Genomic DNA, 141,646 nt, shown 5'->3' with positions numbered 1-141,646 from the left:
ATCTTCAAGAGAGGGGTTAGAAGGAAAGGAGGAATCAGCTCAGCAAGAAGAATATTGAGGAGACATCAGCTATTGTCGTAGGCAGATACTTCACTGAAGTAGAGAAAATATGAATTCACAAATATTTGTGCTATGCACCCAGAAATTTGTAGATAAACCTAGATCTTACACTTTCTTTATATTTTTGCCCCTTTTTTTTCTCTTCTGTTTCTCTGAAGCAGATGTCTAGTAAGAACAGCACTGACAAAAAGCACTATCAGTAAATCAATAACTTTTTTTTTTCTTTCTCTTTTTTAAGGAGAACACACACAAGAAACCAATTCACCTCATTCTCTGAAGAAGGATGTGGAAAATATGGGGAAAGGTAAAATAAATAAGGGCCTCTTACATTATAAAACTGCTCTTTGTTTTAATAGAATATGAGGATAATAGGGGGCACTTTTGTTCTGCGCCATATTTTAAGCTTGTCAAGTAACATATGAATAATATATGGACCTTTGGGTGGATATAATTGAGATTAATGCATATATATCAATCAATACATGACACTGTAATATAATACTTTAAAATAATATATTACATTGATTTATATTCATGGCTTTCTGCACAAAATCTATAGTAGGTCTATGCAACACTTTTTTTTTTTTTTTAATAAGCGCTAAAATATTTTGTCTTGGAGTAATGAATTGCTCTGCAACTGTTCTTTCAAGAATTATTTATACAGATTATCAAAACCACTTTTTCTCTTTGTTAGAGGAACTCCAGAAGGTTCTGTTTGAGCAGATTGACCTACGGAGGAGGCTGGAACAGGAATTCCAGGTGTTGAAAGGAAACGCGTCTTTCCCAGTCTTCAGTAAGACACAAAATCTGTGGTTTTGGTGTTGTGTGGTGTTGTGGTTGGTTGCTGCCAGGCTGATAAAATGAGACAGGCTCTCAGTTGTGCTGCCACGATCTTGGCCTTAGTTCTGCTGAGTCCAGGTTGGGAAGGTCTTGGATCAAGCTGGAATGGTGGGAGGTGTCCCTGGAGTTGGAATGAGGTGATTTTTAAGGCCCCTTTCAACCCCTGCTGTGGCTTTGCAGCCACCCAAGCAGGTCTTTTGCAGAAAAAATATAAAGCTGGATGTTTGTTTTGGCGTGCACTCTACTAGTTTTGATAGCATGGATTACAGTGAGTAGACAGGAACACATCTGGATCCTCATGGGGTGCGGAGAGGTTGGTGTCTCAGCCAACACCTCGGGGCTTCTGAAGACAAGATACCTAACCCTTGTTTTTAGGACGTTCCTAATACTCATTTTCAGGAGATTCCAGCTGATGCTGGAGAACTGATCTGGCCTTTTTAGGGAGTAGAAATTCCTGCTTGGATTTTTCCCCTTGAGAGAGGCCATTTGAGGTGGTCCTTCCACCATGGCCGCTGAGCGGGGTGCTGCTGTGATGGAATGTGTGGGGCACATCTCAAATAAAACACAATGGGCACTGAGCAGGGCTTTTGTGAAGCTGCCAGAAGGCTGGGCTGATTGTACAGGGATGTGGAAAAAAACCCCTTGGCTGGGATCTCTTGAATGACACTGGAGCAACGGCAGAAAGATTGTTCTGGGAGAAATCCCACCTAGATCAGGATGATCCCGCCAGAAAAAGAGGGAACACAGACAGCATTTTCCTATTTTTCAAAGAAAATATGCCTGTCCCCTTTCTGTAGAATCAGATAGGTAAGTTTAGGGAAGGAAGGAAGTGTGAGGACTCTGGGAATGACTCCATCTTTAGCCCGAATATTAAAATATGTAGACAGCTCAATAAATAAAGAACAGTCACTTGACATGATAGAGATATTAATGAAAGGAGTATAACCTCATCCTTCAGAATAAATCCAGTCATTACTTGGGTTTGGGAGTGAGGTAATTTTCAAATAATTCGTGGGGATCAAAATGCTGCTGTGTGGTATTGGCGAAATGGCATCTTGGACTTTTGCCATTTGAGTCTCTTATTTATCCTTTTGTTCTTCTTCAGTAAAATTAATGCTCTGTCTTTGCCATGTAAATAAACACTGCAATTAAACCACATGAAATACTATTCAAATAAAAGAAAAGAACAAGTAGGGCCGACCAAGGAAGTGGTGACTGCTGTATGCTGGCTTGAAAAATATGTGGTTTCAATGTACCACAAAGTAGTGGTCAATTTTCTTCAGGATTAAAATAGAAAACAGATAATGTGCTATAAACCATACCTACAAGTGACCGTAAAGCCTATTTACAGATTTAGATTTACCAAAAAACCCACCCCTCCTCCACATGCAATAAAACAAGAAAAAAGGGTCTTTCTAAAAAAAAAAAAAAAAAAAAAAAATCAGTGTAAATCGGCGTTGAGGGTGTTTTGTCCTCTGTTATATTGCATGTTCTAGCACAAGAGAGGGGGGCTGTTCCAGGCTCTTGCTGTTGGACTGTTGCTTTAGGTCAGGTATTAGAATGGTATTGGTGTCTTGGTCAAGGAGGAGCCAGGCAGAGGAGTTCTTGGACATCCAGCTAAAGGAAAGTTGAGGCAAAATTTGAATTTTATTGAAAACTCATCTGTTTCAGCTGGGAGGCAGCATGCGAGATGTGGAAGGCAATACTGTTTCTCTCTGGAAGATGCTTCTGTCAGGTTGCCTGCAGTGAGCTCTAGATTCACCTCTTTTGGGTCCTCCACCTGGCACTGAGCACATTTGGGGTGTTCCACCTTCACAGCACCAAGCCACTGCTCACAACAGCACTGTGCAGTAAATGGTGTTTGGTTTCAGAGCTCTCATCTCCTTTAAATCACTGCTAAATGAGAACTGAGCTTATTTGCAAGCAGTGCTATGCTGCAGTTTTCTCTGTGGCTTCTTGAATCTGCTTGAAACACGGACTGTGACAATTTATAAAACAGCAAGACCTTGTATTTTTCACATTGCTGTTGCGCTTGAAAGCCGCAAGTGAAATTTTCTTTTTGCCTTTAAGATCTCTCAATGCAGAGATCCCTTGAATAAAAAAAAATAAAAATAAAAAAAAAATTAAAAAAAAATCAGGTTGAGTGTAGAAAGTCAAAGTATTTGCTGAACTGATAGAAATGCAAGCATCCCTGCATGGTGACAGTGTGTTCTCCTGGAGCCCTGCTCTGCTTTGTGCCGTCCGCGTCGGCTGCTCCGCGTTCTGTCCGTCTGCATTTTAAACAATGTGGCAATAAAATGGAGGAGACACAGCCTGGGTACTTAAAGTATTTAATTTTGTGTTAAGAAAGCTATTTAAATATTCATATCTTTTCTCCTGGGTGCTGCTTATGGCTTTGTCTGTGAGCGTTTGGACTCGGATAAATGCTGCCGGAAAAAAAAACGCTGTCCCTGCCATTAACACCCCATTTCCACTGTGAGCTTGGACATTTGCTGTGCAGGATTGAGCAAGATCCCCGAGCTGTTTCTTTGGAGAGGTGATGAGCCCATGAAGAGGCAGCTGGGAGGAAAGCATTGAGGGGAAAAAGGAAAATTTCTCCTTAAAGCCTACTCAGAGTGAAGCTGGAGGACCTCAGTTGCAATTATCAGCCTTTAGTGGTCAGGACAGGAGGCAGTTACCTTTTTTTTATGGTGCATGGTTTTTGGGGGGGGCTAGGAAAAGAGGAATTGAAAATTTGCTTTATTTTTGTTGGCTTATTTTTCTGATCGAGTCAGAGTAGAGGGAATAGGCTTAACAGTTATTTGGGAATTTAGTGGAAATCCGAAGAGCTTCATTGAGAAAATGCCACCATGTCCTTTTCAATGTGGTTGTGCTGGACTCCTGAAGGCTTCAGCTTGCCAAAATTTCTCACTCTTTCCCTGTTTCACTGCTCTTTCCCTGCCTCCTTTTCTTTCAAACAACTACTTCTGTTCATCATTGAGAGAAGACAAAGTTCTCTTTTGAGAGGGGGACACAGCTCTGCCCCCTTGTTTTTAATTCCAAGACAGGCTCCTTACTTGAATCAAAATGATAGTTTTTTGGGATGGGTTTTCTTTCCTCTTCCATTTAACAGCCCATCCTTGCACTCTGACATCCATCAGGCAGCTCTTGGAGTTCTCTGGTTCTTGTCAATAATTTTGTTTATATTCCTCTTTTTCCCAGTCACCAACAAGAGTGTTAAGGCACACAAAGCATCAGTTCATCTTCTAACAAATGAAGTTCTGTCTGAAATGGTTGTTTAGGAGGAAGGTCAGGGAAGGAGGATCTGCTGGAGCAGGAAGGCTGGCCTGTGCTGTCACCCAGCTGCCCAGGATCTCTCAAAGACTTTCTCCCGTCCGAATTCCACTCTTTATGGAGCTCCAGTTTTGTTCAAAGCCGTCAGCACAATGCTACAAACCACAAATCAAACCCTGCATCCTTGAACGCTTCCTCCTCTCACGTGCTGGACATCGCTGTTGATGTCAACAGATTTATGCCAAAGCAAAGAGGAGCTTTCTGCTCTGCTCTTCAGGGCCTGCAAAAGTTTGACTAATGACTGCAGAGCCCTGCCCGTGCAGGAAAATAGCTGGGAATAAATGCTAGCAACACAAACTTGGCATCCTACATTTGCTGATGGGGGAAGTAGTGAAACCTAACTTTTCCACATTTTTTCTGTTGTCAGTGGTGTCTCCTATTAGATACATATTTGTTAGGTGCATGTTTTAATTCAGTGAAGGACTTCTGTGATGCTTTGTGATTCCTCAGTAGTGACAGGGCTTGATTTAGCTTGATTGGTGTCAATACTGCCATGTATTTTCTGTCTATTAAAACAATACTCTGTTTTAATTGTTGCACCTACACTTCTTTCCCTCTCATACAGACAATTTTCAAGATCAGATGAAGCGGGAGCTGGCGTACAGAGAAGAAATGGTGCAGCAGCTACAAATCGTAAGTTTACTTTCTCTGATAAAAATGTCTTGATCTGCTGCTTTGTGTTTTTTAGTGCACACCTCAGATTTTTCCTTTATGAGCCATGCAGATGCCCCGCTGCCGAGCTCCTATTGCCTTATATTTAGCAAGAGGTAAACATGCAGTTCTCAGCTGGTTTGGAGCCTAATTACCGGGAGATTTACTTTCATACAGTAGCCAGATGTGTCTTCATCTTTCAACTAAACAAAATGTGTCGACTCAACACAGAGAGGTTCTTCTGCAGGGAGGAGCAGGGAGGAGTGAATCAGTAAACTTTGAGCAGTGAAACGTTTCTGCCTAGGGAATCTGCTCAATCCCTCCTTCCCACCAGAAAATAAACCTTAGGATGTGTCTTTTTCTCATTTCACACACTAGAAGAAGTGCTTAACTCAGCAGTAAAGGATCAAGTTGCCAAAACACAGTTCAGTGCAGGCACACGTTACTGTTGGGTCTCTTGCTTGTTATTTTAAAACCAAGAGGGATTTTGCCTGTGTGCTAGTGCAGCCCTGGATCATCACATCCAACTGTGTTGTTTTGAAAAGATGATGTTCTTAATCCGATGCAAGCAAAGGGTCTGGAGCATGGGAAGCTGCTCCACACTCAAATAAATGAATGCCTAGTGTGGTTTCAAGAGCAGGGCAAGGTGAGGGTGTCAGCTAATGCTTGCTTTGCTGGTGCTTTCTCTGTGATCAGTCTGACATTGCTCAACAGGGTTTTGTTTTTGAGGCAAGTTTGGCAAATATCCCCATTTCTCTGAATCAGCCCTGTGCTCCCCCATTGAAATTTTCCTCCTGCTTGTCACGGTGCAGAGAAGGCATTGCCCAGCCTCCTGGTTCTGTCATTTTCTAATGGATGGGTTAGGACATAAAAGTAAATTTGAAGGCCAGGATTGTCAGACTTGTGCTCCGATGTTTGGAGGCATTCAGGACTGGCCTTATTTTTAGAGCTTCCACGTGCCCCGTTCCTGCTGACTGCAGAGATTTCAATGAGAGGTGGAGGGTGTTTGGAAGAGGTTGTTTGTGGAGGAAACTCAAGTCCAGAATACCTCTGGCTGTTTTTTGCAGCTGGTCTTTTTGCACTCTTTTCCTGTAGTGTGCTCAGCTGTTACTGTGTCCCCCTTTGTGTCCCGATGACAGGCAGGGAGTTTGACTTGACCTGTGAATTTTGCTGTCACAGAAAATTCTGATTAGGATGCCCCTCCTGAAAAACATTTCCTCTGCTGCTTTGGACTTGAGGCAGGTGACAAGCTGAATTTTCTGCTGCAAAGAACTTCTAGGCACAAAGTTTATGTGCACCCCAGTCTTTATCTCTTGTGTCAGCTGGACTTGGAGCTAACTAACTCTGCCTCCCAGGGAGAGAATGGATCACCTCTGCCATCCACCTTGTGGCCCTGTGGTAAAGCTGTTTCTGGAACATCCCAGACCTCCAGCAAGCCAGCTGTGGTGGTTTTCCTGATTTTCTTGGGCAGAAAAAGAAATATGATCAAGTAATTCACACCCTTTTCATTTACTGATTTGTGCTATGGACAGACTAAGAGTATTTTAATCATTTAACAGAGCTATCTGAATGTACTTACAGAGAATAGTTTAAACATTTAATGTGCTGCACCAGCAGCTCAGAACCTCTTCACTCACTGCAGATGCCTAGTTTAATTATTACTAATAGAAATGTTGTTGAATCACCAGTAACTCTTCACGCTCATATTTGTGGGGCAGGCTGCGATCAGTGAAACTGATAAAAATATCTTTGTATGAAAAACCGAGAGACTGCTGCAAATAATGAGTGTGTTTGCCAAAATGGGGGCAGAAACCTTCAGAGACATCTTGGCCAATAACTGAAATGGAGTCAGCACTTTTGAGGTGATAGTCCCAGCAGTGGCTTTAATTCATTCATGGGAATATATCTTGTATGTTTATATCTAGAATTAAGATTAATGAACTGAATGTGGTAATGATAGAACTACTTTGGCCTTCCAGGGTTATTGCATGGATGAATTGGTGCAGAATACAAAAAAAGCGTGTCTGCTTTTGATTTTTTTGTTTAATTGCTGTTGTTTTTTGTTTTTAACTGGTGCCTTTAGGTGATTTTTTTGTACCTGAGATGCTGCACCACTACTTCAATGGGGCTTTAACCTAATTTTCTTGTTAACATAGCAGTACAAAGAGAAAAGCAGAAACATTTCATGTATACTGAAATTATAGTTTTACTTAGACCTTCATAGGTGTATGCTTTTGTAGTACTAAGATCAAAATTTACTGGTGTAACTAGCCACAGAACACGGCCTAATTGCTTTTAGAAATTATTTTACAAAAAATACAGATGCCTAGATTCAGGGGTTTTTTTGGCTCTTCTCACTGCTGAAGATATACAACTTAAATTAGTTCTTCCTGAATATCCCTGGAAAGATTTAAGAGCCTGTATGTGGCTGTAGCACTTAGGGACACGGATTAGTGTGGGATGGGCAGTGCGGGGGAAATGGTTGGGTTTTAATATCTTGGAGGGCTTTTCCACCCTAAACGATTCTGTGATTCCCTGATCCCCTGTAACTGTGGGAACCAGTAGGTTTATCCAGAACTATCGTTTCACTCGTCCCGAACTGAGTAATCAGACTTTAAAATAGATTAACCCAGCGTGTTTGCTGTTTCGGAAATATCTGTAATACAAGCTGGGAAAAAAAAAAAAAAAAATCAACCAATTATGATTCCATTTGAAAACTTCCCAGCGCCAACACCCACTGCAGCCTGACGTGAAGATCATGCCCTGCACTGGCCGTGACGCTTTTTTGTCCCGTTTTTTTTGGGGAGATTCTTCCCCGTTTTGGGGGCGGTCGGTCGCAGCGCGGCCCGCGGGTGCCCTCTGCCGGCCGCCGGCCGCCACTGCAGCGGCCGCGGCGCGGTAATCCCGCGCTCAAACTGAGCCCGGCTTAAATAAACCAGCGCTGATTCAGCGGGCCCCGCTGCTCCTGCCGCTCTGCCCGAGCCGCAATTCAGAAATAATAATAGTCCGTGGCTTCCTGGAAGCCAGGAGTAAGGCTCAGGTGGCTGGGAAAACGGGGTGGGTTCTGTTTTACGTGGTCGCTGGGGGATGTTGGGTTGATGCAGGCAGCCCGGCTCGGGGGGCTGCGGGGGCGGCAGGCTGGTGTGTGGCCATGGTTTTGATGGGAATCACAGATGGAGCAAGGCTGCAAGCGGCCACTGGAGGTCACCCAGTCCGAGCTCCCTGCTGGAGTCCCGCAGAGCGCCCTGCTCAGAACAATTCCCCAGGCAGGCTCGGAACATCTCCAGTGGGGAACGCTCCACAGCCTCGCCATGCAGACTGTTCCAGTAAGGAATTCCTTCCTGATGTCCAGGCGGAACTTCCCGTGTTTCAGTTTTCAGAGTTTTCAGTGTGTCTGAAGCAGCCACTGGGAAAGTTTGCAACCTGTTTGTGCCAGGCTCCCGGCCAAGTGCCAGGAAACAACCAATCATCATATTTTACGAGAAAATGGATCTTAGACACCTGAATGCATTTTTTCTCTCGCTCCTCTTGCAAAGTACTGTCTCCCAAATTGGCTGAGTACAGGGCATGTACGTGGAGATCATATATAAAATATGGATTTTGCATGCAGATCCTGTTGTGCCAGGGAAGGTTAAAACTGGATATTAGGAAAAATTTCTTCACTGTCAAGCACTGAGTTCAGTTGTTCAGGGCAGAGGTGAAGTCCTCATCCCTGGAGGGGTTTAAAGGCTGTGTGGATGTGGCACTTGAGGACATGGGTCAGTGGTGAGCTGGGCATTGGTGGCATGGTTGGGCTCAATTATCTTAGAGATCTTTTTGAACCTAGAAGATTCTGAGATTCTGAGGATCATCTGGCTTTTGTTCATGAGTTGTACAGAAAGGGCCAGATAGGAGGAACTGCTGCCCAGCAGGATGGGGGAAATTATGACATGACACGCATGGTACAGCCTTAGAAGAGCTCACCTGCCTGTAGAGTTTTTAGTTTTTGTCCAATGAGACCAGAACTCATCTGCTGGGACAGCCCAGCACCATAACCAAGTATCAAGTCACCTCCTGCCTGAAACTCTGGATCTGTCTGATACTGTCTCCTGAGCAACTGTGTTAGTGGAACAGACTTTAAAACCATGAACTTTCTTCCTAGCTACTTGGTGAGAGAAAAAGAAGCAGCACTGCCAGCATTATGATTTCCATCCTTTAATGTTTTCATGAACCTCTCTCAAACATGGCCACAGGGAAGCACAACGCCAAGCAGGAAATTTGAGCCTCCTGCAAACTGAGGAACTTTTCTTAATTTTCCCTCAGAGGTGCCTTACAAGTGGTTTGTGGGTTCTCAGGAGGCCTTGGCCTCAGTGGTGACCTGTCCATCAGGAAAAGCTCCAGTGGTGTTCATCACCCATCGTGGTTTAGATCAGGTGATGATCAATCCCACTAATTTTACACTGGGGGAAAAGGTGACACGTTTTTGAGGTGTGTTAGAAATGTGAAGCACTCAGGCAGGCCATTGTCTTTCCAGATGAGGTGAGAAATGATGGTCTGGTTTTGTTTGGGGTATTTTAATTAGGTTATGCTCCTGTGAACTGCCTTCCTCCTTGCCAGCCTCACTTCGGGCTGATAATAATGTTCAGAGCTCAGAACTGGATCCATCTGGAACTGCTCTGTGTTTTATGGCTTTCTGCTCTCAGTGCTCCTTTAAATCAACTCTGTTCTTCAGAGTCAGGCAATAAAATAAATCAGGAACTATCTCTCTGCAAAACTGATTTCCATCCCTGCATCATCTTTCAGCTTGATCCTTAAAGATGGACAAGGAATGTTTAAAAGAATGGGGAGGGGGAAAAAATCCACCATGTAGTTAATGTTGGTAAATCTTCAGAGGCATGACAGCCTGTTCCTCTGGGTCACAGTGTAATTCAGAAGAGCACCAGTAGCTCTAATTCCCAGTTTACACTGCTTATGGAAAGCTGATGCTTTTGTACAACTAATGTGTTTATTATCCAAACAAGAAGCACCCACATTTTTGTGTGGGGAGGTCTGGGTTCTCAAAAACAGGGAATGGGAAATGGCAGTGCTTCAGTGCCATTTGTGATCTCTGTGCTTGGCCTGAAGTGGTGCAGTTCAGATGATTGACCTTGGAGAGAATGCAAATAGTTCTTCAGCAGAATGGCTCTCGGATTTCTTGAGTGGCATCTTGTGCTGAAGTGCCTGCTCACAGGCACACACATAATGACTGGTAAAAGAACATTTCTGGAACGCTGTGCCCTGTGTCCTCAAAAGGCTCATCCCTGGTTGTGTACAGGAAAGTGAGCTGTTTTCACCAGAATTTTATTTTTTGCTGTCAGCTTGCTTCTTCTTTTTCTTTTTTTTTCTTCCAAGAGAGGCGAGCAAAACTTGCATCTTGACAACACATGTGGATATGCCTTGGGTTGATAGGATGGAGCTGTGCCTCTTTCTCCAGTAAATTCAAATGTTAAAGAAAAGGATTCCTTGTAAAAATTTAAAAGAAAGCTTCCTTTCCTTTAAAATCTGCAGAAATTCTGGTCAAAAATGGGTGTGGATGTACAGGGAGCCACGAGCCAGCCTCAGCTACTGCATGAGTGCAAAACATTTTTTCTAGGCAACACAATGTAAAATTGTGTACCTTGCCAGAGATGGGATGCAGAGGTGAAGCCTCTAAAAGAGGATGATGTGCTGAAGCTTCTTTGATATCTGGGTGTGTATAACATGGATCAGACAGGAACTTCAGAAAGGATTCCCCAATCCTATCCATTACCTGTGCTTTGGTTCAAGGCATGGGGCAGGCTCCAGACTTGCTGACTGGGCTCCTTCCAGGTGGAATAAATGGGGATGTGTTCCAGGAATGCACAGGACGCTGTGCTCCTGTTCCTAATGGGTTCCAGGACTAGACTGCAGTCAGCCTGTAGGAATTTTGTCCATATTATAAATATATTTACATATGTCCATAGTGTCCATATTGCACTTTTCTTGGAGTTTCTCTTCAGATCTGCTCTCATTGTGTTTCCCACTAACATGGACCTAGTTACAAAAGCAGGGTTTTTTGATGCTCAAAACCCAACTGCCTTCACTTTTGTTGTTTCTGTGCACCCTTTGAAAAGGTGTACAGAAATTCACCTTTTTGCCAGGACGAGCCCTAAATCCTATTCCACCACAACATCGCAGTTACCAGATGCTCTGACAACGACAGAAATAGAAGATGACATTGTAGGTGATTTAACTCATTGAGAAAGTAGTCATTTCCCTGCTGAACACCCACCTCTCCCACTGCCATCAATTACCAGGAGATCAGGTAAAACAACACACGTTAGAAAGACGCCAAATATAGCGGAGAAGTGGATTAAGAACAGTTAATTTCTGACAGAATGTACCCCGTTGTATTATCTAGGTCAGTACAGCCTGGGAGATGTCCTATATAATTTGTGGCCATGCAAACCCAAGTTGGCCTTCGTGAGTGGGAGAGAGGCAGGAATCAGCAGCTGAGGCACCACAGCTCCCAGCTGGAACGTGCTGATTTTCTTTGATTTTGTTTGTGGCTCCCTTTTGCATCCCATCCACGTCCAGGGGTGATCAGGGAAGCAGCTGCTCTGCACCCCCCTCTCTGCTGCAGCTTGGGAAGGAGCTTTGCAGCCTTTGCAGGCACCGTGTCCTGAAGGCAGCTGTGCCTGGGGACATGGTGGAGGGGACAGCTCTGTTTCCTAGGGAGCATCTGGCCATGACCTTCCTGATACCTGTTATCTTCTGCCAGGGGAAGGGATCATAAGAGTAGTCAGACACAACACCTGGAATCTTGGTCTTTTCTGGTCATCAGTGGTTCGTGCACACACATTTCCCCTTTTCCAGGGCTGTGTATGGGGGAAGCAGTGTGCCCCTGTGAAAGGCTTCTGCTTTCATTCAGACAGACACTGCTCCTTCCTGGGGCTGCTGCTTTCAGCCAGATTGACCTCCTTTCCCAATAAATGAAAGGGCTAGCTCTCGAGCTTCAAAAGACCCTCTCTTTCCTTTCATCCTGATCCTTCCCTCCTCTTTTTCCTTATTAAGTCTCTCAATGTCTTTGCAGACACGATGCTTTACCCCAGCCCAGAGGCATGCTGGGCACAATTCACACAAACATCCTCATAGTGGATGGGCATCATGTATTTAAAATAATTATGGGCGTAATGTATTTAAAATAATGATGGGCGTAATGTATTTAAAATCAAAACAGGGATGTGCAGGAACATGTGGGGTCAGTGGATACGGACGTAAATTCACTGTGTCTAGCTGTGTGGGGCAGGTTGCTTGAACTCTCTACATTTGCCCATCTGTTCCTTCTGCTGTTTGTGCAGGTTAAGGCCTTGATCCTGACTTCAGGTGACATAATTGTCAGCTTGCAGTGATATATTTGACATTATTTGTGAGCACATTCTGGAGTGCCTGGCAGCAGAAGAAGGTCAGCTCAGTGTGCAGCAGCACCTAGGAGTGCAGGGACACAGAATTTTTTGATCTCCCAGCCTGAATTCCTCCAGCAGTCCCTCCAAAAGTCGTCATCATCAAAGAATTTGTAGCCACTTGGATTCCCAGCTATGGGGAAATCTCAGAGCAATTTAGTTTTGTTGCATTCTAAAGGCCCAGCACTGCAGAAGAGCAGCCCTGTAATGTATTCCCTCTGGCCAATGAGCACATCATCCCACTTTGTTTCTAAATATAACTGTGTTCCCTAATATGCCCATGTTCTCTGTTTTTCTTTAATTATTTGTTCCACTTCAGTGGCTTCCCTTCAGATTGGTGCAAGTTGGAGATAACTATTATGAACTTCCTAATTAGGGGGATATAAATACACGAAGTCTCACGCTCCCAGCCTGCTGTATTGTGGCTGTGCAGGGATCAGTGTGCATTGCCTGATCTGCCACAGACTTCATGATCTCACAGGTCAGCCTCTGACATAAACAAGGCATCAGCATGCATCTTTTACCCTGAATTTTAAGATTCTGTCCGTTGTTTTAATTCTGGCCGTTTTTTACTTTATTTCTGCTTCAACCTCCCTGAGGTTTCATAAAGAGCTGAACCTTTGTATTTAAGGTGTTGTTTCCTACAATTCCTCCCCATTTTCAGGAAGGAAAACAAAACCTTTCATTTGCAGGGATTTCCAGCTTGGGTGTTTTGTTAGCCAGTCCTTGGCTTGAGCAGTGTCTCCGTTTCTGTGTCATTCCAGATTCCCTATGCAGCAAGCTTGATCAGGAAAGAAAAGCTCGGTGCACACCTCAGCAAAAGCTAAAGGTGAGCTTGTGAAAAAGAGAATTCATTCCACTTGACCTGGCTGCCTGTGCTCCTCTGCAGCCCCTGCAGGAATTGAGAGGATTGTTCTGTTGTTTGAGGTGGCTGGTTCTGGTCCCAAAGCCCTCTCTGTGCAGGTGCTGAGCTGCAGTCTAAAGCTGATAAATTACATCTGGCAGGAATTACGAGGCTTCACTGGGGAGGGATGTAGTGCTGGGAGCTGACCCGTGGGTCCTGCAGTGACAGGACAAAGGCTTCAATCTGGGAGCTTTAAATTAAATATTATGAAGAAATTCTTCCCTGTGAGGGTGGGCAGGCCCTGGCACAGGGTGCCCAGAGCAGTTGTGGCTGCCCCATCCCTGGAAGTGTCCAAGGCCAGGCTGGATGGGGCTTGAGCACCCTGGGATAGTGGAAGGTGTCCTGCTCATGGGAGGGGTAGGATGAGAGGATCTTTATGGTTCTTTTCAACCCAGACCATTCCATGGCTCTTAACTGCCTGAGCTTGTGCTTTTCCTGACACTGAAAAGTGTCACCAAGGTCAACGTACCTTCAGTGGAAGGAGGGAAACACCTTGGCATTCAGAGTGCAAAAAAAATGTTCACGCTCCAGGTAGGGAGGAGTTTTTCTGCCCTTAATGGAACTCCTTTAGCTCCAGGAAAAAGCAGTATATCAGCATATTTTTGGGAGCCTCACAGAACCCCACTGACTGTGTTTCCATAATTCAGTGTCCTACAGAAGGTAATTATCCTGCAGGGCCTTCCTAAACCAAACACTACATTTTTCAGTGTATTAGAAGGGTTCATAGTAGAAAAACCGCCTCCATCATCAGTGGCTTGGGAGATTCCAGTTTTGGGTGCTGAAGTATTAGCATTTAAATGACATTCTCTTGGTTTTTTTCCTGGTGAAACAAGAAGATTAGGGATTGGAGACAGATGCCAAAAGCTGGTAGCCCTGCTACTGTGTTATGCCACAAAATCTGGCTTGTGGATTCGCTAAAAAAATCCCCGAGGAGAAGTAGGGGGATTAGAAAAAGAAGAGCTACTCATACACGGAGATCTCAGTAATGCACAAAGTAGAGGTATTCAAGAGAGTCTGGGACATCTGTGAAGGGCTTGATAGTAGAGATGACAGAGGTTTGCCTGAGCTGTAGAAGAAGCAGATTCTTAAAAACAAAAGCAGTAGGAGTAAGTACAGAGTAACCAGATAACCACAATCTGTGGCCCGCTGAGATCAGGAGATTACTCTCAGCACCGAGCTGGTCTCTTTTGCCTCTTGTGCACACTCACACACTGACTGCCAGCGTTTTCCAATCGAGCCCGCAGCAATGTGAGCGCTGATTTAAAACAAACCCAGTGGCACAGCACAGCCTCCCCCGGCCAGGAGCAGCTCCTGCCCCGGCGCCTTGCCCGCCGCGCCAAAAAAACCTGCCTGAGGATGGCAGAACAGGAGGAGAGGAGCACTTTGCTCCCACCGCCGGGCTTCCCGCAGCTCCCAGTCGCTGCAAGGACGGTGCTGGCATCCCAGCATCCCGGCACGAGCATTCGCTGCGCCTTTGGCGAGGGCGGGAAGGATGGATGCGCTCCTCAGGCTGCTCCAGCTTCCAGCGGGGATGAAAACGGGGATGTCCCCTCGCAGCCCCGGTGCTTTTGAAAGATTAGCTGCTGCTTAAGTGCTAAGCTGGACCAGCCAGGCGGAGAAGCGCGGCTGTGTTGTGCAGAAGGAGTTTCGTGCCCTTGATGTGCCAAGAAGGAAAAGTCTCCTCGGGAGGAAAGGTGTTTGCGCATCCCTGCCCGCGCAGCGCTCCCGGGCGCTTCAGACTCTCTGTTTGGCAGAGAAACCCCTCAGTTCCTGCCCTCTGGTCCTTCCCACAGCAGATCTGGATGCGTTTGATCGCACTGCAGGCAGTTAAATTTCTCACTTCATCAATTATTGGTTATTGCCAATATTTCCATGTGACCCCGCAGGTGCTCACTGTCAGTCTCAGGGGATGCCGCTAGAGCAGGTGACCTACGTGTGTCCCTTTCCCAGGGCCTGTAAACAAATGTCATAATTCTGTCACTGTCTCAAACTTTGGCTTAATGTTGATAACACGCTGCTCCAGCTTCCAGCGGGGATGAAAACGGGGATGTCCCCTCGCAGCCCCGGTGCTTTTGAAAGATTAGCTGCTGCTTAAGTGCTAAGCTGGACCAGCCAGGCGGAGAAGCGCGGCTGTGTTGTGCAGAAGGAGTTTCGTGCCCTTGATGTGCCAAGAAGGAAAAGTCTCCTCGGGAGGAAAGGTGTTTGCGCATCCCTGCCCGCGCAGCGCTCCCGGGCGCTTCAGACTCTCTGTTTGGCAGAGAAACCCCTCAGTTCCTGCCCTCTGGTCCTTCCCACAGCAGATCTGGATGCGTTTGATCGCACTGCAGGCAGTTAAATTTCTCACTTCATCAATTATTGGTTATTGCCAATATTTCCATGTGACCCCGCAGGTGCTCACTGTCAGTCTCAGGGGATGCCGCTAGAGCAGGTGACCTACGTGTGTCCCTTTCCCAGGGCCTGTAAACAAATGTCATAATTCTGTTACTGTCTCAAACTTTGGCTTAATTTTGATAACACTTTCTGTCTCTCTCTCTCTCTTTTTTTTTTTTTTTTTTTTTTTTTTTTTTTTTTTTTTTTTTTTTTTGCCACTCCCAGAAGCACAGGAGCTTTTGCAGCTGTTACCTTATAAGTTATAACCCAGTCAGAAAACCTGACTTGTATATAGACTGTGAAATGGAAGTGTTTGGGGATCTAAATAAAAAAAAAAAATCAGGTTCCTCTGAACCTAAGGACAAGTGACCTCATAGTATCATGGACAACCATGTCAAATAGAATGTAGCAGCCATTTATTAGTAAACACAAAACAACAAAAAAATGCCTGTCCTTGATATTTTTCTTTTTTTTTCTTTTTTTTTTTTGGTGGTACCAAAGTTTAAGTCTTTGTGTTTTTAGAAGGACTATTGAGCTTGATAGGAAAAAAAAAATGCTTTTGAATCGTGCAGATAAGCTGTGAAAGGAACTGCTGGTCCTTTCAATGCCACAGACACTGACAACATCTGCCAGTTCACCTTTTGCTTTGGAATAGTGATTGTTTTATGAAAGGAAATGAACGTCTCACCAAATGGGCCAGAACCACGTTTGGATGGACAGGTGGACAGATGGATGGACAGATAGAGCAGCGTTAGCCATACACAGAGCTTTTTAAAAGCAGTCTGGAGATTCTCACACCCCTCTCCCTCGTCCCTTCACCCCTCTGGTATTTTGCCTGCTGTATGAATTACGATTGTACTCCTCTGGAAATATTTTACAATTTAATATTGAGTGTAATTAAGAATATAATCACTGTTATCAAAAAAGGTATTTAACTCTGTTGTAGTTTCTTTATCATTCATGTGGATAAAAAGTCTATAATAAAAAAAAAAAAAAAAAAGAAAAGTATGAGCTAATAGTTGAGCTTCCCTGTAATTTAATGCCATGCTTCGTCCACTGAAGAACACAGCTGGGAAATTTATCCCCAGTAATGTCTTTTTAGAAGTATTTTCATTCACAAATAATATGCTGAAGAGTTTCATGGCAGAAATTTCTGCCTCTGGTTATTTTGAAAACGCTCAGAAGAAGCACATTTAGTACAATTCCGGGACGTGCCTTGTGGATCCACAGAAATAAAGGCAGTTAGTCGATTTTGAAGACTGCAGCTGAATGGAAGGACCTTCCTTGCTGACCTGCAGCACCCTGGTTGTCAGAGCTTTCCTGAGTGGATCCACCTCCTTGCTGAAGGTCTTGGTCCCAAACCCAAAGGTTCTCCCACACCACGACAGCACCACCAGCATCCAAAAGTGTTTTTAGCTGTGCCCAGCAGAGCTGCTCTCTCAATATTCCCAGCAAACTCCCAGCAAATTCCTGTGAGATTAAATCACCTGGCTTTGCAGTTCCTTGGTGCAGCTGGCAGAGCTGGGAGGGAGGGAAGGAAGGGCACAGCCTTGTTTTCATGCCCTACCCTGCACAGTTTGCTCTGGTGTTAGGAGAGATGACAAGGCTGACGGAACCAAGAGAATCAAGGCTTTTGTGGTGTGGGAAAAAAAAACCAAGCCAGCAAAACCACCAGAAAAGCTGGGCCAGGGCAGTTCAAATTTTCACCTGTACCAGTAGCCTGTTCCCAGGAACAAAGGAAATCAGTTACTTTGTGAAAGCACACCAGCAATTAGAGATATGTGCCCAGAATATTGTTTTAGCTACTAATGATTTACTGCTCATGGGTTTTCTGACCTAGACATGATGTCTTGCTTTTAGTAACCCTCAATGGATTTTTTTTTTTCTTCCACAAACACAACCAGTGATTTTTTAAGACCTAGGCACACTTTTAGCAGATTACAGTATCTTGTGACAATAAACTCCACAGCTTAAATACAGCTTGCGGGGAAAATAGAGAAAACCAGCTTCTGATGATTTGAGCTGCCAAATTTAGCCTCATTTTATGCCCTGGGCTTCTTGTACTGGATGAGACAAATTGCCTGTTGACTACTGGCCATCCCTGTCCTCTTTCTCCTTGCCTGGCATGATTTCATAGGCACCTATCTAGCCTTTTTGGCTGTCATTTTTCCAGATTAAGCTGTAGTCATCCCTCCAACATGAGCAGCCCCATAGCTCTGTAGCCTTCATACACCTTTTCCCAATCAGGAGCATCCTTTATGAGGTGCAGAACTAGCTGCACAGAATACTTAGGGTACAGGATACTCTACAGATTAATGCACGGAGTGACACAGTGCTGCTTTGTGTGATGAATGAACCCCACTGCAGGGTGGTGGTAAAATCTCTTACCACTATAGATCAAAAGTTTTGCCCAGACATAAAGCAATCCTGTTGCTCAATAAGAAATTACCTCCCTAATGGCTGCTGAGTGCCAGAGCTCCTGGATGTGGTCAGGCGTGCAGAGCAGCCCTCGCTGTCCCTCACCATTTGAGAACCAGGCTCAGGAGACGACACAAAGCACCTACAGCAGATTTATTTGTTTTCTGCTCCCAGCCCAGCAGTGTTCAGGACGTTGTGTTCCCCAGGGATTTTCCAGAGCACAGCCAGTGCTGGTGCAGTTGTGGAGCCGTGCATTAAATGCATTAAATGCACAGCTCACACAAATTAATAGGCAAAAAAATGCACTTCAAACGGAACACGCAGACTCGAAATGTCCAATTTCCACTTGGTTATTTATGCCCACTCAGGAAATGGAAGCACCATTTGCCTGGTTGGCAGCTGATTCACAGACCACAATGGCAAAGGCTGTGATGGAACATATATCTCAGAACTAAGCATGAATGAGGTGTTTTGAACTAAAGAATAATTCCTCTTGCTGATAAAGATCAAGAACATGATTCTAGAAAACAAATAAAGGAAGGCCTCCACCTAAACAAATCACTTTGATAAATATCCATGGAAGCTCCTTATCACCAGTTGCTTTTTGTTTGCTTTCCTCTTGTGGCAAAGCTTGTACACATTAAAGTGAAAAGGATCCCATTAAACACTGCTGTGTTTCACCAACTCAACCTTTCCACCAGCTGGCATCACAAATAAAAGTTAAAAAAAAGGATACTGGAAGATTTTCCCAGTAGCTGCTGTGGTTGTACCCACAGCACACATACCCTGTGTCTACACAAATTGACTTGCACTCAGCTACCTCTCTGCAGTGGCCTTGGCAGGGTTGTGTTGGAGCCCACTAGGAAGCACATCCCAGCATGGCTGTGGAGCTGGGGAGTCCCCCCAGCCTGTCCTGGTGGCACTCTGGACGTGGCCCCCCTGAGCTGGAAGGTGGCAGTGCCGTGGTCCCCAGTGCCACCTGGGGACAGTCCCAGTCCCAGTTAATTTGCTCACCCAGAGCAGCACTGCTGCTGCCCTTAGCACAAAATGAATGACGTGTTGGTGTGGAAAATAAACACTCAGCTTTTCTAGCATGTGACGTGCAGCTTGTCAACACCTTGAAGAAACCTGCGTAAGTGACCAAACGTCGCTCTACAGCTGCAATCACAAGAGAGGCAAAGGGTAACAGCAGTCTCACAGGCCTCAGTTTTAGCCTTCTGGACACCAAAATCCCCTGAGTGTGGCAAAACCCACAGCACAGGCTGCACACCGAGCTGTGGTTTGGGTTTCCAAATGGAATGGGCGTATTGCTTTTTACCCTGCAGAGCTGTGTGTCCATGAACTGCCCACAGCACCTCCCAGGTGGGCTCTGTCCTCCAGATGTGCTGCTGCTGCTCCAGGACCTAGGGCATTGTTTCCTTCTGAGCTGCTTTAGCACAGCTATTTGTGTTGGTGAAGAAGTGCACCAAGCAAAAGGATGAAGATATGTGCTTTCCCTCATTCCAGGAAATGTAATTTGGTCCTTCTCTCAGGACCAAAATTTTACGTGCCTTCAAGCCATCTCCCTCAAAGACCCTTTCTACCTTTTGCTGACCTTGCTGTGGAATGGAAGCTGCAATCTGCACAGTTCTGGCATGGTTTGGGTTGGAGGGGGTCTTAAAGCTCATCCAGTGCCACCCCCTGCCATCAGCAAGGACATTTTCCACTAGTTCATGTTGCTCCAAGCCACATCCAACCTGGCCTTGTGAGTCATGAACAACTCTTTTGAAGCAGACAGCATATCTGAGCATTTACTGCTTTTGAGAATGATCACACTGATGAATAAATACCTTGGAATAAATACCTTGATGATTATGAAAAAAGGTATCTCTGACAGAATAGGTTTCTTCAAGGTGTTACAGAAAAGATGAAGTTTTGTCTGAACTGGGTATGGCAAGTAGGATAATTTTGCTTATTAATAGCAAAAAAAAAATCACTACACCTTTTCTTTTGTATTACTGATTAAGTAAATTCCTATGCCTTTCATAGGTCAGATTTCCTCAGGGTTATTTTTCCTATTTCACAATTTTTATGTAGTGGAAGACTTGAGGCAGCTGTGCCAAAGATTTGGTATAAATTTAGCAGTGCACAAAAGATAGCTCCTCCTCAGAAAACCTGTGTTTTTCAGATTTTATCACCCAGGAATTAACACAAAGTGAAGTGTTTTCCCTGACCTTCTGATAAAAACTTTCACCCTGCTGGCTTTTAAAGCAGAATCACTCTGCAAAGAAAAGCTCTTGGGAGAGCTCCTCTAGGACATACCCCTGTTTTCCTATCACCTCCTGCAGCTTTTCTTTCCTCCATGAGGTTTGTCCACGGAGTTTATGCCCAGTTGAGCATGGCAGGGGCCTGGAACTTTAAGATGGGCTTTAAGATCCCTTCCAACCCATATGATTCTGTGATTCTATAATTGAAAAGGCATTTGGACACTGTTTTACCCAACTGCCTTGGATAATTCAGTACAATTTTGAGAGGGCTTTTTTTCCATTATAATAATATTATCCTTGATGTGTACCCCCATATGTGAATTTTTTGACCTCCAAAGTGCTAGCCAAGTATTCACTAATAAGTCCCAGAGCAGGTTAAAGACCTGCAGTGGTGCTGAGGAGCTCTGTCCTTGCATACAGCTCACATCCTCACGACCTGTGGCGTGTGTCCCTCTGGCCTTGTGCACACTTGGCTGCCTGTCCTGGTCTCACTGGGGTTGTTGTTATCTGTGATGGCAGTTTTCAGTGGTGGAACTGCACCCAAGCCACGTGAGACAAGGTGTTTCTGCAGGAAAGGGCTGCCCCCTCCTCCTCCTCCTCCACAGCTCCCCATACTGTGATCTCAAGCTTCTCCACAAAAATGAGTTTGGGGGCAGGTGACACCAGGGTAAAAAAGAAAAAAGGAACATTTATTCACATATTAATTTTTTTTTTTTAAATAAGACTATTCACCTTCAGGAATATTGAGGGCATCAATTGATTTTTTTTTTCTTTTCTTATTGTCTCTGAAAGTTCAATAAAAGTGAATTTCCATTCCCAAGAGAAGAACACCCCAGTTGCTTCCACTACATCTTCAAACTGGGCATGCACAAGACATGTAGATTCACCAAGCAGATGGTCAGTGGCTTTCAAGAGTGAGGTCTGCTGTTTATTTAGCAGCTTTTTCTTTAGAAACATGGTCTGGATATCAGAGAAATCAGCAGAGATTCCCATTAACTTCAGTGACCTTTGGATCAGACTCAAAAATCACAAATGGGTTCCACAAAGCAATCTCAGCCTTGATTTGATCTTTCCCTTTGTTTGATAAAGAAGGAAAGTGCTGGCACCTGCCTGAATACAAAGTCCTCCCTGCTCAGGAACTCTTCTGTGGCTCGCTCAGGCTTCAAGCCAAACACAGGTCCAGTGATTCCCTGCAGGAGGGAGAGAAGGTTCATACAGACCAGGTGTCCTCTATGGATGACACAAAATGAAGAGTGGATGTGTGGCTTAAAGAGAAAAAACTCCTGTGTATGTCTGCAGGCCTGCTCTTTGCTGTTCATCTCTCTGCAAAATCTATTTAATGTAGTTAATTCCCTGTTTTCTTGAGCCACGGAGGAAAATTCACACTTGTGGTCAACTAGACTTCTAGTTGACTGTGAATTCTTTAGAATTCTCTAGACTGTGGATGCCTGAAACCCTTCCAAACAATCTCCCGGGGACTCTGAGAGGTGCTTGGGTCCTGTTTGCTACGGTGACGTAAGAGGAGCTGGAATTGTTGTGCACCTATTTGTCTAGGCACAGCAGGAAAACCAGTCTATCTCTGTTGTTTTGAAATACCTGCCAATATGGACTCCATTAATGTTTTCTTTGTGCCTGCATTAACGAAGAAAGGCTCTCCACCCTGGAGCACCACTCCTTCTCTGACCACAGAGCGCAGGAACCGCAGCCTCTCGTGAGATAACCCGGCGCAGCTGCCAGCTCAGCCCCAGCCTGGCAGAGGGAATGGGGGCTCCTGCAGGGCAGAACGAGGCCCAAGGCTGAGCAGAAGTGGCCTCTCTAACACAGGCATGGGAAGGGCTAGGTGCTTTGGAGATAAAGCCGTGTTCTCCTCCTGCCCGTGGTGCAGGGAAGCCAGGCTGCAAGAAACACCAAAATGAGGCACTTTTGAAGCCCTGAACTGGCCATCCCCATTTGACAGCTCAACAACAGCTCCTTGAGCTCCTGCCTGGCTCCTCTCAGTGCAGAGAGCCAGGTCAGACCGTGCAACAGGCAGGCAGCGAGGACACAGCTCGGATTTGTCACAGCTGGTGGGCTTCCCTTGCCTGGAGAGCAGCCACACCTGGCCTCCCCACCCAGCCTTCTGGAGAACACCCAAAGGCACCCTTCCTGGGACACAGCAAGTCCTGGGCACCAGCTACAGAGGTGGTTTTGCTGGAGGAGTTAATTTACATCAGAGGGGTTCCGTGCCCTGTGGGAGCCCTGTCCGGCTCCTGGGCGGAGCCCAGCTGTGCCTCCTGCTCCACCAGAAAGGCTGTGAAAATAACTGCTTATCCAAAGGATGGTGAGTAAAGCCTTGTTTGATCCACCTCCACACTTTATTGATTGTCTAAACACGGAAGAGATTACCCTGCCCTATAAAAACCACGGAGAGAAGGAAGCAATCAACAGAGGCAAATGAAGTGAGCAATTAGTCTGAAACCCTTCGGACCAGCTTTACTTTCAGCCAAGGTTTGAGCAGTGTGATGCTGACACCAGGATCTTCAGCAGTCACAAGGTAATCCACAAATGGGCAATCTAATTCTGCTTTATATTTTAATTTCCATGGTGTATTTTCTTGACTTCTTTTTAAGCACAAGTGTGACACTGAGGTTTTCCTTCGGACATCTTACAGATGGGACAAAAATATTTGGTGTTTTGGGGGCTTGGAGGAATCTCTAGTAAGCAAGTTGATTTTCCATTCTCAGTAACACTGAGTCCAGCTCTCCTTGGGGAAAGGGAGAATTTCTCCAGGGCAAATTTCACACAACATCCTGGAGCAGATTCTGGGCTGACATTTAATTTTATTCACATAAATAAAAATGTCGGTACTGACTGACAAGAGGCAAAACCTGGACAGATTACTTAGCTACCACTTCTGGAAGCAGTGAAAGGAAAGGCTCTGTGTCCGGGGGCAAATTGGCCAGGAATAGACAAAAGTATCAGCTAGATATGTCAGAGTGTGTTGTCGGTGCTGTAGGGTCGTTGTTCCATGCCAAAATTCCATCCCTGGAAGTGTCCAAGGTTGGATGGAGCTTGGGGTAACCTGGGACAGTGGAAGGTGTCCCTGCCCATGGCAGGGGTGGCACTGGATGGGCTTTAAGGTCCCTTCCAACACAAACCATTCTGGGATTCTGTGATTCTCTAAAGATTAGATGCCATGGAGAAAAATGAAGTCAAACTCAGGACAGTGGAAGCTCATTACCTTAACAGAAGCATTCAGGGTTTTTGAGTTGGATTAACTTCTGTCTTTTGGATCTATCCCTTAACACATCTTGCTTTAATCTCCAGTTAAAGATAATTCACATTGAAGACAGTGAAATACTCAGGTGTAATAAAAGAATCTGAACTAAATGTGATGGTTTTGAACATTAAGCTGGGATCTGATTGTCTCTTTGCCTGATTTTTCAGGATGGCCCAAGCTGGTGGCGAAGATTTGTACAACTCTGTGATTGTCCAGAAAGAAGGTGTTTTACTCTCCTGTTTGTTTCCATCAGCACTTAAAATCAGCTTTGCAGTGTTTATTTGTGTGGTGACACTGCTGAGCATGTAACCAAGTCTGTCAGGTTATGGATACAGGGTGTTGAGTGGGCTCAAAAGGAGTGGATGAGTCAGACATGTTAGACATGCTTCTGTCGGGGTTTAGGGTGGGAAGAATGGTGGAACTGAAAGGAGGGGTTGCAGCAGGAAAGAGTGGGAGCTTTGGAGGCAGGGATGTAAGCCACTGTTCATTTCTTTATGTTTGGAATTACATACAAGAGTAAAAAAAACAGATTGGAAAGGTGGAAGTGGATGGAAAGTGCCGGCTAGACAGGCAGGAAGGTTCAGGATCCTGCTTTACTATGAATAGAGGGATAACATGTGAAATGACTTTGTGGTCTAACAGTGCAGGGCAGACTTTCCCACCCTGAGATCCACGGGGCTGCATTTCAGTCTCAGTCCTGAAAAGCAGTTTTGCTTTGCTCTTTGGTAGATAAAGACATACAAGTTATTTACCTGAGCTGTGAGATTTTTGAATAAAAATTGGTTCCAGAATCACCCCTCTAATACAGAGCTGGTCACCCCCTTGCACTCATGGTTTGAGCAGGAGGACTGTCAGTATTTTCAGCCTGTAGCAACCTGTACCTTCACAAGAGGCTGAGTTCCCTGGAGCTGTTTGTTGGCAAAACTCACCTGTGATTTCTCTTCAAGGTTCACCACCCTCCACCTATGCCATAGTCATGGTGTCCCTCAGTGGAAGCCTCCTGCTGCTGGTTGCCCTCAGCATGGCAATAAGTGTTCTCCGGAGGTGAGGTCATGGGAGAAGAGAGAAACCAGGGTTGCCATGGGAATGTGTGCAGGGATGAATTCCTGCTCCAGCCAAGAGTGATCAGCCTGTGGGAACAGCCTGCCGAGCCCTAGTGGGGCTTCTTGGGGTCTTCCCAGGCTCCTCCCTCAGCCTAGAGCTGGATGGGATAGCAGGGGCTGGAGAATCACTAGGGTGGGTGCTTGGGTAACAGCAATTTAGGGCAATGACACTGGGTTTGTTTTCTATCTGGTCCAAATCCTCCCCACCTGCAGATTTTTTATATCTATCTACCTATATCTATATCTGTATCTACATCTATACTTTTATCTATATCCATACCTATATGTGTATCTGTATACCTGTATATATAGATATATAGAAATACTGATATATAGGGATAATTATATAGATATGTATTTAAGTTTTCAAGACAACCAAGCCCCTGATTCCTCAATAATGCCAATGTTTTCCTTGTTTTCAATCACCTGAAGTCACAAAAAGAGGCACTCTCCTTGTGGCTTCTATTTCTATAAAAAGAGGGTAAATGATAACTTTTGAGGAGTCTCTTCAAACAAAAAAAAAAAATTGTTCAGTTTTACTTTGAATGCATCTAGCCAAATGAAGCAGGGTGATGAGGTCAGAGAATGTGGTTTTATAAAAGGCAGAAGATTAAGGGAAAAAGGAATATGTCACCTCTGTAATCAATTAAATCAGCTCTACTCCAGCTATCAGTTCTGTGCTGCCATAAATGACATTCTGTCATTAGCTGACTTGGCTTCAAGATACCAACAGCTCCTCATGCTCATCAGACACCCAGTTATTTGGTTTTTCTCCATTTCTGTTGTGCCAGGCGTTGCACATCAAATTATTCCTCCAAAGACTTCAGAACTCCTGTGGTGGTGGAAAAAGTTGCAGTGGCAAGCTGCAGCTCTGACAAGATTTCGACGGTGGATTTGACTGGCCCGATGTGCATAAATTACATTTCTTACACGCAAAACCCGTGCCCAGCCAGAGTTTGCCATCTCTGAAGAGACAATTACCACTTTTGATGCTTCTCGTTTGACAACACCCCCCAATTCAGCACCAGAGCAATGACAGCCCACAGCTTCTTCCATTTGCAGCTTCCTTCTGGAGAGAAAAGGGGATAAAGGACTCAGGGGATGCGTGCTAGTTGAGAGGATGGACTGACATGTTGCACTTCATTTTCTCCACCAAAGTGCTGGACTGTGAACTCATACCACAAAAGTATTAGAAAATGCAGGAAAATTGAGGTTTTTAATGGAAGTGAAGAAAAAGCACAGATACATGTACCTTTTCTCTGTGACGTGTTGTGTTAAAAATTTACTGCAGAGATTTACGTCTTTCTCATATTGCCTCTCTTCTGCGGGGTGAGTCATGGGGAGAAAATACAGGAGGGGGAATTCTGGTTATTTTTACAAAGATTTCCCAATCCCTCTGACTCACTGAGAATCCCAGACCTTATGCTGAGAGCTAACCTTCTGCACATGGCTCCCTATTATCTGCATGACTCCAGCTTGCTAATGCTGGCATTATTGCACAGCATGCAGCCTCCAGAGCCACCAGGCCTGTGATTAGGTTTTTACCCACCCACTTTTACAGCCTGGAGAAAGAGACCATCTATTAATCTTTAAGCTGAGTGCTGTGACTTTTGGGGCACTGATGGCGTCTGGCGTGACACCAGCTCGCCCGGCTGTCCTTCTCATCCTGGTGGTGGCTCCAGGGATCAGGATGGGCTGGGATCTGGCTCCAAGAGGGATCAATGTGATCCCTGGGTCTGGCCAGCCTGTTCCAGCTTCATGCCATTTGCTAGCTGCTGTTGGGAACCCCCAGGCTGCAGCCTGTGAGCTTTCTCCATCTCCAGGCTTGGATGGGGCCACCGTCCCCTGGGGAAGCTGCTGGTGGGAGGCCTGGCCCCATTGTGACACACCAGGACACCAAAACCTTCGTGTCACCTCGTCTACATGGCACCTATGAAAAGAGAGACTTGGGGCAGGCACAGCAAGGTGAGGCTGCCTCACACAGATCCACACTTCACAGCCTTGAGGGAAAATCTGTGCCACAAAGGCGGTCGGACTTCGGTCGCCGCTGCAGCTCCTCGTGTTTGTCCCCAAAAGGGCTCCTTGGGTGACTTTTCTGTAAGCACAGAGCTGATTCCAAAGCTGTGGGCACATGCCAGCCATCCCTGGCCCTTTGATGTTAGCTGTAGTCCCACTCGGAATGTTTCTACTGGCACCATTTTCCCTGGTCCAGTGGAAACACATCTGTGCAAGTCTGTGGTGGCAAACACCAGCTCTGTCCCATGGGAGTTGGTGTCCCCTGGGTCTCCCTCCCTCTTTCCACACACGTGTGTAGTGAGCTGCTCCTGCCTGTCCTCTGCTGTAGCAGCAGCCTCAGACACCCTTCTCCTCGCACTCTTTAATCCCCCTGCCTTTTCCTCATGCTGCTCACTGCACAGAGACTAAATCCCCCACCTTTCAAAATTCATGGAGCTGTTTCCCCATCCTCTAAATCCCTCCCTAAGACTCCCAGCTGCCTCCATGCCTGAAAATCCTGCCCGTCTGTCAGCAGTGAGGCAGGGCTAAGCAGAGACTTGTAATTCCTTGCAAAAATCCATTTGTTTCCTTGCTGCCCCGCTCCCCACGTTGGCCTCCTTTAGATATCCACTGTCTTCCATCTCAGACATGGATTGGAAAATCCCTATGCCTGCCTCTGAAAAATATCTGCATGGCACTGAGCATGACAGGATTTGGGTCTGGGCTGGTGTATTCCAGTGCAAAAGCAATACAAACAGTGCCAATAATAATAGAAAATGTCATGTCACAGAGATGATCTTTAAGATCCCTTCCAGCTCAAACCATTCTATAACCATTCTGTACTCCTGGTGGCTGCAAGATGAGCAACAGCATGTGTGTGTTTGTTTCTGTGTCTGTGAGAGAGAGAGAACCAGGCAACAAATGACATTTAAAGGCTGTTATGGTTACAGAGTCAAGTAACTTAGGAAAACAGCATCGATAAATTTAGGTGTAAGTCCAGAATTGTGCATGGTTTTCCCTTTTGTTCCTCAATCCCCAGGCAGTTCTTTTGTGTATGAAGCCCTATTAATGTCCTCTCAAATCTCAGGAAGGCTGTCAGGCTGTGTTTTTGGAGGGATGGCTGTTCACTTCTCAAATAAGCAAGGGCAGAGGTGACCCATGAGTCACAGAAAAGGCAAGGATCTTTTCTGCACACAGCTGCTGACAGGTGAGGACCAGACACACATTGTCCCAAATGTACAAAATCTTACTGCATTCCCAGCTTTGGTGTTTTTTCTTTTTTTTTTAAAAAAAAAAAACCCATCTGGACATTAAACCAGTCACTCAATTTGTGCTTACCAGGGACGTGTTACATCAGTCGGATGCACCATTAACTTTACAGCTCTTCGACAGTGCTATAGGTGTGATGAGTGAGGGATGACAAAGGCTTTAGTCTAACTGTGAAATTTAGCTATTGGATTTATTTATAGCACCAGGCTGAGATGAAGAACCTAATTTTTTTCACCTACACAAAGTTTTTCAGTTAATGAAGTTACTGATGATAGGAGTGGGGAAAAAACCTGTCACCAAAAAAATACATTTCTTCACTGCTTGGGATCAATTTACAGACTTTGCTGGGCCCACAACATTTTCTCACTGATGTGTGTGTATCTGGGTATGTACAGTGCCTAAAGAAGGAAATGGTTAATGCTAGTTCAGAAAATAAAGTCAGAAGATGGTGGTGGCAAGTGAGGTGAAGGGTATAGGAGCTGAAGTCATAACAGAGCTTCCTTTGTCCTGGTATTTTCTCATCAGGATTAAACTCAGTTAACCCCAAAATCTCCCATGCAACAAGCTTGCTTCTCATTAAGTACAAGGGACAGTGAGACCCAGGGAGATGAGCTCTGCCTGAAAATATTGAACGAGAAACTGAGAGTGAAAAACACCAGTGCCTTCACAATACTTCACCAGCCTGAAGTTTAATCCTTTGACATCTGTAAGGTGGTTTAAAACTCTCCTTTATGGTGATTGACTGCACCCTGCAGATGACACCACGGGAATTTACTGTACTGAAACACGACACCTTAATGAAACAGAAAAAAAAATGCCCCTTTCCTTCTAATGCAAGCAACTTTATCTGGTTTTCCCTTCAACCACGTAACATGATTCAGAGATAAGACTCCTGTGGTTGCTAAGTTGCCATGATGGATTTCATTAAGGGGAAAATCATGTCAAGTTTATGTCAGCTTGATGGCAGCTGCTCTTTCAAAATACATCTTAATTATGGGTAAAAATACTAAGCCATAACTTGTGTACTTATTGCAAAAACCTCGGGGTTTTTTTTCAGGGCCATAACTCTAAGCATTAGCTCTTCACTGGGGTTGGCATTTATTTATTTATAGCTTGTATACCGTAAGGAAGGAGCTCAGGAAATGCTACTTGATCATGGTGATTACTAGATATCTATGTTAGTGAACCCCATATTCATCTGCATTTAATTACAGAATCACTGCCAGAATGCCCTAAGTTATGTCTGAGGACAAAAGACAGCTCTGTTTGTGAGACCATCACATGTCACCACTCAGAACTTCTTAAAAATTTGTAGTGACCTTCAGGATGAAGTTTTTCAGGCCAATATTGACTTTCTCTGCCTGTATGGAGTTTGGTAAACTCAAGATAAGCTTTGTTGTTGTTGTTGTTGTTATTTACAGATGGGAAAAGATTATTTGAATTATAAACCCTACAAATTTGGGGGGCAGGGAAGAAAGCAGGACCTGGGATACTAGAAATGGCTCAACTGTAAAATGTTAAAATGATGGGTTTTAGGAGTTTTTCAGTCACAGCAAATTTAAAAACCTAGATGAGAAATAGAGAAGCTGTGTTGGAACTGAGCCTGGAAGTGTGTGTTCACATGTGCCACTACACTCCAGTGCTCCCACTAAACGCTGGCTTATGAAGTTAATCACACACATGAGAGTTTTCAGAACCAAAGCCAGCATTTGGGAAAAACAATGAGTTTTCATGTAAGAAAACACTTCAGTACAGGCTTCAAAGATATTGAGCTCACTGCAACTGCAATAGATGTTTTAGTCACTACCCTGAATTGAGACTATGCTCCTTTTTGAGGCTGAAATGACAAATGCTTTTGACCAGATGACAGAACTCTGATGAATATCCTTGATTCTCTATCTCCCTTGTACAATAGCAGTAATTTTGGGGGTAAATTGTAAAGAAAATGTGCTGTGCTTCTGGTGGCGGAGTGCTTTACCTTTGTTCCAGTATTAAAATCTAATGTTATTTAATAGTAATGACTATTAAGATGCACAATATTGTGACACTGACTGTACCAAGGTGGGTGTTTTGGAAAGGAAAGATGAACACAAGAAGAAGCTGAGGTGTGGGTTTATTCACAGCTGATTCACGTGGTACCTGACCATCTATTGATTACATACTCATGACAATCAATTAATTGAAATATCAGATCATCACTTGCTGGAGAGGGGATCTTCACACAGAGCATGGGGACACAATATTGATAAATGGTGAGTAATTGGTCCAGATTGTGTCAGAAGTCTGTGGCAGGGCAGGGAACCGAGATGGGGTCTCTGCAGTCCACCACACTGAGCACAAAGTTGTCACCTCCACTGCAGCACTCGGATCTAATAACCACCACCACCAAGTGGTCATGCAAATCATTGTGCCCTGAGTGAGTAATAAAAGCACCAACCATCCAGAGTTAAGGGGCTTGTGCTCTGTGAAATTGCGGGGAAATAAAATCAGGGGGGTTGTGCAAATCACCCCCTTCAGCCAATGGGACTGAAAGAGGCGAAGGGGAAAAAAAGTCTATTTGTGCATCAATAACTACTCTGGGATAACTGTGTAACTACAGAACAGGGATAAGTGTGTAACTACAGCAGTTATAACAGTATATACAGCATCCCTGAGCTCCAGTTGTGGTTGTTTTGTGATTTGACTGCAGAACCGCCCAGATGCCGTGATCAATCCCCTATAAAAGGTAATAGTTTTCTTTTGGACTGTGCTTTGGACTCTGCAGCATTACATGCTGGACAAACAGCATCTGGGATCTGGGCTGACTTCCTGCTAGAAACCTCAGTCAGGATAGAAGGAAAGCCAATGTATTTGGAAAACACACGGGAAAACCCCGCTGTCCATAAGGCTAAATATAAGTATAAACTCATGTATTTTTGCATGTGCAGTGTTTATGGTTTTTTATTAATTGTACTTGTGTTGGGCTGCTGATGACGGATGGCCACGGGGGCTGCCCCACGCCGGCTGATGTCTCCTTGCCAGCTTCCACCGCCGGGAGACACCACGTTACCGACGGAGGAGGAGGATGAGGATGAGCCTTACTCCCGCTCCGAATCCAAAGGCCACTTGCTACACGGCGAGCGGAGCTTCCCATGTCACAGCCTGCGCTGTGAGGTCCACGGAGCTCCGAGAGATCCACGGACCTGAGAAATCCACGGGGCTCTGAAGGACCCGCGGACCTGAGAAAACCACGGGGCTCCGAGGGATCCATGGACCCGAGGCATCCATGGATCCGACGGACCCAAGGGGTTCCTAGGAACCCATGTGGATGCGAGGGATCCACGGCCCCGAGGGATCCACAGGGCTGCACGGGCTCCATGGACATGAGGGATCCATGGACCCAGTGAACCCAAGAGGCTCTGACAGATCAATGGACCCAAGGGATCCAAAGGTCTCTGAATGACCAATGGACCCAAGGGATCCACGGTGTTCCAAGGGATCCATGGACCGAAGCCATTCATGGAGCCAATGGACCCAAGGGGTTCTGATGGAACCACAGCACTCTGAGGCATCCATGAACCCGAGGGATCCACGGTCCCGACAGACTCAAGGAGCTCCGAGGGACCCACGGGGCTCTGAGGGACCCACGGACTCGAGGGCTCCACAGGGCTCCAAAGGATCCATGGCCGTGAGGGATCCACGGATCCAATGGACCCAAGGGGCTCCACGGGTCCCACGGCGTTCCGAGAGATCCACGGAGTCGAGGGATCCACAGGCATCCAAGTGATCCATTGACCAGAGGGATCCATAGATCCAACGGACCCAAGAGGCTCCAAGGAATCCCAGGGGCACCGAGGGATCCACGGGGCTCTGCGAGATCCACGGGCTCGAGGGATCCACGGGGTTCCGCGGGACCCGAGGGGCTCCGAGGGATTCGGGGTCCCGAGGGATCCGCGGCGGAGCCCAACGGCGCGCGCGGCTGCCGGCAGCCGAGACCACGCCCCCCTCAGGCCACGCCTCCAGGGGCGGGAACAGCGCCGCCGGGAGGCCACGCCCCAACAAAGCCACGCCCCATTGGGCCGCGCGCTTCTAGCCACGCCCCATATGTGTCCCGCCCCATAGCGCCACGCCCCCTCTCTGCGCGCCCAACGCGCGGCAGCAGCGGAGAGGCCACGCCCATCAAAGCCCCGCCCCTCCCGGCCGTGAGGCGAGGCTCCGCCCCCAGCCCCGCCACGTCTCTCTCGGGCGCCGCTCCCGCTCCCGCTCCCGGTGCTGCTCCCGGTCCCGCCCCGCTCCGCCCCGCCGGGCCATGGCGTTCACGCTCTACTCGCTGCTGCAGGCCTCGCTCCTCATCGTCAATGCCGTGGCCGTGCTGCACGAGGAACGCTTCCTCCGCCACGGTGAGCTGGGAGGGCCGCCCGGCCTGGGGGGGTGGCCGCGGCCCCCGCCGCCGCTCCCTGCCGATGGGAGCAGCAGCGCGCGGGGGAGGGGTTTGGGAATCGGGGTGCGTTTGGGCTTTGGGGATAAATCGTACCTTTGTCTCTTTTTTTTTTTTTTTTTTTTTTTTCCCCCTGTAATTGTCCCTTTTCCCTGTTCATTTTTAACTGTTTCGCCGCCCTTCGTGCCGCGCCTCGGAGTGTTTGGTGTCGTATAAAGGTTTAATTTTTCTTGCGGTGCCTGGTTCTTGATGAGATGGCGACTCTCGGTGCGTGGGATTCCCAGGGCTGGGCATCCTTGCCCTTCAAAAGAAGCCAAAGCTCTGCAAAACAGAGAAAATCCACTGACAAAGATCTGCAAAGCCGTGGAGGGGAAAAAAACGCCAGTGATCCACGGTTCCCAGTTCACTGGCGTGGAGAATCCTGACTTCTCCACGTCAGGCTGAGCCAGGATTTTTGGCAGGAGTGCAGAAGGGCATCCCTTTCTCCCGGCTAGATTTGTGTCAAGGGATCTGCTCACTTAGGGTTTGGGCTTTTCTTTTGCTCTCCTGACGAGCAGCTGGAATTAAAAGGGAGATGTGGGGCTGGTGGGATGGGTGAAGCCACTTGTCAGCCTCTTGAGACTTGGGAATATAGCTCCAGGCTCATCCCAGTGGGAAGCAGCAGCTGGCAAGGCTGCTGAGAGAGGACTCGCCCACCACCCTCAGTTTTGTGCCAGGGAGAGGAGAAAGGGAGAACAAAAATCACTCCAAAGTGGCCTCTGGGGAGGGAAACGCACAGCTTGGGCAGTGGAGCTTGGTGTGTTGAGAGCTGCTCCTACCCAAAATGGTAAGGGCTGTGACCAGCAGGTCTTAGAAATCCCTGGACACATCCCTGATCCCATCATGCTGTATCTGGGCATCATAAAACTTCAGGACTTCTGCTACACTCAGAAAAGTTCCCAGTTTTTTTCCCTCAAAAGTTCTAGATTTTAAAAAAATTTTTTTACAGCAGTTGCAAAAATCATCGCCCCGATTTTGGAATTTGTGCTGGCCGTTTTTCTCTCCTGTGGCCCCTTTCTCAGTGCTGAAGCATTATCACTTGACACCCAGCAATTATTTGCTGTTTTGTTTTCAGTACTACAAACAGGTTGCAGTTGGTTTAGGGTTTATTTTGACAGCTGTTTTATTTTTTAAGCCCAGATGAACTCACCTGTTAGTCTGGGCACGCAGGGAACAGTGATGTATTAAAAAGGTGAGGTTTTTTTTTACAGAAACATGGATTTGTCATGGCTTAACGTGAGGTTTAACAGCTTTCAGCCTCCTGTATTAAAATATGCTTGTGAAATAAGGCTGATTGGGCTGTCTATCTCTGTTAGTATAAGCTACATTCAGGATAGACTGCTCGTTAAAATTGCAGCATTTGTTGTGTGGTTTTGGGGTTTTTTTCCTAAAGTGTGTGTCTGTTTTTATGTGACCCAGTTGGCTGGGGAAGCGATCAAGGGATTGGAGGATTTGGAGAGGAACCAGGAATTAAAGCACAGCTGACAAACCTCATTCGATCAATACGAACCGTTATGAGAGGTAAGGGCACAGTATTTACTATTATTATTATGATTATGCTGACTGTTATTATTATTATTACAATCTGTAATGTCTTGTTTCTGCACTAATCTATACTTCCTCCAGGCTGGACTCTCTGTGAGAGGGTGCAGGCCTCACCTAAAGTGCCCTGATTCTGGTAAAAGTGCAAAAACATTCCCTGGCTCTGGCTTGGGTTTCTCCTGCTGAGCTTTTGCCTTCCCTTAGAGTTTGGCAGCTGGGAGGAAGTTTGGTGATGAACCAAAGTGTGCAATTAGTGTCATTAACTTTGTCTAAATCCATCTTTGTGGGAAGTACCTGTGAGGGAAGTGTAATTCCAGGGTTTCTGAAAGGCAAGCCAGGCTTATTTGCCTCAGAAGATGGGGAGAAAATACACTTAATTTGTAAATTACTGACAGTTCTTCATTATGAAGGACACAAAAGTAATTTTGTAGATGATGGTAGAGAGGAAGTAACAAATCTTAACCTGTCTTGCCTACCACTGAGTAAAACCCAAAACATTTATTCTAAAGCACAGTAAAGCCAAGGATATAAGCTGAATTTTAGACAGTTTACTTTCATTTGGAGAAAGAGTTATTTGTGTTGAAGTGAAAACAGATCTAAAGGCTCTGGGTTATAGTTAAAACAGGCTGTGGAAAAATATTTCTGCTGTTGCTTTCTACTGATGTCTTTGAGCCTGGATCCTTCCACTGGTTCCAACTTTACACCGGAAAATGAAAAGTATTTCTAAAATTTTCACTGTTTCTGCTCCTTCTCCCAAGGTTATATGAAGTTCTGTCATTTTGTGATGTGGAAAGCAACATTTTCACTATTAACTTCTCTTTTTTGCCCCTCTGCAGTGCCATTAATAGCCCTGAACTCCATCACCATTGTTCTCCTCCTGCTGTTCGGCTGAAGACACCCTGTAGAAACCCCTTGGACATCCAAAGAAGCCAGTTGCTGACCACCACTGCTCTGAATTCCCTGGGATCCAGCACGGTTTAGCTGTCAATCTGACATTCAACTTAAAACAATAAAAGACACTGTTTCTATGTATCCCATTTCCTAATGTTCCCTTGCAGTTTCATTAAGCAGGATCACGGGATCAATGCAACGACGCTGCAAACACATTGGACTGTGACCAGTTCTGTTGCTGCCTGTTCATAGTGCTGATTAATTACTAGAGTAAATGTCATAGGATGTTGCAGTGACTGGCAATGGGATGCAGCTTTTAAATGCTTTGTTACTCAGGGATGAATTTCCTTCAGTACGCTCTCCAATTTGTTTTTAAATTTGAGGAAAACAACAAACGTGTTTGTTTTCATTTCAATTGCTACCATGGAACTGTTTAAGAGAATATGAATTAGGCTCTGAAAGTGTGTCATAAAGAATACTTGTTATAAAGGTTTGAAGTCCAGCTGTGATATGGAGGGAGATAAAATCAGCTGGGTAAAGTCCTGATTCAGGTTAACATTGAAAGCTGAATTTTCCTGCTTTGATTGGGGATTTTTGTCTTCAAATCACTATTTCATACTGATGGTAAAGTCAGTAGAAAATGGGTGCAATTGTAGTGCAAAATTAAAAAAAAAAAAAAAATTAAGAAAAAAAAAGCTGTACCTAAAGCTGGGTAACTCTGTGTTAACTTTGGGGATATTAGTGATTAGTATTTGTTACTTTTCTGTCAAGAATTGTTATTATACTTTTTAAAATATGTATTAAACTTCTGCGTGGTGATCACTGTGGTCGAAGTGGGGAACCGTTTGTATTCCGAGCTTCCTGGGAAACGTGGGAGGGGAGTACCATGGGAGGTGCTTTCCAAATGCATTTCTGTGGGAAAAACCCACAAATTTGCAGCCCCTTCTGTTACTGCTCCTCCCCCCCCACCATCATCATCATCATCACCATAATTTGTTTCATTAACAGCTTTGAAAGTGCAGCTGTGTGTGTGACTTCGCAGTTCTGCGGAACAGAACGCTCCCAATTGCTCTCCACCGGTCTAGTCTCAGACTGCTGAATTGGGAAAGGTGATTCTCATGTATCTTTATAGAGAAGTTAGAATCCTTTGTCTGTTCCTCTGCTAAATGTTTGACTTCAAAGAGGGGAGGCCAAGGGAAGCTTGGCAGTTTCATTATTTTAAAGCAGCTTAGTCAGTCATCTTTTCTCCCGACGTCTTGATGACTAAAGCATATGCTGTTGTATATGAAGAAGAATCTGTAAAACATGTAAATGCATTTAATGATCGTCAGTCACAGGTTTTTGCAGAGTAAAGTACATCCAGGAGGAGAGGTTTATGTTGTTTCCTTTTTTCTTGTGATTTTTGTAAATAAATCCTGAATTTCCAAGCACTCTCTTTCCCAACTCTCTCTCTCTGGGTACAGTGGGGATATCTCAAAACTCTGCTCCATCCTGTTCCAGCTACCGCTCTTATATGAAATGTGTAACTTTTTCCTCATCCCGTGGCACGTGGCAACATCATCTCTGCTGTGGAGCTGTATTTTGGTTTCTGTAGCAAACCCAGGGAGACGTGGCAACGCTGTCCTGAGGCAGAACAGGATCTTGAGGATCCTTAGATTTTAAAACCTGTGGATCTGTTAGGAGTAATTTCTCTGTGTCAGTCAGAGGTGACGAGGGTACAGCCTGGCTGAGCTGTTCTCACAGATCTGTCTTGGGTGGAAACGGGGCAATGTGCCTCTGGAACGTGTTGTATCCCTATGAAGTTTTATTGGAAGGAAAAGCGGCAGTCGTTTCCGTGGCTGTGGCACTGAGTGCTGAACGATCGGAGGCACAGCGAGGCCGTAACTCCATTTCTGCACCAAAACCTCATTTGTCCTTACTGAAAAAAAGGCCAGCACTAAAGATTGCAGGCGGCAGCTTTGAAATAAAATGTGTGAAAAGTGATGTTCTCCTTCTTGCTGTGCTTCCAGAGGGGCTGCAGGCACACGGGCAGGGAGAAGGAGCAGCGGGAATCCCATGCTGGAGGCAAAACTGGGACGAGCTCCACCTGACAGGTGAAAAATCGGGATTCAAAGTGGGGCAGCAGCCGAGGATCAGGTGTGCAGGGACAGCCAGGGAATAACCACGCTGCTGCCGTCCCCTGGCGTGGCTTCCAGCAGCTCTGGAGCAGCTCTGTGGATGAAACCGCAGAAAACAAGGAATGTGCAAAATAAAGTTATTACATGTCTGTACACCTCGGTAATAGTTGTAAAACTATATATAAAATTCATGCGTTTGTAGATTAAAATTCATGTTACAAAAATATATTTAAGCACATAAATGTGGAATTATAAATATAGGTATAAAATATATTAATATACGGATACAGTAATTGGAGCGTAATATAATAATATGTATTATGTTACATTGTAACTACGGACATATTATGGATGTAATTTAAAACATTAAATTGTAGATATATAATGGGAATAACTTCTTCCTAATATCCAAGATGTAGATATGTATTTCTATATAAATATATACTAGTTACCGTGGGTATATTATGGGTATAATATATCCATATATGGATATAACTTTTTGTATATAAAGTCTATATATATATATATAAATATCATCATATCGATATGTGAATACACTATTATGTATAATATCCATACAGGGCACAATAAATCCGCAATATAGAGATTATTGATGTATAATTGATAAACAGTTTATGGATATCCATAGTGTATGGCTACGGATATAAACATGTCCATACAGGATATAAGGGATATAATTTACACGATTTATGATCATACCACAAAGGGTATGATTACATATTGTATCTATAGGACAAAGAGGCTGTAACAGGGGATACAATTGACAGAACGGGTGTAATTTATATAATTTATAACCATACCCGCGTCTCGGTGCGCCCCGCGCCCTCAGGGCCCTGCGGGCTGCCCCCGCGCTGCCTGTCGCGGCTGCCGGACGCCGACCGGCGGCAGGCCCGCTGCGGGCTGAGGCCGGTATTTATTTATGACAATAATCATTACATTCTGTTTATTATCTGCCGCGCTGGCGGCGGGCGGGCCCGGCGCGGGGCTGGGCGGGCGCGGCTCCGCCAGGACCCCGCGGGCGGCGGGCAGAGCGCGGCGGCGGCGGCGGCGGGAACAGGTCAGTGCCGGGGGAGCCGCGCTGGCTGCTCCCCCCTCTCCTCCGCGTGGGCGCGTCCGCCGCCTTCGGCCGCGAACGGGCGGGCGGAACCATCCTCGTCAGGGAAAGGGGAGCTCGCCGTGGTCGGGACTCCCCCGGTAGGGAATCGGCCAGCCCGTGTGCCTGTTGTGATCTGGCGGGAAGGGGCGGTACCATCCCCGCCAGACGGGGATTTTGGGGGACGGGAGGGCACACACCTGTGCCATCCGCATCCTTCCACCGAGGGACATATATATAACCACCTATATCTGTATAGAATATATCCCGCTTTCCCTTAGGTTGTGTCTTGTGTTCCTCGTGTCCTTGTTTCAGAGACCGGGGCTGGGGTGTCCCTTTGTCCTGACAAGGTGAGTTTTCGTTGGGATGTGATGATAAAAACTGCGGTTCTGGAGACCTTTTAGGGCTTCTTGGCAGTCCATGAGCTTTTTCCTTAAAATCAGGCTGTGCTGGAAACTGGCTCTGGAGATAACTTCTGCATTTCCTGAATAAATGCACTGTGAACAGCAGAACCGATGGAAATGTAGGGTAACAATAAAATAGTAACAGCAAAATAAAAACAGTAACAGTGGTAATAGTTGTAATAATAATAAAAGCAATTTCCATTGAAATTGATGAAGCTTCTTTAGGAGTTCTGTTTTCAGCTGTGTATCATTAACATTTAACTTTGGCTTTCATATCAACAGGCATACAGTAAGAGAAGCATTTTTATTTATTTTCTTATTGCAGAGAACCAGCAGGAATAATGGTAGTAGAATGTCAAAGCTTCCTGGTGTGTGTATGGTGTACCTGAGACCCCAGGCCCACAACCATTTATAAAACTGTCTGCAAAGATAACAGTGACAGAAATTTACTAGGGCAGGGTCCAGTCATGGTGTTGACTACGCTGTGTGCTTTTTTAAAAGTACAGACTTGCTACATGCTGTCTGTAACCAAACCAGCTGAACACAAAATTGTGGTCACTCATAGAGTTTGCAGATCCCAGAGCGGTTTGGGTACAAAGGACCTTAAAGCTGCTCCAGTGCCATCCCCTGCCATGGGCAGGGACACCTTCCACTATCCCAGGCTGCTCCAAGCCCCATCCAGCCTGGCCTTGGGCACTGCCAGGGATCCAGGGGCAGCCACAGCTGCTCTGGGCACCCTGGGCCAGGGCCTGCCCACCCTGCCAGCCAGCAATTCCTGCCCAAGATCCCAAAATCTGTGCCTGCCCTCTGGGACAGGGACACATGTGATATTGGGAAGGATATATGGGATATTCCCTGTGTCCTGTCCCTCCGTCACTTGGAAATTGTCCCTCAGGTACTGAAAAGCCAAAATCAGATCACCCCCAAGCCTCTCTTCTATAATCCCAAATCTCTCAGCCTTCTCAGATGGTTCTTGTCTAATGAACAGGAGAAAACTGTGCTGTATTGGAGCTGTATTGGACATTTTCTGAGAAACAGCTCCTCAGACTTGTTCATGGAGCAAAATGCAGCGCTTGCAGCCCTCGTGAGGGGAAGTGTTTGTTTCTGGAGGCAGATCTTTAGCTGGAGGACTCAAACATCACCTCTCTGTTCCTCCCCTGGTACCTTTACCCTTCAAATCCTGGCTTTTGTTTTGGGCTGAGTACGTGGAACCAGAAAAACTGTCCCTTTTGCCAGAGCATGGAATGACCCTTTGAGGTGCTGGATATACCGGAGCCCTGAGAGCTTCCAGGCTAAAAATCTGCAAAAATCCTGACTGAGCCGCCTCAGAGTGGCTGTGGTGTGGGCTGCATGCTCTTACAAAAATAAAATCAACAGCTTCCACTTTGGCAGAGCATTCTGAGCTTTACAGCCAAAATGCAGCTTTAGAGACACAGCTTTAGAGCACAGTGTCTTTATTTTCACTGTCGATGTCGGTGAGACTAGCTGAAATATTCTTGCTGAGGCCTTGGGCCTGCAATCGCAGGCCTAATGGCTCTCTCTCTCCACAGCACCCTTGAGTCCTTCAGAGAGCTTATTTTGTTTTGATGCACTCAAAGAGCAAACAGCACCTGATTTCCAGAGTCTTTGTGAGAAAAACACTCCCCCATCAATTATGTGGGGTTTATTTTTAAATCCTCAGGAATCCCGGGGTGCCTGGGCCTGTCCCCCGGGCGCAATGGCAGCGCGGCGTGCGCTGAAGGCTGTGCTGGTGGATCTCAATGGCACCCTCCACGTCGAGGACTCGGCCGTGCCCGGTGCCCAGGAGGCCCTCAAGAGGCAAGTTTCCCCTCTTTTTCGGGTTTGCTCTGGGAGGTTGTGTCAGTGCTGTTTGCACAAAGGGGTGGGTGAGTGGAGCGAGCGCGCGGCCGAATCCTTTACGCTGCGTTCGTGCCAGGAGAGCTCAGCAAAGGGTGGAGAGAGATACTGGAGTCACCTGAGCCCCTGCTGCTTTCCTCAGTGGCTCTTCCCGTGTTTTCTAAGCCTTTTCTAGACATAAAACCACCAATATTCAAGGTGTCTCCACTGATTCACAGGTGAGACAGCCACAGCCACAGTTGAGTTTGGGTGAATTACCCCAAAATCAGTACAGCTGAGCTGTTCCTCGGTGATCTGTCAGATCTTTTCAATTTGTGCTGAGATAAAGTGGGATAACAGAAAAGCTTGGTCTGGGGAGCAAGGCAACCTCTGCAGCATTTTCATTTCATTCAGACTACACTTTTCTCAGTTATTACTGGTTTTAAAGTTTCTTTCTGCTAGGTAGGCAACCTCATTTTTTTTTCTTTTAATAATAAACAAGACAGTCAGATTAACTCTTTCTCTTGAGGTCAAAGGGTGCCTAAAGACACTGAGGCACAGCAAAGTGATTTATTCCAACCAAGTCAGTGGTGAAATAGGACTCACAATCCCAGGAATATTTGTGGTGTTTTCCTGGAGAAGACATCTTGCAATGGATAAGGAAAAACTGCAAAGTGATAGGTGATATTTTGGTGAATGAAGGGGGATACTTTAGAATTCCAGGTCACTAAGGATTAATCAGGATATAGGAGCAGAGCTGAACTCTACTTGAGCTGAATGGGCTGCTGAGGGTTTTATAAAGCTGGACTGTAGCTCAGAGGAAAAGTTCACAGAGGGGTGAGGAAGCTGCATTTCCCACAGGTAGTGCTGTGGAAATGATTATGTCCTTAAGATGTAAAATTGCAAGGAAGTAAAAACTGCTGAAACACTGGGTACTCATTCACTGCCCTTTCACTCACTGCAGAGAGAAATGAGAGTTGATGTTCCTGAAATTCCATGTAATATATATGTGCTGCCACAGCTATGGAGGGCAGGTGGCAGAGAACAGCCAGGCCTTTGGCTCAGAGTTTGAAAAAAAATATTATCCCACTCTCTTTTCTGCTAGTTCATGTCCCTGTCCTTCCCAAAGAGAAGCTGGAGGGAATGGCATGCAGCTTGCTCAGGGAACAAATGGAGAGATGCCTGTTTTAGAGTTACTGTTTTCACAGTTCCCTATTGAGGTCCAGAGGGAAAAATCACTAATAAAAATTAATTTTTATTTTACTATCACCCAGGGGACTCTTTTTATCAGCTCATACCTGTGAATGGTCAGTGTAAAACAAGAGATAGAAGGAAGTGGCAGGTGGAAGCAAGTCTCCAACTTTATTCTGATGTTCTCCACACAGTCCTGATGCCTGTGTTTGTTCCTATAGCAACACAGAAAGTGATGGTGGGGGAGTAATTAAAGGGAATGCTGTTGAAACTGTCACTTAAAATTATTTGATTGTTTGGTAGCATTTACTGTCAGCACAGGGCAATAACGTGGTTTTATGTGATGCTGGTGTTCCTCAGGAAAGGGGGAAATGGCTGCAGAAGCTGACATAAAACCACCACCAAGGTAACACAGGCTCCTGGAGCCTCCTGAACGAGCCACAGCTGCTGGGAAATTCACCCAGCAGTGGAATTCAATATATTAATTCAGCAACAAGCTTATTTTGTTTGCTTATTTTGATCAAGAAGCAGGGCTGGCTTATTTGTGTAGTTTAAATAAAAAGGCTTTTCAAATTAGTGATCATGGATGTGCTGGCTGCTGCTGTGAAGAGGGAGTTAGAATCACTGTTTTCCTCAGGAATTCTTGTGTTAGAGAGGGAGAGGAGGGGAGGATGACTTGCCTTGGTCTGGGGGGCGTAATTCTTGCTGTCTGTTGGCATCGCAGAAGTTTTTGTGTGGCACCATTCTTCCGTGTGCTCTGTTCATCTGCAGCCTCTGGGGCTGTTTTTAGCCCCAGAGAGAAGCAGAGGGGTGAGGACAGGAGGAGCCTGTGCCCAGTCTGTGCCCCCGTGTCCCCCCCAGGCTGCGCAGTGCCCCAGTGACCGTCCGGTTTGTGACCAACACCACCAAGGAGAGCAAGAGGGACCTGCTGGAGAGGCTGACGGCGCTGGGCTTCGACATCGCCGAGCACGAGATCTTCACCTCCCTGACAGCAGCCAGGAACCTCCTGGAGCAGCAGCAGGTGCGGCCCCTGCTCCTGGTGGACGACAAGGCCCTGCCTGATTTCACAGGTGAGATGCTCAGGAAGCAGCTAATTAATGAATAGCGGTTAATGAACAGCTAAGGAGACGTTGTGCCCTGAAATGTGGAATTCTGGAGGGTCATAAAGGTCCTTTCTTCATTTTAAATCAAACATCAAACAGCCTGAAGTTGTATCTTTTTGAGGAGCAGTGGAAATGGCATCCAAGGCCTTCAAATAGTTAGGAAGTCAGGTAAAACTCAGTGCTTTCCATTCATTTCCAGTGTAAAATATGAAGTAATAGTTATCACCAGGTCATTGGTGCTTTATTGGACCTATCAGTGCTGATTTTTTTTAATAGCAAAGATGTGTCAATTAGTGTAATACTTGACTTCCTGCAGAGGTTTTACTCATAAAGAGCTGAAAAAAACAGTGTGTAGGCACACACAGCAGGCTGTTTCGCTGTTAATAGATTATTATTAAATGCAAAATCTCCAGGCACTTATTGCTTATCTTACATTGAACATTTAGGTTTCACCCCATGTAGTTGGATACCTTCACTGGTGACAGAAGGTTCATCACCTTGAGTCCTCTGAACTGTCATCCCTAAAGACTTGGTTAAAATGTGCTTTGCTGTCAGATGCTATTTCTCTCCCTTAGCAGTCAGGGGAGCGGAAAATTCACTTGGACATCAAGAGTAGCAAAGATTCCCACATTTTTAACATACTCAGAGTTGAAAACTGTATACTGTACACCCAGCATTTTTTTTATTTAAAGTCAAGGCAGCAGAAGTATGGATGGCTTGCCTTGTCTTTGCCTTACAAACTGAAATCTTTTGGCTGTGTAATTCAAGTAGGTTCTAATCTTGCCAGGATCTAGGAATTTCCTGTTAAATTTTGGTGCCTTAGTCTGGTCAGAAATCTTCAGAGAGGTCAATGTTCAGGAGAAAAGCCTCTGTGAGAGCAGGGAAGCCTGGTAATCTGTTCTACCTAACAGCATATCCAGAGAAGTGTGCCCCCAGCAATATTCAGCAATACTTGTGTCCCCAGGAAGGCTTTCCTGGGTGAGAAACAGCAGAGGCAGCAGCTCTTTCACTGACAGCATTAAATCAGCTCAGTCTCCATAGTTTTGGGATCTTTCCATCAGTTTTTCAGGATCTGATGCTAATTTTATAAAAGATGGCAGAGACAGAGGTAATATGGGGCCACGTTGGTGCATCATCTGTATTGCTGGAGTCTGGAGCAGGTTGTTTGATTTGTTTTTGCTACGACGGCTTTGGCTCACGTTTCCTCAGTGCTGCTTTTGGAACATGTAAGTACAGTGGGGAGTGCTTTAAATTCCAGTTAAGGGCTGCTATTGAGCTGTTCTTGGCTAACCTCTGTGTTGAAGTTGGTCACAGGCAGATGAAGGAATCCTTTCCTGGTTTAAGGACTCAGATGCTTCTGGGTGATGTCACGAATCCACCGTGGCACCTCTGAGTGGATGTTGTGCTGGCTGAGCACCTGAGGGACATGCAGCAGGAGGCCTCAGCCAGCAGAGCCAGCCAGGAGCTCTGGTTGTCCTGCTAAAGCTGCAGAGGGTGTGTTTGAAGGTGGAACAAAATCCTCAGCTGATAACATCCCATTAGTAAAACCCTCCTGCTGGTGCTGCTCTGCTTCAACTGCTGGTTCTGTCCTGGGGTGGGACTGCAGTGGAGTTGTTCCTAAGGGCACTAATCCACTTTGGAAAAAGACCTTCCAGAAAAGCCCACATTTATCTAGGGGAACAACTTTTGGGCAGTGTTGCAGTACCATCTTTATTGTCAGAATTAGACTGATGCATGGAACAACAGTCAGTGGAATTTCCTGTGGCTAGAGGGAATTGAAAAACTGGATGGGATTCACTTGAATTCCTGCTTTAGTGTCTTACAAAGCACATAAATATATGTAGAGAGGGACTCCCAGATGGCAAGCTGTCATTAGTTAAAAGAGGGATTTTTGTGTCCTGCTGCATTTCTGTGGGAGCAGTGGCAGAATCATCCTACAGCTGCTGTTAAGACTGTCCAGATCCTAGAGGATGGAACAGTCTGGATAGACCAGCACCTTTTCCACAGATGCTTTCTTCATCTATAAAAGACATAAAAGCAGTTTCTGTGCTATGAATGTGTAGGAAAATGCTTGTTTTTGCCTTAAAGTGATTAAATGCACTTTGCTGTCTGTGGGCTGCTAAGTGTGAATTAAATCCTGTCTTTCCTAGGGATTGGCACGGATAACCCCAATGCTGTGGTGGTGGGACTGGCTCCTGAGCACTTCCACTACGAGATGATGAACAGAGCCTTTCGGTAAGGCAGCCCCTGGCAGGGGGTGGAGTGGGAGCTCTCTTGTGCTGGGCTCTTCTCTTTCTGGGAAGAAAAGGGTGGTAGGAATATCACACATTATGCAGCTTGTGAGGGAGCCACTAATCTTGTGGGATTTGGGTTCTCCACTGGGAACTTTAGGCAGTCCAAACCTCATTTTTACAGCTTTCAGTCTAAATAAACTGCAGAAGTGCAGTCACAGCTGTCACTGAGGGGAAAAGTTAGCAATTCATCAAGGGGAAATACACAAAACTAGGGGTGTGGGGAAGCATTCACAGAATTATTTGGTTGGAAAAGACCCCCATCCCACTGAGTCCAAGCTGTGACCAATCCCCACTGTGTCACCAGCCCAGACCATTGAGTGCCATGTCCAGGCCTTCCTTGGACACCTCCAGGGATGAGGATTCCAACACCTCCCTAGGCATCTCCTTCCAATACGTGACCAGCCTTCCCATGGGAAATTCCTCCTCATATCCATCCTGTACCTGCCCTGGCACAGCCTAGGGCTGTTTCCTCTTCTCCAAGAGGAGAGGCAGATTCTGTGTTCAAAGCCCATCCTCCAGAGCCTGTGTGGTATAGGGAAGGAAATCCAGTATTTAGGGCAGATTATTTCTTACATACCTAATGCAGGATCTTCTGAAGGATCTTCTGTTCAGGAGTGGCCAGCACAACCTGTTGGGCTGGGTGGGCTGTGGAGCTGATCTTGAGTGTTTTATTTTTAATGCTCTTTTTGGCTCTAGGCTGGGGGGTAAGTCATCTTACCCATCTGTGAGCATCCATGAGCCAGGCTGCCCCAGAGTGTTTTATTTTTAATGCTCTTTTTGGCTCTAGGCTGGGGGGGGTAAGTCATCCATGAGCCAGGCTGCCCCAGTGTGTGCAGAGCCATGTGTCCTTCTCACTGGTTCTGACCTGACTCTACACTCTGTATTTTAACTTGAAAAGCCTTCAGCTTTCACACGCTGGATGTGAGCCTGTAGCTGAGCGTAGCCCTGGTGATGGGTGTGATGAGCCCCTTCCCATCTTTGCTCACAGGATGGTGGCTACCTCAGTTCTGCACCTTGAAATTCGGTGGAAGCCCTGATACCAGACACCTTAACCTGTCTATAACCATAAAGTAGAAGAGGGACTATCAATTACTGCCCACCAGTGTCTTAGGGAGGTCTCTTGGAGTGGGAGGCCAATGCTGTCCTCATATTCTGCCAATTCTGGGTTACATCAACACATGTTGACCCAAACTGATCCTGTCTGCCTTGTTAGTGAGCCTTGCCAAATGGCAAGGCCAATGCCAAAGGCATTGATTTTGGAATTTTACTTTGGGTCATGAGTGGACTCTTAATTTCACAACTACATGAGCTTAACCTATTGAGTATCCCAGTGCTTACATAATTTTATTGATCTGTATTTCTGTCCTAAATATATTAACTGTTGAATAATATCCATCGTTTGCTACAGGCAGAAGACCAAGACACTAAAAAAAATCCAGGATGGGTTCTATCTTGCCTGTAACACCTCACTGATTTGTTCTGGGTGTTTCCCCCCATTCTCTATGGGGAATTAACTTTTGCTGGTGTCAGTTCTGTTGGGCCTGACGCAAACACTGGCCACACAGGAATAGGGCAAGGCTTGACAGGAGCACATTCTCTTCTTGTCGAGCCTTGCCCCATTCCTTCTCCTTTGCTGCTCAGATAATTAAGTCACTTGGGATTTGCATTGAAAATGGAATTGCATCGGGATTGCAGAACTCTGAGGTGGATCTGATTAAGTGCAGATATCTAAATGCAGGTTCCTCTGTCTGTGCTGGTGATCTGGGCTCTGGAGGGATAAGGGAGGCACTTCAGGGCATTTTTTTACCTAATAGTGCTTAAAATAGGACAGTTGAACTGTGCCCTAGGAGTGCCTTTTCCTCTGCACCAACTGTGAAGAGCCCAGGCTGTCTAATTATGTGTAGGCAGCTATTCCATTGACACCCAACATTAACTTAGGTAAATCTAACCCAACATTAGTCCCAAAACGAGATACACAGAGTCTGGCCATTCTCCAGGCACCACTTGAAATTACTGAGACTAAATTTCTCTTCCTGTATAAGTGGGATTTTGATGCCATGTTTGAAAGAATTCTCTCAGGTGAGATCTCTCCTGCAAACTGCTGAACACAGTGGTTGTGGTGATGCTGTCAAATTAAATTTTTCTGTATCCTAGAGGCATCCTCCCATCATGAACATGTCTGGCTGCTCGCAGAAACACAACCCAGCTCTCTTCTTGTTCAGCCTGCTTTGGAATGCATTGATTCAATAGGAGTGTTTTGTGATAATTAAGTGAAATGAAATATCATTTATGCCCTGCTCAGAGCTTCCAGACTGCTCTGCAGACATCCTCCAAGGAGAATCCAGCTCACCTCAGCCAGCCTCCTACAACAGGGGCAAAGCAAGACTTTGTTTTCTTAAAGGCTTTTGTTTTGTTTTGTAAATCAGGGGTTAAGGGGGAAATAAATCCTCCTTTCTGCCCTAAGAGTAACAGCCAGTGTTTTACCCTGTTGTGATAAAGATTGGAGCGACCTGCATTACCTGGAGAAAGAGTAACATCAAAGGGAAAATGTTTAGCAGTCCAATGGCAGTTCAGTGCTTGTTGCACTGGAACCTGGGAGAGGTGGACTGCAATCACACTGCTGTGCTTGGTGCACCAGGAGCATTCCTGTAATGCAGCACCTACACAGCTTCCCTTTGCTGCAGGACAGGGGGATGCAGTGTCTGCTGTGAGGAAAATCTGCAGGGCACATAACAGAAATGTGAGAGCCAAAGATGAGTTGTAGGTTCTGTGGAAGCAAGCCTGCTCAAACTCCCAGGGTTAACAGGGAAATGCAGAGGGACATGAATGACTCAAATGGCTTTGAGTTTTTTTTAATGCAATTTGTTACTGTAATTCCTTCAATGCTAGAATATAAAGGTCAAATGATTCATCCTGTACTTACAAGAAATTTTTCCCTGTGAGGATGGGCAGGGCCTGGCACAGGGTGCCCAGAGCAGCTGTGGCTGCCCCTGGATCCCTGGAAGTGTCCAAGTCCAGGTTGGATGGGGCTTGGAGCAACCTGGAATAGGGGAAGGTGCCCCTGCCTATGGCAGGGGGTGGGACTGGATGAGCTTAAAGATCCCTTCCAACCCAAACGATTGTGGGATTGTGTGAAAGCCACTTGAGGCCTTCAGTTTCAAATATAGTACCTTTAGTATAATTTTTGTACTCTCTTCTTCATTCATTCATTCTTTAGGTTGATTCTGGATGGGGCGCCTCTCATAGCGATCCACAAAGCCCGCTATTTCAAGAAGAAGGATGGCCTTTGCCTGGGACCTGGGCCTTTTGTGACAGGGCTGGAGTATGCGACAGACACCAAAGCCACCGTGGTGGGGAAGCCAGAGAAGACCTTCTTCCTGGAGGCTCTGCGGGGCACTGACTGTGCCCCCGAGGAGGCCGTCATGATTGGAGACGTATGTGGGCACAAAGCCCTGCAGTGCTGCCCTCCGGGGAGGGCAGGGCCTGAGGGGGGGCTCCAGAGGATGGAGCTGTCATTTCTAGAGAGAAAATGGAGCTGGGGAAGGACCCAGGAGCAGCTGAGGCAGCTGGGAAGGGGCTGAGCCTGGAGAAAAGGAGGCTCAGGGGGGACCTTGTGGCTCTGCACAGCTCCTGACAGGAGGGGACAGCCGGGGGGGATCGGGCTGTGCTCCCAGGGAGCAGGGACAGGAGGAGAGGGAACGGCCTCAGGCTGGGCCAGGGGAAGTTTAGATGGGATATTAGAGAAAAATTCTTTGTGAAATAGGACTTAGAGCACTGGCAGAGCTGCCTAAGGCACTGGTGGAGTCCCCATCCCTGTAGGGGTTTAAAAGCTGTGTGGATGTGTGGGACATGGGTTAGTGGTAGCCTTAGCAGTGCTATGGGAATGGTTGGATTCAGTGGTCTTAGAGGGGCTTTCCAACCTAAACAATTCCATGAAAGTTCATAGGATTTAGAGTGTTTGGGGTTTTCTCTCTTACATCAGTCACTTGGATCAGGCAGACAGCACACAGAAAACCACTCCTGTGACAGTGTGACCGATGGGATAGCTGAAAGATCTGACTCTGTGTCGCTGCTTTTAAGTGATGTGCAAAGCAGAAAAGGTTATGGAAATGTCTGTGCCCACTAACCCACTGCTCTCCTGCTGTGTCCCAGGACTGCAGGGATGATGTTGGTGGTGCCCAGCAGGCAGGCATGCGTGGGATTTTGGTAAGGACGGGTAAGTACTCAATGGATTGGTCATTTCAGGAGACAGTGGTGCCTCCAGTGATCTCACCCTGTGCCCAGAAGCGAAGGGACTCTGAGCTCTGGGGCCAGCCCCCACCTTCCACATCCCTGCTGGGGTGGGGCAGAGGCAGCCTGTCAGGCAGCACATTGTGACAGCAGGGCTGGAGCACAGCACAGACCCCCAGCTGATGGCAGGGTGACCAAAGTCATAGATGGCACAGCTGCTCTTGCAGGTGTGAACTTTTGCTCTGACTCAAAAATCCAGAACAGTAATCACAGAACAGAGGAAACCGTTACTGTCACACCTTAGATTGCCAAAATCAGTCACAGCAATGTAACCTCTGATCATGCAGGAGCTCTGGTGACATTCCTCAACAATTACACAGGTCGTTGTAAATGTAATTTTGCTTTGTATGGAAGTGGAACCTGGACGGATTGACAGGTATTGTTTGTGTTGTAGATGGACCCATGGGCTGGGAAGGGTCTCTTTGAGGTGGCAGCTGTTCATGCCACACAGTGTGACATGTTGAAAATGAAGAGAAGTAATCCTGCTTTTCTTCAGAAGACTCTTCAGAGAGGCACTCTTCATCAGGAACTGTAGTGATAGAACAGGGAGTAGTGGGTTCAAAATGAAAGACATGAAATTTAGGTTAGAGATTTTAGGAAGAAATCTTTCCCTGTGAGGGTGGTGAAGCCTTGGCACAGGTTTCCCAGAGAAGCTGCCCATAGATCCCTGGCAGTGTCCAAGGCCAGGCTGGATGGGGCTTGGAGGACCCTGGGACAGTGGAAGGTGTCCCTGCCCATGGCAGGGAGTGGCACTGGATGCGATTTAAGGTCTCTTGCAACCCAAACCATTCTGGGATTCTATGATTATTACTATTTTAAGAACCTACAACATGGACATTTGCCAGTACAGCAGAGTGAACCAGTGCAATTAACACTAGTTTTGATCCAGAGCTGCCCCTGGAGGAATCTCTGGTAGGACTCAGCATTTGTTTAGGGAAGCCTTGTGGGATGTTTTTTGGGCATTTTCCTGGTTGGTACTGCTATGACAAGGCTGTAATTTTCAGGGGGGAAAAAAAAGGTACTTAGAGGAGTTTGGTAAAGGCATCTTTGTGTTAATCTGTTACAGGTAAATACCGTCCAGCAGATGAAGACAAGATAAGCCCTGCTCCCTACTTAACCTGTGAGAATTTCCCAGAGGCAGTGGAACATATCCTGAAGCAGATGTTGTGAGAAAGGGAGCAGTAGCTTGAAGAAACATCTGTTTCACACCATTTCCTTAATTCTTGCTTCAAAAATTAAGGTCCCAAGACCAGTGCATGCGTGGCATCCATCAGAAACCACCCTGGGCTGTGAGGGGCAGGGGATCCATGTGGGCCCAGCACAGGCACACACACAGGGCAGTGTTTTCTTATTTTCACTTTTCAAAGAATACCTGATGAAAAGTGCTGTATGGAGAGCATCACCTTCTGCAGAATTAGCTAAACTGAAAACATACACTGAAAACACTCAAGTAAATAAAGCTCAAACAGAGCCTTAGAGCCTCAGTGGCCTGTAGTGATTTCACTGATGTCTCTGCTCTGCTCTGACTTAAAGGTAGAGATAACACTCGTTTAAAAGTGACTCTTAAATGAAAATATCACCATTGCTTAATAATAACTACTGTGGCTGTATTTCATTAGAGCAGATCCTGTTACTTGCTTTTCAAATTTTACATAAAATTAAAAACTGTCAGCATTTTACAGATGTTTTAATTAGATCCTGTTATTAAAAAGAATGATACAGAAACAAAACTCTGGTATTAAATGCCTTAGAGACTGTGACTTTTTAAAATTAGGTTTCAGCAGGGTCCTATTAATGCTACAGTTGCAAAATTTCACTTTTGTTGGGGATTTTTTTGTTTCTTTTTAATGTTATGGAAAAAATCCTTCACAAGCCATGGGGACAGATTCCAGTTTTTACAGTTGGTTAGCAGAGCTGTAAAATGAAATTTAATTCTGTAGCGTGCAATGCTTTTCCTATGCACTACATCCCCCAATATGAACCAACTTTGTAATGATGGTAAATGGCTTTTCTGGTCCATTTGCAAACTGTAATAATCAAAGTCCTTTACAGTTGTTTTACAGTGCTCCTGTGTGTTAAATTATTAGATTGTAATTATGCATTACTGGAGTATTAACCTTATTGAAAATACAGTTTTGTGTTAATGAGCCATGCTCGTTCTTGTTAAACAAAACCATGGTGATGAATGAATTCCTCACGTGTGACAGTGTCTCTCTGCAGCCTCCCTTGGTGGGTGGTTAGAACATTCGGATTTAGACTCTGTCAGGAACAGAATGGGTGGATGGAGGAGATTTTGCAGTGGAAACACAAGAAGAAATCACAGAATCTCAGAATCACTTAGGCTGGAAAAGTTATCTCAGATCATCGAGTCCAGCCATTCCCCAGCACAGCCAAGGCCAACACTGACCCACGTCCTCAGTTGCCACATCCACATGGCTTTTAAATCCCTCCAGGGATGGAGACTGCACCACTGCCCTGGGCTGCTGTGCCAGGCCTGGACAGTCTTTCCCAGGAAAGAACCTTCCCTGAACCTTCCCTGGTGCAACCTGAGGTTGTTTCCTCTCATCACGACACTTTCTGCCTGGGAGAAGAGACCTCTGAGGAATAGAAGCCATCTTTAGATAGTGTCTGTGGGCCCTTGTACTGCCAGCTTCAGTTTTTGTGCAGTTTTGCACAAAGTCACTCATCTGGGTTTTGTGCTGGCCATTCTGAACCTGTTGGTTTCTGCTTGGAAGGATGGATGTGAGGGAGGTGTGTGGCCTGGGGTCACAGTCAGGTGCAGGAGGTGGGAGATGTACCAGCAAAATCCTGTGAAGATATTTCCCTTGGAGACATCCAATGATGTGTGACTGATGCAGGAATAAAAGGGACTGTCAGTGCCTCAGAGGTCCTGGAATGTGCTGGAAAGCATGCACAACCCTGGTGCTTGGAATGCAGACACACACCAGCCCAAGGAAAACAGAGGGACAACTGCATGGAGGGGAAGTGTCTTGCTGAGCAAGAAGGAGTGTGAAAGAGGGCAGTGATAGGACCTGGAGCCTGAAAAAATTACAAAAAATGAAAAAGGTTGGAATTTCTGATGGGAAGAGTGCAGGACACGTGGCAGTGCTGGCTGCTCACCTGGCCATGTGTGAGCAGGACAGTCCAGCGTGGGGGACATTTGGCACAGCCTGCAGAGCTCACTGCAGCACCCACGGGCAGGGCAGGCTGGCACAGCTGGGGAAGGGCCTGGAGCATCTCCATGCCCAGGACAGGCTGAGGGAGCTGGGGCTGTTCAGGGCTGCGAGAGGGCCCTCAGCCCTGGCTGTCCCTCCGTGTCCCTGCGTGTCCCTGGCTGTCCCTGGGTGCAGGGAGGGGGAGAGCAGGGCCCAGGCTCTGCTCCAGGCCCAGCAATGGCACCAGAGCCAGGGCAGGACCCAGCAATTCCCCTGCACAGGAGGCACAACTTCTGTCCTGAGCAGAGACAGAGAGGCCTGGAGTCTCCCTCACCAGGGACATTCCAGAGCCCTCTGGACACAATGCTGTGTCCTGTGCCCTGGGATGGCCCTGCTGGAGCAGGCAGGTGGCACCAGATGTGACCACCTCTGGTCCCTTCCAACCTGACCCATCCTAAGGTTCTGCAATTCTGCTTTATGGCTGGCTGCAAACCAGCACTGGGTAGCCACCAATACAGTTTCTAGTTAATTATCCTAAATTTGCTGATTTTCTCCAGTTTTTCTCTAATTCCTTGCCTTTTTCACTTTGGCAATACCCCAAACCAACAGTACAATAACACGCTTCAATGCTTTGAACTCAACTAAAATTAGCAACAAACTAGCCAAATTTACATGCCCTGTATGGTCCTGAATTTCACTGAAAACTCCTATTTTGTATTTCATTAAGAAGGGTGCAGGTGTCTTCTGGGAAAGCTCCAGTGACTGTGATGTTCTACAGTGTCAGAAATGGAGAATTACACTAGTTGTCTATGTTTTTAAACTTTGCTCCAGTTCTACCCAAAATCTGTCATGAATAAAGACTGAGAATCAATCAATCAATCAATCTTTTAAGTCTTCATACATAAAGTTAAGGCTGGAGGCTTTGTTGCATAGGATTTGCCATCACATTAATTCCAAGAACTTTTTTAAATAAAGAATAACCACCACCCCTTCACCCACCCTTCCATTTTGAAAGTAAAGATTTCCCTCTGACACTTGTCATTGCATGTTGTTCCTTGAACCAATAGCACTTCCTTCCCCATCACCATTTGATCCTTTGGATGGCAAATGGCTTGGAGGTTTTTGATTTTTCCTGTCAGACAGACTCAAACTCCCTCTGCCAAGCCATGTACTTCTGGCTCAGATGCTTTGCTGATGGCTTGGTGTGAGTGATCACATCCAGGAAATCCTCGGTTGTGATTGTGTCCAGTTGGATCATGTGCAAGTTACTGTTACCTAAAGACAAGAGAATTTAATAAATCCTGTTACTATTACCAAAAGACACTCTTTCATGTCCATGCCTAGTCCAACACTTAATGTAGGAAAACAACAGACTAAATGTAGTGAGAGATAAATTAAAAATTACATTTATGCTGGGAGCACAGATAATGACAGCTTTAAAAGAAACCCTGATTTTTAGAAATTTAACAGGGTTTGGAGCTGTAGATTTTAAAACTTTCCCAGGCAGATATCAGAGCTCCACCTGCTGGAGTTAGAATGTTCATTCCAAGAGTTACAGCAGGAAATCAGCATTTCCCAGGCCAGATTCTCTGCTCAGAGCTGAGGTACCTGGCTGATGATTTTCAAGCGCATCGAAAATTTTCCTCACTGGTCTCATGGCTGCCTCCTTGCACACGAGTTTTATGTCTGAGCCAGAGTATCCATTTGTTTCCTGTGAGGGGATCAGAATGATATATTACAGTTCACAAATCAGACATAAATGGAATTTGCAGGCATATATATTGTGTATGTATTTATATAAATATTCGTGAAGTCTATCCTGTCTGAAATACATGTTTATATAGACACAGAAACACACACAAATCTTTTTTTTTGGTACCGTCAAAATTATGTAGCTTGTTATTCTTTGAATGCCTACAATACCTCACAGGATTAAGGAAAATGCTTGGCATTTTCTTACTAAATGCCAGTTTTCTGTAGGTGAAATAAAACCACCTGAGTCCATCCTCAGCTTTCCAGTTAATAAAATAAATGTATTTCCTTATTAACCCAGAGCTGAGCAATACTGTCTCTGCAAACAGACGCAAGAATCTCAGCTGGGTAAAGTAAAATATTTAAGGGCTGGGACCTTGAGCAACCTGGGCTAATTGAAGGCACTCCTGCTTACGGCTGGAGGTTGGAACAAGATTATCTTAGAAGTCCCTTGCAACCCAAACCATTCTAGGATTCTGTTTCCAAAGAATCCAGGATGTGAGAAAGGGCTACATGAAGGAAGCGGGGCTATCTGGTGAATCTCTTCACTGCAAAATGCAGCAGTGGAGCTGTGACAAACCCTCCCTACACAATTAACTGTTCATTACCCTGATGAACTGGAGGTGCTCCCAGCTTGGTGAGAGCAGTGATAAAATCCGCTGTTGCTGGATGTCTCCCTGTATTTAAGGCTGAAAAGCTGGCCCAGCAGAGAGAACCAGCACACACCATTTTGCCGGCAGAGCTGCGTGCAGCCGGCGATTTCCACGCGTGTTTTTGTGCCGTGCTGAGCCCCACGTCCCACCAGCGTCCCTCTGGCTGCAGCCAGGTGAGCTGAGCTGGCGCCCAGCTCCGTGTGTGGCAGTGGCAGCACGGAGGTGCTGTCCCAGCCCTGCCCACCTGGCTCAGCAGGCTGTAGTCCAGATCCGTCCTCAGCTTCACGCCGCCGCTGTTGCTCAGAGGGGGCAGCCAGTGCTGGATCATCACCCGCCGTGCCTCCTCACTCGGCAGGTCCACCAGGATCCTCTTCTCCAGCCGCCGCAGCATGGCAGAGTCCAGCTCCCTGCAAGCACAGGAGGACAGGGAGCGTCTCAGCGTGGAGACGTGGCTTGGACAGCAAGACCCTCGCCTGCAGCCGTGCCAAAAGTAAAAAAAGGGGTTAATTATCCAGTGTATTGCTGTTCAGTGATATGCTAATTGTGACAGCGATGCTAACAATAACAATCAGAAGTTGCAGTTTCCACCCTTCGCCCTGGTACTCGTCTGCAGCATGTCTCATCAGCAACAACCTCTCCCTTTCCCCCTCTGCTATTAAGGAGTCGCTACAAATTGCCTGTCTGGGGCACTCTCAGGACTAATTAATTGCTGCTTAGTAAGGGATGCTCAGTAGGTATAAAATCCAGACTGGAGGTCTTGGATGTGAGGCTGTGTATTATGACAGAACAGGACACCAAACTGAGACTCCTCCTGCAATACAAATTATAAATAATTCTTTATATTATTTATGTTTTATTTAATTTTTGTTTTGTTTTTATTTATATTTTTATTATTATAAATAAACAGCCACAAAGGATATTATCCTTATGAAAAATATGTGCAAGGTGAACACCCTGGATAAATGTGTCAGTGAGCCAAAAACTCTAATTCTGTCAATGTCAACACTGGTTATGATGTTTTGTCTAAAAAAAGATACGAAAAAGGTCCTGTACCAGTCTTTCTCTACTGGCCCCGTTCAGTCACAGACTCCTTACTCCAGTTTAAAATATTATTTAGTCCTCATACTTGGTAAGAAAATCTTGTCCAGGGGAACCCACTTCAAAGTTTCTTGTGCAGGCAGAAGAACAGAAGCCCTAAGCATCATTTCCACTGTGCTGGCTGAGCACGAGGAACCAGCTGCTGGAGGGTGGTACCTGCAACTTGGGGCTGCAGATACACTTAAATAAACCTGCCCCCATCCTCAATTCCCTGGCTGAAATATTTTTTTCCAGCAAAGTCAACATTAAAGCAAAAGATAGAGTTTCTTGTTTCTTTCTAAAATGAAATTCCCTTTCAGTTCACAGGGAGTTCAAAGCCAGCTCAAGATGGATTTGTAGTCCAACACCAGAGCTGATTTCAGTCACCTTTGGTGACTTGTCCTTATTTTTTTTTTAATACCAAGTGTTTCTATGGCATAAAAAAATGCAAAAATGGGCTCCCAAATCCCCACACAGGTGCCTGCCAAACCTTAGCATGCCTGGCTGTCAGTTCTGCAGGAACACAAGTGTCCCTCTCCCCACAATGTTTTGGTTTGGGAGACCTTGTTCCACATGCACTGATCCAAGCAATTAACACAAAAATCATAAAACCAGGAGCCCAGAGGACAACAGGAATTCACTCAGATCCACCCTTGTGCTTGTAATCAAGGCCTCAGAAGTAAATACCAGAATTTGTAAATCAACAGCTGTTGCTATATTGATATTATCATTATTGCTATATTGATATTATTATTTTTATGCTGTACAATGTTCAGTGCAATGCCTCTCACAGAGGGTCCCACCCAGCACAGACAAAGAACCATGTTAGTCTCCTTTCATCTTCAAATATGTATTTTTCAGCTCAACTTCTTAAAATTGCCTTGCTTGGCTGGAAATAATTACTCCGGCTGATAACTATTTGCTGTTATTTACCCATATTATTACCCACATTAACATCATCTGTGTAAAGAGGGCAAAAGTTTTAGGGTTTTAGAGATGCTCACAAAGGTACTCTAAAAAGCCTTTGCAGATAAAGGACAACCACAGCCAGCTGCAAATCTTCCAAATGACATTTTCCATCACTCCTTCTGCTTCAGGCCCCCGAGAAGACAGATCCATGAGCTCCCTTAGCCATATTCTGTAAAGCCTCCAACAGAAATCTCTCTGCTCTGCCCAGAGGAGCTCTGCCACAGCTGCTCTGTGTCTGTCCCATCCCCAAAGGGTTCAAAAACGGGGTGCCTGAACAGCCTGGTCCAGTGGAAGGTGTCCCTGCCCGTGGCAGGAGAGTGGAACTCGATGTGCTCTAAAGTGCCTGCCAACCCAAACCACTCTGTGATTCTCTGCTTCTATGATTCTGTTTATCCAGAAGGTTACTCTGACCTGTTGGCTGAAGAGGGAAAGAAAGAAACAATGTTTTTGTTATCTCGAGTGTTTAGGTTGCTGCTGAATTGTTTTGTCAGTGATCAAATGCAAGGTTAAGTGACATTAACCAGAGCAGAATACAAAGCACTGAGCCAACCTAAATATTCTCTGAAACAACAGCCAGTGGAAGTACTGAGAGATGCTCATGAAAAGATAAACAAAGCTCTACAGATCCTTAAGATGGATGACTTTTTGCAATTAACATTAGGAGGCATCACAGATTCACAAAATGGCTTGGGTTGGAAGGTAAGAATCTATTGCTGTGCACCACAACTTCACCCATCCTGAGGGTAAGGGTGAGAAGAAAACAGCACTGCAAGGAAAACTGAATAAAATGTGCTGACACACTAGGAAACATTCACTACATGATTAAGGTTCTCTTTATTCCTTCACTAACAAGGCCTTTATTTTATTTAATTACATCCAGTAATTTCAACAAGTAATGTGTTAATAGAAACACCTTGCAGATGAGCAGCAGAAAGCAGGGCTGGGCAGCAAGCACAGGCTCAATAGGAAGATCAATAACTGCAGTGCAGCTTAGGACAGTGTAAAGAGCTTTGTTTAGGCTTCTTTTCATTCTTCTAAAAGCAGCTTGGTACTAGTTTTTTTCCCTGATCAATAAATATCTATGTTAAACAAATCTCTTGAAATCCAGCTTAACAACAAATGTTTGCAAGGCCACAGCTTAGGTAGTAGTAGGTCTTTTAAAATTTTGTTGTGAAATATTCCTGTGGAGATGAAGTCTAGATCTGACAGTAGGGCTAAATGTCACCTAATACTCATAAAAATAATCTGTAAATATATAGTTGGGATCCTGAAAGAGGTTTAAAACCTGCTGACTTCTCTGGAAGCAGATAATCCCAAATTCCTCAAGGCTGGAGAACCCCAGTGATGTGAAAGCTCAGGCTTTCACCAGGCTTTCCACCCACCTCAAACACCTTTCTAAGCATTTGCCCAGCTCCTTCTTAAAGCATTTTCTCTGTGGTAGGAACATTTCCACCAGACAAGAGAGAAAGTCCAAAAGGAAATTCCATACTCTCAGGTATAAAACTTTAAAAAGTGAACACCCCAGCTGCCACTCTTGTTCCAACACAGACTGACTGCTTTCTTTCAGGGCAGGTCCCTCAAAACAGAAACCTTGTTCTTGTGTCTCAACCTTCAAGAAAGGCTGTTATTTTGGGTGTTTCAAGGAAGCAATTTTGCAGAACTTCAGTGTTACAAAATGATCAAAAATCATATATGTAAAATACTTAAAACTGAATTCTGTGTATTTTACACAACTTCCCAGAAGCTTATTGATTGTGTAAGGCAGATACAGGGTAACAAAACACATGCAAAAGTCTCTCTACATGGATAATTATCTCACAGAATAATTTAAGAGACCACACTGCTCAGAGCTTCTTCTAAAAGGGCAACAATGCTGCAATAATGTAAACATTTATAGTGCATTACTAACAAAGAGACAAATGTATTAATGCTGTATTAATTCTCTTTCAAACTTAACTGCCCACACAGAGAGCAGTTATTTTTTTCAGCGTTTTCTTACACAACTGGAACATAATTAAATCTAATTCAGCTCAGTTCCTTTTACACAGATGTATTAATTCTCTTTCAAACTTAACTGCCCACACAGAGAGCAGTTATTTTTTTCAGCTTTTTCTTACACAACTGGAACACAATTAAATCTAATTCAGCTCAGTTCCTTTTATACAGATATTGTAACAAAATGGGGTGGATTTTGCACTGATTTAAATTCTTGAGTTTGTCCAAGACATGAATCCCTGAAACCAACACACAGGCTTTGCTATCATGGCTGTTAAAAAAAGTCCATTGTGGCTCTGTACTCACACTTTTGGGCCAGGGTAGGGAACAGCCTAACTTAGTACAGCTAACTTCTGTGCAAATTTTAGATGTTCACACAGCCATTCTTTCATTTCAAGAGCCTGAAAACCCTGGACAAGACAAGCTAGGTTTACCTGCCACATGGGACTGATTGAAAATATTACCTTTGAGCCTCAATTCTCAGGCAAAAACTCCACTTTTGTTGTTTAATTCTATTTGCCTGTTCCCTGACAAAAAGGAGATCAGCTGACAAGAGGAATAAAATATTACCACAGACTTTGTGAGAGAACATTTGGTGATATGCACAACCAAAATGTGAATTTGTATGGTCAAAATAATATATGTTCTAGGACTTTAGGCTTTTTTGTATCTATGTAAAAGGAAGCAGCTGTGGTTACACAGCCAGTGACATTCACACTCCAGACACTCACAACAATCTGCTGATCACAACCTGGAGCTCTCCAGTCACAAACAGAGGCTTTTCCAACATTTGTCCCCATGGCAGCTTTGTAAGATTCAGCCAAAAATCACTAATCTTGAAAAACAATGCACAAATGAAGCCTGTGGCCTTGGTGCAGAGCCCTCTCTGGCTCCCAGCTGGTTTTAGGTGCCCTGCTCTGTGTCTGTCACACTGCAGAGCTGGGCAAGTGTCATCTCATTAAACAAAGCACCTTAAAGTCAAATTTCAAGTTTTGCCACTTGAAATGCTCCTGAACTGCTGCTCACACGAGGTCATTCCAGGAACACTTCCCACTGGGCTCCAACAAATGACTCCCAGACCATGGCTTGAAGTTCCCTGGAAACAGGACTGCTGTCTTCTCCTGTTCTGACCCAAGCCTGTGCTCTTCTCCATGTGAGAGGGGAATAGACCCACTTAGGTCCATTTGCCTTTAGGGACAAGAGTATCCAGAAATGTCTCAGTGCTGTGAGGATCAGCAGCTCCTCTCCTGAGCACCCACAGTTGTTACACTACAAACGTCACCTCCCTTCCTTATCCTCTCCAACTTGTCTTTTTCCCAATACACATCCTGCCCAGCCTGATGAAATTCCATGGTTCCAGTCTTAAACTGTTTTTTCTTCTATACTAAACTGTGTTGAAGAAACTGGAGAATTTTGTCCCTCAACTTTTCAAAGTCACATTTGATACTAATAAAATGCAACATTCCTATTTATGGAGTATCCTTCTAAGCACCAGATGTTTTAAGCACCTTACAGTTCCAGGCTGAAAACCCTTCTTAGCTTAAACATAGTAAATAACTTGCCTGTAAAGTCAAATACTCCATTTTAAATATTAGCAGCTGGTACAACCAGCATATGTTGACTTTATTATGGATTATTCTCATGTGACACAAATAGCAAGAATTGAAGAATTTAAAAGTAAAAGCTCCAAATTAATCTTTAAATGCTTTAACCAAATATCAAGGCTTTTTCTGCAGAAGTCCAAATAAAATCTTTATCTGTGCTTAGAAGCTCATGAAAATGTATTCAAAATGTACTCTCTGGATCTCTTACCATGGCAGATTGGAAGCTGCTAAAACAAATACAAGATCATCAGATCGGGCCAAGCCATCCATCTGCACCAGTAATTCCGTTTTCATCCGCCGACTTCCTTCATGTTCACCACTACCAAGATTCAGAGAAATATTATTTGCTCAGTGCATTAATCATCTTTATTTATACAGCGTCATTCACAGCAACTGAGCCCTTGTCACAGTTTTGCCCCAGTTCAAAGCATGATTAAGCTCCATTAGCTAACATCTAAGCATTAAAATCAAGCTTTCTAATGATTACTTAAATGGACTTTTCAGTGCATTAAAGTGAGGAGAATTCACTATTACTGAATCCAAAGAAAATATTTATTTGTTTTTCTCTTCATGTTAATCTCCATGCAAGACCAACATTTACTGCAAAATAGCTAGGGCTCCAACTGATTGATTGACTGATTGATTGATCTATAGCAGGGAATTCTTACAATGTGATAGTTGCCATTAAATAACTGGTACACCTACCTCTTTAGGGTACCATTTTTCCGTGACTGAATGTGAAGTGGCCACAAGAAAATAAAACTACTACTGAATTCAACATTTTGCAAAATGTTCTATCAAAAAAACCCAGAAAAATACACCATGCTGATATGAATTTGGAAAGGGGCAGAGACCACACAGAAAGGATCCTTCTTCAAAAAAGGAGAACTTAAGCAAAGAGCTAAGAACTCTGGCCCCAGTACAGGTAATCTGTTTTGCAGAAAACCAGCTGGAACTCTTGGTTCCAGATGTGAAGCTCTTGGAAACCCCTGGATCAAGCCCAGGGAAAACATCAGGACCTTAGATGGTAAGAGCTGCAGTTCAGGTTTAAAGACTTATTTCTGCAAAGGCATTCAAACATCAATGCCAAGTCAGTATTTAATAAGTACATGTAAAAATAAGTACAGCATCTAGGATAAAAGTCCTTATTAGACTATATAACCCAGTGATGTTAATGAGAGCTTTTAAATGTACATATGAAGGGCAAATTTGGTTAAACATTTGCATCTATTAAGTGAGAATGACTACAAGTAGCATCTTTACAATAGGACATACTCTATTTACAAATAGTAAGCATACAATATAGACATACAATATCATATATATAAAGTGATAATGTAATTCACTGTACATAAAATCCCCTGTAATGGGTTCCTAATGGTTGTAACAATATTTTTATATTTCTCTGGATTCTTTTCCATCCCTAAATGTGGAATGTGTTTTTAATGTGTTTTTAATTATAAACTGTCTCGAATCTTGGATTCAAGCAACAACATACTCCCAGTCCTGCAACAAGAAGTCCTGACAATGCCACCAAAACCTGTCACTAATGGAAATGCCATTCCACTGTGTGCACTCCCTATTACTCTGCTATGCCTGTGTTCAAAGTGTCACAAAACAAGCTGCTTCTTACTTACCTCTAACAATTCACCTGTTGTTTCCCTCACCACTGCCCTTTATTTCCATTTCAAATCCCTTTAAAGTAGAGCACAACTGGTTATAAAGCCCTGCACCTCCTTCCCTCTTGCTGTCCCTGTAGCCCCTTGCTAATTCTCAGAGCTCTCTTGCTTCTCTGCTCTGACTGACACAAGCACCTCTCTCTTTTAATCCCAAAGTGGTCCCACCAGTTACCCAGGAGCAGTGCCTCTTTGACTCATAACTGACTCCAGCTCATCCAGGAAAATTGTGGAAGGAGCGTGGTACCGGGCGAGCTCAAACAACACCTGCCAGAGAGAAGAGTAAATGTGAGAGAGAAACTGACACAAGCAGGCACTAAAGTGAACTGGCATGGAAGATAAATTAACAGCACCCACATCCCAAGGGATATCTGCTGGAAAAAAGCTCTGGGTAGGCTGAGGGTCCCTGAATCCTCTCAAAATCTGAGAGGTTTGTAAAGGAGATATAAAGAACACAGCCTTGTAATCCTGTCTTTATGTGTAAATCTTTCTGTCTAAATCCTATCAGAGTACCCTGAGAATAATGGGATAGAAGAAAATGATCCATCAGAGGATTCTGGGAACTCCTAAATTGTTACTGAGATTAAACATGTGCCTTTTGTTGTTGCTCCATTTGTACTTTTTTTTTTTTTAAACAAGGATTTGAGGAAAAAAAAATGCAGGTCAGCTGAAGCATAATGAAAGAAAAGGCACTGATTCTTTTGATAAGAATCAAGCACTCATTTTTTTCCATGATCAAAACAAACATAAATTGCTTGAACAATCACAATTTAAAAAATGGACTGAAAGCTGAAACAAAAAATGTGGATCTGCTCTTTGGAGAACAAAGTTTTATCTAATTTTCTGTAAACATGGAGAGGCCTGTGTTAGGAGTAAGAAAACACTGTCAGTTCTTCTTGAGTAAAGAGTTTTTTGAGTTTTTAGATTAGTATCACTAACAATATATATTAGTCCAGCACTTTTAAAACTGAACACTTGAAAAAATAAAATTTTATAAGATACATATTATTTTCATCACTTAAAGCATGAAACACAGGCTTTAAGTCATTTGCCCAGAGTAACAATTAGACCATGACCAGTATACAATTTTACTAGAAATACAATATATAAAATATATAAAATCACAGAAATACAGAGTAGAACTGAGCAAAACAGGATGAGAGGATGTGCCTTCAAATGACATAAACCCCATATATACTTCCCTTTCACCAGCCACATGTGATTTTAGGATACAAATTCATACAATACTTTTCTTAGAGCTCTCCCGATCCACAATCTTACTTCATTTTTTGATTCTGCCATAAATTTAATTAAGGGTAAAATGCCACAAATTCAATAATAATGCGTGTGCTGCAGCATGTTCACAAAAGCCTTGTGTATGGTGGTGGCAGAGACCAGACTGTCCCCACATACTCCTACAAGAAAATAAAATTCCAGGAAGCTACTGAGAGAGATGTCAAGAGAACCAGTAAGAGAGAAAGGGAATGTCAGAAGAAAAATATGCAATTTTCAAGGACAAAGGAGGCAGGACGAGTAAGTGTGGTGCAGCCATTGCCTACATTTCAAGGGAGACAAACAAGGCCATTTTCAGAGAACAGTTTGCTGTGGTTATTTGTTTCCAAGAGCTCTGCATTTACCTGAAGTGCAGCCCAAGAGATGAGGGTAAGGCAGGTTAAGAGCTTGTAGATTTCCACTGAGCTGGTGGCTGTTATGGAGAGATTCAGATGGGCAAAAATGCTGCACATGAACCCCTGAATTTTTTTGTAGCACAGCTGAGCCATGCAGACTCCTTGCTAGTTTATACACAAAAATGCATTTACCCACTTGCCAGCAAACTACCTTCCTTGAAACAACATTGCACCTGCATTTGACTGGAAGATCTTTGTGACAAGGGAGTTGTTTGCCCATTTTGTGCCATGAAGAACAATTAGGAATTTGGGAATCTAAATTACATTTTTCAGGGTGCCTAGGAGCCAAGCCCTACAAAATGGATGTGAAGTGCTCTGAAGAGTGCTAAGCACACACTAGTTTGCAACTCTGATTGTCTGACTCCTGATCAGGCAGTCAAAGATCTTTGCTGCCTTCAGAACATCTGCTCCATCTTACATTACAGAACTGAAGTCCCACAGCAAGAATCCATTATGAGATTTCTGCAGAAGTGATGTTATTCCTGCTTTCAGAACTAGGTATAGCCAGTCATGTTTTGTCTAAATCAGGAAAGATTATGAGTATCATAGGAACACTTGTTTCCAGTTCTGTGCTGAACCCAAGTTCTTCAAGGGGGAATGTGATGTTTATTAAAGTATAATGAATGAGAGAGGAATTCTTACCCGGACAAGTTTTTCTGAATCACCCCTCCATTTGCTGACAATGGTGGATGCTGATATGTTGAAAAAGGTTGTATTGCATTCTGTGGCAACAGCCTTAGCAAGCAAAGTTTTTCCAGTACCTACAAACAACACTGTTTGAGAAATTCATTCTCCAAAGAAGTAAAATGTAAATGTTTGAATAAATTCCCCTCATCCTACTACCAGTCAGGTAAAACCAGTAAAAAACTCATAGGATGGTTTGGGTTGAAAGGGACATTTAAATTGAGTCCAATACAATGCATGCAATGAGCAGAGACACCTTCCACTATCCCAGGTGGCTCCAAGCTCTGGCCTTGGACACTTCCAGGGATCCAGGGGCAGCCACAGCTGCTCTGGGCACCCTGGGCCAGGGCCTGCCCACCCTGCCAGCCAGCAATTCCTGCCCAAGATCCCAAAATCTGTGCCTGCCCTGTGGCAGTGGCAGCCATTGCCTGTGTGCTGTCCCTGCAGGCCTTGTCCCCAGTCCCTGTGCAGCTCTCCTGGAGCCCCTGGAGGCCCTGGCAGGGGCTCTGAGGTGTCCCTGGAGCCTTCTCTTGTGCAGGGGAACAGCCCCAGCTGGGCCAGGCTGGCTCCAGAGCAGAGGGGCTCCAGCCCTCAGAATATTTTGTGGCCCTTTCAGGATCGTTTGGAGAAACCCAGGTAATACAGAACTGCAAATGGAGATTCTCCAAATCCTGAAGTAGTGCATGCTGAAATGCTCAGATGCCTCCTGTGGCAGGAACACCTAAACATTCACAAAACAGATTTCGTTGCAGAGGGAGGCTTTGCAACCTGACTCAGGTGGTTCTTGTGCTCTCTGTCCCCTTCCAGTCACATCCTGGTGTCAAAGTGGGGCAAAGGGAGCAGGGAAGCTGCACCAACAAGGAAAATACCCAGCTGGAAGAAGACAAAGCTTCCACCCCATTCCCAAAACAACCCCTAAAAGCAGAAGAAAGGAAGGACTTTTTCACTATGGAGGTAAGCCCATGGTAGATTTATTGACATAAGTTCATGCTAAACTTGATTAAGTTAAAATTAGTAAAAGCTGAGTAAAAACAGAGAACTGAGTTTTCATTCCCCTGAACTGTTAGTGTAAGTACTGGAAGTACTATAAGTACTGTAAGTCCCTGGAAGATTTGTATATAGAAATAGCCAAGGCTCACAAAAAAGGCCAGGTTTGAGTGTCAGAGATGGACATAACCATCTAACATTCTCTCCTTTTAATTTATGTACAGAACATGTTCTTTTTTAACAATCTCATCTAATTAACATTGCTGATTTACCCACAGGAGAAAATAAGAAGCAGTGACAAACACAAAGATGTGGAAAAAAGTTCTCCATACCTGGTGGTCCATAGAGCAATAATCCTTTCCAAGGGGACAGAATGCCAGTGAACAGCTCTGGATACTGTAGAAGCAGAAAAGAGTCATCCAGGGATTAAAAATGTATCATCTAAAAGAAACTGCAAGGGATTGTAGTCCTCACCTTCACTGCTCCTAGCACATTCAAGAAACCTAAGAAATTTGAAGAGAGGCACAAAACTACACCAAAACAATGTGACATGTATGATCTGAGTACTGAGAAAAATGCTGTATTTATTATTTGAAATCTGCTTTCAGTGGTTTTGGGTTTCTTTTCAATTGCAATTGATGTGACTTTCTCCTCTGTAAGTCATTTTTCATAGAATTAATACAGGCCAAATCCAGCACTTCTTACAATGCCAAAGGTGCCAAAGAATTGGACCTAGCTCATACAATATTAATATTGAAAGGTAATTTTCCTGTAGTAGAATGCAGGTGCCAGTTCAGATAGAACAGGAACAGTTCTGGCATGAAACAGGAACGCCAACAGTTTTGACACAAATGGCCTACAAAAGCAGAGAAATACTGAGAACTCTAAAACACCACTGTAACTGCAAGGCAACAAGCTAATGAGCCCAACACTCGTTTTGTCAAAGCTATTTAGCACCTTACCTTTATGGGGTACACAACTGCTTCCTTGACCAGCCTTTTAGCTGCATCCAGTCCTATAATATCATCCCACTTCACGTTCGGCTTACGGAGATAAATGTCCTGCAACACACATCACTTCTTGTTAGAAAAACCCCTTCTGCAGTCGGATAATGACCTCGGGCAAAGGAAAAGGATCAACTCAGGGATAAAATAGTGATGCTGTTAAGTGATACAGGCTGTATTAGTTAACCCTAGGTACCAGGACCTCCCAGGAGGGAAGCATACACAGCAATCACTTCCCCTCCAGGCCCCAGTTTCCCTAATGTATTCCAAGCAAAGGCAGATGCTGAGCAGATCTACCTCAGATCTCTTTTCTGTTGGTTTGATTTAGGAACCAACCAACATATCAAGATCTACTGTGATACAAAGGTTCACCAGGCCTAATATTTTGTCTCTATTGCTGCAAGTATTGGATGTTTAAAAAAAGAAGTAAAAGTAATAAGAGTGACACATTGGTTCAAGTTTACACCCACCAATGGAATTCAGCAATTCAAATTACATCTGAATCTTTGAAGTGAAATTCCTTTTGACACTCATTCTTTAGTGAATTTTTCTTCCCTCTTTTAAACATGTTTATTTTATAGTTACAAGTTCCACAGCTCACTCACGTGCAATGTGAAAATATTTATTTTTTTTTAAACTTGATGCTTAGTAACTTTATGGCTGCACCTATTACTTATGTTATTGTATATAATAATGTTAATACCTATTATTTATGTTATTTCTTGTGTTGTAAGTAACAGTGAAAAATTTCTATTTACTCCACTCTATGCAAGATTTTATATGCTGCAAGAAAAGCTGTGAGAAACTCTGCAACAGGAAGAAATTTTTCCCCTAAGAATCTATCAAAAGATAGATGGTAATTAGTCTATGCCCTGAAACACTCACTAAATTAATTTCATTTAATTCATCAAACTTTCTAAATCTTCCATGAATCTTTCCATTTGCCTTCATTTTGTGGCTTTGTGTTCCAGGGGCTAATTGTTCTGCAAAAAATCACATCTTCGGTACAAATACTCAGGATAAATTCTGATCTCCAACAAAAATAGTCCACACAGACTGAAGAAAAATGATGTGATTGTATCCAAGGGGAAAAGTTAATACAATTAGAAAAAATTATTTATATAGAATAGATTACACTTTCCCTGTCTATTAACAGTGAATTAAGATGAATCAGATTTCTGCTATTAAGTAGAGACTTACATAACTGTTTCCAAATTAAATTAGATTGTGTAATGAAATAGATATAACATGCTATTTATTTGTATTGATTTATACAGTGTTGATTACCATAGCAACTAGGAACATACCACAATGGAGCACAATTCAAAAAACACACCATAACAAATGAAAAACAATTTTTATTGCTTTTTTTTGTTAATGTAGCAGCAAGAACAACATTATTTTAAAGGTCTACCATAAATAAAAGACCAGACAGGAATTGAAACAAATGCGAATTTTCTTACTTTAAGGTTGGAAATTTCCTAAGACATTTCTTAAGTTCTACTAAACGTCAAATACAAAACTTGTGGAACAAGAATTTTGGCCATACACAGATATGAAAATCAGTCATCAAAAGTCTTACAAGCTTTTTGGAAAGACGATTATAAGCAAGTTTCCCCAAGCGGATACCACTCATGATATTTGTATCCAGAAAGTCACAACACTACCAAACACTGTGGTAGTGAACACTACCAAACACGAGTGACTCATCCAAAAGCGGGGGATGCATCTGTGCCTGCTGCAGCCACAGATCCCCAGCAGACCAGGGCCTGTTTGTCAGGCTACACCTCAACCCAGGAGTGACATGAAATGCTGCTGACAAGGCTGTGGTTCCCTCCAGGGGTCAAGCTGCCTATCCTGGAGGAATCCCCAGGTCTGCCCTGGGAGATGGTGTATTATTGATGCTGCCCTGGCAGCGCTGGGATGAGGGCACCGCTTGCAGAGCCAACAGTTACAGCATCTCTGCACTGCACCGCCTGAGAATGCACAGGGAGTGCAAATGTGCACCAAGCAAGGCACAGGGCAAGTGCCAGGCCAATGTCCCAGCCATGCTGTGACACAGCCCCAGGGCAGTGTCATGTCCTGTCCCCTGTGCTGGCCCTGCTGAGGCACCTCCAGGGCTGGACAGCTCTGGGCCCTCAGGACAAGAGAGACACTGAGGGACTGGAGCGTGTCCAGGGCAGGGAATGGGGCTGGGAAGGGGCTGGAGCCCCAGGAGAGGCTGAGGGAGCTGGGAAGGGGCTGAGCCTGGAGAAAAGGAGGCTCAGGGGGCACCTTGTGGCTCTGCACAGCTCCTGACAGGAGGGGACAGCCGGGGGGGTCGGGCTCTGCTCCCAGGGAACAGGGACAGGAGGAGAGGGAACGGCCTCAGGCTGGGCCAGGGCAGGATCAGGTTGTACCTCAGGAGCAATTCCTTCATGGAAAGGTTTATCAAGCCTTGTCACAGGCTGCCTAGGGCAGTGGTGGAATCCTCATCCCTGGAGTTTAAAAGCCATGTTGATGTGGCACTTTGGGACATGGGTCAGTGTTGGCCTTGGCAGTGCTTGGCAGTGCTGACCTGATGACCTTAGATGGCTTTTCCAACTTAAATTATTTTCTGATTCTAAACCATGCAGGAATAACAGGGTTTAATAGTAATTTTGGTAGATGCTATCTAGTAGATACATTCAGAATTCAGAGATTGCTGTGATACTGGCACACTGCCCACACTGACTACAGCCCTGTGCCTGGAATGGAAACTGCACCCCAAGGGTGGAATCAAGGTTTCTCCCACCATCTGATCACAGCGAGATAAAACATTAGGTAATAGTTGGTTTTAGCTTATATATTTAAATCTCTCTTTCCAATGAAGTATTGTACTTTCTTTGAAGCAAAGAGAAAAGCCATGACAGTCTGCACAGCATGACTAAATTACCTGTTCCCCATTAGAAAGGAATGTTTGTAATTATTTCCTCCCACTGTGCATCAGAAAGAAACATCATTACATGTACAGAAATGACTTTTTGGGGAGCTATGTGGACGGAAAAATAACTTGCACATTCAAGAATGAGCACTATCAGTGACAGTAAAAAGAAACAAAGAGCACTCCCAGATGCAAAGATAACCAACATCTCTCTACAAATGACGTGGAGATCTGCTCTTACTTTGCTTACAACCATTGCAAGTTCCCTCATTTCGCCAGTCATGCCAATAAAAGCACTAACAGGTTTCAATAATCGTTCCTAAAAGAGAAAAACATGGGTTCTCGTCAGACTGCAAGTATTTTTAGAGAAACTATTATGTATTTTTTAAAAAACTGATACATTGTAGTAATATCAACTTTTAAATTTGCAGAAATATGTGTAATAATATGAATTGCAAAGTAAACCATATTTGCAGTGTCATATTTTCCTCTGACAGTATCTAACCCTGATCAACATTAAAATGAGCAGCTTTCTAATTGCACTTACAGTGCTAAATATGACCTACATAGATTAAGGAGTGAAAAATGTAACTGTAGGTCACTGTTTTTCACATTCTGTTTTTGGATAGTTTCTTACAGTGTAGCAAGTTGCCAGGCAGACAAGCACCACAAAAGCTGGATGCACTATTTGAAAAGTTCTGGCTTGTGTCTGGAGTGTTTACACAAAATTTATCTCAACCATCAAAATTCTGTTGTTGTCTTAGCTGAGGCAAATGCTAGAGACCATACTGAGCTGAAAGGAACCAGGATTTCACCCCAGAAGTTCTGCAGGTGTCTGCAATTTATTTTTTTTCATCATAAGGCCTCATTTTTACTTTTTGCCTGCTTTCGTGTCCAGAATAAACTGTCATCAAATTAGACCACTATCAAGTATGGCTGTCCCTTCAAGAAAGAAATACACCTTCAGAAATCCAAGGCCTTTTTTAGCACTTGGGAACAAAAACAACCTTGTTGCAGTATTTTGTTTTGCTCCTGGTTGTGCAGAACTCAAGTTCACATTGATTGGATGGAAATATGAACAGAAACACTTACTGATGGATCTGGATCACAATTAAGGCTGTTCAAGGGAATTCCTGGTGACATTCTGACAGCATCATTAATCATCTTGCATAAGTCAATTACTTGGCCCTAAAGGAGAAAAAAATGTTGCTGTAGGCTTTACCACGGTGGTAGCACTACTCTTAAAAATACACTGGACCAAATTTTGCTTGCAATTACAACAGTGTGTTTCCTTAATGCGTATACAGTCCTAATTATGGCAAAAACTGACCCCAACAACCACGGTAGCAATGGGGATAGAATACATAACTCAGTCAATTCAATAATTTAACTGCAGAGCTTTTCATTACCTCATTCAGGAATTTAAAATTTATCTTCAATCTTAGTTATTTACCACCAGGCTTTAAAAAAATAAATATTCCTCTCTGAATATGTTTGAAATAGTATTTAATGCAAAAAGTGCCTCACATGCAAAGAATTATAAATTTTTTATAGAAAATTATAAAACTGACTCTTCAGCTGACTATACAGAAACATTTTATATAAAAATAGACAGAAAACCCTACCATTTGATATTTTTGAAAAGCTCTGTGCTTGTTTTTCCACATACATATTTCTCTGAGAAACCACATACCAGGTTTCCACCAACCTTTCTTGGCTGAGAGCTGTCTCCTCCAGTTTTGCCGATTCCTGAGATGCTTAAACCAAAATCAGATTGATCCAGAGTATCTGCACCATCATTATCCTAAAGAAAAATGCCTTTTAAAACAAATGTGCTGCCAAGTAAATGGATTGAAGGTATTACATGACAGGTATCATTCCCTCCCTTCACACAGGCCCAGATGAAGCTCCAAGAGAAATACTGATCATTTTAACACCACTGTAGATTTAATTGGACTTCACCTGACTGGTGACAGCAGTGAAAGCCACGGCTCTGGAGCTCAGCAGTGAATTATTTCATGTACTGAGCAGAAACTACATTTTACATAATGTATGTATGAAGAAGAGACTCTTACAAACAGTGGAAATGACAGGCCAAGTAAAAGGCACAGCATGTCAACTCAGAAATGAGGAGCGATTTTAGGATTATGTATTCACTCCACAGCAGTTACTGCTGTAAAATCCAAAAGGCAAATTTTGGGGTATTTTTAGGGGTAGCAATAGGTCAGAGAAGAGCTCCTTTTGATTCAGAAATATAGCCAGGCCCTTTAAAAAAAGGCTGCAACAGACACAGTGCTTGCCCACCAACCTGCTGTTCCTACCCACCCTCTGTAAAAGGATGACAGTAAACTAGATTTCAAAGCAATCTCACCAAAATGAGACTCTCAAACCAAAACATTACAGACCCAAATTACTCCCTCAGTCTCAAACAACTTAAGCACTGTGAAGATGCTTACAACTGATACCACTTCATTCTTTATTTGTTTTTGTTTTCTGGCACTAAAGTATGAATATATTGGTACTAATGGAAAAAAAATACTGATTGCTCTCAGTATAGGTTGGATTATATGCCTCCTCTTCCTCTAATTTATGTCTGTGACTGCCCCCAAACTCATAGCAAGAAATTCTCTCCAAGTCTTGCACCTATAATCCTTAAGTGACAAAAACAGTAAAACCCATTAGTTGCACAATTATTTATTGTGTAACTCCCATCCTCTCGCTGCCTACAGATTCCCCAAACAAAATCCCATTAATTTCAACTGTACTGCTGCCAAGATAAAACATGTTTAAACCTGTCTGGGGCTCTCCTTGGTGGAGGATTTAGGTTCTGCTGTACCCTCAGGTGAAGTTTTTGATGCTGATTGTTGCACTGTCTGTTGTTTGACCCTTGGTACATTCTGAGAAGGAGCTGTTGTCCTAGAATAAAGAAAAAAAAATCAAGACTTCCCTGACATTTTTTTTTCTTCAAAATACCAGAAGACTAAAACCCAAACCTTTCAAATAAAGCAGGTTTAGGCCAACTTTGCTACCACTGAAGTTATGACATTAATTTGAATCACATCAGAGTTCAATGCTTACTTTTTTCAAACACCCCACCCCATTTTGCCCACACTGGAGAAACTCTGTAAATTGTCTGCCTCTCCATTTGGAAACAAGTCTCTAGTTTCCTCTAGCACGTACAGGAAAAATGCACCACACAGTCAGGAGCATGGCTCTAGGCTTTGGTACTCCTCTGGAATCGCAGCATTATCTTTACCACAGTGCATATTTGCTTTTACTAGGAAAATTTTCTGCCCAGAGAAACACCCCACACATATATCTCACCTTCTTGCTCTTCCTCCACTTCTCAGCTGTTGTTTATTTTCTGCTGAGGCAAAATTAATATTAAAAGGGAAAATAATTAAGGATCTAAAAAGGGCATTTTGAACCTTTTTTTCCCTTTAAAACTATTCTTAAGCAAACAATAATAACCTTGGAAATAATAATGCATAAACAGGAACAGCGGGAGTATAAGCACTGCAAGCTTGCAAAAACTTACTGAAAACAAACTGATGTTGGTGAGAGTGGTTTTGCTTCACAGTTTTTATATTTTAGCTCATTCAGTCTTTTGTTTCTCTGCTTACATTTTAAAACCAGTATCATGTTCACAGTAAAATGGACACCACCAGAAATTAGATTAAGTACAATAATTTAATATATCACACAGAATGCTTATTTAATGCTAATAATTTTTTTCATTGCTGAATTGGGGAATATGAATTTGCCTTACTCCTCTGAAGAGGAATCAAGTTCAACATAACAAGACAGAATAAACGTCACATTGCAATAGTGGTGATCAAACTATGTTATCTTTTGCATTTATGTAATTTTAAGCAATTTCTGTCAAAGGAGAGCTTTTTTTTCACAAAATGTCAAACTCACAAAGCCCAGATATTAACTCATAAAGCCAAGGGTTTGTATGCTACCAGCATGCCCCTGGTTGCTCCAAAACACCTTTCCTTTCAGTGTTCTCTGTAAAATGCTCTTCCATCCACTCATGATTCTCACACAGTAAAATAATCCTTCCCAAACAGCTCTTATCCAGAAGGAGCTTGGGAACATGGTGTGTTTAGGGGCACAGAGCCTATGGAGCAATCTGTAATCTTGTGGGTATATATACCACATTTCCAACAGGAATTCAGCATGGAAATGACCAACTTGTTACTGTAGGACTTGCCAAGAGTGCTGCAAAGAATTCAGTAAGAAGCAGCACCACACCAAGGATTTTATTTAGATATCAAGTCTGGCAACAGGCACAATAAGGGCATGGTGAAAACTGTGTGCACTGCAGGAGAAGAGGCTGCTTATGCTTTAGGGAAAAAGAATGATGCCTCCCTGCCAGCATGGTCACAAATCTGAGCTTAGGTAAGAGCAGACTACTCCATGCCTGAGAATCTTTACTAACCAAAAAATGCATAATGAGAGCTTTTAAATGGCCAAGAGTGGCTTTTTAGGAATTCTTTTTTACTTAGATCATGGATTCAGTCTTGCCTACTGCTCTGTTTGACTGTGATGTGAAAAAAAATGCTTTATAATAGTTTTTCACTCTTGCCTCACAACAAACCCTTTTTGTTTTGTCCTGCAGGGCAGTTCTTCCTCTTTGTATTAACACCAATCCATAGGTTCTAGTTGTACATGCCTTTTTCAAGGCAATAATTACCAAACCCTTTATTTAACCTGGAAAACACCTCTAAGACCATCCAGTCCAATCACTCCCCACCCCTGCAGTGGCCACCACTGACCCATGTCCCCAGGTGCCACATCCACATGTGTTTTAAACCCTTTCAGGGATATTGCTCCACCACTTCCTTGAGCAGCCTGTGCCAGGGTTTGACAACCCTTTTCACAAAGAAATTTTTCCTAATTTTCCTAAGTCTAATCCAAACCTAGATTCTTCAAGCTCTTCATGACTTATTCTCATACAGTTGTTATTATGGCTTCTCCAAATTACATTTTGTGCTCAAGTGCAAAACCCTTCAGGCTCTCAGGGTTATAACAAAATGGTCATATTCTGTTTTGTCTTATTCTGTATCATTCATCCACTATTCTCTCCCCATGAGAAGAAAGTGGATAAATATATCTTTGCCATAATGCTTTGTGCTTAGCTGACATTTTCCAACATCAAAGCAGATTTCAAAAACAGAAAAATGCCACCTTCTAGTTCCTTTATATAAAGAAAGAAGGAAAAACAGAAGGGCTTAAAGCCACCTCTCTCAATTCTGGTGTCTTGTGTGCTAGAACTTCAGATCAGTAACTGTAAGGATTGGAACATTAAATGCTGACATACGTGACAAGGGCTGTGAGCACAGCAGGGAAATACACATTTTAGAGTTTGGAAACAAAACCTTTCTTTTTGGAACAGAGCCACGTACCAGTGTCCAGGACTCTTTTGGTAATTTTAGGATACTTTTGAAATTTTACAAAATAGTAGCTTTCATATTCCATCAAAATTGTCTCAAGATCAATGTTGTCACAAACTTCAAAGCCACGTAAACCTAATTTTGTCTCTTGTTCCAAAGCATTTGCAGCGTCAACATATCTGGCAATTTAAAAACAAAACAAACAAGGATCAAAAAACTGAGAGTCATCATCTTACTCTGATTTCTGAGAGAAGCAGCAAACATGGCACTAGTAAGCATATGGTATATTTTATCTGTCCACAGTTCTATTTTTATAGAAGTATAAACTCTATTTTAATAAGCTTTGTTGGTTAATCTAAAGTATTTTAAAATTATACAGGGATTTTTTGTTTCAGAAACTGAAACAATTTAGCAAAGCAAACTGCGAGGATACCTCATAGTAGTTTACACTTCCTCACATCAACCCAAAGGCCCACACTGTCCATTCAGCCAACAGAGGACAGAAAGATGCAGTACAGCAGGTACACACAATCCCACAAGGATAGAGTGCTATTATTTAAAAAACATACCCTTCCTCGATTAAATAATGCAAAATTAGAATGAGGAGATTTTTCCGACGAGCTTCTGTTCGCATCTCCTCCTGTGAATTAAGACAGAACTCTAGATCAAATGTAATATTCTCTTTATTGCTGTTAACAACATCTAAATGTAGCCTCTGGAAACAAACAAATTAACACAACAGCATGTAAGAACTGTAAAACAACTCACTGTTAATAAACACAAGGAAAGTGGTTTTCAATCTAATTTTTCTTACACATTATCAGGGCTACTGGATGGGTAGAAATGTTTTCCTAGAGAAGAGAAAATTATTTTAGGGTTGAACAAATAACTTACTTCCCTTACTATGGTTATGGCTCCCAACATGTTCAGACTGCTGTGAATTTCAGGGCAGGACTCTTGCAGATCTCAGTGCTTCAGGGACTGTGCAAGGAAACCTTGTGCTCCATCCTGTCCTTTCCTTGCAACCTGAAACCTGTTCTCTGAGTGCCTGGAGAAGGGGGGCTGGTGAACAGGTCTGGGATCTGCGTGACTCTACTGCAAAGACCAGCTGTAACACTTGCTGACACCTCCCATTTCATAGGCCTTGATGTATAAACACAACAAATGAAACACAGACACTGGAAGAATTAGTGGGTTGGGACAACACGAAACTTGCACAATTTTCACACAGGACTGACCAAAATCAGGACTCAACATGGAGAAATGCAACATGGAGTAGTTCTCAGGGATGTCTTGGCACAGACTGGAGAACCCAAAGTCATTCATAAATGGTTCAGCAATAAAAATAAGGCAGCATAAAAAATTCTCTTCTTCATTCAGTGAAGCTTCATCTGAGAGAGTATCAGATGCAACATCAAGTAGAGGAAAAGGCACAGTGAAAACAGAATCATGCAAGATGATGGAATAAAACCTTTCTCTGATGAAACATGCCATATATGCTCAGTGTCTGCAGAAAACTTCTGAGATTTTTGGGTCATAACATAAGATGTTACAATGAAAGCTGTAGAAATCAGCACATTGCCTTTGGTCTGCCTCACTGGGACTTGAAACTCACTGTGGGTATAGTGTATTTTGGCCATACCCACAGGGAAAGTAGGTATGGTCAAAAACACATTTAAGTAAACGAATGACTTCCCTTCTCTTTTAGGTTGGGAGGCATTGAGAGTTGGACTCGATGATCCTCGTGTGTCCCCCCAGTTTGAGGTATTGTGTCCTTCCTCTGATTTTGTGGTTACTTGTCAGGACCCAGTGTGAACACGAAGGAGTGGCACTTAATGGATGGGAAAGAGCAACAATTTCTGTTGATTGCACAGCACATACACACCTCTGATCACGCTGCACAGTAAAGCTACACAGGCTCCTGCTTCCACCTCCAGTTTACCTCCCTTCTATCCCAACTGAACAGCATCTGTTGTTTTGATTTTTAAGATTTTCTAAGCCTTCTGATGTTTACATTCTTGTAACAAACTTTCTCACACACTTTCTGTAAATAACTTATTGTTTTGCATTCTTTAATGCAGAAGGAGAAATTTGATGGACTGTTGCTTTGTCCAGTGTCACTGGAGAGGTGGCACTTTCACCCTCTAATCCACTGCCACTTTTGGAAATCTATAAATGTTGGAGTCAGAAAAAAAACTTCCCTGCTTACCTTGAGAACAGCAGCATGTTCACGCTGTGTTTTTTCATGTCCTATAGTGACACAGCATCCTCATCCCTGCCCAAGGAAAAGCCCAGCCCAAGTGTCACCCCCTGTCTGCAGGTGACAAATGCAGATTTCTGTCCTCTTCATGCTGCAGACAGAGTCCCACCACCTGTATCAAGGATCTGGGCTGCTCTCTGCCTGTGCCTGGCACACAAAGATGCCAAGGAACTACTACTGACCAAGGCTGATGTTTTTAAATCCCACAAGATGTGCAAAAGAAATATATACACATAAAGACCATTATTCTTTCTGGTCTCTTGGAAGAAAGAGCAACTATAGTGACTTCTGGTAGTAGAAAGTCACTTATTCCAAAAATCTAAGGTGTTTTTTGGGTGGTGCAAAACGAGTTTATCTCTTTACACACCATTCCTTTGCAAGGTTAGACCTTCCTCTGCTCTGCACACAGCGCTGGGTATCACACGGCATTCCACTGCTAATTTCAACACTTAAGAGAGCATTGCTATTGTTTTATTTTAAAATAAAATCTGCCAGCCTGCAAAATGTACTGGATAGAACTGGGAAAAAGTATCCCAGTCCAGCAGGTATTTCCCGGGATGTTTGCTTCAGTCGTGGGGCCATCTAGTGTCATGACTAAGGAAGAGCTGGGGTTTGCTCTTAACGTTTCCTACAGAGTCAAAGCAAACTGGCATTTCACATATGGCAAATAAGATTCGTAGAATGTTCATTCTGGTTTTCTAGAATGAAGGCTAAAATTGGCTGGGGAAAACGGGAAAAAATCATAACCCCTTTCTACCTTTGATACCGCCTTGAGAAAGTGTTTCCAAAAGAAGTCACAATACCACTTCAGTGGTGGTACAAAGCTAATTTTTCAAACCGTTTTGGGGAGAAAGGACTGTAGTGTAAATGTTTTGTAGATTGGTAACTCTTGAATGAAGCAGACTGGTTCCTGGGAGTTGCTGCAACAAGAAATGAACCGGTTCTGAGAATTTCCACGAGCAGAGAGAGAACACATACACTCTGAGATGAAAAGGTCTTTTTCTTCTCAATCTTTTGATATGCTGGTGTTTGGAAAACAGATTTTGAACTGTTGTCCTTTTACCATTTCTCCTGGGTGACGTGAAATTCTGAAACACATCTGGAGATGCAAGAAGGAAGCCGGAGTCATTATTTGCTGAGAATCCCACCTGCACATCCTTTGAAATGCAACTGCTCCTGAAGGTTTATGCTGAGAAAGATTAACTGTTGTGTTTGCTAATGTATCAAAGGACAAGGTTACAGCTACCTCTGAATATTTAAAATACAGTATGCAAACAGAGTGGCCACCACAGAAGACAAACATCAAGTGTTTCATGTAATAAACACGGATATTCTAACAAGAGAGGAATTACCTCTGCCTGATGGACTGACAGGGTTCATGATCCATGGCTGGAACTTTCCTTGAAAAGAACTTGTGTTCTGGCATGTCATTTGCTGCTGTTCATCCCTTTTTGTTACTTCTGATACCCCCAAAGCATTTTAAGTTCTAGTATAAATAGTGATACAGTGATTGGCAGCATCTCAAATAATTTAAGTACAGACTTGCTTTGGGGGTAGGATAACATTTTGTCTATGTGTGAGCCACCTACTTCAACCCTGACAAAGCAATGCTCTTCTGCTTGTGCTGACCAAACAGAAGGAAAAATGAACCTTCACATCCCACAAGAGCCCCATCTAAAAATGAGAAGAGAGCTCAGACTGAGAGGTTAATTCTGTCTTTAATCTTTGTTAAGAAGAATGCAAACAACAATCAACAGACAATGACTTATATTAGGACGGACCTGAAAAACAGAACCAAGATATATCTCTGGTAGCTCAGTTCTGTGAGTGTTCTATAAATCAAAGAAAAATCTTTTGAAAGGATCTTTCAACATGCATCTGTTACCAAGTCATGAATCTGGTGAATCAGTGGCATACAGATTATTGCCTGACCAGTCCCACCAATCCTTTCCTGCATTTCACCATTATTTTAGCCACTATTTTAGCACATTCTTATTTCACGAGGCAGATGAGCCTCTGTCTGCATCAGTGTCACCAGTAGCTTTATCTATCCCCTCAAAAGAGCTCTGAGCTCGCCCTGGTCTGCTGTCTGAGCTCCAGTTTGTCCGCTAGGACTGACCCACTGCACTTATCTCCAAAAAATAAAGCTCCCTGCCACAGTCCAGGCAGACACTAACACTGCCCAAGGCTTCTGCTGTGCTTAGGGAGGAAATGGCAAATCTTACACAGCATGGAAAACCAGGAGTACTTACAAGTGCAAAGTTACTTAAAATTCAGTTTAGCTTTATAGTGATCTAGCCTTCCTGTTTAATTAGTATTTAGAATTGCATGTTGTTTATAGCCACTGGTATTTCAATAGATGTTTAAATGCTTAAAGTTTAATAAGCTTCCATTCTTAAAAGAACAGAAAAACATATGTAATTAAATTTTCAATTACTATAGGGGGTTTTGGGGTCCATGAAATTAATAAAACCTTAAGGCACTTAAATGTGATCTTGTTTTAAAAACTAAATAGTTGAGCACGTAACTAATTAGCTTTAACACTTATACTGTTATTTTCTTTATTTCTAGCTTAACAAAAGAGTGGCACATATTCTCTTTTTTTAGTCATTTTTAATTAAACTCTATTAATAGAGTTCTGCATCTCAGGTGCAATTGTTTGTTTAGTCATTTCCACACCTTGCACTAAAATGCATTTACATTCTAAATCAACCAAGCCTCTTGCGCAATTTCCTGAAATTAATGGACCTACTAAAAGATTAACTTAACTCAGCAACATTTCATTATCATTTGACCCTGAATATATTTGAATATATATTCTGCATGAATTTTTGCACACTTGTTGGGATGAAGAATAAAGATCTACCAAGAGTAAGGCATCATCTGGGGAGCTCGGGAATAAGAACTGTTCTGCTTTAGTGTATGCACTCCAAGGGCAAACAACTGGGGCAGTCAGGATGTGTTCAGGAAGATCTCTGGTTAGGAATTTGGACAAGAGCAGCCAGGTGGCTGTGCAATCACACAGGGAAAGCACTGATGGTAATACACACACAGCCCCTTCCCTCTTTGCTGACAAATTTGGAGTTCCTCAAAATCAAGCTGGCACCATGTGCCAGGACAGAGAGGCTTGGTGGGCTCACCTAGTTTTCCTCCTCCCTCCCTCCCTCCACCTCCCTCTATTCCCACAGCTTTCCACTCCCCATAGCCCTTTGGATATTTGCACCCTTGACAGGCTTTTCAGAAGGATGAATGTTCAGCTCTTGTCTGGCTTGCTAACAGTACTTTTTGAGAAACACGAGCAGAAAATGGAACTGATGAGTTTTAAACAATGTATAACTTGGCTGCCATTGAACAGAATTTCCCAGGACAAAGAAAGGGCGCTTTGCCCTCCTCTCTTCTCCAAATATTACGAGGCTGCTGCAAACAATAGAGTTGCCAAAGTTTTTCAAGGATTACAATGAGCTTTCATAATTAAAGACATACAGCGAGCTCACCATAGAACTTATGACTGGGAACAAGAAGGAAAAAATCCTCTTGGCAGCTTCAGGTGGTTCTTCAAGTCACTAATCAGAAAAAGAGGCTCTAAACTTCTGCTCCTCTGTGAAACACAATCTACTCCCTCATCTCTACATCCAAAATATCGACTGCTACCTTCAAATTCATCCTGCCAAAAGGCTATGGAGAAGCCAGTTTACCAAGAGCACATCAAACCAAATCCTGTGGCACAGCTGACAGAGCTCTTGAGCTCCAGTTCTCAGTCCCACAAATGTTTCTGCATTTACAATCCAGCACCATCTTTGGGACAAAGGCCATGCAAATCCCCACCAGTGAAGTTAAAAATCAGGTTCCCTTTTCTCCTTGCCTCTCCTCCTGTGTGTTGATGCTGTTTCAATATCACACCTTCAGGCTCCATTTGCAGTGGCTGAGATCTGAATTCACTTTAGGGCTCAGAAGGAGACCATGCTAGAGGATCCCATTCCTAGGTAAATATATCTATCCTATTAACACTTCCTGAGGAGGGGATATTGAGGGGCAGGCACCAATCTCTTCTCTCTGGTGACCAGTGACAGCATCCAAGGGGATTTCATGGAAATGGGTATTCCAGGTAAATATATCTATCCTATTAACACTTCCTGAGGAGGGGATATTGAGGGGCAGGCACCAATCTCTTCTCTCTGGTGACTAGTGACAGGATCCAAGGGGATTTCATGGAACTGGGACAGGACAGATTTAGGCTGCATATCAAGAAAAGGTTTTTTCCCCCAGAGAGTGGCCAGGCACCCAACGGGCTCCCCTAGGAGTGGTCCAAGGCTGCCAGAGCTCCAGGAGTGTTTCGACAATGCTCTCAAGAACAAGTTTTGTTGTTCTCTGTGCAAGTTTTGGGGCTGTCCCAACGGGCTCCCCTAGGAGTGGTCCAAGGCTGCCAGAGCTCCAGGAGTGTTTTGACAATGCTCTCAAGAACATGGTGCGAGTTTTGGGACTGCGCTGTGCAAGGCCAAGAGTAAGAACATGATGATCCTTGTGGGTACCTTCCAGCCCAGAGCATTCTATGATTCTACAAAAAAGTTGATATAACATCTAAAGCTCAGTCTTAGGACTCTTCCCAAAACACCTCTTTTGTGAAAAATCCTGTACTTTTCATTCTTAAGCAAGAAGAGGGGTTGGTGTGTGCATGCACAGCACCCAACAGCTGTATGGGAAAGGCTTTTAGCATCCCTGCAGCCTCTTTCCTTTGGTGTAATTTAACCAGCAGATGGAAGCAGAAGAACAGGTTATGAAATTCAGCAAAATCTTGCTGTTTCTTGGCTTTCTAGAGCAAGAACCATAGAATCGTTGAACTACAGGATGGCTCGGATTGGAAGTGACTTGAAGACCATCCAGTTCCAAACCCTGCCATGGCCAGGGGCAACTTCCAGTATCCAAGGTTGCTCCAAGCTCCATCCAACCCGACCTGGGGTGGGGCAATACAGCCGTGACTTTTTCAAACAAGAACGAATGGAGGACGGGACACGGACTGTGTCCTTTGGCCGTGCCTACTGCTCCAGAACCATATAGAGAGCGGCCGTGAGGAAACCACGCCCGCCCCGGCCCACCGGGCCTAATCCCGTCCCAGCCGCCATGACAACACAGACCCACCCCCCGCTGCGCATGCGCACAGCGCCCCGCTCCCCGTTGACACGGCAACCGCGACGCGCAACGGCGACGCGCCCCGCCGGTTCTCACCGCTTCCCTCGCCTGGTGGTTGGTTCTCAGCGTCTTACAGGCGAGCTCCATGGCAGCAAGGGGTGCCGCCGAGAATGTTACCGGGAACACCGCCGGGAATAACGCACCGAGCGCCCGGACCCGCACCCCGCCGACCCCCGAGGGGGACAGGCGCGTCCCGCCTCCCCAGAGCAGCCAATCGGAACGTCGGAAGGTGAAAGATTGACTGAAGAGCTACCCAATCAGAAGTAGAGAAGCGTGGGTGGAAGGCGGCGCTGGCCAATGGGCGCCGGGCTCGCCTGGGTGGTGCGGGGCCGTTGGGCGCGGGGCTCGGGCTGAGGGGATGGAGCCGTCCGGCCCCTAAACAATCCCAAACGAGCCAGACCAACCCAAAACAAGCCAAACCAACTTAAACCAAACCAAATCAACCCAAAATATGCCAACCCAAGCCAAACCAACACCAAACAAGCCAAACCAACCCAAACCATGCCAATCCAACCAAAGCCCGCCCCAAACAAGCCAAATCAAGCCAAAACAGCCCAAATGAGCACAGCCCAGCTCACTCCAATGTTAGACATGCCCAGCTCACCCACACAGCTGAGGTGTGCCTGAGAAGCAGCAGAGTGCAGTTTGCCTTTCACATCAAGGATGCAGCAGTGGGCATTAAAATGGAGACCAGCGCTGTGAGGAGCACAGGGCTGTGAGAAGCGCTCTCTTTGGGGCACAGCTCGGCTGCCTGGTTGCTGCAGCCTCCTGGGGTTCAGGGTGTGAATTATTCGAGAGGTGAATTGTGCCTGTTGGATGTGGTCCAGCTTCAGTCCAGCTGGAGGAGAACCTATGCTCGGGCAAGATGAAACCTAAAGCTCAGTATCAGGACCCCTACCAAAACTCCTCCTGCATGAGGAATCCTATGCTTTTCTTGCACAGTGGGAAGATGAATTGATGGACGCATGCACAGCTTTGTGGGAAGGGCTTTTGTTATCCCTGTTCCCAAATCCAACAGCTGCTCAGTTCTTGGACAGGGTCATAACAGGGTTCAGGGTTCTTACATCATGCAACACAACCTGGTCTAATGGAAGGTGCCCCCGACCACGGCAGGGGGATGGAACTGGATGAGTTGTAAGGTCCTTTCCAACCCAAAATATTCTGGGCTTCTATACCACACTGGCTTGTCGTCGCAGGTCCCCAAGTGGGTAATAATTATCATTGACTCCATGATTCTCAGAAGGTTGATCTATCACTTTATTATACTATAATTATTGAGAAACCCATTGCCCTTACAGACAGTCAAGATACAGGTGGACCCAAGTGGACTTTCAATCCAAACACCATCACCATTCACCAACCAAAAAAATCACTCTTTGGCAAACAAATCTCCATAAGACATTCCACATGTTCACAACAACAGGTGCAGCAAGTGAAGATAAGAATTGTTTATCATTCTTTTCTCTGATGTTCTCACAGCCTTTCCCAGCACAAGGCCTAGGAAAGTTGTGTATTGCTTTCTGTGCCAGAGAGCTGCTGACACACTTGCTTAGCATCTCATCCTCAAAAATATGTTTTTTCCAGACATCCAGATCTTCCAAAAATACTCCTCAGTATAACCGTCAATACTCCATTATGGCTTTCTCCTTTTGCTGTCACTCTGTTCCCACTCTGGAATGTTTCTCCAGCCCTTTTCAAAAACATTCCCAATCTGGTACATGCCAACACAGGCTTCACTGTGTGTTCACAGCTCAGGTAGCTGTGCTGTAAATGTCTATATATTCATCCTGTCAAGGAAGCAATTTAAAGCATATTTTTTATTACATTTGTCCCAAAAAACATGGAGTTTTTCAAAGTGGATCAGATTAATGTTTTTCTAACTAGCTTATGTCCCCACCTACCAGAATGTGTGCTTAATTTTGTGGCCTTAATGTTGTAGTAGAGTGGTAATGCATTTGTTTTTCTATTACCATTGGCTTCTTTCTTTATGGTACTGAAAGAGAAATTCCTGTAAGTGAAGTTAGAATTCAAGCCATCCCAAGTTCATCACTGTCAGGAGAATAGCCTGGGTTCATGGCTGTGTTTGACTGGAGAGTTTTCTACCATTACTGTTAAAGGGGTAATCCTACCTTAATATGTGGTTTCCTGTAGTTTTGATGGATAAAGAGACTCTTCAAATCCTTTGAACAAAAATTGAGGGTAATTTTCACAAAAACTGTCCATAGAGGCAAATGCTCACCCACAGTTAGGGAGGCTGTGTTCAAAACTGTGAAATCTAGGCCTATGTCAATAAACATAATTTAATAAAAATAATAATGATCAAGTAAGCAACTTCATAGCAAAATTTAAATATTTTGCTGTTGCTCTTATTACCAAAATATAGATGTATCACTGTGGTTGGTATGTGAGGATGGGCAGGCAAAATTAATATTCCATTATCAAAACTGATTAGATTAATATATATATATATATATATATATATATATATATATAGGTGTGTTAGGTTTCTAATTTGGATTTTTCTAAACTTTAATATATCTGTTGTCAATGAAGTTATACATAACTATATTCATCCTTTGTTGCCTTTGTCCCAACCTGGAAATGAAACTTGGGATAATTTTAGTAAGGAAGTAATATAAAAGAGGGTCTTTAATGAAGGCCTCCAGGGGCAGTTATGGAAAGGTGTCCACAAAAGCCCACTCCCCTCGGAGGGGTTTGATGGGGTATAATGCTGATAAAAGCAATTGTTGCAATCCTTCGAGCAGCTGTAAAGTGGTTTTGTTTGTTGTTCTGGGCTTTTTTTGGTTTTGTTTTTATTTTTTTTTTTTTAACTGCAATGTTTGTGGAAGGCTGGGAGGGTTTATTTGGATGTTCAGATGTCTTTCTGTAGTTCACACAGCTGTGGGAACAGGCAGTGCTTATACAGACGTACTGTGCATATCACTAGAAAGATTACTAGAAAAGGTTGAAAACCAGATGGGTTGTTTTCCCTAACAAACCTCAGTTTAGGGGGCAGGCTGCTTAGCACCTATAGGCTTGTTCCTTATCCTAATTAGAGCCTGCTGGGGAAGACAAAACCCCCAGCGAGTAAATCAGTGGATTTCTGGGAGATAGGAATATGTACTAGCTGCGTGGGGGCAGGTCTCCTCCTCCAATGGCTGACGCGGAGCAGAGTTTTAACACCAACACTGAAAATTCAGAAAATGCTCAAGAGAAGAGCCTAGAAACGGGTTCAGGAGATGCAGCAGCAGGTTTAGTGAGAAGGAAGAAGAGGAGAAGAAGAAAAGGGTATTGGAAATGGAGGTCCAAGAAGAAGACAAAGTTTCACATGCCAGAAGAATTTCTGACATTTGAGGTAGGTTTCTTGAAAGTTTGGTGGAAAGAGGACTATTGGAAATGTTGAAATTTAGCAAAGATGACTTGGTAGCTGTGGAGTGTAAGCCTGGAGTTGATGTGTTTGTGAGAAGTTATGATAGAACAGGAGGATTTTGAAGAACTAAAGAGGGAGATTAATTAAAAGGGAGATTAATTGATTAATTCTAATTAATGGAAAAACAGAAGAGGGAGATTTGAAAGAAATTTTTGTGTGGAGATAATGGAATGGGGGAGAAAATGGCCTATGCCCTACCAAAAAATTGAGGAGGACCAAAAGTCCTTTTTTTTTTTTTTTTTTTTCTTTTGAGGCTAGGGCCCCAGAGATGTGTAGTGGAAAGGCTGTGAGGGAAAGAGGAAAACAACACACGGTGGAGGAACGCTTCAGTAAAATATTATGGCAAGCTACTATGTAAACTCTTGTTATCTTATGCATGTGAGACGTGTAAAAATAGCATTTGCTCTCATCCCTGCAGATATTGGGGATAAGATGAATATGAAGTGAGAGGTGAGTGTACACTAGAAAAAAAAACCGCCTGGCTCTGATGTGAGCTTGAACACTGATGTCCTTCCTGGTGTGTTTGAAGGAAGGAACACTTGAGGGTTTGTTAAAAGAACAAAAGAAGGCTTTGGTGTGGTCATGCTTTAATGATCTAAGGGAGTCTAACCTACAGCTTGCCCCTTTAGTCTGGTCTTGAATTGGAGGGGAAAATAAGCATTTGATGGACTTAGGAGTTGAACTCATGCAGTGGTGTGGCAGATGGCATGTTTTATTAGCCTGTCGAATCTTGGTTTTGACTAACAGAAGGGGTTTGAAATTAATGAAGTCCTTATGTTTAAATCTTCCGGAAAAGAGGTGTCATAGGACCAAGCACAAAAGCTGTTAGTGCAGAGGACTAGGTATCTGTGCCTGTAGTGGGAGACTTTGGCACATTTAAGGGTTTATATTGGAGTAAATAGTAAATAAAAAGGAAAGCCTGTCTCAGCAAGCTGTTGCAAAATTACGACTAATGATGTTAGTTATTGAATTCCTTGGTGTCCAGGTTTTATAGCAGCATTAAGTGCTCACAGGTAGTGTGTATGGCAGGGATCAGTATCCTGCAGAAAAGGTCAGCTGTTTGTTCCCAAAATTGCCTGCCAGCATCCCTCCTGGCAGAGCCTGCTGCTGATGTGTGACCTGTCCCTTGGCCCATAAGTTACTGTTGTAGTTGCTGCTCTGGATGTGTCAATCATGCAAAACTAGCTGCCTTTTGGTTAAGACAAGCAAATATGTTTTGCTTTTCAGGCCTCTTTTCTTTTCCAGTGTCTCTTTATCTTCTTGTTTGGGTTGTGCTGGCTGCTCGCCTGTATGTTGGCTGAGTCTTTCCTACTTTTTATTGCAATAAATCGGTTGTTCGGTTTTACAGCCAAGTTGCTGATGAAACTGAATATTGTGAGTAGGTAATTATTGTGACTAGGTAATGATCTCTGGCTGCTTTTGAAAACAATATTCTCGGCTGCACCTCAATGTTTATTTTTCTGTAAATGTCTCAACATTTACATTCCTTACAGCAGGAAACCCATTATCCAGTTTTTGAAGCTTACTGCTGGTGACATTTTCCCTTCATTTTTTATTACTAAAACGTGCTGCATCATCATTATAACACAAATTATGAGTGCTCTTGATTGGATGGATAAACTGGGCTGTAAAATCACAAGCTTTCTGTTTAATCCACTTCAATTGCAAACTGGAATATGTTCTATTTATTTTATTCTATGATTTGCTGGTTTGGTTGGTTTTTCTGTTTTGTTTTTGTTTGGCTGGTTTTTAATAGAACAATTTAGTTCAAGAGTGGGGTGTTAATTCTGGAGGGGAAGAAACATGGCAGGTGTGTCCAGTTCCTCAGTACAGGAAAGACAAGAAGCTAATGCAGAATGTCCAGTGGAGGGCACAAGGATTATGAGGGATCTGGATCATCCCTTGTGATGAGAGATTGCAAGACCTGGGCATGATTAGCCTAGAGGAGACTGAGAGGGGATCTCATTAATGCAGATAAACATCTCAAAGGCAGGTGTCCAGAGAATGGAGTTGGACTCTTTCAGTGGTGTCCAGCGACCAAATGAGGAGCAATAGCCACAATTGAAATACAGGAAGTTTCACTTTAGCATGAGGAAGAACTTCTTTATGTTGAAGGTGGCACAGCTCTGGTAGAGGGGATCCAGGGAGGTCAGGGAGTATGTCCCTCTGTGAGACATTTCAAACCCACCTGGAGTTCCTGTGTGACCCTGCCTTGTAAGGAGTTTGGTCTAGGTGATCTCCAGAGATCATCCTTATTTTGTGATTCTGTGATCCCCTGGGATAATTTCCAGAGCCACTTGAATCCTTCACACCCTGGAGCTGCTGCAGGAGCACCGTGTAATTGGGGCCGGTACCTACGGGCGTGTGTGTATGCAGCTGGATTAGTTTTCCCTCTCAGTTCCCAATTTGTACCACTGTGGGGCAGCTTTCCCTCAGGGTTCCCAGTGTGTCTGTCCCACTCTCGCCTAATTTCCCCTCAGGGCTCCCAGTGAGTCTGTACCATTGCAGCCCAGTTTCCCTTCAGGGTTCCCAGTGTGTCTGTCCCACTCTCGCCTAATTTCCCCTCAGGGCTCCCAGTGAGTCTGTACCATTGCAGCCCAGTTTCCCTTCAGGGTTCCCAGTGTGTCTGTACCTCTCCAGCCCAGTTTCCTCTGAGGGCTCCCAGTGTGTCTGTACCACTCCAGCCCAGTTTCCCCTGAAGGTTCCGGGTGTACCTGTACCACTCCAGCCCATTTTCCCCTCAGGGCTCCCAATGTGTCTGTACCACTCTAGCCTAATTTCCCCTCAGGGCTCCCAGTGAGTCTCTACCATTGCAGCCCAGTTTCCCTTCAGGGCTCCCGGTGTGTCTGTACCACTCCAGCCCAGTTTCCCCTCAGGACTCCCAGTGTGTCTGTACCATTGCAGCCCAGTTTCCCTTCAGGGCTCCCGGTGTGCCTGTAGCACTCTAGCCCAGGTTCCCCTCAGGGTTCCCGGCGTGTCTGTACCATTCGAGCCCAGTTTCCCCTGCGGGTTCCCAGTGTGTGTGTACCCCTCTAGCCCAGTTTCCCCTCAGGTCCTCCCGCCCTTCCCTGCCGCCCTTCCCGCCGGACCGCCCTCCCCGTCACGTGCCGGGAGCGCGCTCCGGGTGCACGATGATGGTGGCGGCGGCGCCCGGCGGCGGCGGGTAGAAAATGGCGGATTTCGAGGAGCTGCGGGTGAGGAGGAAGGAGGGGGAGAGGTGGCAGCGGGGGCAAGATATCGGTGCTGGGGGGCCCGCACCATCCCCGGGGTGAGAGGGAGGGAGGGAAGGAGCGGGCCCGCCCCGACTTGCCGAGGGTCGGCGGGGTCTGCCTGGGGAGACCCTCCCTGTCAGTGCCCGTGTCCCCGTCCCCGCCGCGCGGGTTCTGCTGCTGCTGCCGCCGGGGAGGTTTTTCGCTCTCCTCCCGACATTTTAAAAGCCATCTCTGCGCTGCCGAGCGGCCCCAGGGCTCGAACGGCTCCTGCTGGGCCCCGCGCTCCGTGCGGCTGAAGGGAGGGCGGTGAATAACCACCGGGCTGTTGAAAATGCTGATAGTTGTGGAATCTCTGGAAATCCGTGGACCGCTTTCCATCCGGGAAAGCTGTGCTTGCCCAGCGTGAAACCCAGTGCCGCTTTTCAGACCTGTTTTGTCTTCGGTTCGTTATCTTTCATATTGTCGTGGTGGGCTGTCTGTAGCAGATTTGTCGGTGTTGGTGTGTGCGTGCGTGTCCTTTCATTTTGTTAAGGTGTGTACACAAAGAGCCGACTGCATAGTTGGTGCTTTTCCTCCTATTTCCTGAACAATCCGCTGTTACTTTTGTGTGGAAGGAGGAGGTTGTCTTTCAGCAGCGTCCACAGCTGCAGAAGTGGAATTCTTCGTGGGAATTCTGCGTGCAGGCCGCTCCCCCCGACCTGGACTTTGTTACAGGAGGGGTAGAAGCTGATTAAACAGCAACCACTGTGAGTTGGGCTTTAGTGGAGAGGAAGAGCTGGTGTTGGTGTGACCAGTGGGAAATGTGCTGCAACTGCCAGAGAATTTCCCATGCTGGGGCTTCTTCCAGCACTAACAGTGGTAGTGGAGCTGAGGAGCTCCCTTATGAAAATATAGCGGAAAGAACTGAGTTTCTTTGTCTGAGGACAACCGTGCTCTGTCTCAGTTTTAGGTTTATGAATTGTTGGCTTATTTTTTTTTGTAAGTGAGCCTTGTGTTGTTGGGGGTTTTTTTTCCCCTTTAAATGTATTTGTGTTTACCCATTTTCTTGCCCCGTGTCTTCACCCATTCTCAGCCCTTGTCCCAAGGTGTCTCAAAGGGTTTGGCTGAAGCCCCAGTGTAAACTTTGTGCCAATGGTGACTCTTCTTTTATCTCTTCCTCTCCAGTCTTGAGGTGGAGTTGTGATCTGTCTCTCCCAAAGTGCTGTAATCGCTTATCTAGATATCCATAAGTATTGATAGTCTCCCTCAGGGCGTTAGGTTCCTGAATACCTTTAAAATCTGCAAGAAACTGAGGTGCATAGATAGATGTAATGCAGGAAGTACGGAGGGAAAAGGGAACTGAGTTTCAGGCCAACTGCAGGGCTGCCTTTTCATCACTCAAGAGGTGCCACTAGTTTAAAAAAAAAAATCTGAATTCATATCTTTTGAGATTCCCATTCATCTTATTTGTAAACTGGAGTGCTTGTGAGATGAATCTGTTAGCCTGGAGCGTCTATAAATGTTCAGTATCCATCTGATAATAATTCATGGCCTGTTGTGGGAAAGCTCTAGGTAATTTTTGGAAGAGATTGTAATTGTCTGCCTCACATCTGCAAGGCCATGGCTGAATTTTTCTTTTTTTCTTTTTGCATTTGAGGATGCATTTGGATGTGTCTGCTTGAATACCACTTACTTGTTTTTGAGGCTTAAATTTTTTTTTCAGGCAACCAAATCTTCCTCACCAAGGACGAGAGATATTCTCCCACCCCCAGTAGATTTTGTGAATTGACCTTTAGGTGTGATCTGAAATGGCTGCTTTATAGATAAACCTGCTGAATGTTTTTATGGCAGTATTGTTTGCTGCAGTTTCCTGTAGTATGTCATCTCTGCCTGCTTTATAAAAGGCCACTTGGGCCATTTTGAGAGTGGAATTTATTTTAGTAATTTGTTAAGGACTGTCTGAAGGCAGAAGATCAGAGTTCTCTCTTAAACTCTGTTTCTTGAGGGAAACAAGGAGGCACAGGTTTTTTTTTTGGTTTTTTTTTTTTTTTTTTATCTGGGCAAAGGAGCATTTTAATATTTGTTAGGACCATCCCTGGTGTCCTCTCAGTCTTCACAGTAAAAGTTCTATGGAGTTGGGACCCAAGGGTTATAACTGAGAGGCTGTAGTGAAAGAAACCAGACTTCAAGAAACCTGCTGTTACATCAGGCCTTTTGGAAATCTTCAGTTTTGTTAAAGGATTTGCTGCTTTTCAATATATTGGTGAAAATGTCTGGTGTAAGGCTTACCCATCCAGACCATGTGATGAAGCTTTTATTAGCTAGTAGTTTTTATTGATTTCTGTAGATGACTGGTTTCTGGAGTAACAGGGAGTGGCTGAGAAGATGGGGAGAGTGTAACAGTGTCTAGTTATAGTTTGTTTTGAGATACCATTTCCAGAGCTGCTGTTCACAGATGTTTTTTTAAACCTGGCTCCTACCTTTATCCATAATCCCCTCTCCAGAGCAGCCCAGTAAATGATGAAGGAATTACTCAGGCACAGGCGGATGTGGAACAGAATCATCAGTCTGCTGTGGAGGCCAGAGATGAGGAGTAGACACATTTTTGAACAAAATTGGCCCAGAAATGGGGAACTACACCTCCTTCTGAGAGCCATCTGTGAGACAACAATTCCAGCTCCCAACAGATTCTGAACTCTCCAAGATTTAGCTTGAAGCTTGTTGAATCTCAACAAAATACTGCAGATAAGAGGATCAGTTACATATTATTTAGTATTCTTGGGTCCCCTGTGTTTCTGCTGGCGTCCTGACTCTAAAATGGAAACAAAAAATGTGGAGTGCGTGCAGTCTTTGAAACAGATCTCTAGTTTAGGTGACAGCATTAGTCTCATAGTTCGTGTTTAGTCACGTTTTGAAGTAATTTGTTAGTGTCATCTTTGTGGGGCAAAAAATAAGGCTCTTTGTAGGCAAATAAATTAGTTTTTGCCTGTGCCAAAACTAATCTGTGACACTTGTGATCAGTTTCACAGCTATTGTGGAAAAAAACTCATTTGGTTGAGAAGAGTTGGAAGCGTGCTAATATATCCTTTCTGGAAGGAGAGATTGCACAAAATTTACTGGAATATCATGTTTATAAATGCTGGAAGTAGGTCCCACTTTTACTTTTTGCTCTTGCACACCCAGTACAGAAGACACGCAATTCAAATGGGAGGAGAAGTGTTGTTCAGATACCATATTAAAATACAGAAGTTGAAGTCTCATTCTTTTATACATTGGATCTCTTGTTCATACTAGACTTGGTGCCTTTCCACTTCACTTGCTTTATTTTTCCAGTCTGGAAGAACAGTGTGACTGCCTCACATTTACCAGGTGAAGCAGTGCTTAGTGTTAAATTGCTAGCAAGAAAATGCTGAGAGCTGTTTTCATATGTCCTCCTCAAGGTCATTGACAAACACTGTTTTATTTTCTCTGTGTTAATATAATTGTATTGTCTATGCCGACCAGTTTATATTTTTGATGTAGAAATCCAATTCCGCATCATGATCTGGGTTAAACTTAATATGAACAGAATAGATGTGAGAAGTTGCTGTTGGTGCTGTCATGATCCTTAGAGTGCAGTTAAATTGAGTGTATTAAATAACATAAATGCTGATAAAATACTCCTAATAACCTATGATAATGTGCTGTTCCCTTGTATCTGCACGAAATTCCTGTGTGCTCCATAGGTTCACAGTTGCTATTTTAGATCATTGAGGTTTATTGAGACACCTTAAAAGTTTGTTTATGTAAAATCATTAACAATTAACTGATTGTGCTGAGATACAGTGCTGGGGAGAGGAAGGAGATAATGAGTTTGTGGGTACTCTAGAAAAGAAGCTGCAATGAAATGGCCAAGTTTTGTTTTGAATGTCTTAAATATTTGTGTTTGTTTAACTTAGGATTTTACTGTTATTAAGTGACATGCAACCTTGGAGCTAATTCCTAATTAAGGAGCCAGACTAGAGTCTGTGCAGAGGAAAACCTCCATAATACTGAGGATCTGGTGGTTATGATTTGCACTGGCTGTGGTTTTCTTTTGCTGTCCTGTACTACTGACACAGATTTCAATTATGGCATCTCCATTTTTCCCTGTGACTTGCATTTCTTTGTCTGTGGTTACATCAGTTTGAGAAAACACTTCCACTCAGCAGAGAGGTCTTCAACCATCCCAGGACACAAGTTGTTTTTCCTTACTATCATTGCCCATTCCTAGCCTGCTGGAAGTCGTCATGGATGCAAATCTGCTGCAGAAGATGTCACAAATGTACCACTTTGCTGAATGTCCATGAAAGGGCTTAAAGTCAGGAGTGAGGATTTGTGGAACCTGTCCTTGGTGTGTCCCTTCTGTACAGAGCGTTCAGACACTTTGGGGATTATCTGGAATCCAGTGGGGCTGAAGCAGAGCTCTTGGGGCAAGCTGACCAGTACTTCTGAGTGGGCTGGCTTGCTTCTGCAGTGCAAGTGTCCAGTTGGCCACTCGAGCAGTACTTGCCTTAAAGCCACAGTTGTTGCTGCTTATTGTAGGGCATATATCAAAAATTAAAGAGGCATTTTCAGCTACCTTGCATTGAGATACATATATAAATATATATATATATGTGGAGAGAGATGTAGAGTAACTGTTAATATTGCAGGGCCACACAGCTCTTGTTTGGAGAGATGTTTGATCCCTTACTTTGCTTTGAAACACACCTGCCCCTTAATTTCAGAGGTAGGTCAGCATTTCCTGGGCTCCTTAACATCATCCTCCCAGGGAAATGAATGCCATTCCAGATACACCTACGTCTTAATGCTTTAGAACAGTGTTTCTGCTGATGAATCATGGTTGCTAAAGTTTAACAGTAAGAAACAGAAAGACCTATGAAACTTCTCATAAACTTCAAGTATGAATTTCAGGGGAAAAATATTTCTGGAATATAGACGTGCTTGAATTATCCAGTCTGATTTCCTTAGAGTTCTGTCGAACTACTTTGTGTTCACGGAGTAATGTTAAAACTAAAATGGCTTTCGTTTTGTGTTAAAAAAGCTTTTTTTTTATTGCGCTGTGCAGCTGTAAAGAACTTTTCTTAAGAGAAAATGTCATCTACATGACACAACTTGAATGTCTAATCGTAATTGAGTGATGCGAAAAGCATATTAATAACAAGGCTGCAGTCTTCTGCAATATGCTGGAAAACCAAAAGAAGGTAATTTGATAAGGGTTTGTTGGAAGCAGTGACTGCCTTGCACCATGATTATAAATGTTCTCAGACATATGTCCTCATAAAAGTTTAGTGATGATAATGAATGTCCACTCTGTATTTGTAAACAGAGTAGGAAGATAAGTTCAGAATCATAGGTTTGGTTTGGATGGATCCTTAAAGCTTCACCCCCATGGGCAGGGACACCTTCCACTTGGTTGCTCCAAGTCCTGTCCAACCTGGCCTTGGGCACTGCCAGGGATCCAGGGGCAGCCACAGCTGCTCTGGGCACCCTGGGCCAGGGCCTGCCCACCCTGCCAGCCAGCAATTCCTGCCCAAGATCCCAAAATCTGTGCCTGCCCTCTGGCAGTGGGAAGTGATTCCCTGTGTCCTGCACCTCCATCCACTGTCTGGAGTCCCTCTCCAGCTCTCCCAGAGCCCCTTTAGGCAGGTGTGTTTTCATATGCATGTTTGTTGTTGTCTTAAAGGGAAAGCAGATACAGGTTTAGAGGGAAAGTGTTGAAAAAGCTGCTGTTCAGATACTCCTGTAAACACTGCTTTTTGCAAGTCTTCTTTCTAAAGCCTGTGTAACATTTTTACTTTGGTGGACAAAACAGTGTATATGTTTTATGTTTGCAGGCATTTTTAATGTGGGTGTTAATTTAAAATTTTGATGACTATGGTATTGAAGCCAGGCTATGTCTTCTAGTAAAATGAAATCTGTCTTGTAACAAAGTGCTAGTTTGTGAAATTTTTTTTGTATGAAATGTTAGCTGTGTTGAGGCGCATGTCTTCTAGTAAAATGAAATCTGTCTTGTAACAAAGTGCTAGTTTGTGAAAATTTTTTGTATGAAATGTTAGCTGGGTTGAGGCGAGACTGACTGCACATTTCACCTTGATTAACTTGCAGGAATGCACAGAAGGCAGCAGGCAGGCTAGTAGACAGTATTTTGCAATACATGCTGTTTCCATAATCTCTGTGTAAAGGATTATTTTACTCATTTGCATTGTGATTATGAAATCCAGCATCATGCTTACTGCCTGCATCTGAAATAAAGGAGCTGGCGTTGCTATCAAGCTTATGCAGTTATCTACAGAAGCATGCAACGTGAAGTTTTCTGTAAATTCATGAATACTAGTATTATCTTTTAACACAGTTTCTCTTTTATGTCATAACTATAAAGCTGTTACAGTATTTCAGTCCATTTTTTATGAATGTTGGAACACTTTCTTTTCCTCACTGTGTTTGACTGAGTGCAAGGAAAAGTAGGAGGGGAATGCCAGGTGGGAGCTAACATTCTCCATCTTGTATTATTTTGTTGTTGAGGGAATTTGCTGGGATGAAATTAAGGTGACATCTGCTGTTGGCCTCTTCAGAAGTTTGGGTCAGCCACTCAGTGACTTATATGACTTTTTGCTGCCTGCTACCAATGTCCTTGGTGCATTTATAGACAAGGTGTTGGGGAAATACCTTTGCTGCCTGCTATGTCCTTGGTGCATTTATAGACAAGGTGTTGGGGGAATGTGAAGGCTGCTGTGTTACCTCTGCTCAGAGCAGCTTCTTGATAGAAGAGTCAGTGGATCCAAGTGGCTGGAAATGTTGAAAATCAGGGGCTAAAATGCAATAGCCTTGTCTCTTCAATGATGAGGAAAGGGTTTACCAGATGAGGTTTCTGCCATAGTGTTTTAGATGGTCATTTTGATTTGCATAAATAATGTGAAGGCAGGTCCTGGCTACTTACTCTGTGTTTTAAAGGCACAAGAAATAGCCATTTACTTGGACTTGGTACAGCACGTGCCCAGACTTGGGTCGGCGTGTGCCCAGGTGGACAAGGTGCCCATGGTGTCCCAGCCAGGCTGTGACACAGCCCCAGGGCAGTGTCATATCCTGTCCCCTGTGCTGGCCCTGCTGAGGCACCTCCAGGGCTGGGACAGCTCTGGGCCCTCAGGACAAGAGAGACACTGAGGGGCTGGAGCGTGTCCAGGGCAGGGAACGGGGCTGGGAAGGGGCTGGAGCCCCAGGAGAGGCTGAGGGAGCTGGGGGAAGCTGAGCTCTGCTCTCAGGTAACGAGGGATGGGACAAGATGCAATGGCCTCAAGTTATTCTAGGGGAGGTCTAGATTTGATACTGGGAAAAATTTCTTGACTGAGGCTGTTGTCCCGCCCTACACAAGTTGCCCAGGGCAGTGGAGAAGTCCCCATCCTTGGAAATACTTAAAAGCAATGTGAATGTGACATTTAGGGAGATGGGTTAGTGGTGGCCTTGGCAGTGCTGGAGCAGTGGGTGGTCTTCATGATCTTGGAGGTCTTTTCCAACCTAAATGATTCTGTGATTTTAAGTTCAGTTTTCATCTGATACAATTCACTGGTCTTACTGCCAAAATAATTTTCACAATATTAAAAAGAGAACAGGGAACAAGCCAGGGACACGGGGAGGATTGTGACTTTATTGGTGACTGTCTCAATGTTTGGTCAAAACTTGTGTTAAAACTTCAGTTGAGATCAGATGTGTGTCAAAACATGAGTGTTAACTCTGTGTAGTAAGGACCTGGAAGGTAAAGTCAAAAGTTTTGAGTTGTCTCTTTTGAAATCAATGCTCAAAGCTTTAATACGAGTCCAGATGCACTTCTGAACTGTTTTTAAAAATACATACGATCCCAGATGTCCGCTATTTCATACCTTCTGTTAGCACCTTCGTCTCCAGTCCTTGAGTCTGGAGTTGTCATAATTAAGAAATAAAATAAGGAAGTGCTTAAAATGTGTTGGAAGACAGGTGATAATACTGATTTACTTGATTTTTTTTTTTGTTTGGTATTTTGTTCCACAAAGTGAGACAGATTCTTTGTGGTACAGCTTGTGCTTGTGCTGTGAATTTAAGATTTTGTTGTTACTATTGTTTGAGTGTGGAAACAAATCTTTCATGGGCAAACTCAACCTGCATCCTGGACGCTTTGTTTCTTTATTTTAAACTAACTGTACTTTTGTGTTCTGTGAAGGTGTGGGCAGCACCCATAACCAAGTAACAAGTTGTCAGATTAGATGATGAAAGATGCCGCACCATACTCCTTGAAAAGGCCTCCTTGGGGTGCTGTTGGCTCACCTGTGCTTTTCTCTTTCCTTCCTAGAATATGGTATCCAGTTTTCGTGTTTCTGAACTGCAAGTGCTGCTGGGGTTTGCCGGACGCAATAAAAGTGGGCGCAAACATGACCTCCTCATGAGGGCACTGCACTTACTGAAGAGCGGCTGCAGCCCGGCAGTTCAGATCAAAATCCGAGAGCTCTATAGGCGTCGGTACCCAAGGACGATTGAGGGACTGTCGGATTTGTCGGCTATAAAACCTGCGGCGTTCAACTTGGACAGCAGCTCCTCTCCAGTGGAGCCTGACTTGGCTGTCGCGGGCATTCACCCACTCCCTTCCACCTCAGTCACGCCTCAGTCTCCATCCTCGCCTGTCAGTTCCGTGCTCCTCCAAGACACTAAGCCCCACTTTGAGATGCAGCAGCCATCCCCTCCGATTCCGCCTGTTCATCCTGATGTTCAGCTGAAAAGCTTACCTTTCTACGATGTGCTCGATGTGCTCATTAAACCCACGAGTCTAGGTAAGTGTTTAATACCTCTGCAGCTTGCCTAATTCATTAAATAAGCTTGGCTTCTGACAATACTGAGCCCAGACTTCAGTGGGTTTTTGCAGCTGAGGCAAATGGAAACTCCTTTCCTTTTATATCTTTACCTTTTCCTGATAATACTTCCCAACCACAATTCAGAAAATAGTTTTCTATTATAAAAGTAGTATGATTAAAGACTTCTCTCTTTAGAATATTAAAGAGAAGAGCAGGGTTATTCAATTGGAAAGTACCTACTATGATCATCCAACTGTCTGACCAAAAGTTAGATAATAATGTTTAAGGGCATTGTCCAAATTACTCTAACCACAATTCAGAAAATAGTTTTCTATTATAAAAGTAGTATGATTAAAGACTTCTCTCTTTAGAATATTAAAGAGAAGAGCAGGGTTATTCAATTGGAAAGTACCTACTATGATCATCCAACTGTCTGACCAAAAGTTAGATAATATTTAAGGGCATTGTCCAAATTCCTCCTAAACACTGACAGCTGACAGCATTGACTGCTTTTTCCTTGAGCCTTGTTCTGGTGTTCGGCCGCCCTCTTGGTAACAAAATGTTTCCTAATACCTAGTCTGAGCCTCCACCTTTTGGCTGAAAGATTTGGACCTGAAGTTTCTGCTTAGTGCAAATGAGGAAGAGTTTTGTCAGGAGTAATAGAAAACGGATTTCTGGGTCAGTGATTTACAAGTTGCAAAAGGGTAAAGAGAACAAGTTCATTGGTTTGCTACTTTACCTTTATCTCACTCACAGCAATTCTGCAGGCTCTGAGATCTGGCACTGAAATAGAGTTTGTGCTGCAGTGTTCAGCGTTGTGCTCAGAGTAGTGAAGTCTCTCAGCCTGAAAGTTGTTGCAGTACTGTAGGTTGTAATATGGAGTGCACATTGTCTTACAAATGACGTGAAATCAGATTTCTCTTCCTCAAGTGACTCAGTCTTGGACATTTTGAATTATTTGGAGCTACATGTTCTGTCTTGAAATTCCATCTGGCTTACCTTACTTGGCAAAAAATGTTCCCTAACTATTTATTAACATGTTTATAAAATAGTTTGCATCCTCTTAAACAATTTTTTTTCTTAACTGATCAGAAAGTTTTTTAGGCTGTGACTTGTAAGTCAGTGAGGGATGAACTGATTATCTGCCATCCTCCAGTACCTAAAGCAGAAAACTTTACCAGCAAACAGCAAACAGTTACCAGCAAGTCAGTGAGGGATGAACTGATTATCTGCCATCCTCCAGTACCTAAAGTAGAAAACTTTACCAGCAAACAGTAACTGCAGTGCCTGTTGTCACTTCTCCTTCTGCATAGTGACACTCATTTTTTTGTGCATTTGAAAGTTAAGTATTTAAATAACAGCTAAGTCAGAGAGCTAGGAGTATAGTCCACCTCACTGCCTCATTGAGAAGGGATGAATGTGGTATTCCTTTGCACTGACGTGAGAGCACAAGTGTAAGTGTGAGGTTTAGTTTTAACCCACACCAAATTAAATAACAAAGTTGATGGAGAAGGAAGACTTGCACACCAGATGATGAACAACAAGTCTCAGAAGTTTATTGGATAGGCACACACATTTATAGCAGTGTTAATAAGGCTAATGCATATTGCAAAAATTGAGCTCATCATTGGTTAGTCATTTATCAGTCAACTACGTCTACATTTACATTCTTGTGTTCACCTTGTTATGGTTTCTCCTATCATTCCTTCATTTTTGCTAGCTAACGAGCTTCTCCCACAACCTCAAGTTTCGGCAAGGGCACAGTGACCTTGCCGCTTTTATCCTCGTCTCCTTCTTGCTTCCAGCATGATCTTTGTTAGCTAGCTAACTATCTACAAAATCCTCTACATTTCCCCTGTTTGTATCTCAGGCAGATTAATCTGGTTGTGGCCCTTATCCAGGAGCCAGCTTGTTACAAAGCTCTCAACACAAAATACTTCCACTGTCTTTTTTACATGTGTTCAAGTATTATTCTTAAATATCAAATGTGCTCTGTGGTGTGTCTGCACACATGCACACTGTATCTGTTTGGAATTGCTTGAGGAGTTTGGTGCGTGTTTGCTCCACCTGGGTTCCATTTCATGTTTGCCTCCTTTTCATGGGGTTTTTTTCTGGGTATGGAAACAATCTCCCCTGAATGTTGCAGTGCACAAGACAGTCCAACTCTTCTAAATTTGCTTGGTTTAGCTGTGCTATTTTTGAGTTTGTCCTCCCTACTGCTTTTTTTAAATTGGATATGCCTAATCTGCCTTTATTTCAGGTAAAATTTTTTAACACCCCTTCAATTTTAAAGGAAGTAGGAAAGTGACATGTGCCTACTGTGGACTTTAAATATGAAAATATTGCCAGTTCCCATCACTGACAGACAAGTTGTATTCTGGTGTGAACATCGTATTTCTTTATTTTTTGTCAGATGCTATTAAAGGGTAACTCCAGACATGAAGTCTGGCTGGCTTCTCTGGCTTGAGGGGTTGTGGTCCCTCCCTACCTCCCCAAAGATTTCTTTACCTGTAGCTGTTTGTGAATTTCTCAGCTGTACATTAATAACTTCTGATGCACATGTTCTTGCTGTGGTACCTTACAGTACCACAGAAATTGTTGCAATTTCTGTGGTATTTCTTTTGTCAGGTATCCAGTTAAATATTTTATTGTGTATTTGTTTGAACCTTCCTCCTTTGGGAGAAAGGATTGTAACACAGTTTTCCAAGCTGCTTTAGTACTGAAGTGTAATGTGATATTAAACCATCTGAATGTAGTTTAATGAAAGATTTGTTCCATTGCTTTTTTTGTTAACAGTTACATGCAGTTCAACCACCATTCAAGTGACTTAATGTGTTGTTCCAGGTGTAAACTGCAGATCCTGTTTTAGTCAATGGCTTTAATCACCATGGTTCAACCTTTTTTGTGTCTTTTTTTCTTTTTCTAGTACAGAGCAGTATTCAGAGGTTCCAGGAGAAGTTTTTTATCTTTGCTTTAACACCTCAGCAGGTCAGAGAAATCTGTATTTCCAGGTAAGAAGTAAGAGTGTGGTATAGTGTAGGTAAATTTCTGCAAAATTTCAGGAGAAAGCGTGAGGTTTTGGCACCATATGCATCACTTACTCTGCAGATGCAGAGTGATAATCCTCACTGAAGTTACTCTTGAGTTTATGTCTGTTCTGTTTCCTTCAGGAACAACTGTGCACAGAATTTGTGCACATTTTGTGACAATCATACCCTGTTAAAGAATTAACAATTACTCGGTTTCAAATAATTGTCACTGTTTAGAGAGGTTGGAAGCTTCCCTACCTTCCTTCTGGCTGCAGGAATGGAAGCCTGCTTTTCTGGTTTTTCCCAGGGTTAATGTTGAAAACTATGAAAATTCATGGGTGCTTTTTCAACCCTGGCAGCATCCTACTTTATCGTTGCTATGATCTCTTGATGGAGGATGCTGATCCTGAAGTCCTGTGTAACTTGGGAGTATTTAAACAGAAATGTCAGTTGTAACGTGTTCATAGCTCAATAAAACAAAAAGAAGAGCAAAGTTTAGTGTTGCTGGGGCAGGTGTGTCAGTTGTTTCTCTGTGTGGCTGCCATATGAGTCCTGCTAAATGGGTACTTCTCTTTTTCTTTCTCTTTGTCGCAGGGACTTTTTGCCTGGAGGCAGGAGAGATTACACGGTCCAAGTTCAACTAAGGTACGTTTTGTGCAGTGTTCTCTGAAAACTTAATTGGCTGATGGATGTTCGTGGGGACACTTGAAAATGATGCTTTCTCTTTCTATGGATACAGGCTATGCCTAGCAGAGACAAGCTGCCCTCAAGAGGATAATTATCCTAATAGTTTGTGCATTAAAGTAAATGGGAAGCTGTTCCCATTACCGGTAAGTATGTATTGTGTGTATTTGTAGCTTCTTGGTGACTCGTGGAGTGCGTGTGTGTTTTTCTGTAGTGTTATCTTGCTAGAACAGTCAAGCTGTTTGTTACCACTCAGATTTCTCTAATGTAGGCATGGAGTTTGTGCATTTGCTGTGGGAGATAGCCGTAACTGCTGTTAATCATATTACAGCCACTGCACAGACTAAACATGATTAAGCCCCCTACAGCAAACCTTGTCTTTTGCTGTTAACGTACCTAAATAATTCAGAAACAATCTGGTGTCTGCATGGAGAATTCTTCTCACAGGTGCTCAGACTGAGTTTATTTGAGTGAGGGGTGCTAGGCCTTGCTGTGTGGGCTGCCTGTATTTGTGAGAGGCTTGAGTTCCTTCTTGTTCTGAGAGAATGGCATCAGCCTCTTGTGTGCCACTTGTGCACTGCTCTGCATCTGTCTAGTTAGAGCACAGTTTGTTGTGGGGATGAAGAACAGATGCGTTTTAGGGTTCCTGGCACATGGCTGATAGTGTAACACAACAATGTTGGCAGTCACACTTCAGGAGTGTCTGATGTTGCAAAAATTAGTCCATAGTCACAGGGTCATCTGGAGGCTTGGGTATGGACAGAAAGGGAAAAGCTCTCTCATTCTCAAAATATCTCTGGAATGGGTTTCTCTCTTTTTTCTTTCAGTAGAACAGAGAGAAACTCTTGCACAAGCCATTCAGAAATACTTCTTGAGGCTATAAAGTGTGGTAAAAGTCATGGAACAGAGGGTTTTTCTAGTAGTGGGTTTGGAAAGATACCATGTAGAGAGAGGTGTGAAACCTCTTTTTCAGATTGTTTTTAACAAGCCTTGGTGTGTTAGATGTACTGTCCTGTACCCTCCCTCCTCCCATATGCAACTGTGACTGCTTTTTTTTTAGTTTTGCCTCTACTCAGCTTAAATGAGACTCCTTAGATTCTCTTCCTCCTTCTTCAGTCTTCAGGTTATAAAAGGTTTCTTTCTCATGTCTTCTGATCAGTGTTGTCTGCAAGTACTGGTTACATTCTGTGTGATAGCTTTGAGGGCTTTGTCTTCAGATTGTCTTTCAGCAACCAACGAAAAAGAATTTGGTTTGAAGTTATCTTTTGGGCATCAGTGTCAGCTGATTCTCAGTCTTGTTAATATAGGTTACACCCTGCTGTGCTCTCCATTTTGTGCATAGGGTGTCACCATTGTAGCAGAAACTACTACTAATCTTGGATTATTACTTAGCTTTAGACTTAAATCCGCTAGGTTCTTCTGCACATGATAAGATGATTTTTTAATCTGTTCAGCTGAACCTTAGGTGGGAAAGTGAATAAATCACTATTGCCTTGGCAACTTCCCCTCCTCATTCACTGAGAGCTGAATGACAAATAGAGTCTCAGTCTGAGCGTTTCTGCAGACTTTTTTTGTTCATTTGGTCTGTCTCTGCATCATCGGGCACTTCCTGTCTGTTGCAGGAAGTGTAAGGTAACTTCTTTGCCTCAAAGCCCACTGTTTTCCATTGCAGTAGTGTTAGTTAGTTAACCTCTGATGCCAGCTTTTTTTGCCTGCTTGCACAGTGCATAAGTGAGCTTCTGTCTTTGCCTGGTAGGGCAGTTCCCACCTCTGCAGAGAAATTAATTACTCTGTAAATTACTCTTGGCCTGTAAATTATTCCTGGTCATCTCCTCGCTTGCAATCCTTACCAGAAGCTTCAGAGCAATGCTGCCTTTGTGCCAGCGCTGCATGGGATTGTGTTTATGTTAACACCATGTTTCCTTGTATCCTGCATCTGTGTCACTGGGAAAAGCCAGATAAATGAGCAGTTATGCTTTCTTCTGATTAATTTCCTTTCTGTAGCAGATGATACCTGCCTTGAGTAGTGTGGTTCTCTGAAGAACCATGGAAGACTTCAAGGCCCCAATAATACTGGCAGTTTCTTGCCACTAGAGTTGGCAGCCTGCCTAAACAGTGCCAGGCCATGTTGCCATGTTGATTGGAAGGCAAGCAGAATGCTCCTAAAAGGACAGGATGGTAAGGTTCCAAATTGTTGTAGGAGTATGAGAGTGAATTTTTTCTCGAGAATAAGCTCTGTGGAAGAAAACACTAAAAGCTTCACTGAAACAAAGCATGTGCACTGCAGAGTCTGTCTCTGGGGAAAAAAAAAAGGGAAGTGTCAGAGAACTTGCATTCACTCTCTTCTGAAATCATTCTGTGTTTTAAATGTGAAATTGTCACCAGTTCCCATATGTCTGCTGCCTCTGTGTTCTGGAATAAAGCCCTCATGGCATACTGGGCTAGTTAGTAGAAGAGGCTATATATATATTTTTTTTTTAATTTTTTTTTTAATTATTTTTAATTGTTTTTATTCCCAGACTTAGCATCTTTCAAAGTAACTCCTTTACTAAGCACTAGGTTGTGAATGTGCGTGTATTTCTCTGGTTAAAGAAATTCTTATTTTTTTTTCTCAGCATATCCTTTCTGGGTGAGTTTTTAGTTTAAAACAGCGCTGTCTGGAAGTGCATCAATACGCTCTGTGCAAGAGGCTGAGCTGCATCTTGCTGGCATCCTTCAGGTGCAGGATGAGTTTGAGATGAGTGGCTGCAGGCTGGCTGTGAGCTCAGAGCAGGGATTCTCAGGGTGGCTGTGTCAGACTGCCTTGTTGTCATCGTGACAGATGCAGGGTGAGAGGAATAAGCTGCAGGCTTACTGTGTGACGAGGGCGCTGGAACTGGATGATCTTTAAGGTCACTTCCAGCCCAAACCACTCTGATTCCATGATCTCTTAAATACAGCTGGTACTCCATGTGCAGTCCTTCTTCAGGGGCCTTGGCAGAGGACAGGTGACATCTGTTGCTAATGGGGCCAGTAGGTAACAAGGCAAAGTAGTCACTGAGGGGATGTGGAGCTCTTGGAACAAGGTGTAATTGTTTCTTAATCAGTGAAGTGTTTTCAGTGTGTGAAACACTGAGTTAAGTCTTCATTATTTGCTCCGTTTATCACTAAACCTATGACCTTGTAATGTTTCACTCTGTTCCAGTAGGGCATGGAGAGATAGAGGACAGAACATCCACATGACCTTTCACTCTTCCTGTGAACTTACCTGGACCCAAACTGTGTTCTCTTTCACCTTTCCAGTGCTTCTGTAAAAGCCTTTTAAAACAACAGATGTCTTACAACTGTGTTTGTCTCCTTTGATCTACTCCTGCATGTCTCCTGTGAAAGTCTGATATTTCTCAGAATAAATGCTGGCTTTGCTCTCCAGTCTAGAGAGCCTCTAAGTTTGCCTGCTTCTCATAGATCCGTTTAAAACTAACAAGTATGTGTCAGCAGTTTCAGAGTACACTGGGGAGACTGGGTAACACATCCATTGTCCTTTTTTCCACAGGGATATGCTCCACCACCAAAAAATGGAATTGAACAGAAGCGACCTGGGCGTCCCTTGAATATCACTTCTCTTGTTAGGCTGTCATCAGCAGTCCCAAACCAGATTTCCATCTCTTGGGCTTCTGAAATTGGAAAGGTAACCTGCATGTTCTGTAGGATGTGGGAAGTCATCTAAATCACTTCTTTGAGCATTCTTGCTCCCCTGCTGCCTGATGTGGCTGGCAAGTGTTTTTTGTTAGATGGCTGAACTTGCTGTCAGTACCAGGAAACAAAGTTTGCCCTAGAACTGTGGTAGTTTTCAGTAACACATGTGGGATTTACATACAGATGGAAAGATTTTCTTGCAGGGTTCACATTCAAAAGTCTGCTTTTAGAGTTTGTCTGAAATGCATGTCAAAATTAACAAACTCTTTTTGTGGTGTGAATAGTAAATCGCCCTGTAGATTTATTAAGGAAAGAAAAGGAGAGTACAAGGAATGTTTTACTTCATACTAGGTTTAAATGACTGTTGCAGGGCCCTTTCAGCTGTTGTTAAGTCAAGAACTATTTATTCCTTATCTGTGACTGTGTTAATTCTGAATGCAGTTATCAAAGTAGTTTTTTCTATGAGGTTTTATACAAAATCAAATTCTCTGCACTAAAAATACCACAAATTTCAAAGAGACTCCAGTATAAGCTTTTATATTAAAATTTTAAAAATAAATTGGATTGAAAGGTAATGTTCAAAAAATAAATGAAGGGCAGTGCTGACATCAAAGGACGATTTTCTAGAACAGAGATGGAGACAAAGATCTGAGCCATTGCTTCCCAGTCAAAGGACAGAATCTTAAAATGGCTCCAGTCCTGTGTGTGGTCTTGGCCTCTCATGCTGAGGCCTGCTAGCTTTCCTCCCTGTATTGCCAAAATATACTCTGATGGAAGCAGATGACTTGGAATGCTTGGACATCCTCCCCTTGGCCTGAGAGGTGAAGCAAGTTCTGCAGTTTAGTGCTGGGGCCCCAATTTTCTGCTTTTCATCCTCAAAGTGAGACCCTGGGGAAAAGCTTGGGGTGTCACATAAGGGCTTGTGGGCGTGGACTGGGCTGATACTGGAGGGCTGCTGAGCCAAGGGGGCATAGACCCCTCAGTGCTGGGCAGACTCAGGCCTCTAGAATCCTCTCTGTAAGGCAACAGTTGGCCATGCTTCAAGGAAAAAAACCAAAAATCTGGGTTTCTTAGTGGTTTCGTGTGCAATTAGAATGCTTTATCTGCTGCTCTAGGTAAGAGCTGGTTTTCCTATGGGTGGTAAAGGAGGAGCAGGGCTGTAGGAGTTGTTTGACGTTCCTGTGCAGTACCCAGGCAGTGCAGGAGCCATGGGAAGATGGCTGCCAGGCAGTGGAAATAAGAGGTCACGGATTGTTCGTGTTACACGGATGAAACCATTATTATCCTGCAGCACTGGGGCTTGCAGAGTTTTCATTTGTGACCTAGAAGTGGGAGTGAACAGTGAACAAAAGAAGCTGACAAGTGGTTTGAGTTAGGGAGGAGTGGAGAATGCTGGGGAACAGAGCCAGGCTCAGTGGAATGGACATGGTGTAACAAGGCTGGGCTTAGAAGTACAGAACAAGCTAAAGAAAAGGTACAGAGAAACTGGGGCAGCTCTGTACCATCTGAAGCTGTTGTTTATACCATGAACACCATTTATCTTTTGTCACGTGATTCTTTGAGCCCCCACTGACACTGGAAAAAAGGGGAAGATGAAGGAGACAAAAAGTAAGAAATTCTTAAAAGATTATGTGTATGAAATGTGTCACATATGATCTTTCCAGGAGAAGAGCTCAGATTGTCTCTTGGTTGTGAGATTTCCTTTTAGTTCAGTCATAAGCAGGATAATTAGACCTGATTGTCCAGAGAATTCTGGCAGAATGTTGGACCTCCACAGAATTGAAGTTTTCTGTCAATGCTCGTAATTATTATTGATTAAGCAAAAAGTCACATTTTTGTTTTTACTGTATGCTACAACTAGTGTAAATAGTCATCTGTTGTCATAGTGGGTGTATTACATGAAATCAACATTTAATCTTTAATCCTTGTTTTTGTAGAATTACTCCATGTCTGTGTATCTGGTTCGCCAGCTCACCTCAGCTATGCTTTTGCAGAGGTTAAAAATGAAAGGTATCAGAAATCCTGATCATTCCAGAGCACTAAGTAAGTAATTAACTTCCCTGTCTGCACTTTTGGAGGGTGGTTAGTGGCTCTTTAAAACTAGAATTGGTAATACCAGAGAGATTTGCTGTATTTTGAGAATAAAGTCCGTGCCCAGGGTTTCACAGGTTCCCTTGGCTGTTGGTGAGGCGTCACACTCTTTTTCAGTGGGGGTTTTTGGGGAGCACACCCAGAGATCCCATCTGAAATGTGGTTGTGGGAATGCCACAAGCACCCCTTACTGTGCTGGGCTGTGAAGTGCAGCTAGATGCCCTGAGTTCTCTTCACCTGTACCTCACTTACTCATAATGGTTTATTTATCTATTGACATGTTGGATTGAATTTGCTCTGTATGGTTTTACTGCATCTGCAGTCAAACAACATCAGATGTTGATGCAGTTTGCCAGTTGCTTACAAGAAGTGAAACTGTTGTTGTTTATGAACTAGTTTCCTAGATTAATATTTTTAGATAGCTGAAAAAAGTGCATGTACTGCTGAATCAAGGTTAGCATTCGAAATAATGACCTCTATGTATAACTTCTTTATTTTAATAGTTAAAGAAAAACTGACTGCAGATCCTGATAGTGAGATTGCCACAACCAGTCTGCGGGTCTCTCTGATGTGTCCTGTAAGTATGGTTGGAAATTTCCAGATGACATTCATATTTCCATCTGTAGTGCAGAATTGGGCTGCTTTTCAAAGGCCTTGCTTTAGGAACCTCACTTGTTTTGTATTTTATGAGCAAGCTAAGATGAAATGGTGGGGAGAAGCAGCAGTAACCCAGCTGTGGTTTAGGACTGGATGCCTCAGCTGTGATGCAGCGTCAAGCTGCTGCTTGTGTGCAGTGAGGCCTGGAGAAGGATTAATCTCCTGTATTGATGTGCTGAGGCTAATCAGGCAGGCTGACAGAATAATTAAAGGATGGAATGATAATTAAAACCTCTTATCTCCTCATCTTGGTGGCTTTGCCTATACTGGAGATACAGAAGCAAACAAAAAAATAGGTGATCACCTTATAACAAGGTAATGCTGCCTTGAGGGTTCTCTTCCCAGGAAGAAATTGGTCATTCTGAGTGTAACAAGTACCTGGAGCTCAGGAAAACACCTGAAATACTGGGTTAAAAGAAAATTACAGAAGTGGGTACTGCAGTTGATTGTTTAATAAAAATGAAATCCTGCAAATAATGTTGTTTCAGGTCCATTACAAGTGTTTCTGACTGTTCTCAGTGTGGTGAGGCCTTGGAGCAGGGCTTAATTTTTCCTTTAGGAGCACTGTGTGGGTGCTGTGATGGGGTGGATTTACTTACAGCACCGTTAGCCCCAGGCACTTCTGTAGTGAGCAGGAAGAGTTGTTTCACCAAGTGCCTCTGGATTCATTGTTAACCACTCAGGCCTGTTTCTCTGTCTTCTGCTCTGACACCCTTTAAATGCATCTCCTGCAGCTGGGAAAAATGAGACTGACAATCCCATGCCGGGCTGTGACTTGCACGCACCTGCAATGTTTTGATGCTGCTCTTTATCTTCAAATGAATGAAAAGAAGCCTACCTGGATCTGCCCTGTCTGTGACAAAAAGGCAGCTTACGAGAGCCTAATACTAGATGGGTAAGAGACTGGCTTTGCAGATTACACAATTACTTAAAATGTTTCATTATGTACTGAGTAGCTACTTTCGTGACTTGAAGTTTAGCCATTTCATCCTATTTTTTGTCAAAATACTTCAGACTGGAGGAACCATTAGACTCTGTTAGTTTCTCTTCCCATAATGACCAATGTAAGTTTATCTCCTAATTGCACCATCAAACTCCTGAGTCTCAGTGTATTTCCTCTGGAGAAATATAAACACAACATAAAAGGACAGGTCTTGCTTTTACATGACTCTTATTTTTAAAAGGTGTAAACTTCAAAATGTAACTTCTAACTTGTAACAATTGTCTAACTTGGTTCAAGAGGTGATGGATTCTGCTTCTGTATGGAAATCTGTGCATTGCAGTAGTGTTGGAGTGAATTATGGATGGGTTGGAATAATCTTATTTTCTGATATCTGCAAAGGCTATAATTACAGGCTTTCACGTAAAAAGGAACTGGGGAGAGAGGAGACACAGTGGGTAGAAGGTGATCATAATTATCTTTTTATCCGTGTCTCCTTTTCACTTAGAATAAAAATGCCACTTAGAATCAAAAGTGAAACTTTATTTTTTCAGCCTCTTTATGGAAATCCTTAATGAGTGTTCTGATGTGGATGAGATCAAATTCCAGGAAGATGGCTCCTGGTGCCCCATGAGGCCAAAGAAGGAAGCTGTGAAAGTGTCAAGTCCACAATGCACCAAAATAGAAAGTATGTACATCTGGGTACTGGTTGCAAACCAGCACAAAATCTTGGAGACTTAGTTGTAGTTTGGATAATGCGTGTGGATGTTGGTGTTTGTTTTGTAGAGGGCTTACTACTACTGGCCTTCTTGTAATTTAAGCTAGAAAAGAAAGGGTTGTATCTCTAAGAGTGCATTTTTGGTCTTGGTCTTTGCTCTTTATAACAGCAGTTAAGAAAATGAAAGGTTGCTTTTGTTTTACATCCTTAAAATTATAAGTGAAAACAAAAGTTTGTTCTTTAACAGTCTCAATGTGACACAGAAGAGTCATAGAGCAAGTACTAGGGCAAAATATTGTGTGTAATGGCCAGGAGGTTGATCTAGGATACAGGATCTGGGTTCCTGGTTCTCTTGCAAATAGAAACTGCTGATATCACCAGCTTTTGGAGAACAATGATGTTTTATTTTCTTCTTCAGGTTCCAGTGTTGTTAGCAAACCATGTTCTGTGACAGTGGCCAGTGAGGTAAACAAGAAGAAGGTTGATGTTATCGACTTGACAGTAGAAAGCTCTTCTGATGAAGAAGAAGATCCTCCAACCAAAAGGAAGTGCATATTTATGTCTGAAATACATGGGAGCCCAACCAAAGGGTTTGTCAATTTTAAAGTTAGTTGTTATTCTGTAATGTCCCAGCTAAACTGATCTGTAGAGAAATGTACTTGGAATCCAGCTCTGCACTTGCAGAGGATAATCCTAGGCCTCTCCTGTAGAAGGTTTTATTGATGCAGTAACTTTGTACAGGCAAAACACTATTAAATAGATTTTCACTTCACAAAAGAGCTTTTTTTTTGCGCTGACTGTTGCTGTGTTTGCAGGGACATTTCTCCATAGAAAAGGAATCTGACTAAGCTAGTGGGCAGTGTTCTCCTGGAAAGTAGATTATGCCAAGTGGAGGAACTTCAAGAATTCTTGCTGAGTTAGTGTCATCTTAAAGGCTTTTCTCTTGCTGTCTGCTATATCCTCTATCTAATCTGCTCTGGTGCCCAGGGAACGAGACTGTGTTGTGTGTTTCATCCATCCTGTCAGTCTTGGAAGGGAGCCACTTTGCTGTTTTGAATCAAGATGGGATTTTCCTCCATCTCTCTGTTAAATTCTGGAATGTCTTGGATGCTGTTGTTGGCTGTGGTCATCAGTCAGTCCTGCGCCTTGATTAGCACAACCAGTGACTTCCCAAGTCCTCTGGCAACTCCTTCACCTTTGTAGTCAGGCCTGACTTCAGCACCAGGCTTGACCAGCTTCTCTGCTGCTGTGCCCTTCTGTCTGTCCAGACCTTCTGTCTGTCCTGATCTGTGCACCTCAGCTTGGGTGCTGCTTGTGGCTCCCATGTTTCTGCTCTTGGCCCGTGGGGCACCCCAGACCTGCAGGGAGTGAGGGCCCCTGGTCAGGCTCACCAGCACTCACTGCTTCAAGCTCAGCTTTTAGTAATGGCTCATCAGTTAGTGTTGCTGCCTGCATGAGGTGTGTGTCTCTGTCTCTCTGTGTAGTGGCTTATGACCTGTACTAAAATAATAATAATAATAAACCCAATCCCCTTCTGTTTTGAAGGTTCCCCTTCTGTTTCAGAAGTAATGAGCAGGTGTGGTGAGTCTCTAGTCCACAGGAATGTCTGTGTGGTCCTTGGTGAGCAAGTAGTTGGTCATCTTCAACCACTTTCAGCAGTGATACTGCAATGCTGTTGATTTTTGTGAGGATTGTGGAGGAGTCCTTCTGCAAGAGACTCTTCCTCACTTTTACAAGAAAGTGTAGCTACAAATACATCTCTTAATGAAGTATCAGAAGGCACCAAGACTTCCTTCCGTGCTCCTATGTTTGAGATGGCTACCTGCAACTGTAATTGTAGGAGGACTGACTTCTTTTCTCTCTATGACCTATGTATTTTCCTTGCTTTTTGGGTATGGATATGGCATATTTTTATTCTTCAAATCCAGATCAAAGTCAGGCTTTTGGGGTATAGCTTATCTCCTTCAAACACTGTTGTCTGAATGGTAGTTTTGGGAAAACTGGGGAGTCTTCTTAGAGGAGCAACAATATAGGCTGAAGTGTGAGAGGTGCCTGCGAAGGGAGGGCCTGAAATCCAAGGTTCTGACATCAGAAGTAGGTTAACAGGTAGGAGTGTGGGAAGGAAGATGAGTGGATAACACTAAAGGCTGGAGGGAGCGATGCAGAGCATCTGGGAGCAGAATGCTGTGTGTTTCCACCTGACTTGGAGTTCATGAACTGTTCTGTGCATGTGGCTGGTGCCTGGGCACCTGTGGTGGTGTTTGGAACGATGCTGAGGCCAGGTAGCATGAGGGGATGCAGAAGGGTTGTAACATGCTCCTTGAGAGCTGAACTGGAGGCTGTGAGTAAAGACAGACTTACATTTAACTCCCACCTGTGTAATCTGTGTCATCCTGTGGGGCAGGATAATGGTCAGCTGTGCCCTTGGTGTAACAGGAGCAGCAGTTCTGTGGAGCAATCAAATGGAACACTCTCCTCCTGGCTCTGGTCACCTTTACGTCCCTCTGTGGGTGCTCACAGACACCCCTTTGTCTCTGACTGTTGCCAATGACTCCAGCACTGTACTTTGTTTTAATGCCAACTTGCTCTTATGTCACAGCTGCTGTTGAGAGCCGAGATACGGTCATGTTATTATGAAGACTGTTATGAAAAAGGAAATTAGAGTGGAGTACTGTGTAGTGAGTAGCCACGCTGTAGTTGTGTTGTCGCACGGTGACTTGTGAATGAGAGTGCACAGCAGTGCATGGTTTCCTTTGTGCAACTAACAGCCAGGTTGTTTGTAATTTCCCATGCTGTTTGAAACAGGGTTCTCATGTATCAGCCATCTACTGCCAGAGTGCCCAGCGTGACGACGGTTGATGCTGCTGCTATTCCTCCTTCATTAACAGACTACCCAGTACCATTCCATCACCCACCAATATCCAGTATTTCATCAGACTTGCCAGGTAGGTGCTGGGTGGTTTTCATGTGTGTTCTGACAACAGTATTAATTTATGGGGTGGGTAGAAATTGGAAGAATTTATTAACGCTTTGTTTTTGTCTTTTTTAATGGAACAAGTCTATATGCAGTATGGCAGTGATGTGCTATCTAGACAAGCCTAGTACAGGCTGTCTGCCCATTTTCAGATTGCATTTTGCAGCAGTGATGTGACAAGCACTGCTTTTGGGGTGCAAATGGCACTTGAGCACGGCAGCCAGAAACTGCTCTTGCTGTGCTCAGCCAGACTTTGTGTAAACATCCGGTAGTTACGTGTTGTAGATGCGAGGGAGAGTAGTTGCTTGTTTTACTTACTAGAGATGTGAGGGTGCTGACTCATCCCAGCCCTCAGTGTAGTTACTCTGCTAGCTGATTGTAGTGGTGCTCTGTCTAGACTGTATGAAAAAGGTTAAGGTGAGCTACAATCTGTGAGCTGACCTCTATTGACTTTCTTTACCTAGACATACCCTAAATGCCTATGATGTATTCTTCAACACTGCTGCTAAATATCAGACAAAAGGTGGGGATACTGATTGTTTTCTATCCTGGCTCCTTGAAAAGAACACTGTGTATAGGGACTCTGGGGGTTCTCTTGGCCGGCTGTAACAAACCCAGAGCCCAGGAAGTGGTGACTTGTGGTGACAGGTGTCACTTTGGCCTCCTGTACTTCCCTTTCCCTGCTCCATTGCCTGTCTCCATTCCTCCCCTGCAACATCTCTGGGTTTTTTCCTCTTCTTTCAGCACCAGTTTGGCAATGAGATGGATATCATTCCCCTTGTTTCTCTGTCCATTTTGGCTCCCTTACTGCTCCCTCCCTCCACTTCTCCCTTGTTAAGAAATCAGTTGTCTTCCCAAATTGGATAGGAGAATAAGCTGAGAGAAGTCTAGAACTGTTGTTCAGCTCTTATCAACTGAAGTTCTAGAACTTGCACAGACAAAAGAAGCTGTCAGTTCTGTAAATACAGCTGACCTTTAAAATCTCCTTCAAAATTTTTCTCTAATGGAGAAGAGGAGGAGAGATGTCACAGGCCAGAAGAGATTTGGAGGTGAGGGGAGAGGGAGGGAGTATATCATTTCTTTCTGTTGACATAGCAAACACAAGGCCAATATTTAGAAAAAAAAACCCAAAAAACAAAAAAATGTGGTAATTTCTCATTGGTTTCATAACTCTAAACATCTTGCCCTAAATGCTTACACGCAAATGGTGTTTAAGATGGACACTAGTTGTCACTGCTCTTGGAGGATATACATTGAACTACTTGTAGTTTCCTCTTCTTCATTCCTTTTATTTGTCTAGACACAAAACGGGGATGATATTAGAAATGTTTCCTTATTGGCTGCCCGTGGGTGGAGGAAGAGACCTGCTGCTTGTTTTTGGACTTGTGCATGTTGTGACTTTACTTCATTCCAGCATCTTTAATGTGATGACACTCTTCATGTCCCAGTTTGGCCAAGTCAGGTACAATATGCAGTGAAACTTGCATTAATGAACCAACAGCTCCAAATGGCAATCTCCATCTAAGCAACCACATTGAACCACCCTGCAGTATTCAGTGAATAATACATCATTATGTCATCCTCATTATTAAAAAGAGCCACTTGTACTAGATAATTCGTTTTGCTGCTGCCTGAAGTAGTCGTTGAGAGTGGTGTCACAGTGGTATATTTCATTTAGAAACTCTGTATGAATTGCAAAATCTGTTCTACAACCACAAAAAAAAATCCTTAAGTTTGTTGTGTGTGAATAAAAGGGAGACTTGTCTGTTTATCATCCTTCTCTTCTTCCTAGGTCTGGATTTTCTTTCGCTAATCCCAGTTGATTCACAGGTATGTTTCTGATCTGTTGTGGGGTTAATTTCCAAGTCTGATTGTTGTGATGTTGTGCTCCAGTAATTGTCAGGGTGCCATCATCCAAACTGTGTTTGCAGTTCACTTTCTTAGACCTAACCACAGTCTAGGATAACCTAGGAAGGGCTGGTAATGAAGATGCATTAAACAGGGTTCAGTTTAGCCTTTCTGTGATGAATCCAGGCCTGGAAGGTCATTCTTTACTTATAGTTTGCCTTTTTAAAGTAAATATGTGCTCAGCACTAACTTGAATATACCCAGAGTGTATTTGAGGCCCTGGCATAGGCTGCACAGAGCAGCTATGGCTGCCCCATCCTGCAATTGTCCAGGCTGGATGGAGTTTGGAGCATCCTGGGATAGTGGAAGGTGTCCATCCCATGGCAGGGGATGGACTGAGATGAGCTTTAGGGTGCTTCCAGCCCAAGCCATTCTGGAGAGCAGGAAGGGGAGGGTGAGGGAGGAGGCTCGTGGCTGCCATCCCCGCTTGGTCGCCGCTCCACAGAGCCCCGGTTCTGGCCGTGGTCGCGCTAGGGGCGCGCCTGGTGCTTGTTGTGTGGGGGAAGATGCATCTTCAGAGCGTACGTTTCCCTCGTGCAGTTAGTCTCTTCACTCTTCATTGTTTGTTTCAAGCAGTACTGTCCTCCTATGTTTTTGGATAGTCTCACCTCAACCTTAACAAGCAGCACGCCTGGCAGCATCATCACCTCCACCAGCCACCACGAGAGCAGCACGCACGTTAGCTCCTCGGGCCGGGCCGAGGCCGGCGTCATCACCAGCAGCAGCGGCGGCGGCAGCGCGCCCGACATCATCTCCCTGGACTGACCCTCGGGGCTGCACGGGACCCCGCAGGCATTGCACACAGCTGCTGCTGCTGCTCCTCCTCTCCCCCTCCCCACCCACGGAATTCCAGCCCCTCGGAGCTCACGCTGATATTTATTGACAAGGATTTGCCTCCTGGGAGAGTGGGGTGAATTTCGTTGATGCTCGGAAGAGAAGCGATAGGGTGATTTTTGGCTGGGTTTATTTTTCTTTCTCCTGCTCGTTGAATAGCTGGTGTAGAAAAGGCCCTTTTGAGAATACATGTTCAAGCTTTTGGTTTGTTCTGGGGATACTGACTTTCTGTTGTGTGGATTCCATAAGTGCTTTTTAATTTTGTTGGAAAACACAGCAATAATGTAAAAACAAATGAGTTTTTTTTTTAATAAAGAAAAGCACTTACTCGTTGTAAGACAGCCGTTAGGAAAAAGGTGCAGAAGTGTAGGAATTAGTGAATTTGTAATATTTTCACTGGGGCCTGTAATAAACTTCATTAAGAGAATGGAGCTTTGAAATAGCCATGACGTATGTTGTATGTCTTGTTCCCCACCTCCCCCTTACCTGGGGACATACAAGAAGCCTCTGTAAATGGAGTTTTTGGGGGTTTTTTTCCTAGTTTCATGTTGTTCACAAATGCAACGAGAGCCTAAGCTGTGACCTCTTCTTCTTTGTGTTCTTTGAGCTAGGAAGGGGACAGACTATCTATGCAAACCCTGCATCACACAGTCTCTTGGGACACCTTGCCACCACCAAAAACTCCCAGTATACAGTTGAATGTGCATCTGCTTTCTGTGACAGCTGCAAGGAGATGAAATAGGAAAGACTTTCTTCACTGCAGGAAAGTTTTCTAGGATTTCCTGATCATGGTTTCTGGCAGCTGCTCTATTCCGTGTGGACTGAGAGGGAGGCTTGGCTTTTTAGGAAACAGAAGCCATAGCTACACAGTGTCCCCACCTAATTTTGAATTGTGTGTTTAGGGCTTTATGATGCTTTGCCCCACATTTCCTGGCCTCCTGATTGTTGCTTTTCTACTTCAAAGGGAACAATTTCCCCCTGTTTTACTCTCTGATGACCGTGCTGCTTTGTTAGTGTGTATGCAGTGTCTGCCCACACACACCTGGGGATAACCTCAGCAGTACTGTATGTGGAAGAGGTTACAGACTAGGAAAACCAAGTCATTTCCATGGAGCTGGAATAATGGTATTGTCTATGTATGCTGAAATAACAGCTCTTTTAAGTGTTGCATTTCTGTTAAGTAACTGTATTTGAGATTATTCCTTCCCTAATGACCAGATCTTACTTTTTTGCTAATCTTATGTTCCTTTTTTCTTACCTCTTTAGTTGGATGTCTGGTGCTTTTTGCCTTCCAGTACTGTTACAGTATTTGAACCAAGTACATGGATGAGATATATTGAAACAGGATGTTTTGTAATTTTTGTCTGCCCTGTAACCCTACCTTTAATGCTGCATTCTTGTTCCTTATTGCCTTTTTTGTATGATTTTTCATGCAGTCTTGAGTTCTCATGTTGGTCTTACTAGTGCCCTGATCTTTCTTTTCTTTTTTCTTATCAGTTTAATATTTTCTATCTGTTAAGGATCAGTTGTTAGCATGATTTATTTCCAATAAAACCATGCTTGTTATGAAGTTTTTCTTGATGGCCTGCAGCAGATCAGTGCTTTCTGCATCACCATTGTACGTCGACTTGACCTGTAAGTAGAGTGTGGAAAGAGGTTCCAAGAGTAATTCTGAATAAAAGATTTAAAACTGGTCTCTGCTGAAAATGCTGTTTGTGCTCTTAATGTCAAACTCAAGTGTGGCTGAGCTGGCTGAGGGGATGAGAACATCTCACGTGTACATCAGGAAAGTGAACTAAGGACAAGGATGTGCTCTAAAACCACTCAGGGTGTAATAAAATACAGCTGCAATTTTGTAAATTACCGTGCCCCTTGTAGCAAGCAGTAATTGGGGCTGAGGCAGGGTTGTGCTCTTCAAACTTCCCAGAGCCATGACAGCAGCAGTGCAAGCTGAAGAGATTTCAGCCTGGATTGTCACAGGCCGTGGTGTGTGTGCTTTTCCTGCAGTGCCAGTAAGAACAAGGCTTGTGTAACCTCTGAATCCTTTAACTCTGCTGAGGATGAGGTTGTTCCAAGGTGTCACAGCAGTGCAGTGTCCCCTTCCATCCTCCTGCTTCCACAAGAGCAAGGAATTTGTTGGGATGGGTGGGGAGAGGGGGACAGGGGGTGCAGCTGAGGTGGGGCCTGCACCACTCCGGTGCTGCTCAGCCAGACTGGCCAGTGTAGCTAGGTGTGGCTTTGGTTTATTTCCCTTTCAGCAAACCCTAAAACACATCAGAATGTCTGTCCAAGAACTTCTAACAAGAAAAAGCTTGGAGAAAAGGTGAGATGAGGTTTTGCCTGTTTCTTTCCGTTGTGGGGGAGTTGATGGTTGCTGCTTTGGTGGCCCGTATCAGATACACTTTGGAGCCAGCTGCAGAAGGGCAGTAAAGCTGATGAGGTTCACACAGGAATTTCCCCCACTGCACCGATACCAGCACGCTGTGAAAGCCTTGCTCCACGCACTGGCCTTCTTCCCCTCACCCCTTCACTTGCTATGATTTTTTCTGCAGTTTCTGGAAGTGAGCTAGCTGCTAAAATTCTAGTGACAGGAAGATTCTACCTTCTTAAAGGCTCAGCCTGAACTGGCTTCTGATTTTCTTATTTGCTATCAGATAAAGCTGTCAGAGAGCCATGGAGGCAGGACTTTGAGGGGCTGGAGCGTGTCCAGGGCAGGGAATGGGGCTGGGAAGGGGCTGGAGCCCCAGGAGAGGCTGAGGGAGCTGGGAAGGGGCTGAGCCTGGAGAAAAGGAGGCTCGGGGGGGACCTTGTGGCTCTGCACAGCTCCTGACAGGAGGGGACAGCCGGGGGGGTCGGGCTGTGCTCCCAGGGAACAGGGACAGAAGGAGGATCCAGTCTTAGACTGCACCAGGGGAGGTTTAGGTTGGACATCAGTGTTGGAATGTGCCCCCTAATGACAGAGTGGCAAAACTAACCTTTGTCCCCCAAAAAAGGAAAGAAGCCCAGAAGTTTCTCTCAACTATTAGGTGAAAAGCCACCTCATAGGGCCTCAGGGACTTCACCAAACACCAGAGAACACCTAATTGGATAGAAGCCAAAAAGTCCCACCTGATCAATCAGGTAGAAAAGAAGAGAACAAAAGAGAAGAGGGGCTTTTGTGTGAAGTGTTTCTGCCAGGGGCAGACCTCTGCACCTGGCTTGAGTTTTTCTGTTTGTTATTTTCCTTTTATTAAACCTTTTTTGTTTCTAACACTGCAGCAGAAGCCATCCTGCTTATTTTATGCCCCCAAAGAATAGCTGAGCTATCCTTGGGTGTATTAAGTGTTTTTCGAGGGCTTACAAGAACTGGCCCGGGAAAAACAATTTAATACATCAGGAAGAAATTCTTCACAGAGGGCGACTGGGCATGGGAATGGGCTGCCCAGGGAGAAGGTGTCACCATCCCCAGAGGTGTTCAAGGAAAGACTGGATGTGACACTCAGTGCCATGCTCTGGGTGACAAGGTGGGGTCACAGGTTGGGCTCAATGACCTCAGAGGGCTTTTTCAATCCAATTCTTTCTGCAATTCTGAACTGCCAGCCTTTTGCCATCTATCCCCCAGAGCACAGAGGATTCCTGTTAGGAAATCAAAGAACACATATTCTGTCTGAGAGGACAAAACCTGACCATTCAGCAAGAATTCCTGCCAGAGCAACAGTGACAGGAGGCAACTTGTGGTTGTGGTTGTGGCCTAGGCAAACTGTAAAGAACACCATTAGTCCTAGGTGGCTTTTTTTAAAAGTGGGGTTTTGACACAGGCAGGAGTGGTCACAGACAACATACAGGCAACAACAACCACAGAAGTAAATTTTGGATGTAATTTTCTTAAATTAGATGGTCGTGTCATCACCACTTGTTAACACTGTGTATATTCAAAGTGACACTCTAAAATTTTTCCATTTCCTTCCTGGTTTTAAGAGGAAGTTATCAGGACAAAACTGGGCAGTGCATCACACACCATGAAACAGAACTGATTGCAACTTACCTAGGAAGTTATCCAGAGGTGGAACAAACTCCTTGAAGCTTTTGCCTTTACCTGTTTCAGTCACATCTTGCCAGGGATCTCCAGGCAGAATCTGCCAATGATCAAAAATGCACTGGAAAAACCTGGCTGCCAGTGTTGGATCTCAAATTGGCAGTAAAATCTAGTGGGAAGGAAAAAAATAAATTAAAAAGGGATGAACCAGCTACAGGAAAAATTAGGACTGGCTTATTGTGAGTTTTGCATAGAAGAAACCTTAGAACACCCTGATGGTAGCTAGGAAATGGCTGCTTTCCAATTAATTCTTCAAAGCAGGTAAAAGTGAGGCCCACTCCCACTTGTAGAAAGATCTCACGTGACCAAGTTAATTGGAAATAAAAAGGCAAAAAAATCAATTCAGATAGAGAGGATGGGATATGGAGAAAAAGATGTTTCACGTGTCACAGGAACTGACCTGGTCAGCTTGAGCTCCTTGGGCTATTGTAAGCACCCAGAAGTGTTAACTCAGTGTTCAGAAGGAGCCAAGGTGAGAAATGGAGTGCTTGCACCTGTTAGGAAAGGAGCAGGACACAAAACAATATGTTCAGTGACAGCTTGTCCTTTATCATGAACCGGTGCAGTGTGGCTCTATTATTATCAAGGCAATTACTGCAGAGAAGGTTCCAGAAGGGGAACATGAACAAAACCCTCAACACACTCAGCCAGGCTTGGGCCCTCCTGCGTGGGAAAGGCAGCAGGCACAGAGGGATGACAAGTAAACCTGGGAAAAAAAACCTCCTAAATACTCAAACCCAGCCACGCAAGTATGTAGATTATTATTTCAAGAAGTTAGATTGCCAGTTTAGACTTTATAAATTGGCCATCTCCTATTTCATCACTGATTACTTAAGCAGGCACTCCACTGATGCTTTGAAAGGAGCCACCTCCAAAACAGAGCATGGCATTTCTTGCAGTTTTTCCATGTGAGGAGTTCCAAATGTGTCCCGTGGAACCTCCCGATGCCACAGGATACTTCTGAAGTGCTTTTTTTAAAAAGGGAGGAGTGAAATGGAACACAAAACCAAACCACAGTACCAGAGGAAGGGCTCTGTACCACACTGAAAATTGTTTCAGTGGCAGCATAAGAAAGATCACATTATTTTAAAGGTGGTCTAAGGATTGGCAAGGGGGTGTCCTGCCACGGAAGCTCCTTTGGCTGGCACACTGTTCTCCTTTTAAAGCTTCAAATTTATACTAAATTTTCTACCCTGCTGCTGCTGGTGACCAGCTCTTCCTCCCAGGCTTGCTGAAAAGGAAAAATCTTTACTTAAAATGATTGGAAACCCAACCTGAAAAGGAGAAGTCTGACTGTGCAGGAGCTGCCACATCATTCTGGCACCCTCTGCTGGCAGCAAAGCCTGGAGGAGCTGGCTGCCAGGAAAAAAGGAGTAAATTATCTGAACTGGAGATGCTCTGAACTGAAGATGTACAGGACAACAGGCTGACAAGCAGTCTGATAAATACTGTACCAAAAAAACATCAGTTTGGCTTAGGAATATCACTACAGCTGCAAAACTCCACTGCTTTGCCAGGATAGGTCTCACAAGTCACAGAGGTGGAAAAACTCTCCATTTTGCTCTTTTGTCCTTGTACTCACATCCTTCAGCCCTGATGGCCAAGACATTTTTTAAGCAGCTGGGCTGGTATATTTCCTGCCCACCACCCAGCACTGTGGTCTGGAATTAATTTTAAAAGCAGGTTTTAAATCTTGTGATTGCTTTTAAGATAGTTAAGACTAATTGGTACATGAAAACCTGGGCTTAGAGATAAACAAATACTTTTAGGATGGAATGTATTTTCCAGGCTTTTTTTGGAAAAATTTAATTTACAAAGCAAATTCTGTTATTCAAAGGCCAGAAGTTAATGTTTAAACAGTTCAAAAAGAGTTTATTTTAAAAACCCCAATTATTTCTGTTCTTTGTGGTTATTTAAGCTACCCAATGCTTAATATCCTAAAGGTTTAGTGGCAGAAAGAAAGGAAAGAAGTTACCTCCAAATAGTGACTTTCCCAGAGGGAAGGTAATTTATAAAGAACAGTTTACCTACCCACTTACATTCTGCTATTTTCATTTAACCTTTTCATATCTTTAGAATAAAAAGCCTCCAAAATCACAGAGGATGGGTTGGAAAGGACCTTCAAGTCCATTCAGTCTCATTCCCTGTCACAGGCTTCCACTGTCCCAGGCTGCTCCAAGCTCCATCCAGCCTGGCCTTGGGCACTCCCAGGGATCCAGGGGCAGCCACAGCTGCTCTGGGCACCCTGGGCCAGGGCCTGCCCACCCTGCCAGCCAGCAATTCCTGCCCAAGATCCCAAAATCTGTGCCTGCCCTGTGGCAGTGGCAGCCATTGCCTGTGTGCTGTCCCTGCAGGCCTTGTCCCCAGTCCCTGTGCAGCTCTCCTGGAGCCCCTGGAGGCCCTGGCAGGGGCTCTGAGGTGTCCCTGGAGCCTTCTCTTGTGCAGGGGAACAGCCCCAGCTGGGCCAGGCTGGCTCCAGAGCAGAGGGGCTCCAGCCCTGGCAGCATCTCCGTGCCTCCTCTGCACTCATTCCACCATGTCCAGGTCTTATTTTGGGTGCCACAGAGGTGAACACAGGACTCCCAGCCCCTCTCCAAGTTTCTGCATCACTGATCTAAAGATATTGTTCATTGTCCAACATTAGAAGAGAGCTATTGTGTCTTCCTGGAAGTCAATGTGAAAACACATTTAGATGTCTATCTGTTGCATCTCTGGTTTTGTCACAGTTAGGTTTACCGTTGGGTTTGATGATCTTAAGGGTCTCTTTCTCCTCAAATGATGAAATGATTTGGCAATTGCAAGCCCAAATACAGGCTGGTGTAGAATGGATCAAGAGCAGCCCTGGGAGAAGGAAGGGGCTGGGGCTGCTGTGGGTGAGAGCTGGACCTGCCCCAGCCTGAACCCCCCTGCACAAGAGAAGGCTCCAGGGACACCTCAGAGCCCCTGCCAGGGCCTCCAGGGGCTCCAGGAGAGCTGCACAGGGACTGGGGACAAGGCCTGCAGGGACAGCACACAGGCAATGGCTGCCACTGCCACAGGGCAGGCACAGATTTTGGGATCTTGGGCAGGAATTGCTGGCTGGCAGGGTGGGCAGGCCCTGGCCCAGGGTGCCCAGAGCAGCTGTGGCTGCCCCTGGATCCCTGGGAATACTCAAGGCCAGGTTGGATGAAGCTTTGAGAAATCTGGGACAGTGGAAGCTGTCCCTGCCCATGGCAGGGGTGGCACTGGATGAGGTTGAAAGTCCCTTCCAACCCAAACTACTCTGGAATTAGAGGAGAGCTCTGTGTCCTTTACAAAAAAATTAAGTGAGCCAGAATTTAATCCTAGCATTCCTCCATCGTATTCCTTCTAATCTCAACCACCCATTCTCCGTGTCTGAAATAAATACAATTTAGTTTCCCACACATCAGCATCCAGCAAATAAAGACGTAAGCCAAACTTTGTGTGGTACCTCAAGGTTTTTTGTTGCTTGTTTTCTCTTTGCAATACCCTGTTCAACAGTGCCAAATTACCAATTACAACATAGAAACTTAAGCTAAATCCATTTTAGGCAGTTTTGCTCAAGTGTGGAGGAGGAGTGGTGTGTTTTTGACAGCCCTTGGTATTGTAGGGATACTCTTTTTTTGGCCCAAAGCAGCTTCACTGTCAGGTGGCCCTTCACTGAGGAGTGCACAGTGGTGTTTTTTTGCTGGTACAGGGTAGGGTAGGTGAATGGTGATCACTTGAAGCAAGGCATGTCCAGCAGGGAGGCATCAGCACATCATGCACAGCCTAGGAATCCAAAATTCACACTGGAATTTAAACTTTTTTCAACAAACATAACAACAAACATCAAAATAAACTTCTTTGATTCCACGTAGAAGGCCTCACCTAGGGATTGATTTTAATTAAATTCAATTTAATTCTATTCAATTAAAAAAGTCATGGCAGCCATTTGAGATTTCCCTGTGACTACTTAAATCTTTTAAATCCTAAAGCTATGAGTAAAATACTTATTTAGAACAAGCAATTTGGACACAACTCTATGTTTGAATTACTAAAAGTCATCACTCATTGCATTCTGTTTCCTTGGGCTGGTGTCTTACATTCCAGCCAAAGGCTGGGATCTTGGATTATATTAAGCTCCTAAAAAAAAGCCACGAATGTCCTTCAAAACAGTACTATACAATATTAAAAATAAAAAGGTCCATGGACAGCCATATTTTATGGTTGTATTTGCCATATAGAGAATATTAAAAATAAGCACAAATGTTTTATTAACTCTCTGGCTGCTTGTCACAGTGATGCATTAGGACTTCCCTTTTCCAGTGAAGAGGTAAAGAAATTTACACATCCCCTGGAACCCCTTTCCTGTGGGTTTAAACAAATCTAAGGAGAACACAAGTTCCAAAGGGAACTGGGCAGTTTCTTAAATTCTCTTCTGTTGGCATTCAGTGCTGCACAGAAAATGCTGACGTGCTTTCAGGCATTGCTCTTCCAGGGGCTGACTGGAATTCAGTCTTTTTGGGTACACTGGAATGTGTGAGAGCCCACAGAAATCTCATTTTGATTGCACAGACACAGCATTTGTATCAGCATTGCACTGACAACTTGAGAAGAGGCAGGGAGGCAGTGCTGCTGTCTCTTTCTAGTATGAAATAAAAAATTCCCTCTTTTCTTAGATCAGGTGTGTGCTTTGTGTGCTGCACCACACTCACATCCTGTTATCTCCCTGGCAGATTCAGTGCAGTACATTCCCAGCACATTATTTCAGATTGTGGCATTCCTGACACACAAATTTAGCACTGACCAGGCTGTAAAAAGACAATTGGATATTTTATTCCAGGTAACAGACTGTTCAGATTCTTCTTCTGTCCCACATTTTTCACATTGTTTTTTTTTTTCTAATATGTGCAGAAAGTATGGACCTATTTTAGAAGAAGATTGGCTGTCCTAAGGGTTAATGTGCTAAACTAAAAAAAAAAAAAAGTCTATGCCATACCCTCTTGCAATCAAATCAAGACAAAATAGTGTTTTACCTTAAAGACAGGATCCAGAACTAGCTGGCAGAATGTCCTCAGCAACTTCTTTCCATCTGGGCTAGAGGCTGATTTGCTGAGTTTTCCAATTGCTGGATCAAAATATCTGAAGAAGATGTTTATTTTTACTCATCCAGTTTGAACTCACAGAGTATCCACTTCCCCTGCAACTTTCCATTCAATTACTTTTGAAAGAAAGCTTTGCAAAGTTTCACATTTAAGCAGACATTCAAATAACAGAAGGTGGCTAATTTCAATATAGAATAACTGCTAGAAGTCTGTGGAGGCAAAGGATAGCTTTTTGTTAATTTAGGCCTTTGATTGATTGATTTTACTATAAACACTCACTTTTCATTTTTCCAGGTTGCACAGGGTTTGGAGCAGCCTGGTCTAGTGGGAGGTGTCCCTGCCCTTGGCAAGGTGTTGGAATAGATGACTTTTAAGGTCCCTTCCCACCCAAACCATTCTGGGATTCTTTGATTTCTTGGCTTTTTCAGGGAAACACGCACTTAAAGTAACTTTGCTATCAAAAATCCACCCTGCTATCCCTAACTGCCTTTTGAAGCCTTGCTAAAATAATTTAAAAAGAGAAATCCTGGAGAAACCTGTGAGCTGCATGAGTCAAGGTAGGTCAATTTATTATAAGGCACCAGAAGACAGGCAAATACATTGAACCTTCTTACCTGTATAAATAATTCTGTTAACAGCAAGCTGTGTACACAGCTCATAGCAAATCGAGCCCGTTGATTTAAACAATTTTAAGTTCATTAAATTCACACAAATACTCAGTGGAATCATATGACTGGGTTTGGTCCATCATCTTGTGTTTGTACACTGATTTTACCCGTGCAGCCAATGAAATAATTTAGGTTATGAATCTGCGAGAGTGAATCTTTTCTCTCTGCTCTTACAGAGAAGAGAAGGCACACACACAGAATAGCTGCACGACAAGAGATTTCCTTTCTCAGTGTCGCGGTTTAACACTCAGATGCTTAAATATTTTTATTGCAGGAGTTCCAAACTCCCTCCAGGGGCTGCCTGTGGGAGCTCAGCTCAGCAGAAGCAGTTGTACGCACCGCTGACATCCTCAGAGTGTCACTGTGGTATCTCAGCATGGATCTGCAGCCTTCCCTCTGCCTCCTTTCCACCCCAGAGGCTTCTCTCCATCTCTTCCACTCCACTTCAAGCTCAACCGCAGCTCTGAAGCAAGAGTTTCATTCCATACGGTGGGAATATTTATAGCAAAGGTTAAATTGAAACTTGAGGAATGTATTTGTAAAGCTCCGAGTAGGATCTGGAGGACGATTGCTTTGTGATGAGTGTTAACCGAGTTCTCAGGGAACTTCCTCTGGCATTTAAAATAGAGGTGGCTCATTCCTGCCACACAGATGGAACTGGCCTGCCTTAGGGGTGGCTGGGATCCATGGAATATAAGAATCAGAGTAGAATCCTAGCTCAGAGACCTTTGCTTCGGTAACTAGGTAAGCTGCAGTCAATTTTAGTTGTAAAACAAGCCAGTATGGGAGAATTCTATCTGAATAAAGGAAAACAGAACTCAAAACTGATGAGAAAGTTGGTTTTGTATCTCTTTGCTGAAAAAAATACAATCTGAACCAGCCCAGTTCTGATAATGCCTCACCTTAACAGCTGGACCACCAGAGGAAACTTCCAGTTGACTTTGCTTTTTTATTTTACAGTTCTCAGCTGCAACACAGGAAATACTCTTTGTCTTTTTTTTTTTCCAGCTATGCTTCCAGAGGTATCCAGCACATTATCATATAATTACCGATAGAAAACAGACTTACATCTTCAGATCAGAACAGAGCAAATTAAATATCCCCTCAGTCAGGAGCAGCAGAAGGGCCATGTTTCTTCTTGTGTGAGTGACAGAAGCAGCAAAGTGAGGCACAGAAAGCCAGTCTCATGGATTTAAAGATCCACAGCTCCCCTTCAGCAGTTTGCCCCAGGCAGATGTCTGACATTTGGGGTTTGAATGGCACTGAGAAACCCCCCTGAGGATACTCACTTTGTCACTAGAGGATGACCTGCTTTGTGAGTTCTCCCCTCCCTCCCAGTTGCTTCCACTCCCCAGGTGTTTGGTTTGAAATAACACCCCCAAAAGAAAGAGCATGGGACAATGAGGGGGGAAGGGGACTGAAGAATGACTCTGAACTGCCATAAATGTGTGCAATTATTTTGCTTCAAGGCTGGTACTCTCCAAAACTGGGTTTCAACCACAGCAAAGGTTTTATATCTTCTTTACCATAATATCACTCATTGGTCCAGTTTCACCTTTTCCATACATGGGAATGGTGACAGTGACGTTTTCCACAACATCCTGGTAAAGTTCCTCCAGCTCCAGCTGCAATCCCAGCAAAGAATGGTCCATTTTGTTCATCATCAGTATGGGTTCGATGTGTTCTGCAATAGCCTGTCATGGAACTGTCTCTGTCTGTACACAAACCCCTTAATAAAATATAACCACAATTAAAACTCTAATCTACTTGATAAGAGTGGTGAGTGGGAAAGTCAAACTGGTACCAAACCCATAATTTCCAGTTTCCTGTACTCTTCTAATCGAAGAAGAGACACAGGCACCTCCACTCTCCAGGATTTTGCTGAAAGATCAACTTTATTTCCTGCATTTCTACATTATTTCCTTCGTTCCTACACATATGTATTTACTCTACATTCAGCCCACAGGTTGGACATGAAAGTGCTACAAACTCCTAAGATAGAGGAAAGGCCACGGGCTAAAAATGCATGCCAGAATTCATATCATTAGAAGTTAAACTGTTAGAGAAACAAGCTTCCCCCACCACTTGTGATTTTTTTTCCCCCTTAAGAAGATAGAAGTAAAATACATGGAGTTCTTTCCAGCTGAAGAGCATGTTTACCTGAAACAGTCAGTCACAACAGGGGCACCATCAGCGACAGGAGGGCTGCTGTGAATTCAGAGAAGAAATTGACATTTCCAGGGAAGCCAATTAAGTTAATAAGAAAACTCAAACCATCCCTGAACTGTCTGATGAAGGCCAAGGTGCTGTCTGAGTGTTTACAATTCCCAGAAATTGCCCTGTAAGAGAAGAAAATAAAAATAATAAATTAATAATGTTTAATTTTCTGCCAATTTTGTAAGCTGCATTGGTTGGGCAGTTATTGTGCCAACACTGTTATGGTGCCAATTCTTCTTAATATACTTCAATATTTCAATTCCTAAAGTTATTATGATCTAAAATTCTGGTTTTGGTGCAATTAATTTTTATTCTTATTCAAAACCAACACCCAAACCTAATAGTCACAGCATGACATCATTGTGAGACACTTGTAGAGCAATACTCCAATTCACTTTAAAGTTTATTCACTTTAAAACTTTGCAGTTGCAGACCTCAAATATAGAGGAAATAACAAGGCACAGCCCTCCACAGTAAGAAATCAATTAAAAAGGAAGGATACTACTAAGAAACTCTCCAAAAGCATCTTCCTCCATGCTGAGGAGCAGGTGGGAATGGTCAGTGGGTGCCACATAAAAGCTCACCCCCAGAACTGCTGATATTTCACTCTGAGGACTGTGAGCTTCTGTTCTGTAGTGCAGAGCTTGAGGCACATGTCAACTTAAAAAAGATCTGGTGAGAGGCAAGGCTTTCAGCAGAGCCCTCTTCTGTCTTCAGGTTTTAAAGAAAAAGACAGGAAGAGAAGATACAATCAGATTTTACGTAGATTCAATTATGACACATCTTTCTTGCTCTTTTTCTGTGCCTGTGAATCAGGTTCCTCAAGCTCAGGCTGAAGAAATCATGCTCTGCACACCGAGGAGTCTGACAAGGTTGATTTGTTCTGCTCTACTGTGAAATTCACCCTGAGGAAGGAGGAAAAAATAATGACAAATCAGCTATTGCTTTCTTTCAAAGTATACCAATGATATGAAGTTTTAAAGCTTTACTGTTATTAAATTCACAGCCTAAGGAGGAAATGAGGTTGCTCATGATTTTAAGCTTAGTGTTACAAATACCCATTCACATTTTTGGCATGTTTGTGTGAATACAAAGAGCGGAGGCATAACTTAAAATACATCCCTGGTTTTGTACCACAAAATGTCAACCACCACAGAAAATGAAGAACCCACTTGCAGAGACAGAACAGCTCATCCCTTCCAAATGTTCCAGGAGGGTTTGGTGCACACAGCTGAGAGCTGCAGCTCTCTCCAGAGCTCCATCCTTCTCCTCTCCTCTCCTCCCACCTCTGCTCCTCGCCGTGCCAAGCCCTGCTCCCACTCCAGCTCCCCACTCCCGGGATCTGATCCCTCCCAGGTGAGCCCCTCTTCCCAGCCTCCAGCACACCCTGGGTCTCCTCCTTTTGGAGACAAAACTCCAGATCTAGAAACTGGTGGTCCAGCTCAGCCAAAAACCTCTTAAAAAACATTAATGAGCTGAGTGCAGAATTTTTAGAGTCCCTTTCACAAATTATACTGCTGAAAGAAATAGTTCTTATTTCCATAACTCTTCTATCCCTTGCTCTGAGCATTTCCCCTCTTTCAGATTATGGGAAAAAAAAAAAAAAAAGAATGGAAAAAGGAAATCTTGACCCCTAGAAGTGTTGGTATTTATCTGTTAAGCACATGAGACACCTTAGCCAAGGCAGGTGAGATGTTTCTAATCTTGGCCTGTCTCAGTCTGTCACAAGCACCTTTAATTGGTTATTCCCGCAAATCCCCTTAATGCAGGAAGTGCTTCACAGGGACAAGGAAAAGGACAGAAGTGGGAGGAAAAAATGACTGGGAGTAGCAAACAAACAAGCATAGAAATCCCATGGTACAGCAGTGGTTTGTACTTGTTGATCAAGTGAAGAAAAATACCCCATAAGAAACACCTAAATAGGTTCCTTGTCTGAGCTGGAGTCACAAATGACTGAAAAATCAAATTAAAAACGAGTTTCTATTGCTACACCAACAAAAGTTACCAACACAGCTGGAGAGCTAATGAGCACATCTTCCTCCAAGGATAAGATATTAATTTAAAATATCAACCAGCCCAGCTCAAAATATAATTAAATGTAAGAGACAAAATAGGATTATTTTTACATGGACAGATACAATGCGGATTTAAATTACTGCATGTTCTCTTACTAACTTTGGATCTTTACTTCAATTTTTTTAATTTTATGTTTTCTCAGAAATTGGTTCTCATTAAAATAGCCAAGTTCTGTTTGGAAATGAGAAATATCTAAGCAGCAGCTTGGCCTCTTCACCCAAAAAATGTGTTATTTCCCCACAGTCCTTTTCATTTATAGCTTCTTTCCTACTTAAAAATCTGCAGAAAACAATCAACCAACCCCTCCCTCTTTTGCCACCAAGGGAAACTTAGTATAAACAAGACAATTTTTAGTGTATGTTTACACTTTTGTCAGTGATCCACCTCATATGAAGGTACCTCATTTCTGAATTTGACCCATTGGGTTATTCTTCAGCTTAATAAAGACACAATGATATTCTTTTTCTAGAATCTTCTACAGTGTCCTGGCACCCAAAATCTCACTCACAGCAACACTTACATACTTCTTCTGAACTTTGAACTATTTATTTCTTCTCTTTCTTTTCCATTAACAGATGGCACCACCACTTTTCTACTTTCGTAGTTTTCCCTGTTTTTTAAGTTGTGCTGCGCTAAAATAATAAAAAATCAAGACACTTAGCTAGAATGAAGTATAGTTCCAGAAGTATGCCATGTACACTTATTTAATAACGCAAATAAATACCTAAGTGTTGAAAAATGCTCTCTACCTGCTCTTTGTTCTTCCTAATTTTACACTTTCTTGATGGTACAACTAAAATTTGCTCCCGATAAATACTTAGCTAGCAAAGATAATTGCATTTTTTCCATTTGCTTCAAGTTTCCAGCACATTTATACGCTCAGGCCACACTGTGGTTTTCTTTTGGGACAAGGAACAGAGATGGCTGCAGCTGTTTATTTTTATTTCATGTTTTAAGCCTTCTACAAGTATCCATTTACACTAATTCTAAATGTAAACATCATGGGCATATTATTTCAACAGGACTGGATTTTATCCTGTGGCAGGAACTTCAGGATTATGTATCAATAAATGCTGACCAATTCCAAACCTTTTATTTACCACTTCATTTACACAAATTCCAGAACCAGCCTGGATATGTGTGGTGCTATGTAAGAAAGGAAGGCAATGGCATCACAGTTTTTTTTTTGTTTTAAATACAGTTGAAAACACATATTCAGATTAAAAATTAACAGCTACTTTAATTTTAAGAGATTCTAATTGCAGAGCTGTTACAGAATTTTGGTTCTGCTGTGTCAGTCAGCAATCAGATCAAAGGTATTTTGCCATGAAATGATTGCTGCAGAGGGGTTAAAATCCTTAACCATGAAATTATTGAGGTGAAAGCAGTATCTGTGGAAGGGAGAAATATCACCACTTTATTAAAAAAAGAACTTTACTTTTTTCCCAAACCCCCCAGGTTTCATGGCCAGTACGAGCAGAAAATTACCTTCCTTCCTTTTAACTTCTAGACATAATTTGAGTAGCTCACATTGCAGTGCTGCCAGTAATGCCTCCAGACTAGACCTCTTCTGCAAGGCATCTCTTCCTCTTAAAGATGATGAAATTCTCATTGTATTGAACAATTACATGCTTCACCTCAGAAATAAATATCCTGAAAGCCAAAGAAAAATGAGAGCACTTACAAAAGCTGACATGGGTAACTAGAATGTCCATTTCAATAAAAAGTAACATTAATACAAGGAGAGACTACAAAAGTTTGAGGACAAAAAATTAAAAGGGGAAGAATTATAGTAGCATTAATTCTCAAGAAATGCAAAGGTATGCAAGCGTCTGTTTATCACTGGTTCACTAGAATAAAAAAAAGCTCAGAATGAGTGAAACCTATTATCAGAACTGCAGTGATTTTAAAAAAGCATAGAATCAGAGAATCCCAGAATGGTTTGGGTGGGAAAGGACCTTAAAACTCATCCAGTCCCACCCCAGCCATTGGCAGGGACACCTGCCACTGTCCCAGGCTGCTCCAAGCCCTGTCCAACCTGGACTTGGACACTGCCAGGGATCCAGGGGCAGCCACAGCTGCTCTGTTCAGCACGGACTGACAGCAGGACAGAACTGTCCTTTCCTTTTAGTTAGTTTTTAGCTAGCTGAGGCAGAGAAGTTCCCTGGGCTGTGGTTTTTCTTTTTCTTGGAACTGATCAGGCTGCCCTGGACTGAAAACCCACAAGAACACCAGGAACTCACTCCTGTGGCCCACTGGAGCCCGGGATGCAGCATTTTCCTGATAAGAGACTGAGTGAGCTGAGCTACACCCCATGAAAAGGACTTTCTGAATTTGCCATCTCCTCAGAACAGCGAGAGGTTTTATTGTTTAATATTATTATTTTTTTATGCTTGTGAATACTTTTCTTGCTAAATAAACAGTTTTTTCCACTTTTCTCCAAGGAAATCTTTTCCCTAATCAGTTGGGGGATGGGCCACTTGCATCTGCTTTCTAGAGGGATCCCTTTGGAAGTTTCCTCCCAAATTCACCCTAAACCAGGACAAGAGCCTTTCCCTGATATCCACCCTCACCCTACCCTGGCATGACTCCATGCTGTGGTGTTCACTGCTCTGCTCCAGGGCCCCCCCCTTGCAGTGGGTTTTTCCTCTGAGGATGTTTAGTTTGGATTCCTGGCTTGGAGCAGGTAGTCAATGCTGTAACCCCCCATTAGTTACCTTTAAAAACTAGTTAAATGACAGATCAGTTCCCTGCTGAAATGCAGGGATGACACTGAGTCCCTTTAAAAATAACTCACTGTCGTGGAAGGCACTAAAGTAATAACAGCACTTCACGTTTCTAATACAGACTTTCATCCAAAAACGCCTTTTAGAAATATTAGGTAATTAAATTGTCAAGCACAGAGTGAGTGTGTGAATGACTTCACTGAAAAGCACCAACTTCAGGAACCAAGCTAAGGGAACATTTATACAGGAACACTTCCTAAGAACTGAAGGTCAGGAAAGATGAATATCAAATCAAGCATATTATTATATATGAAGGGCTATGGATGGGAAAAATGGTTGTATCAGCCCTACAGAATGAAAGGTCCTTTTTAAAACCCCTGCCAGCCTTGGGCATGGAAAAATGCTGCTGTAGCTTGCCACAGAGCTGCCAAAGGAGAACTTGCAGGACTTGGCTCAACTGGATGAAGCTTAATACGATTAAATAAGTTTAAGATAATGAAATACCAAGAGTATTATATACCAATGTTATATATACACACACAGAGAGCGTCAGAATGTGGGAATGTGGAAATTCTGGCCTGCAGGTTTTTTTTAATTAAATAGCAATTTCAGTGGTCATAATTGCTCAGCCTGGAGTTCAAAATTACATGCTGCCTCAAGGGCATTGTTCATTTTATTAAAAAGCAGGTATTAGTTGCACTGTGCTCCTCAAAGCAGTGCCATAACACAGGAAAAGCTGGATCTGAGAGCTCCAAACTTTCTTTGGCCAGACAATTAACAACCTCACACTGAGCAGGCTGTAAGCCCAGCGTGTTTGATGCCTTGTCAGCACCTGTATTCAAGACAAAATAATTAAATAGCCAAAGTTCTTTACTTGGCCAAGAGAAGGGTTCTTTTATTCATATTCTTCCCCTGGACAAGAGGAAATGTTTACAGGACACTTCTCTGCCAAGCTTTTCCCGCCCAAAGGCGGATTTTACTTTCAGCTTATCTTCAAGGGGTTATGAAGCAGATATGAAATGGCTTCCTAAACAACCTGGTTGTGTCACAGCAGAGGGAAAGCACTGGAGTTTTGTTCTGAAGAGCTGAGCACCACTTGTAAGGGCCTTGCTCGTGCAGTCTGAACTTCAGCTCTGTGCACAGCTCTTTGTCAGCCTGAAGAGTTCTTTCTAAAGACTTGATGTCTGCTAACAAAACTTTTCCTTGTGTCTGTGTGCATTTAAGTACACAATTTTTGGACCATTTTGCAGAGCTGGTGCTCAGGCACAGTCCAGTACATACAAGAGAAATTTATTTTCCTCTGCCTTTTATTCCTTTCCAATTTATGCCAATCTGTGCAGGAAAACAAAGCTTAAAAAAGTGTTGAAAAGTTTTCAAGTTAACAGGTTCCTGGCAAAAAAAATCCAGTGTACACTGGCATGCCATTTTCATGGGAATTTTATTCTTTGTATGACCTCAATTCCACTTAAAAATGACAGCTCTTCCACAAATTCTCTTTCAGCTTGTTCCCTACATACAAAAAACTTACAGGTGCATTCCTCTTCCCACATTTGGGTTTTTTTTGTTTTTTTTTTTTTTTTTTTTTTTTTTTTTTTTTTTTTTTTTTTATATGGGGGGTTTTTTTTTTTTTGGGTAATTTCCCATCCTATTCCACATTTTGTTTTTTTTTTTTTTTTTTTTTTTTTTTTTTTTTTTTTTTTTTTTTTTTTTGCTAGAAGTGTGGTCCTTTGTGTTTCTGGAGCAATTACTGTCCTTATTCTCTCCTCCACAGCATTGCCTTCAGCCCTGGATGTGGAGAGAGCTGTACTGAACCCCTTCCTGGCTATATCTTCAATCAATATAATCATGTAAATTGTTCCTGAAGAATGAAAGAGCTGTGTGCAATTCAGCACACATTTTAAAGGCAGAAGGGAAATTGAAGAGACATTATTTTTGTGCTTGCCTTCTGCCAGACTTGATTTCTTTAATATGCTGGGGTTTGCTTAGGAGGAGAATCTAAAATGATTCTGTGTAAGTGATCAATTGTTCCGTGCACTGTAAATAAGAGCAGACCAGCAATTCTGGAGGATTGGAAAATGTTGAAAAGAGAGGTTTGTCAAAGGGTAGTTGAGACTTCATGAGGAGAAGTTGGTTCAAACTGTACCCAGTATTTTATCACCATTGTACAGAGGACACAAAGACCCAGAGCCCTTATTCAGTAACTCGTATTGGAACAGTTAAAAAATTGCTTGCTAGTTACCACACGTGTGGCAGGAGATGCCACGATGGGGCAGGGGGAACAATTTCCTGTGTCCAGTGTTTCTCAGAATTTTAATCCATTTTCAGTAACCCCATTTTGCCTTGGAGCCACCGTTTCTCATGCACATATTCAGATTTTTTCCTGTGCATTTCATTTTGGTCTAGGTTCTACTTTCTGTTCCATTCAGATAGGTTTGACTTGCTTTGTAGTGCATGGAGTACTTGGTTTTCCATGCCTTGTCTTTTCAAATAAATTTTGGAAATATTCAGTGGCTTAGAGGATGGGTGCTTCTGAAGTTTATTGGTACATGGGCTTGTGTGGACAGGCAGGACCCTCTCTGGCTGTTACCCAGAGTAGCCAAGCAGAAGAAAACTCAATTATCATTACTCTGTAATTTCCACATCGGTGCTGCCTCAGATCTTGAGAATTCCAAGTACATCTGAAGAGATCAAGCCTGCCTTCACCTGCTTGTACACAGGTGACTTTGCCCTGAACAATTCAAATTTGAATCCTCCCTCGGTAAAAATGGCACAGCCTTAGTTTAAAACATATTTTATTCTGTAAAAATAAAAAAAACCCCATCTTTTATTCTGTAAATCAGGTGCATTGACTAAAATATTTTCTTATTTGCATTATTAAAGCATTGCAGTCAACCAAGATCAATCTGCAGCCTATTTGTTTTATTTACCAACTGCATTTCTCTATACCTACCACTAACAACTCTGAGGGATTCTCTGAAGACAGAAGGTTTATCCACATTTCAGTATATTACCTGTTTGTATTTCTAGTAATGATGCATGAGAACTAAAAAAGTCATCACTTTACTACAATTAAAGTCAATCTACAACAAAATATTTTTCTGTTGTAGGATACCTGATGGGGCAACAGCTTCTCTTCAGCTGCTAATTCACATACTGTCAGAGAGCAAACCTGCAGGTTTCTCATCAAGGAAGTACTGTCTCTCAAAATACTCGAATTATTTACCTCCAAAATATCCAAAATAGTATTGTAAATCTGCTTTACAACACCTCTGTGAGAATAATAGTCTGTGATGGATAAGTTCATGGGAGCAAAAAGGTACCTGACCAACACAAGTGTCAGAAAATCTGCACAACTGATGCCAGTAAAAGAGCAGAGCAAAAAAAAAGTCTAAAATTTTTGATTTTCAGGAGCGGGAAAAGAAAATTGTGTTAGTTGTAAGTTAAAGTTGTTTGGCATAATAATCTTTGAAAAGCAGTGGGCAATTTGAACTCTGAGCACTTGGGATTTTCCAGGGTAGCAGTGAAAGTTTCCCTAATCTGTTGCCATAGTCTTTTTTAAATTTTTTTTTTTTTTAAATTTTTTTTTTTCTTTTTTGGAAATTGTTACCTCAAGCAGCATGTATGTTTGAACCTTTGAGCATGGAACTTAATTTCATCTTGATAATCAGGGTTATATAGGTATAGATTAAGTGTGACTTTAACTTTTCTTTCCCTAGAAGAGGCTTTTTCCTAACACCTCACCAGTCCTTTAAAGACATTAATCAGAAAGCTGATTAAATATTTTGCTGCTTTTTTTTTGATGAACTTTTTTTTTTAAATTATGCATTGGCTACAGCTAAGTAACCTCCTTGGATTTTGCCTTCACTTCAGAATCACCTCTGTTGACCTCACAAAATATGAGGCATTTGACAGAGATGTCTTCCTTGGAGGCCTTACTTAGGGATGGAGAGAGACAGGCACTTCAGGAAGGCATTTCAGCTTCTTGTTTGCCCGTGATGAGTTGTGACTGAATGACAAGAAGGATGTGCCACATGATATTATTTCTGCTCCTTCGCTGGATGCTGTGTGAGAACATCTGATATTAATTCCAACACATAAAAGCAGCACATATGATCTTCAAAAGTGCCGCATTTATTCAGTTCTCCTTAAATCAGTGGGATTGCTCTTGTCATTTTAAGCAGTTTGCCCTCAAATGACCGTTTTTGAAAAGCTGTAAGGAAAAGAGTGCTAAGCAAAGATAATTATGTGTAAACTTGAAATGGATTGTGTGATCATTTGTGGTAGTGAAACACACTTGCTTGTCTGCCTGGACCAAATGAATGAATAGGTAACTCATCCAAGCTTATTTAGAGTTTAGGGCTGGCCTCATTAAAAGGCATCTGATTACATTTGGGAAATAAATGGAAGACATTACTGAAAATTTACATAATTTCTTTGTCAAAAGGTCCCTGCTTATGAATGAAATTAACAATGATTCCTTATCTTAAAATAATTTATTATTACAATATATTTTACAATTATGTATGATTATTTTTAATTATAGTATTCAATACAGTGAAATGGATGTAGAAGTAGTTCTGTGTCATCAAAGATTCAAAAGGGATACATTTTAGTGTTCATTCAATTCTGGTTGCAAAAGATAATTAAAAAGAAGGCAAAGCACAAGGAATTAAGTGTTTTTCTGCTTCAGGAAGGACACAGCAGATCCTTCTACAGTGTATTAAAAAAGGCTACCACTCAGCCTTTGTTATATTGAGAACATCTGCCAAATTGCAATGAGAAGGTCACATCAGTTTATCTGGGAGTATTTTATGTGTTCTGAGATGGATTGAAAGGAACGGTGTGGGCCAAAGTGGCTGGGTAGGGAGCCTGTCCTGAGCAAGGCCCATGCAAGGCTCAGCAGACATCCAGGATGCTCCACCAGGAATGCGCAGTCATAGGTGAATCCTCATGCACAGGGCTGGAAGTAGGCAAGGAATCTGTGAGACTTTTTTTGTCAGGAAATGAACGGATTAAGACTGAAAGCTCCCAGCCTGAGCCAGGCCCAGCAGCCATGTTCCCTCAGCTCACAGAAAGCACTGAGGGGCTGGAGCATGTCCAGCGCAGGGAACGGGACTGGGAAAGGGCTGGAGCCCCAGGAGAGGCTGAGGGAGCTGGGAAGGGGCTGAGCCTGGAGAAAAGGAGGCTCAGGGGGGACCTTGTGGCTCTGCACAGCTCCTGACAGGAGGGGACAGCCGGGGGGTTGGGCTGTGCTCCCAGGAACAGGGACAGGAGGAGAGGGAACGGCCTCAGGCTGGGTCAGGAGAGGCTCAGGTTGGACATCAGGAGGAATTCCTTCATGGCAAGGGTTGTAAAACATTGAAATGGGCTGCCCAGGGAGGTGTTGGAGGCCCCATCCCTGGAGGTGTCCAAGGAAGGCCTGGAGGTGGCACTCAGTGCTCTGGGCTGGGGACAAGGTGGGCATCAGGCACAGATGGGACTTGATGGTCTTGGAGGTCTTTGCCAGCCTGAATGATTCTGTGATTCAGTGGTAAAATCACTGTGACCACTTTAAAATCTGTGGTGCAGGAGTAGTCACTTGGAAGCTCAGCTGGATCAGTTGCCTGGGGCAATCTCTGGTCACAGCCCGTTAATGCAGATGTGCCCCTTTGAGGCAGGGAATGTCACAGGGCTAAGTTTGGGGTGGCCAGAGGAAGGGCAACCTCATTAAAAGGAGTTGGAACAACTCTTCACAATAATATTAATTGAGGCTGCTGAAATAAATACAGAGTTTCACCATATTCCTCTCATACCCAGTGGTGGTATGGGGTGGTGACACTTGTAATAAGCAACTTTGTGCAGTTTTTCTTTTTTTCTTTTTAAATATAGCCCTCTTCTAGCAGAAGTGATCAATGTACCTCTTTCAGAGCTACTGTGAAAGGAGGTGAAAAGCTTTACTGCTACAATAACATCACTGTTAAAATATTTCTACTTACCCAAGTGATGAGAGGGTAGTTATAAAAGCTTTTTGTGTAGTTTCTTATTCTTATGTCTTTTAACACAACTACTGCTTTCCTCACCCAGCAGCAGTCATGAGAAGGCTTCTGTAACGTTAAATGTACTCTCAGTAAAAAATGGCATTTTAAGACTGACTGTAATTAGGGGTAAAAGCAACTCTTGTTGTGCTGAATGTTTGCTCCTGGTCAGTTCTTTACCCAGCAGTGTTTTTCATTTCATTAGCAGAAGGATGATTTTTGTAAGGTCACACTTTCAGGACACTTTTTAGCGTCCCTGCCATAACTGTGAGGCACCAGGTTTCTGCAGAGCAGGCAATTTTGTCAGTGATGCATGAGACAAAGTAGTATCCAAGTCGTGCCTTCAAATATTCATTTGGTCATAATACCAACATGTCAATGGACTGTTTTTGTCATTAGCGGGGACAGATAGGAAGATTTTTTTCATCCTTGGGCTGAGCATGTTTCATAATCAAATGTTCCTTTAAAGCTGAGAAATAACATTAACATTAGGAAAATAAAAAAAGAAAAAGGAACATTTTCTCTCCTAGGCACTGCCATATGTCTTTCCAGGTGGAAATACAACAGGGTGCAGGAAGGCAAGGATTGTGCAGGGCCCCTGTTGTGCTTGGCTGTTGGAAAGCATATGGTGCAATAATGTTCCAGTTCTGACTGTGAATTTTCCTTCTCTTTTCTTCTCTGGCAAATATGATTGTTCTGATGTGTATTCAGCTTTCCTGTTTGTGGCTAGGAAGAGTGTGCTCCTCCATCTTCAACTACACCTGTAAGATCAGGTCTCATTTCAGAGAAAACCCCAGAAGAAAAAGAGAAAAGGTATGAAAACTTTTCTCACTAGTTGTATGAACCAGTTTTACAGTGTTGAAGAGTTTGCAGAGGCTTGGATTTCACCAGCCTTCATGGAGACTTTAGGATGCTGAAATTCCAGGAGAAGTAACATTTCCCTATCTTGAAAGAAAATAATGCTGGTCCTCAGGCAGTTTTTATGCCCTTGTAATAACACTGACCTGCAGCTGGCTTGGTCTTAGTGCTTCCTTCCTACCCTTGGAGTTCATTGCTTGGGAAGTGTTGCATTTTGGAATTTATTGCTAGTTGTTCAAGTTTCTCAGCACACTCTTCAGGCCATGATGCTGCTGAAGTTTTAGCACCACCTGAGTGCCTGTCATCCTGCTCCCCTCTGCTTGTCCAGGCCTGCCAAGAACTGCAGAGCAAGCTTCTGTATCCCCAGGGCCTTAATTTCGGGATGTGGTGAAATGCTTTGGACATGTAATCAGAGATTATGGCAAAAAGCAGCAGCAGTTGTATTTGTTTCAGTCTCATGCCTCAGTATCACGTCAGCGCACAGTACAGATTCTGAGGAAGGCTGCTGCTGATGCCTTCTGTGGAAAAAGGCATAAATCTTGGGCACATGGCAGTTTTGAAATAAGAAACTCATGCAGGGAAGTTCATCTGGAATCATAAGCAGTTTAATGACTGGCTTCTGTTCTGAAGATGGAGGGGGCTGCATCTCTCCAAAAATTGCTATCTCTAGAGCTCCTACTTCTATTGTAACTGTGAGTATTTCCATTGTGCACTCCTTTAAAAAAAACCCTATTAGGCTATTGTCCTCTGTGATTCCTGTCTGCAGAAAATCCCTTGGAGCAAAATTAATTTCTCACAAAGATCCCTGCATGTAGGGTATTTCTGCTTGGGTTACTGCCCTGTAGTACCCAAACATTTAGAAGCCTCAAGGTATGTTTGGCAGCAGGGCTGAAAGAAAATTGTGGATGCCTGTTTGGGCAAGGCTGTAACTGCCAGCTTTGCAGGGTGGTTGTAGAATGGCTGTGACAGGCCCAAAATACTGAGTTGTTCACTGTACTCCTAAAAACTAGCTGTGCCTCCATCTCACTTCTTCGTTTACTTCTCTTACCTTATCTCCTTCATGCCTGTTGTCCCCAGGGGATGAAAATGCAGAGTAATGCAAACTAACTCAAACTCACTAACAAGTAGAGATGCAAAACAAATACTGCAGATTCTCTTATTGATTGCAATCCTAGTTGTGCTTCCAGGCAGTGACTTATGAGTGTCACCCCCTGTCAGTGGAGCACATGGAGCATCCATCAGATTGTTTATCTACCCTGCTGCAGTTGTGCCTCTACATGCCGGTTGGAGAATTTGGCTTTCATCATCATCATCATCAACATCATCATCATCATCATCATCATCATCATCACCATCGTCATCATCATCATTGCTATGTTCTTGACAGAAAGCTTTCTTTTGTTTCTCAAATGTTGAGCAGAGCAGAGCTGGCAGTGTCTAGGAGAATGTAATTTGTGGCATTAGTAGCAAAGTGGCTGCATCATCTTGCTTTCCCAGCAAGTGTGTGCTCTGCTAACACTCTCCATGTGCTGAGTGTTTATTGCATTTTGTGTTTTGATGTTTTTGCTTGGGATCAGGGTGCTGCTCCTCAACCAGAGCAAAGAAGGCAGCAAGGTTTTGTGAAGGTGAGAGTGGACACTGCTGTGTTGATAACAATATCCCTTGGAAGCAGTAGGACCTCATCTTCTCCCTGCTCAGAAGTACCAGATCTGTTCAGTACCCTGTGCACGCACATTTACAGCATTTCTGAAACAAGCAGTGCCTTTTGATCTGCTTTGTTTCCTTGAGATGAAACTCTCTGTGAGTTCTCACTCCTGAGATACTCAGTTTGAACTTGCCACTTCTCCTTGATCCTTGGGACTGGGTGAAAACGTTGTTCTTACTTTCTTTTTACTGCCATTTCCATGTGAGGAAACATAATTTTATCCTGTATATCCCATTGAATCCTGAAAATATATCTGATTTGAGAGTTCTGAAAGCTGGAATATGGTACAGCCTTTAATTTCACTGAGTTAGAGTCCAGATTTAGTGGTGGATTTAAACAGAGTGAGTTGTTTGGAGCTTGAAAAAGCTTTCTCCAACTGCTTTTTAAGTCAAGTAAAATTGCTATATTATTATTATTATATTAATATTATGCAGATCTGCTAAATTATTACAGATTTACAGAGGTCTGGTACAGAATTGCAGAGACTGGCATGAAATTGTACAAGAAAGGCTGTAGTCCTGCAATGTAACTTCTCTTCCACAATCTTATCTGCATGAATGTCTGTAATCAAGCTCACACATTCATCCAGCTTTAAAACTTCAAACACGATTTGCTGTACAAAATGTGATGTAGAGTTGATGAGGCAGGGACATTTCTCCAGAAGTCATCAGCAATCTGCTGTGAGTGCTCAGTCTCACTGCAGATCTACACCCGAGGCTTTTTGCAGGAGCAGAAAACTGCTTTGTGCAGTGTGTTAAACAAACAGCAGCAGTCAGTCCAGGCCTCAATCAGATATTAAGCTAATAACCCAGATTCTGAAAATTTTAACCTCTTTTGTGTTGCCACTGTACACACCTGTCAGTGGTTGAATCAAGCTGCTCATGAGGTGGCTTGCAGGATTACCTTGTAGATTCAGCATTTAACTAAAAATTATGCAGGTGACATCATCATCATCATCCCCCCTCTTGGTTTTTTTCTTTTTTTTTTCTTTTTTTTTTTTTTTTTTTTTTTTTTTAGCACATAAAAAAGTTGCATGGCTTTAAAATTTTAGATTTAGAATCATGTAATTTTGAGACAAATAATCCCCTTCAAAAATGGTCTAAATGTTTCTTATGGCTATAAAAGAAGAAAT

At 43.6% G+C, this 141,646-nt stretch overlaps 5 protein-coding genes across 13 annotated transcripts in view; 4 read left to right on the top strand and 1 right to left on the bottom strand.

Annotated features, from left to right (window-relative positions):
* Positions 1-13,150, top strand: part of SKOR2 (SKI family transcriptional corepressor 2) — a 23,228-nt gene extending 10,078 nt beyond the window's left edge. Inside the window, exons 5-8 of the mRNA XM_041423572.1 lie at positions 299-364; positions 755-853; positions 4,799-4,866; positions 13,088-13,150. Coding sequence (XP_041279506.1) covers positions 299-364; positions 755-853; positions 4,799-4,866; positions 13,088-13,150 — 296 coding nt within the window. The remainder of the gene's footprint in view (positions 1-298; positions 365-754; positions 854-4,798; positions 4,867-13,087) is intronic.
* An 18,947-nt stretch (positions 13,151-32,097) lies between these two features.
* Positions 32,098-35,595, top strand: IER3IP1 (immediate early response 3 interacting protein 1). The gene is made up of 3 exons (XM_041423582.1): positions 32,098-32,266; positions 33,763-33,864; positions 34,722-35,595. The coding sequence occupies exons 1-3, from the start codon at positions 32,176-32,178 to the stop codon at positions 34,775-34,777; spliced, it is 249 nt and encodes an 82-aa protein (XP_041279516.1). The 5' UTR covers positions 32,098-32,175; the 3' UTR covers positions 34,778-35,595.
* A 2,234-nt stretch (positions 35,596-37,829) lies between these two features.
* Positions 37,830-51,315, top strand: HDHD2 (haloacid dehalogenase like hydrolase domain containing 2). Of its 3 annotated transcripts, none has more exons than XM_041423580.1 (8): positions 37,942-37,971; positions 38,289-38,357; positions 40,093-40,229; positions 42,300-42,508; positions 44,692-44,776; positions 48,053-48,269; positions 48,988-49,051; positions 50,192-51,315. In XM_041423580.1, the coding sequence occupies exons 3-8, from the start codon at positions 40,129-40,131 to the stop codon at positions 50,293-50,295; spliced, it is 780 nt and encodes a 259-aa protein (XP_041279514.1). In that variant the 5' UTR covers positions 37,942-37,971; positions 38,289-38,357; positions 40,093-40,128; the 3' UTR covers positions 50,296-51,315. The 3 variants fall into 3 exon arrangements, with proteins under 3 accessions (XP_041279513.1, XP_041279514.1, XP_041279515.1); XM_041423581.1 differs by lacking the exon at positions 37,942-37,971 and adding an exon at positions 38,090-38,108; XM_041423579.1 differs by lacking the exon at positions 38,289-38,357 and having other exon boundaries at positions 37,830-37,971.
* Positions 51,316-53,415: 2,100 nt separating this feature from the next.
* Positions 53,416-82,204, bottom strand: KATNAL2 (katanin catalytic subunit A1 like 2). The gene is made up of 16 exons (XM_041423566.1): positions 82,154-82,204; positions 75,240-75,310; positions 74,683-74,849; positions 72,596-72,638; positions 72,064-72,187; positions 70,980-71,075; positions 70,364-70,459; positions 69,513-69,590; positions 66,328-66,426; positions 65,698-65,761; positions 64,337-64,455; positions 62,182-62,273; positions 60,539-60,649; positions 54,930-55,092; positions 53,889-53,991; positions 53,416-53,555 (listed from the first exon to the last, which is right to left on the bottom strand). Exons 1-16 carry the CDS (start codon positions 82,202-82,204, stop codon positions 53,416-53,418), a joined length of 1,617 nt encoding a protein of 538 aa, XP_041279500.1.
* Positions 82,205-88,632: 6,428 nt separating this feature from the next.
* Positions 88,633-116,782, top strand: PIAS2 (protein inhibitor of activated STAT 2). 7 transcript variants are annotated; one of them, XR_005954042.1, is made up of 15 exons: positions 88,649-88,741; positions 97,083-97,557; positions 100,505-100,589; positions 101,202-101,252; positions 101,347-101,437; positions 104,824-104,958; positions 106,904-107,009; positions 107,561-107,634; positions 108,449-108,609; positions 109,209-109,342; positions 109,791-109,962; positions 112,178-112,317; positions 113,647-113,808; positions 114,139-114,176; positions 114,831-114,906. XR_005954042.1 is itself a non-coding variant. In XM_041423550.1 (14 exons), exons 1-14 carry the CDS (start codon positions 88,718-88,720, stop codon positions 115,017-115,019), a joined length of 1,878 nt encoding a protein of 625 aa, XP_041279484.1. In that variant the 5' UTR covers positions 88,633-88,717; the 3' UTR covers positions 115,020-116,782. The 7 variants fall into 7 exon arrangements, 4 of the variants coding, with proteins under 4 accessions (XP_041279484.1, XP_041279486.1, XP_041279485.1 ...); XR_005954044.1 differs by lacking the exon at positions 113,647-113,808 and adding an exon at positions 112,811-112,869 and having other exon boundaries at positions 114,828-114,866; XR_005954043.1 differs by having other exon boundaries at positions 114,828-114,856.
* The last annotated feature ends 24,864 nt before the right edge of the window (positions 116,783-141,646 follow it).

Source organism: Onychostruthus taczanowskii, unplaced genomic scaffold, assembly GCF_017590055.1.
Source record: "Onychostruthus taczanowskii isolate IOZ18803 unplaced genomic scaffold, ASM1759005v1 scaffold79, whole genome shotgun sequence".
Taxonomy (NCBI): Eukaryota; Metazoa; Chordata; class Aves; order Passeriformes; family Passeridae; genus Onychostruthus; species Onychostruthus taczanowskii.
This window is presented reverse-complemented; position numbering and strand designations above follow the sequence as displayed.

Bases quoted from the DNA above. Each gene is read 5' to 3' on its own strand.
- IER3IP1 (XM_041423582.1), top strand. From the start codon at position 32,176: ATGGCGTTCACGCTCTACTCGCTGCTGCAGGCCTCGCTCCTCATCGTC. The intron at 32,267-33,762 runs GTGAGCTGGGAG...TATGTGACCCAG, and splicing joins GGAACGCTTCCTCCGCCACG to TTGGCTGGGGAAGCGATCAA. The intron at 33,865-34,721 runs GTAAGGGCACAG...GCCCCTCTGCAG, and splicing joins AATACGAACCGTTATGAGAG to TGCCATTAATAGCCCTGAAC.
- KATNAL2 (XM_041423566.1), bottom strand. From the start codon at position 82,204: ATGGAGCTCGCCTGTAAGACGCTGAGAACCAACCACCAGGCGAGGGAA. The intron at 70,460-70,979 runs GTTGGTGGAAAC...TTTCTCCTTTAG, and splicing joins ACAGCTCTCAGCCAAGAAAG to GGCCAAGTAATTGACTTATG. The intron at 65,762-66,327 runs GTAAGGTGCTAA...CTGCTTCTACAG, and splicing joins CAGTTGTGTACCCCATAAAG to TATCCAGAGCTGTTCACTGG.
- HDHD2 (XM_041423579.1), top strand. From the start codon at position 37,834: ATGACAATAATCATTACATTCTGTTTATTATCTGCCGCGCTGGCGGCG. The intron at 42,509-44,691 runs GTGAGATGCTCA...TGTCTTTCCTAG, and splicing joins GGCCCTGCCTGATTTCACAG to GGATTGGCACGGATAACCCC. The intron at 49,052-50,191 runs GTAAGTACTCAA...AATCTGTTACAG, and splicing joins TGGGATTTTGGTAAGGACGG to GTAAATACCGTCCAGCAGAT.
- PIAS2 (XM_041423550.1), top strand. From the start codon at position 88,718: ATGGCGGATTTCGAGGAGCTGCGG. The intron at 104,959-106,903 runs GTAACCTGCATG...TTGTTTTTGTAG, and splicing joins GGGCTTCTGAAATTGGAAAG to AATTACTCCATGTCTGTGTA. The intron at 114,177-114,827 runs GTATGTTTCTGA...GTTTGTTTCAAG, and splicing joins TAATCCCAGTTGATTCACAG to CAGTACTGTCCTCCTATGTT.